General features: G+C 44.3%; 2 protein-coding genes and 1 pseudogene across 5 annotated transcripts in view; all 3 read right to left on the minus strand.

Moving 5' to 3' along the window:
• TTC1 (tetratricopeptide repeat domain 1) overlaps window positions 1–414 on the minus strand; it is a 45,383-nt gene extending 44,969 nt beyond the window's left edge. The window contains exon 1 of one of the 3 annotated variants that reach the window (XM_081284159.1): window positions 312–414. The gene's annotated coding sequence lies outside the window, so the exon portion shown is untranslated. Of the gene's footprint in view, window positions 1–280 lie in introns of all 3 variants that reach the window. The other 2 variants (XM_081284160.1, XM_081284158.1) reach the window with 2 other exon arrangements.
• A 2,694-nt stretch (window positions 415–3,108) lies between these two features.
• Window positions 3,109–4,023, minus strand: LOC308651845 (ornithine decarboxylase antizyme 1-like; annotated as a pseudogene). Its single transcript has one exon. The product of its transcript is annotated as an ornithine decarboxylase antizyme 1-like (transcript).
• Window positions 4,024–29,609: 25,586 nt separating this feature from the next.
• ADRA1B (adrenoceptor alpha 1B) lies at window positions 29,610–80,741 on the minus strand. The gene is made up of 2 exons (XM_081303266.1): window positions 79,245–80,741; window positions 29,610–30,777 (listed from the first exon to the last, which is right to left on the minus strand). Exons 1-2 carry the CDS (start codon window positions 80,191–80,193, stop codon window positions 30,179–30,181), a joined length of 1,548 nt encoding a protein of 515 aa, XP_081159392.1. The 5' UTR covers window positions 80,194–80,741; the 3' UTR covers window positions 29,610–30,178.
• Between the last annotated feature and the right edge of the window lie 63,438 nt (window positions 80,742–144,179).

A 144,179-nucleotide genomic window follows, 5' to 3' on the forward strand; every position in this document is an offset into this window, starting at 1 on the left:
ACTGCTCTAGAAGCTGAGTCAGACCGTCAGGAGTCCCGCCCTCTGGTCGCAGCAAAATCACGCCAATGACCCTTGTGTCGCGACAAAGAGTCCGAATTCACCCCAGCTCGTTCCACGAAAACTTAATTAAAACACCAAGATAAGTAATAGGGAGATTTGCCTCCAGAGCCACGTCCTGTTTCTCCCCGCTCCCAGGTCAAGCAGAAGAACGCAGACTGCAAGGTTATGAAAGTACCACCCTGCCCTGCCCAGCAGATTATCCCCTAGCCCCGTTCCTCACCGTCACGCCGCCAGACCCACCGGCTACTCACAGCCTCACAGATCCTCCGCACTCTACCTAGCCAGTCTCCGAGACCTTCTACTTCCGCTCAGTCAGGTGCACTTCCGTCGGCGCCGACCAATGGCGTCGCCGTTGGCAAAGTATTCTGGGAAATGTAGTGTCAGCTTCTTGGGGGAAAGGTGTTAAGTCACTGCGTGACTTCATTGTACGGACCAAAAGTATGAAAGGCGGCTGCCATCTTGGGTTACGGCAATACTCCAAGTTATTCTTAGCAGGAAAGAGGAAAAAATTAAAAAAAAAAAAAAAATCTGACCAGGCCTGGTGGCTAACGCTTGTACTTACAGCGGCTTGGGAGGCTGAAGCAGTTCAAAGCCAGCCTCAGCAAAAAGCGAGGCGCTAAGCAACTCAGACCCTGTCTCTAAATAAAATACAAAATAAGGCTGGGGGTGTGGCTCAGTGGTACAGCGCTCCTGAGTTCAATCCCCTCTACCTGCCCCACCCAAGAAAAAAAATCTGTCCGCCATTCAAACCAGCTTCAGCAATTTAGAAAGGCCCTATGCAACTTAGGAGACCTTGTCTCAAAACAGATAAAAAAAGGGCTGGGGATTGTATCCCTAGTACCAAAAAAAAAAAAAAAAAAAAAAAAAGTCCTTGTTTATTTTACTCTTTCAATGTTTAGAAGAATCTGGAAACAAACCTTATAGGAAGTTTTCTCTCTGATGCCTTTCAAAGGGTCCATTGAGAGGTAACAGTTTTCATGATGATGCTAGGTTGTAATTTTCGTTTTCACATTAATTTTCTTTTGAATGTACAGTGTAGCTTTCCAGAGGCTGTGTGTCATGTGATAGTATAACAGATCAAATGCAAAGGAGACATGAGATTCTAGTTGTCCTCTATTAGCCAAAGATTTCTCAGAATTTAAAACAATGCCACTCTTCTCACTGGATTTTTTTTAAGGTCATTATTTAAAAATATAAACATTACCTATAAAATATTATTTATGTTAGCATATAATGGGTGTATTCTTACCATAAATGAATAAATAAATAAACATTTAAAAATTTCAAATATAATTTTAATATGGTAAATATTAATAGGTATAACCTGCCTGGCGAGGTGGTGTAATTCTAGGGACTCGGGAGTCTGAGGGCGGAGGATGGCGAGTTTACAGCCAGCCCCAGCAAAAGCCAGGTGCCAAGCAACTCAGTATCTTAAAGAAAACACAAAAAGGGCTGAGGATGTGGTTCAGTGGTCAAGTGCGCCTGGATTTGATCCCCAGTACCACCCACCCGCTCCCCACCCCCCCCCAAAAAAAAAACCTAAACAGAAGAAGATACCCAAGAAAGGTCAAAAAAAGAAAGTCTTTCATGTCCACTATTATGGGTGGACATGTTTTAAGTACTTTTTGTCATCCTGGTATACTTAAAATTTCATCGTATGTAGGTTCCCCCCGCCCCCTGGAATTCATTAATTGTTTGCTTTGGACATTTGGAAAGATCTTTAATAAAATTGATTTTACTTTTGAAAAAAAATACTATTACTTTTAATTTTTCCCAGTTCCGATCTTCGAATTGAGATTTGAGAATAGGAGACACAATCAAGAGTTAACATTCTACAAATTTAAATTTCTAATTTTCTGTTTTCCCTTAGATTAGCATGACCAATAGAAAATAACACGAGCCACATATGTAATTTAAAAACTTCTAGTAGCAGCATTAAAAATAAGTAAAAGAAGTGAAATTAATTTAATAACATTATTAAATAAAATTAGTAACATCTTATTTAAACACGTGTAAATAATATAAAATTATTATTATTATTATTTTTTAGTATTAGGGATTCAACCCAGGGCTACTCTACCGCTGAGCTATAGTCTTTCTTATGTTCTATCTTAAGACAGTGTCTCTCTAAATTGCTGAGGCTGGCCTTGAACTTGCAATCCTCTTGCTTCAGTCACACAAGTAGCTGGGATTACAGGCATATGTCACCATGCCTGGGATTATTACAAAAATTATTAACAAGTTATTTTATGTTTTTTTATTTATACTAAGTCCTTGAGATAATGTATTTTATTGTTATGGTATATCTCAATTTGAACATAAAATTTTCATAAAAATACTTGAGTTTGTATTTGTATTTAATGAAATTTGCAATTTAAAAAGTAGATTCATGGAAACAAAATTTTTTCAACTATACTTCCCAATAACTTAAACTTTAGATTTTAAATTTAATGAATAAAAATTACATAAAATGAGAAACTCAACACCTTGGTTGAATTAAATAAATTTCAAATGTGCAGTTGTCCCAAATGCCTATTGGCTGCTCCTGACTCATTCACGAGAGGTTTAGACTTTCCAGAACAACAAATATTCATAGACAATTTGTGTATGTGTTGGGGGGCAGTACTGGAGACTGGACCCAGGAGTTTTTTTTAACTCTATTTTATTTTGACACAAGTTCTTGATAAATTACCAAGGTTGGCCAAGAATTTATGATCCTCTTTATAATGCCTCCTGGGTGGCTGGAATTATAGGCATGCACCACCATGATTGGCTCATAGAGAACCTACATGTGGCAGGGGCTGTGCTCATTATTTTATTATTATTATTTTTTTAAATATAAATTTTTTGGGCTGGGGATGTGGCTCAAGTGGTAGCGCGCTCGCCTGGCATGCGTGCGGCCCGGGTTCGATCCTCAGCACCACATACCAACAAAGATGTTGTGTCCGCCCAGAACTAAAAAATAAATATTAAAATAAATAAATAAATATAAATTTTTATTTAGAATTAAAGCAAATACTTCAGTATCACAAACACAATATGAAAATATACCACTAATTTGGAGTGAGCGTTTATTTGCACAATTACGACATGCGGACAAACCCAGGAGAGACGGAGGAGGAGCAGGAGGTTCACACCCCAGCACAGCTGCCAGGCCCCCACCCACACACACAACACTGGGGAGCCTGCCTTGCAGGGCCTCCGTCTCCAGCCCGGTGGGCCCTGAGGAGCTGGGTGGCCACTACTCCTCCTCTCCTGAAGACTCTTTCTCGAATGTATAGGCCATGAAGCAAGCGTCGGGTCTCTTGGGGACAAGGGGATGCCCTGGTCTCACAATCTCAAAGCCCAAAAAGCTGAAGGTCCGGAGCAAAGCGGCTCTGTCTTCGCGGTTCTTATGGAAGCAAATAAAGACATGGTCAGCATGAAGTTGCTCTTTAGCAAACTCAAGAAGAACTGCAAAACTGTCTTTGCTCCCCTCAGGCAGAGCGCCAGCTGGGATCTCGATGTAGGGGCTGTTGCTGCTCCACACTGCTCTCCAGTTAATGTGTTTGGCATCTGTGAGCCTGGACTGGACGTTAAGAATTCTCGTCTTGTTATTAGACGTTAGTTCCTCTGTTACATTCAGCCGATTATCAGAGTAAAATAAGTTAGCTGAAAGATTGTGATCCTCTGACTATTCCCTCGCCCACCTGGGATCTTCAGGGGTGGGTGAGGGACATCAGGAGCACCACCGAGGCCCTGGACCCAGGTTACTATAGCAACTGAGGGAGACCCTAGAATTTTCGCTGCTGCGGCAGCCGGGGCTGTGCAGACTAAGTAGTGGCAGGGTGCGGCTGGCGTGGATGGTGGCGCTAGGTTTATCCCCTTCCTTCTCTCTGGCGAAGCAGTGGCTGTTGAGGATACACTGCAGGGAGGATTTCACCATCCGGCCGCTGGGGTCCGAAACCAGGAAAACCTCCACAGCGCCTCTCTGCGCCGCCGCCGCTGCTCCCCGTTCGCCTGTGCTCATTATTTTACATTAATTTTTTTTTCTTTTGGTTGGACAGCATGACTTTATTTTATTTGTTTATTTTTATGTGGTGCTGAGGATCAAACAGGTGCAAGGCAAGTGCTCTGCCACTTAGCTATACCCCCTACCCTATTTTACATTTTTAATTGTAGGTAATCCTTAAAATAACTTTAGTCTCCTTATTTATTTATGAATGTATTTATTTAGTACTGGGGATTGAACCTAGGGGTGCTTTACCACTGAGCTATAGCCATAGTTGTTTTTTTTTTTTTTCTTTTTAAATTTTGAGACAGGGTTTAAGTTGCTGAAGGCCTTGCTAAATAGCTGAGGCTGGCCTTGAACTTGTGAACCTCCTGCCTCAGTGTTGAGGGCTACAGCCGAGTCAGGATGACGCATGGCATTTTTGCCAGAAGTAGTGGTTGAGAGGTGACGCCAGCGAGCCATTAACGGGATGATGACTTTTGAGTTCTTTCGGAGTTCCCCGTTGAGTTCCGGTTGAGCTCTCCAGGGGATTCCTGAAGGGTTCTCATTGGTTGGGGAAGTGCCAGAGGAGGGATTTCGGGTTGGTGGTTCCTGGAGGAGCTGTGTGGCAGTAGGGAGAGTTCCCAGGGAGCATGTGTGGAATGTGCTGGTGGAGTTCAGAAATAAAGTTTGTTCCTGCTTGAGTGGCTCGTGATTTGTGCCCAACCAGACTGCGGCACCTCAGCCTCCTGAGTTGCTGAGATTACAGGGGCACACCACTGCACCTGGCATGATTCATGTTTTTGAAGTTTGGTTATGGTGTGGTGAATGGATTATAAAAAAACAAGGGTGAGGGCTGGGGCTGTAGCTCAGTGGTAGAGCACTTGGCTAGCATGTGTGAGGCACTGGGTTGGATTCTCAGCACCACATAAAAATAAATAAATAAAATAAAGTCATTATGTCCATCTACAACTAAAAATTTTTAAAAAATTAACATTTAAAAAAAAAGAAAAGGGTGAAAGTAAAGAAGCTAAAACTGGGCACGGTGGTTCATGTCTGAGAGCCCAGCTACTCAGGAGGCTTAACAGGAAAAGGCCCAGGTCAAGGCCGGCCTGAGCAATTTATGGAGACTATGTCTCAAATAAAAATAAAAAGGGCTGGGGCTGTAGCTCAGCAGTAAAGTATCTTTGTATCACAATTTCCAGTATGACAAAAAGGAAAATAAATCCTTGAATCATGTATAATTCTTAATCTTTTTTTTTTTTTATTGTGCTGGGGATTGAACCCAGGACCTTGTGCATATGGGGCAAGCACTCTACCAACTGAGATATATCTCCAGCCCAAAATTCTTAATCATTTTTATTGACACCCCGCCCCCATGAAAATGAAACCTGGAATTCCTTACCAGGGCCATAGGGCCCATGTATCTGGTCCCACCTCATTCTCTGACATCAACAGGTACCACTTTCTCATTTTTACACTGTGCTGCTCTCTGATCCTAAAACACAACAATCCTTTTCCCATCTCCAAGCCTTTGTGCTCAATGTTCCCTCTGTGGGATGCCATTAACAACCCTCCACTGCTTGCTCATTCTCATTCTTCAGGCCTTCCCTCAAGGCCACTGCAGGAGCTGACTCTATTATGTTACCTCCTGTATTGCCTTCCTGTCATTCATCAGCATCTGGAATAGTCTTGACTAACTATTTACTTGATTATTATAACTCCCTCTACCAGACTAGCATTTCACAAGGATAGAGAGATCTTGTCTGTCTTATTTGCTGTGAAATCTCTCAATTTCTTTATTTTTACATGCCTGGCATAATCTAGGCACTTACATGTTTGTTTTATAAATGGATGAGACAAATGAGAAGACTGAGGCTCAGGAAGGTTAAAAACTTTCTCCAAGGGTCAAACAGCTAGAACAGAGCAGGGAATGAAGGCCTGATCTACCCACAGAGTGTATATTCTAAAGGATGAAGAGGCTGGTCAGATATATTATTTCAGAGAGAAGTGGCTTTGAAGATGATTTATATCTATAAAATGTAAATATGGATGTGTATCTGGCAGGAAAACCCTTGCAGTTTTTAGCAACAGGAAAATGACTCAGTCTGGTTAATAAGGTCTTTATTGCTCGTGATGGATGGATGAAGGTACCATATGTAATGGAGACTGACAGTCTTGTAGGAAGTCATCCAGAAGGAGGCCAAAACAAGCATCCTGCTCCCATTTGCCCAATTGCCTGATCCCCCTTTGCCCTCAACCTTTTGCATTTGGCCAAGAGAGGATTCAGTGCCTCAGTCACAAATGGGATGCCTTCCCCGGGACACATCCACTGGACCAAACAATTTATTCTAAGTTATATTTCCAACCCTCTCTTCATTATATTAAACACTGATGCTCATTTCAAAGCACAAAGCATTGTGCTCATGATGTACAAACCACTGCAAGTCCAGGCAGGAGGCCAATTTGTGCCTAGTGGGTGACAAGGTCAGGAGTCTGAAGAAGGGGACATTTTCTGAGCACCAACTGGATGCCAAGCACAGCGCTGAATAGTTGCAATTGTCCTTGTCCTTGCTGAATCCTCCCAGCTCCCCTCCAAGGGGGAGGAAACCATTTCAGCCCAGAAAGGAGACTCGTCATCCTCTGTTCAAGTCAGAGGTAGTGGACATCCGGGGAGGTGAGCCATCTACAGATTTCTCAGCAGGAAGCTGAGTCCAGGATTGAGATTTCAGATTGCTTATATACTCAGCCTTATGATTTTTTAAAAAAACTTTTTAAAACTTAGTTTTATTACTTCACTCTTTTTTTTAAATGTGGTCCTGAGGATCAAATCCAGTGCCTCACATGTGCTAGACAAGTGCTCTACCACTGAGTCACAACCCCAGCTCTCAGGCTTACATTTTAAAGAGGATGCCTGTGATTACTCCTGTCCCCAACTCATTATTCTCTTTTATGGAACTTTATAACATGTATCATGGCTTTTTTTTTTTTTTTTTTTAGTTATAGATGGGCACAATACCTTTTTAATTTTATTTATTTATGTAATGCTAAGAATCAAACCCAGTGCCCCACACGTGTGAGACAAGCACTCTATCACTGAGCCACAACCCCAGCCCATAAATCATGGCACTTTTAAGTATTTTCAATTATTTCTCTCCTCCTCCTCCTCCTCCTCCTCCTCCTCCTCCTCCTCCTCCTCCTCTTTTGGTGCTGGAGATGAAACCCAGGGCCTTGAGCATGCTAGGCAAGCGCTCTAACACTAAGCTGCACACCCTGCTCTCTTTTACTAATTTCTTGTATGACTTTTCTGGTACAGAGAAAGTATAACAGAGTTTTAGAGGAAGTGTTGGAAAACTTTTTCTGTGAAGGGTCAGAAACAGACTGTTGTAGGCTTTCTGGGCCCTATGGTTTATGATGTAGCTGTTCATCTGCTGTTGGTTATGAGAAAGTAGCCTAGGTGTCACAATAATAAATGAGAACAACTGTGTGCCAATAAAACTTTATATACAAAACACAGGCACCAGGCTGGACTTGGGCTGCGGGCTATAGTTTGTTGACCCCTGTTTTAGAGCACAATTATGGCATCAGACTGGCCAAGATTGTGTCCCAGATCAACCCTGACTAGTCCTATTACCTTGACAAGTTCTTTAGCTTCAATGTTTTAGATCCCATAGTTATGTACAGAGACTATGACTGTATTTTCCTCCTAGGGCTACACAGAACCTGTCTTAAAAATTGTAATCTTTGCAACCTTATCCTTTACATGTCTTGAGGTAGGGGCCACATCAGCTGTCTACTTGGTGCCTGGCACAGTGCCTCGGAAAAAGCAGGCAGTCAGGGCTGGGTGTGGTGGCACAACTGTAATATTATCTACTAAAGAGGCTGAGGCAGGACAGTGTATTAAACCCAGGAGTTTGAGGCCAGCCTGGGTAACACAGCAAGACCTTGTCTCCAAAAGAAGTAAGTAGTCAAGAAACATTGTCAACAAATCAGTACATAGATGCATCATTTCTTTTTAGCTCCCAAATAAGAAAACCAGGGTTTGTTTTATGTTGATTAAAAATATAAATATATACAGGCTTTTCTTTTTTAGATGAAAAGAAATTTCTCCAAGCCTAACTTTTAGCTGGATTATTTATATGACTCAGAATTCAACTGTATTAGCTAGCTGTCAATTAATGTAACAAAATTTCTTAGATAATCAACTTAAAAAGAAGAAGGGTTTATTTTGGCTTATAGTGAAGGAGGTTTCAGTCCATGGTTGGTTGGTCTATGGCTTTTAGACCTATGGTGAGGCAGCACTTCATGACAGGATTGCATGGTGGAGAAAGCTGCTCACCTTTCGGCATTTGGGAAACAAAGAGACAAGAAGGGCTTGAGATTCAATATCCCCTTCAAGGGCACCCCCCATGACCCAACTTCCTCCCACTAGGCCCAACCTCTTAAAGATTCTGACATCTCCTAATAGCACCACGTACTCTGGACCAAGCCTATAATAGATGAGCCAATTGCATCAACATCAGACTAAAATTTTTTTGAAGCCAGAAAAAAGGGCAGATTTCATTGTGCAAACCAAACATATCATTGGGGAAGCTGATCAAAACACCACCTTCTTTAAGAATCATCTGTTTGACTTCACAGTACCCTGTGTCTTTGAGTATAAGACCATGAAAGCACTCAATAGCACCTCTAAGATGATTTGAGGCCATGCCTTAAATACAATTGAGCATATAAAATATTTATGGAGCTTTCCTTTGTATTTTAAAACATTATTTATGTCCATTTTCGCAGACTTCATGCATGAGTGAATATTTAATAAGTAGTTACAGATATTTTAAAGGCACAGATTAGGAAGGAGACAATCCAACTTTTTCAATTTTACTGTCCTATGTGCAATTATCCCTATGTTTAGAGATTGTAGACAAAACGACTGTGGGAGGCCAACCTTATGGGTGACTGAGTTACACTCCCAGCTGGGTGCTGAGGCGCTCAGTCACAGAAATGGGTGTGTCTTGCTATAGCCCCATGGGTGAAGCTGTGCTCACCTGTTCCTTTGTAATATAACCCCTTGCCCTGTTTAGGATAGAATCTTCCATGGAAGTGCCTTGTGTGTGTCCCCTCCTCTTACTGTGCCCTTGGGTGTGGCTACCCAGGTGTCAGTCAACCTGCTGACAGTGGACATCATGAAGATAGACTCAGCCCCCTGAAACCTGACCCCTTGCCTCATTTGAATAGCTTCTCCTCAATAAAAGGGGCCAGCACGTGTGTGCTCTCTCTCTCTCTTTCTGCGGACCCTTAAGGTCAGAGGAGCTGTCACAGCAACCCCAAAGAAAAAGGTATTTGTGTCTCTTGTGTGGTTATTTTGTGCAGCCCAGTTAGCCCAGTTTAAATAGAGTGACCCCTGAGCCTTTTAGTTGTGAGAACAGAAACCCGGCAAACGACCGTGATTGATCTGTGGTTTCTCTTTTCTTTTTTTTTTTTTTAACCCATGTTATATTGATCAAGTTTTTCAAAGAAGCTAAGATCTTTGAAGCTCTGGGACCCACTGGTGAAATCTCTGTCTATCTCCTCGTGTTCTTAAGTATTTCAATCTAAGTGCTCTGCTATAGTTTGGATGTCAATCATTCCCCAAAGGTCCATGTGGTAGAAGTTTGCTCCCCAGGTAGTGCTATTGGGAGGTGGTGGAGCCTTTAAGAGGTGGAACCTAGTGTACCAGGGTCTCCAGGTTAGGGGGGCCTTCCTTGAAGGGGATAGTGGGACCTCAACCCCTCCCTCTTTGTTTCACTTCCTTTCTACCAGGTGAGTGGTTTATTCCACTGTGCACTCCCCATCTTGTGCTGCCCTGCCACAGGCCCCAAAGAAATGGCTATGTGATCAAAGACTGAGACCCCTAAAGCGATGATCCAAAATAAACCTTTCCTCTTTATAAGTTGATTATCTCAGGTATTCTTTATAGCAATGAGAAACTGACTAACACATGTACTTATGGTACATTTTGCCCTTTATTCATTCTTTCTTTCTTTCTTTCTTTCTCTTTTTGTGGTGCTGGGGATTGAACCCAGGGCCTTGTGCTCGCAAGGCAAACACTCTACCAACTGAGCTATATCCCCAGCCTCCATTTTGCCCTTTACTATTGAATTTTACACTAGTTTGACTCCAATGTGGCACTAGAAAACATATGGTTGGAGCAGGACCACTTATGTGGAAGTGATAGAAAATCCTCAGCATCTCTGGGAAACACATCTAGAGTTGAATCAGTTAATAAGACTCAGTCTTGTCTTAGTGCTGCTGGGGCTGACCCTGTGTAATGAATATGCATCGGCTCTGCACCTGCATGTGTTTACATGTGGATGACTTTGGTTTTCCTTTCAGCCCCGTGCCAGAAAAAGCAAGTATTATTGCCATAGTACCTAGGAAAAGAATGAGGAACTCAAGAGCTGAAGGGACTTGTTCCCGATGATAGCTAGTGGGAGAGTTTCCTTAATATCGAGAGGGAAAAAGAGACATCAATCCAATAATTCTTCCTCTCATTTGCTCCATGCCATGGACTCCTTTGGTGGAATGCTGAAATGTATGGACCCCCCTCTCAGAAAAATGCTTTTAAATGCATTCAACACAATACATAGGGTTATGAAGGAGATAAGTTATATTGAGGTACAATTACTGAAATCTTAACAAAATTTGGAACATACACATTTTTTATTAATACATTAAATATAACCTTGTCCAATGACTGCAATACTTTTGAAGTTGTGATACATGTAAATGATGTCTGATTCAACTGCAATATGCTGTAAAATGCCTATGATTCTTTTGCTGAAGAAGTCACAGGCTCTGCTAAAATTACCGTGGTCTGCTCCCTACAGTCAGAGTACAAAGAAATGCGAAATTTCAATTAGAGGTGATTGAAAATAAGCAAAATGTTTTCCTATCCAAATTCATGACCGTCCTTCCTGAATTTTATCCGAGATCCCTATGGGTCTGGAGAACACAAGTTAAGAACACTTTATGGAGTCCAGTCCCTTGTAAAACACATGGGAAAATGAGGGCTAGAGAGGAATGGGATTGGCTTAGACCCCTCAGCTATGTAATAGTGGGATTGAGCTAGAACCCAGGGGCTGGCAATACCTTCCCTTGGAGGGATAGATGAAGAATGAATATGATCCTACGTGTAGATGCAGTGACACAGTAGCCAGGACAGAAAATAGGACCACGTGACGCGGCGGAAGCAGAGAGATGAGACGTGCTGGAGTCTCCACGGAAGGGGAAGCCCCACCTGAAAGTGCCTTCTGCCCGGACCCTTTCCTCTTCCTTTCTGGAGGAGGGACATCATGGCCACATTCTGAAGAAAGTGCAGGCAAATACTAGAAGGGACATAGGCTCCTCCTGATTAACCATTCCTATGGTTTGAATGTGGTGAAAACTTAGTCCCCAAATTCATATGTTAATAGCATTTGGGGGGATGAGGCCTTGGGGAGATAATTAGGATTAGATGAGGTCATGAAGCTGGGTAGGGGGTGGGGTGGGGACCTATGATGGCATTAATTGAACTAGCACACGGAACTAGCACTCTTGCCCGGTCCTGCCATGTGATGCCCTCTGCCATGTCATATGCAGCATGAAGGCCTCACCAGATGTTGAACAGGTGCTGCTGTCAGTTCTTAGGCTTCTCAGCCTCCAGAGCCATAAGCCAAGTAAACTTCTATTCATAAATTACCCAATCTCAGGTATTTTATTCTAGTAACACAAAACAAACCAACATAGTCTATCCTGGACTGCCCGCCTTTAGAATTCCCATGTGTGAGAGAGAAAAACTCTCCTGACTTGTTCTCTGCACGGTGACTTGTGTTCTGTTCTGTGCAGCCAAACTCACTCCCAGACAGACAGCTCTTCCTAGCTGGGTGACCTCCCCTCTCTGAGCCATGGGTTCCTCATCTGTAAGAGCTCTGTTAAAGATTTTCTTGTGAAGATTAGAGGATACTGAAGACTTTTACTGCTTGGCACAGTAAAAGACAGACGTTATTAATAAATAATATTATTTATTACTATTTTGCTGAATTGTAGTTCAGTGCTTTCCCTACCATATTGACTATAGCTTGAAACGCCATAGACAGACTCACAGTCCCATCAGCACCCGCCCCGACCCCAAGCTCAGCTCCTCTCACTTCAGCTCTGGCTTGCAGTCCTCAAATTCAGCCTTGACAAAGTGCTTGTCATGTCCCACAGAAAGGAACAGTTTATGAAATGCTTACAGAGGCCAAACACCTAATAATTAGTGGCTAGCAACCACAGACATGGAGGCAATTAGGAGGTTTGTAAAAATTCAGGGGACTAATGCAACTCCTCATTTATTCCTCAAATTTCTTGCATGAGCTCCAAAGACATTATTTGTGTCAGGAGTGCAGACTTTACAGGAAGAATGTGGGATAAGAAGTGACAAAGAGGCTGTGGGGGGCTGTGAGGAACCTTTGAACACCAAACCCCTTCCTGTTCCAGTGGCCACTCTGCTGGGCCTTCTACCATCAGAGCAGGATTCATATGGGTCATGTAGGGGCATCCAGAAGGCCATAGGCCTTAGTAGGGGGTCAAAGGACGTGCTGGTCAGCTTTTTTGTTACTTCAACAAAACACTGGATATAATTAACTTAAAAAGAGGAAAGGTGTATTATGGCTCATAGTTTTGGAGTTTCAGTCAGTGGTTTGTTGGCCTCCTTGCTTGGGGCCTGTGGCAAGGCAAGACATCATGGTATCAACTCATAGTGAAGGCAAGTGCTCATTGCATGACATTGGGAAGGAAAGAGAGAGAGAGAGAGAGAGAGAGAGAGAGAGAGAGAGAGAGAAAACCAATATGGGGCAGGGGTCCTAATGTCCCCTTCAAGGGTATGCCCCAATAACCTAACTTCCTTCCACAAGGCCCCACCTACTAAAGGTTCCAGAAGGTGTGAACAATCCTTTAGCATATGGGGGACACTTATCTAAAACAGAGCAAAGAGTGAAGATGGCATGAGTTTTCCAAAGACACACCTGGCCTACAGTCATGTTCAAGGCTGATGCTGTTTCTCTACCTGGTCCTTTTCTTTCCTCGACACCACATCCTTTAGCACTGACGGTTTGGGGACTATGTTAGGATGCTAATGTTGCCAAAGGAGGCTTTCGTGGACAGGGGCCCTAGAAAAGTGGCACACAGCTCTCTATACTCAGGCCTGCTTGGGTCCCTGGTGACAATTTGACATCCCTGTAATTAAAATCCTTTTATCATCCTCCTTTTTTATTAAAATAATACCATTTTTAAAATTCAAGAACAGAATTATCTTGGAGCCCTAGTACCGTATCAACAGGCATGGAACCAGTTAACAGGAACGGACTCGATGGGAATGAGACCAATAGACTTTTCCACTAATTGAGGCCAGCGATGTCTTAGCATCTCTTACAGATCCTCTGTCTACCCGCACCCCAACCCAGGTATCTTAATCCAATTGTTGACACTAAGATTAGGGGGCTCTCAAGGACATCTGGTACATTTGGAAGACACTTGGAACATCCTCAAATTTTTATTTTCTTATCTGAGGCTTTTCTAAGGGCTAAATCACTGAGTATTGCTTTTCTCATTTCAGCCCTTTAGATCTTTAGACCTCAGATTTGGAAGTGGACTTCTCAGTAATCAGGGCTTCTGGAATACGATGAGAAGAAACCTGAGTACTTCAGGTCCTCTCTTTTTGGGAGGATAACTAGGACCAGCAGTGTGAGCAGAACTCATGAAGGCTAATTTCTAGATGTTTCCTTCATCCTGGAAGATGAGGTGAGATTTGGGAGGCTGTGGAATTGACTGGGCATGCTCATTCCTGTCTGTCCCTTCCCCTCTCAGGCCTTCTGTGATGGAGGTACATCTGAGTCCCCAGTTACTCTCAGGGTCAGCACAAAAGGTCTTGGGCCAGAAGCTTCTCCTGTCTCCTCAGTTTTAATACCCAAACCGCAGGCCTCCCTGACTATGCCTGTTGCTCCACTACAGTAACAAAGTGTCAGGGCTGGGGGTGGATGGGGACAGGACAATCTGAGCCTTAGCCAAAACTTTGCCCACAGTCTATAATTTCTAAAGATTTGATGGCTGAATCTCCTTCCAGTTCTCCAAAAGTAACATCATGTACTATTTCCCAAACATAAGTAATTACTGTATCTACATCATGCTGGTTGCCATTTCTGCAGCCTTCTATTATTTCAATTTTAAAATAATCTCATCACTTTTTCACTCAATAAAATTTTAAGAGGGAAATTTTATGTCATCTGCACCATTGAAATACTGGTGCCACTTGCTCTAAAAAACGTTTTTCAGCAAAAGTAAATAAAAAGGAAACAAAACCATTTTTAAATTTGAACTCGGAGACCTTGAACTCTGAGGTCGCCTGTCTAAATTTTTGAGGCTGAGATTTGGTTATCTATTTACTTAAAAGAAAAAGAAAGAAAGCTAGAAGGAGAGAAGAGCAGGAGTTGGAGGGGTGTTTAGGTATCTATGAGCTGCAGGCTGCGGGTCCTTGGGCCCTCCTGGTTCTTCTTCTTTTCTCACTTGTAGTTCTCAAGAACAACTTCAGAGTGTGCTGGTAACACAGCATCCCGAGATAAGGAGGAACTGGCTACAACATCCTGGACTCTGTTCCAGTCCTTCCTAGAAACAGGATGTTCTTCAACACTGTAGCCCAGTTTGTCATGTGACCTGCACCCCCCCCCCCAAGGTATAGCACTCAGGGTGGGCTGCTTTGGAAGGATCTCTCTGCTACGTGCAGGTGGAGCATGCAGTTGGGTCTCCTGCCCTGACAGTTTCCTGAGCCTGAGCTCCTTGTGAATCCTAGACTTTGTTGCCTACCTGTAAGTAGCAAATCCACTTTCTGTAACTCGGGGCATACGTGAGTGTTCTATTGGAGTAAGGAATCAGTACAGGGTGACCCTGCATGAATGTGGGAAGTAGGGTGCTCTTATGGCTTGGATATGAGGTGTCCCCTGAAAGCTCATGTGTGAGACAATGCAAAAATGATCAGAGTTGAAACGATTAGCTTAAGAGACATGTAAACTAATAAGTACTAATCCAGTGATAAGGACTGTGTGGTACTGGAAGCAGGTAGGGTGTGGCTGGAGGAAGTGGGTCACTGGGGGTATGTCTTTGGGGTTTATATTCTGTCTCTCTTTCCCAAGGCCATGTCCTGAACTTCTTTCCTCTGCCATAATGTCCTGCCTCACCTTGGGCCCAGATGGAGCCAGCCATCTATAGCCTGAGACCCCTGAAACCATGAGCCCCAAATAAATTTTTCTTCCTCTACAATTGTTCATGTCAGGCTTTTTGGTCATAGCAATGAAAAAAACTGAGTAAAACGGGTTCTGAGGGGGAAGTGAGGACAGATTAACTTGAAAATTGTGTGTAATAGTAAAATACACGACATCATATTTGCCATTAGTTATATCTAGCACATTTATGATATTGTGCAATCATCACCATTTTCGAATTCCAGAACATTCTATCACCTCCAAAGGAAACCTTGTACTTTTAAACAGTCACTAGTTCTGGCAACCATGAATCTTTCTGTCTCTATCAATTTGCTCTGGACATGTCATATAAATGAGATCTTTCACAGTTTATATTTGCCTTTGTTCAAGATTCAACTATGTTGTGGCATGTATCAGTATTTTATTATGCTTTATGGCTGAACAATATTCCATTTATGGATGTACTGGATTTTGTTTAACTGTTTGTAGACTGACAGTCATTTTGAGTTGTTTCTACCTTTTAGGTCTTGGAAACACTGTGGCTATGAACCTTTGCATGCCAATTATTATTATCCAAGCCATAACAGGCCCCTAGTTTCCACATTCATGCCCCTGTACTGATTCCTAGATTGGACAGAACACTCTCATATACACTGAGTTATAGGAAGTGGGCTTATTACTTACAGATAGGCAATAAAGGGCACAGAAGTCCAGGATTCACACGGAGCTCAGGCTCAGGAAGCTGCCAGGGCAGGAGACCCAATTATTGTTTGAGTACATGTTTTCAGTTCTTTTCAGTATATACCTAGGACTGGGATTGTTGGGTCCAATGGTTATTATGAGTTTATATTATCAAGGAACTGCCAAAATTTTCCACAGTGGCTGCACCATTTTGCATATCCACTAGCAGTGCATAAGGGTTTCAATTTCTTTGTATTATTGCCACACTTGATTTTATTTTTAAAAATTATAACTATCCCCATGAGGAGGAGAAACTAACTTCTAACTCCTCTGATCTGCTCTCCACCTAGAAAACAGATGGATGTTCCTAAATTGTCCATATGTTCACATTTCCCACCTTTGTAACCCCAAGTTTTTAGGATAAAGACAAAAATACATCTATCTGCTTTTGCTGTGTATACAGGGCAGAAAGTGAGTGAGGGCTCAGAAGTTGTTTCCACCTAGAATTGTCATCTCCCTTTTCTGTTGAGTCCTCCCAATGAAAAACCATTACAATTTCTCCCTTCTCTGTTTCTTAGCTCAAAAAATTAGCTCTCTGTGTTTCTTAGCCTCAAATACAGGATTATCTCCTGATGTGTGTGTGTGTGTGTGTGTGTGTGTGTGTGTGTGTGTCTGTCTGCTGGGGATTAAACCCAGGGCCTTATTCATGCTAAGCACACTCTGTACCAATGAGTTACATCTCTAGCCCCTGAGTTTGCATTCTTTTTAAATTAAAAAGTTATTTATAGGGAAATAATAAAGCAGAACCATAAAATAATAATAATTATAATAATGTTATACTTTATCAAAATTAAATATGCCTATATTTCAAAAATACTATTAAAGAAATAAAAAAAACTAGGCAAAACTGGGAGAAAGTATTTTCAGAACACATATGGGTTAAAAGAATTGCACTTAATATAAAAAGCTCTTATAGCTAAATAAGAAAGTAGAAATATCCAATAAAAATGAGCAAAAGACTTGCCAGGTATGGGAGAATGTGACTGTAATCCCAGTAACTCAAAAGAATGGGGGCCAAAATATTCCCAACATGAAAGTAATTGGTTTAAGAGTAAGAAAGGAAGGTATCTCCTGAAAGGATGGTGGAGATTTTCTGATGGCTGCATAGCCATTCCTGAAGGACTAGCCCCTGCTTTTACCAGACAGTTCCATGGGGAACATATATTGGCACTTAGGACTGTTCTGAGTCAGCATTTCTATGTCCCCTAGATCACAAGTATCTCCTGGGTGATCAGTGAACAAAGTGAGGTTTGTGCCTACAACAATTCTTGCCAAGGGAAAAGGTTTCCACCAGGAATCCAAACTATAGGAGAAGCACCCTTTGAGGACTTGGAAGTAGACTTCACTGAACTACCATGCTCACAGGGCTATAAATATCTTTTGGTTTGTATGCTCTTACTCTGGCTGGGTAGAAGGCTTTTCAACCTGCCCTGAAAAGTCTAGGGAGGGAGCCAGGATGCTCCTCTGAGAAATTATTCCCAGATTTGATATCCCAGTAACTATTGACTCAGATAATGAATGGGCCAGCTTTTGTGGCAGAGGTTGTAAGGGTCCAGCGGAGTGTCAGAGAAAGAGACCACACAAGAGACTGGCTCCATGCAATTGGCAAAAGGGGATTTATTGGGGATCCATTCCAGCGCGCTGGGGCTCCGTGCTCACTCAAGAAGGGAGAGCAGCCCAGAGCCCAGAGCAGAGGTCAAGCAGAGCTTAAGTACACTTTTTGGAGAGGGCGGTGGGCTTTGCATACATCAGAACAAATCATCATGAGGCGCGGGAAAATTGAACAACAATTCTGATACATGATTAGTCCATTCATTGGCGGGAACAGTTTGGGCAGGGGTGATTGGTCACTTCTAAACGGGGTACACATTTAAACTGATTGGTTCTGGGGCCTATATGCTTACGTGCCATGCTACCTGGAGCCCTTAGCTATTAAACAACCAGGGAATCAATGGAGATATTTACTGGGCAGTTCCCGCATTGTCCTAACAACTTTACAGAGATTACAGGTTCCGGGGATAGCAGAGGAATTTAACAATAGACTTTTACCTTTTAGCCCAGGCCTTGTAATCTAGAAGCTTTACAATGCCCTAGTCTTTTACACTTTAACTCAGACTTTTGCAGCTTAGAATCAGCTTAGAAATTTTACCTTTACAAGGTGTGCTGACAGCCATTGCCAAGTAGGAATGACGCATCGAAATTTCCTTGCCAGCGTACCCCATGTTGCTTAGAGGAAGGACTTGTGGAAATGGACTTGCCTTGGACATTCGCAGTGACATTGCATGTATGTTTGAGAAAGGTGACCCTGCTCAAGGACCAGGGTGGATCCGGGTTTAGGGAGGATCCTACTGGATTAGGGCAGATCCAGGTTTAGGGAGTATCCCATCCTTGGGTTTAGGGCGGTTCCAGGTTTAAGGTGTACCCTGCCGGAATAGGGCGTATCCTGCTGATTAGAGCCTGGTGGAGTATGTGAATTTTGCAGGCAGAACCTGAATTTCCCCAGAACGTGTTTGTAGAGGGCCGGTGTGAGTTCGGGAATAAAGAATTGCTGTTTGAATCTACAAAGCTGTGAGTGGCTCGTGATCTTGTGCCCAGCCAGACTGCGGCAGAGGTGAAAGAATTATTGGCCAAGAGTTTAAATATCAGATGGAAATTACATACTGCCTATAAGGCCATAGAGTTCTGGTATAGTTGAAAGGATGAACAGGACTTTAAAGGCTCAATGGGGTAAGCTGTGTCAGGAGACTCATTACATTGGGGTGAACTTCTCCCTATTACACTGTTGAGGATTAGATCCACTTCCACTTAGGAGGACTGGATTCTCTCCTTATGAGATAATATATAGAAGGCCTCCCCCACTTATCATGGGAATACAGGGAGACTTAAGAGAAATAGGAGAATTAACCCTGAGATGACAACTTCAGGCCTTAGGGAAGACTTTAGAGGTTTTCAACCAACAGTTAGAGAAAGATTGCCAGTAAGTTTGACCACAGATGCACACTCCTTCAAGCCTGGAGATTCAGTCTGGGTCAAAGAATGGACTATGCAGCCCTGAAACCTGTTTTGAAGGGTCCTCTGTTATTTTTTCCACCCCAACTGCAGCAGCAATTTCAGAGATACGTCCTTGGGTTCATTACATCAGACTCAAGCCTGCAGCTGTGAACTGGGAGTGCTCTCCAGACGCTGCTAAGCCCATGAAGCCGACCATCCAAATAAGGAAGCACTGGAGAAGCTTGAGGATCAGAAGGACAACAGCCCTGCTCTAGTCACTCCCGAACCTTACTAGCCTCTAGCCTGTGCATGTCTGAAGCTTGAGGAAACTACAGCCCTGCTTCAGCCACTCAGGGGCTGGCTGATCAACGCACAGCATGCACAGTGGAAGATAGACTTACCACTAGGATAAATGGACTCTTTCAGCCTCTAAGATAGTTCTTATACTGTAATGCATTGATGCCTCTTACTTCTAGCTGTATATATAGTTCTCTGTTCCTTTTTTGCTATTGTTTTGATAACAGTAATTCCTACTGACTGGGCTCTGGTAACAAAACTTCATTTATACTTTTTTATCTTGCTTGTAGAGGTTTTCTAGGTTCATTTGGTATTATTAATATGGCTTGGTTAACTTACACTGTTTAATCTATGCTAATCAAAATATTGGTCTATCATTTAGTTTGGTTTCCTTTGATAATCTTAGGGGGCTCTGCCCTACTCCTGCCCCAACAGTGGAGATCATGATTATATCTATTATAATCAAGAGGTGGTAGAAAACATACATTTAGGACCTGTCCCACCAGAGAGATGCTCTAGGTGGATGACTGTCTCTGGAAAGGACAAAGAGTCTATATAGCTTGGATTGAATCCCAATATAAGGGGTGATATAACTTGCCAGGGAATTTCACTCTTACCAGTGGAATTTGGTATTGCTGGCCACTGGACTTTCAGCCTCTAAAATGGGAAAATTTTATAAAAAGTGATCCAAAACCAACTGCCCCAAGACCTACTATAAACCCTTGCCCTGATGCTAAAGTTTATGAGGGGATGAGTTCAAATCTCAACCTTCCTTCCTTGGGAAAAAAAAATCTCTTTCTGGACCTAGCAGAGAGAATTGCTAAAAACCTTGGAGTTCAAACTATTGGGTCTGTGGAGGGGCCCTCATGAGCGAAGAATGACCCTGGACTTGAATTTGTCTAGATGCTTATTCCCTACTAATGTGAAATAAGACCCACATGGAACTAAAAATTGAAAGGCCCCCAAGGCTGGGTCCTCACCTAAAAAGTATTTGGTAAAGAAGGTCTTTGCAGATTTGGACCCCACAACATCCAATGGGTAGGTAAAACCCCAAGTAATAGAATATCGTTTGGGAATGCTATCTGGTGACCAGAGAAACCTATGTGGTTTTGGGCAGATAACCCAGGCTGGCTGGGGATTTATGATTTTATATGCAGAGAGCCCTCTAAGAAAAAAAAAATTATTTTTAACCGTACCAGTTACCAAGAGATCTCCTTGTATGAGGATCTAGGGCCAAGGAAAGAGAGGTCCACTGGGAAAGGACTTGATCTAGGAGGTCACCAATTTGGGGGTGAAGGTGACTGGCCACCCCAGAGGATTATTGCCACTTATGGTCCCACTACCTGGGCACGAGATGGCAGTTGGGGATATAGAAGTCCTATTTACATGCCAAACAGAATTACTGACTTACAAGTTGTACTAGAAATTATTATTAATCAGACTACCACAGCCTTTGACCTCCTAGCCACACAGCAGACCCAGATGCAAGCAGCTATATCTATCAAAACCACTTGGCATTAGATTACCTACTGGCTGAGAAGGGAAGAATATGTGGAAAGTTCAATAGCTCAGACTGTTGCGTCCAAATGGATGACTATGGACAAGCATTAAAGACAGCCAAAAACATAAGAAAATCTGCACATGTGCCAGTTCAAAGCTAGCAGGGCATTAAAGCTTGGGATCCAAACTCCCTATTTGGAGGATGGTGTTTAACTCTTGGTGGATTAAAAAGCTTAAGTGGTATAGTGGGTATTCTGCTGTTAACCTGTTGATTGCTCCCATGTTTGGCTCCACTGTGTATTAAAACTCTTAGATCTACTATAGAAGCAGTTGTTGAAAGAAAGACAACAACTAAGCTTTTGGCATTATATAATGCTTTAAGCCAACAAGATGGTTAATGATGCTCTTTGATTTAAAAGATTAAATTTTGGGAAGCATCCTTAAAGGGAAGAATTGCTGTGGCACACCCTCTTCCAAAGAAAATCACAATTAAGCTTCTCCAGAGACTCTCTGCATAATTGTTCTTAGACCCTCAGCAAGGATCTTTGCAAAAGTTTTCAGGCAGGGGGTCTGTTTGCAGAAGCAGAGTACTTCCAGGGAGACTATCTCAAGGTCTTCACAGAGGTGTTTGCATTTCAAAAGACAGTAGTTAGATCCTAGGGAAAGGCTTTACAATCCAATAGATAAGAGTAAAAGGTGAATCAGGTCCTTGGAAATCAGCTGGGGGGTGGGGAGGGGGAGGAGAACTCTCCCTTTCCCAGGCACTGATTTTCACAGAGAGTGTCCTTGGGGTTATTTTTGTAAAACCTGGCCCGAGTTTATTGCCCAGAACAGTAGGGGAAAAAAAAAAGCCCTACTTTTATGTGGACTTCTGCAGATTGTGAGCCTCTGAGCCCCTCCGTCTACACATTGAATATAAAGTTCTAAAACTTTCTGAACTCGCGGTTCAGAGGGATTGATTGTTTGTGGTGAAAGCCCCCTACCCACTGGACTGTTGCAGCTAATAAACCTGCTTCCTGCCAATTCCTGAAGTCCAGCCTGTCTCTCCTACTTCACAGCCTCAAGGGAAACTCTACCACGCGGCCTGCGCAGTGGTTTCATTAATGAGGTTCTAGGCATAAAGTTAGTTAGAAGAGATCGAAATAAAACACACAGACAGTACCTTATTTATATTGCTAGGTCTGAGACGGCTCACCTCTCTGGTTCCCACCTCTAGCCGCCCAGCAGGGCAGCGAGGATTACTCAGGGCTAGCAGGAGAGAGAGAGAGTGAACACGCCGGGGAGTAGCCTTTTATTGGGGAACAAGAGATTCAGGGGAGAATTCCACCCAATGAAAGTTGAGGGGGGGCTGAACTCCAAGGTCAGGGTCAGTGATTGGGTCCCCGAGGTCAGTGGTCAGGCACACCCCCACACGGATGGGCTCTCTCATCAGGAAAGGGTCCGGAAAGCTTCGACACAGCCAAAGCGCCTCAGGCCCTTAACGGGAGTCACCCAATCACGTGTCAGAATGGCTTCCCACAGGAAACTGCTGTGGAGGATCCTCCAAAACTTAAAATAGAATTACCATATGATCCAGCAATTTCATTTCTAGGTGTGTATCAGAAAAAATTGACAGCAGGATCTCAAAGAGAGATTTAAATCCCCATGCTTATAGCAGAATTATTCATAGTAGCCAAAAAGTGGAAGTAACCCAACTGTCTATCAACAGAGGAATGGGGAAATAAAATGTGATATATATACACACAATGGAATATTATTCAGCCTTAAAAAGGAAGAGAAAAGTTTTTTTTTTTTTAAAAACCATCTTCACAGAGGCATTTGCATTTCAAAGGACAGTAGTTAGATCCTTGGGAAAATCCTTTACAATCCAATAGGTAAGAGTCAACATTGAATTAGGTCCTTGGAAACCAGCTGGGGGGGGTGGAGAGGGTAACTCTCCTTTTCCCAGGCACTGGGATGGGTATAAAGGCAAATTTTTATGTTATGAGTATCTTATCACAATTAAAAACATATTTGAGTAACCTGGAAAAAATTATCTGAGGAAAAAAAGCCAAGATTGAGAAAATGTATGGAATCAAAATAGAAAACTTTCTCTGCCCCTCCCTTTCCTGGAGTGTCATTCTTGATTCTGCTGGGAATCATATATATAAATATGCAGCTTTTAGTGTCCGCCACCTTTGGGAGATTTTCCCCATGTCAGTATGTATGGAGTGGCATCATTTTAAAAAACCATTGCGTAGTATTTCAAAACATCCAAGGCATAATTTAAGCATTTTTCTATTTATTGACAGTTTCATCATTTCTGATCTCCCTTGCTACAGACAATACTGCAATAAACATTCTTTCACTTCCTTATGTTCTTTTAGGAGCACTTATTTAAATATTTTAAAAAGATTTCCTCTTGACCTTCCAGGACCCAGGCTACCCTGCCCGTGTTTTTCCTTGCCCTCAGTGGCCGGCCAGCTAGGCTGCGCTCTTACACTCTCTCTTTTCCTTGCCTTCTGCTTTGTCTTTCTAATCCCTTCCACGTGAGGTGGGCTGCCTTTCTTCTACCTCCTCAGCTGACGGCTGCTGTCTCCCCTCTGCCTAGAAGCCCCCAATTAGTCAAGCCTTGTCTCATTCTTACAAAACGTGTCCCATTTCTTAATCTGGAGCTATTTGGATGTTCCCACCAAAATATCCCTAATGGCAATGAGAGTGAATGTATAACCTGGGATATCTGGGAAGCACATTGCAAATGGTTACAGGGAGAGGGAAATTTCTTTGAAGTCCCTTTTTGATCTAGAAATTCTTGTATTAAAAAAAAATGTTTTCAATCCTGTCCTGTTTGGTCAAGCTTGGGTTCCAGGTGATGTTCCAGGTTTGACCTATGGCTTGCAGGGTGTCCAGGTAGACAAATGCAATTTGAGTTTTATGTTCCCAACTGGACCTGAAACTCAGGAAAGGGATTCAGAGGGGAATTTGCCTTTCTGGCTCAGGGGAGTTGGGTAAATGCAGTGCCTTAGTGGTGGCTGCATTTTCTGTTGCTGAGTTGTCCAGCAGAGGGGAAGGGCTATTCTCTCTATGAGAATCAAAGCCTTGTATGGCACTATGTATGTGTGGGGCTCATGCCACGTTGATACCTGCTAAAATGTACATTAGTTTCCTAAAGATGTTCTAACAAATCACTACCAACTTCTTGGCCTAAAGCAACACACATTTGTGTGCCAGAAGCCTGCAATCTGTTTCAATGGGCTAAAGTCAGGATGGCCCCAGCTGTCTTTGGAGCCTTTAGTGGGGCAGTTTCCTTGCCCCTGCTGGGCACCCAAGGCTGCTTTCATCCTTTAGCTCTAGACCTTTCCCCACCTTCAAAATCAGCAGCTTGGCATCTTCAAAAGTTTCTTTTTGTCCTTCTTGATTCAGTTTTCATCCTGCCATTTCACTCCTTTTGTTCCCTTTTTATAAGGACACTTGTGATATCACACCTGCTGGGATAATCCAGGATAATCTCCCCATCTCAAGATGTTGAACTTGATCAAGTCTGCCAAGCCTCTTTTGTCTTACAAGGTAACACCCACAGGTTCTGGGGCATAGAATGTAGGCGGGGGTGTGTGTTTCTTCAGCCCACCACACACTGCAAAGCCCGAGAAGTGACAGCTCGCCTTGGTTGCTACTTACCAGCAATGACTTACACATTGCTGGGCACATGGTTCAGAGTCCCTAACAGTCAGTCATGAAATATGCAACATTTTTTTCTAGAAAAATCCCATATAACATTTTAAAGGAGTCCCTGATTCCTTGAAGTCAACACACAGACCCCTGGTTAAGCATCCTTACTGTAAAATTCCAGAATATTCAGCTGCCGCTGAAATTCCAGCGAGGGACCAGGGAAAACCCGGCTGAGTCGCCCAGGCTGAATTGCAAAGCAACTTCACTTCTTTACATTCACGTCGCTTAGTCGCTTTGGACAGCAGGTGGCGCCCGCGTCCGCCTCAGCGCCAAGCTGGTCGGATTCGCAGCACCTGCATTTGGGAAAGCGGCGTGGAGCGGTCTCGGTCACTGCAGTGTCTACAGAACTGTTTCTCAGTCTCTGCACGTACGGAAAAAGGATGCCCTGTTCAGGGGGCGAGAAGCAGCTCAGGAGGCTTCGCCTTCTTTGCGGTACGCAGCTGGAGACACCGCAGCGCCTGGTGCTGAGCCCGCAGCAGAAACCCGCGCACCTGGGCGCGCCCTGCGGCCTCGCCCGGGGCCTGGGAGCAGGGCTCTGGGCAATAGCAGAAAACTCAAAAACCCGAAGGAAATATTTATGAGTTTCCAAAGAGGGAAGATGAAACCTTTCCGATGACTTCCAAGCTATGAAAGCAATTGCGGTTTGGTTTCTGGAAACAGCTCCCCAGGGCCATCTCTTTATTCCTCAGGCGAGGCTGTGGCTCTTTCCTGGCCTTGGGCACGGGTGTGGATGTCCATCGACTTGGCCAGAGGAGAGGCTGAATTTCTCTGAAGCCGTTTTAGGCTCTCTGAAGCTTTTAAAGCAGAGGTTAGGTAAAAGTTAAAACCTGGAGACAGCATATGGGCTTGGGGAGAGAGGAGCACCCTTCCAATTTAGTGTTTGGCAAAGTCAGTCCCAGAAGACAGTAGGTGTTGTAAGCCACCCAGGGATGGAGGATAGATAGGGGGTCGTGAAAACTAGTCCTTTCCCATTGGCATGTGTGTTGGAGTACAATGCTTCTCAAAGTGTGGTTCATGGACCAATTGCAACATTTCCTAAAAATTCAGATTACTGGGTCTTCTATCTGCTAAAACAGATGGAAGGGGCTGAGGGTGGTGACAACCTCAATATTTTTAATAAGCTCCCTGAATGATCCTCCTATTCTCTGGGTTTGAGAACCACAGCCCCAGCTCTCAGTACCCCAAAGTGGCAGTTCAGATAAAATTCCTTCCACGCAGCTGCTTGGGAGGCTGAGGCAGGAAGATGGCACGGTCAAAGTCAACCTCAGCAACTTAGTGAGGCCCTAAGCAACTTAGACCCTATCTCAAAATAAAAAATAAAAAGTGCTGGGGATGTGGCTCCGTGGTTGACTGCCCCTGAGTTCAATCCCTGACAAAAAGAAAAAAGTTCGTTCCCAATTGACTCTAATCCTAGCAGCCAGGGGTGCAAATTAGGTCACCTAAACTGACTAATCAGTATTTCCTGTCTAGTAGTCCTCATCTGTTAAACCCCAGGTTCTCTTTAAAAGTCTTCCCCAATTGTTCTGTGAGCCCCTGCAGCTTCCTTTTCTCCCACTACCTCCCTAATAACTGCTTCCTGCAAGTTTCATTAGAAGTAACCATAAGAGTGGCTTCTGCCGCTCTTGTTCCTGGTGCATCTGTGAGCTCTCTTCTTCCTTCAAGGTTAGCCCCAGCCCTCCCAAAGCCTCAGAGACTCAAGGGCTAGATGGAATTATCTTCCCTTTGGGTCTCACTGTGTTCAAGTCCTGCTTTGTTCCAAGCAGAATCCTCTTGTTTCCAATGCAGGATTAGACTTTGTCACTAAGACCCAGAAGCAGCACTGTATCTACTTCAGTGATTCAAAGTCCTTTGAGGAGGGAGCCTTTCCCAAGATTGTACCCAGTACTTTCTCTGACCCACCAGTTAGCTGGAAACATCTCTCAAAACCGAAAACCAAAAACAATCACAAAAAGCCCTAGGACTCTTGATATTTCCTGTCTCCTTCAAGTAGATCATGCTGAGCTATTTCCAATACCATTGACCATTGGCCGATCATTTCTTATATTTCCAGTCCTTCTGTGGCCACATTGGATCATATATTCCTCACAGTGATTGTGTGAAGAAGATTCTACTATTGTGCCAGTTTTATCAATGAGGAAACCGAGGCACAGGGAGGCTAGAACTCTTTTCTGGGACCACACAGCTGGTGAGTAGCAGAACAGAAGTTTGGACTGAGCTCTGTCTGACCCCCAAGTCCCACTCCTTAGTGACCAGGCTGTCCTGCTACTTTCCCCTGATATCTTCTGGACATTGGAATCTATCAGTCACATAACAATCTAGTAAGAGGGAAAAAATTCCAGGTTGGGGCCAGGCAGTGTAGAGTCTTATTCAAGCCTTTTACTAGCTTGGTGACCTGGGAAAGAAATTTTCTACAGCCTCAGAGATTCTTGTACCTGCCCAGCCTATCAAAAGAAAATGGTGATAAGGCAGCACTGTGGACATGGAACTGCTTGGTTAAGTCCTCTGGACACCTACGCTGTTACCTCTCACTTTCTCTAGATCCTCCTTGTTCAGATCTTGATTTCTGGCCTGTCATCATGGCCTCGGACAAGCACCCCCCCCCCCCCCCAACTCCAGCCTGGAGTCCCTTCTCCTGTCACTCTCTTCTGCTACCCAGAAATCCCTGTGAAACACAATTTGGTTATCTTCCCTTTTCTATTTGCAGATCTTAGGCAGCTCCATGTACATTGATGTGGCTCCTAGGGAGGCCTTGACCTCCTCTGGCTTCCTTCCCCAGCTCCATTTCCCTCTGTTTCCTCTGCTTCTGTCTTTTGCCCACGTCTGCTCTGCCAAATCCTTCAGACCCTGCTGGGATGCCATCTCCTCCACAAGTCTTTTCTGATTCTGTGCAGATGGATACGAAACCTTGAATTCCCAAAGCCCTACTCCAATGGCACTTAGTGATAGCAATAGCTGTTCACTGACCAATTACCATGTGCCCGGCACTATGCTACGTATGTCACATGCCCTACCATAACTGATCTTCCTAACAACCCTCTAAGACGGGTATAACTACTCCTACTTCAGAGAGCAGGAAACTGACCCTCAGTTAGTCACTTGCCCCAAAAGACACAACTAGTTAATGGAAAAATCATGACTCTCACCCAGTTCTGACTCTGTGGTTCTAACGCTTAACCCGTGTTACATAAACTTTTTTTCTACTTTGTGCACAGTTTTTAAAAAGATGGTTTTTTTTTTGAGTGACAGTCTTATTTCTCCTTTTAGACTGAAACTGTCATGAGAGCAAAAACTAGCTTTTATTCTCCTTTGAAACAGTGGGATCACAAAGGAGATCAAGGTGATTGAAGATAGTTGTTGAATGAATGAAAGAACAAATGAGTGAGTGAGGCACTATACATGTGTCAGTGGCTTCTGGGTTTCAGGCAGCATTTGATGGGGTGACAGCTGCAGGTAACACTATAGGAGAGGACGGTCCCTAGGTTTCAGCACTTTTCTTTGGTTGCTGGCAGATTTGGATGCCTCTCTTGAAGACACAGTCTGAATGAGGCCATCAGCAGGGCCAATGCCGTTTGTCTTTGCTAATCCCAATGAGGTTTTCTTCCTCAAATAGCTTGCCTCTGAGGATTATGCATTGAGGAGAGAATAGGAAGTCAAGACCTGCAGAGTTTCATGGTTGTGTCTGGCCCAGGACAGACAGTAGCCTGGAGAGGGGCAGGGACTTAGAGGCCAAACCAGGACCAGAGGCTTGGCCTCATACTCCTACCTTTGCGGAGGGACGAGGGAGAGAGCACTGATCTGGAAACACCAGTGTGGTTCAGCAGCAAGGGCCCAGATGAAATTCTTCAGATGTCTTTCCTCCTCATCAGAACTGTCCTCCACCTCCACTAAGTTAGAGGGAAGACCCCCTGCATGTGTTCCTATAGCACTCTGTGTAATCACTGTTTCCACACTCATGGCAGGAAACTACACGCGCATTCATTTGAAAATATTTATTGAGTACCTACTATGTGTCAGGGACTGCTTTAAGTGCTGAGAATAAAACTGAGCAGAACGAGCAGAAATCTCTACCCTCAGGGAACGCACATTTCCAGCATGTGTGGGGGGATAGACTACACACGTAAATATCTTCAAGAGGGTATGCTAGGTGGTGATTAGTTCTATGGAGAAAAGGAAAGTGGAGAGGGCGGTAGGGAGTGCTGGGTGGCATGGGGAATGGGGAAGTCAAGCCAGGTGATCTCTGAGACGGTGACACTTGAGGAGAGAGGTGAAAGATGTGAGGGAGAAAGGGGCTCTAGGCAGATGGAACAGCAAGCCCAAAGGCCCCGAGGGGGGAGCCAGACTATCCCCCATTTGAAGAAAAGCAAACAGGCCAGTGTGTCTGGTGAGGTCAGAGAGGGACTGGGAACCAATTACACCTGTGTCCCCTTCCACCCACACTTTAGTGAACTAACTGGTGGTGATGGTGGTGGTGGTGGGCCTCAGACTCCAGCCAAACCAGCTGGAAGTAAGTGCCCACTGGGAAGTCAGACAAAAAGTGTCAAATTCCTGGCTTTTAAATTTCAAAGGATAGGTCCGGGGAAACTGGGAAGATGCAAATTCTTCCAAATCCAAGGGGACTTGGGGCAAGTCCCCTTCCAAGAGCCCAGAGCACTCCACCATCCCCTCCCATCCCCTCCAAAGGGAGGTGGAACTTGATGGTCTGGACAAGGGAAGGGTGGCAGACCACCCTAGTCCTTGTCCCTCTTGAATTGGATAACTCGACCTTCTTACCTCTCTGTGAGAGTGGGTTCCGGGAGGGCTGGGTCTGGTCTCCATTGAAGTTGTATTTGCAGGGCTAACAGGGGTCCAGATTCATGGCCTTTGTGTGTTCTCTCTGGATGGGACTACTATATATTGCCGGAAGGCAGTTGTGGCAAAACAGAAATTGGGACCAAGGGGATCTAGCAAAACTATTGTCCACAGACCCATGAGAGGGCCCGCGTGCAGCTTTACTGTATGATCGTCCAAAACCCAGAATCCATTCTGACCTGAAGGGGAAGGAAGGAAACAGAAACCCCAAAGCCCGGCTTGTCACAAAGTACTCAAAGGCGCACAGGAGAAATGATCTTTAATGTCTGACTTTGTTTCCAACCCCATCAAAGTGCCATCATTCAGTGAAGAACAAGGAGGGGCTTAAGAGGTACGAAGTCACGAGACAAACAGCACCCCGGCTGGCTATCTCCGGGGCGCACACCCGCTCTGCCCGCGAGGGCGGCCCCCAACACACGCACACATGCAGACCACACGTACACCGCACAGACACACGCACGTGTACCCACAGTTAAATACATGAAGAGAGAGACTCGTTTATATATATACAGAGAGAAGAGAGAGAGAGAGAGAGAGAGAGAGAGAGAGAGAGAGAGAGAGAGAGAGAGAGAGAGAGAGAGAGAGGTAAATCCCGGCCGGCGTCGGGTCCCCCAGGCTCTCAGCATGCTCGGCCCAGCTCGTGGCGCTGTACCTGGCACCCATGCCCCTGCCAGAAAAGCAGCTGCCCCTCTCCCGCCCCCCTCCCCCGCTCCCTCGGGCCCTGTCCCCCGGCGCTGACACTCCCCTCCCGCCCTCCGCCCGCCCTCCCCCCACGGTGGCTCCTCCCCGGGAAAGGAAGCTGTGCCGGGGCCTAGAACTGCCCGGGCGCCAGGGGCATGTTGCTTTTGAAGCCCGGCTGCCCGTTGGCCACGTCGGCCTCGGCCTCGCAGCCCCCGATGGCGTCCCCGTCGGTCCCGGGGCTCTCGGGCTCCGCCAGCAGCTTGAAGGTGAAGAGCGGGCCCGAGTCTTGGCGGCCGCGGCGGCCGGGCGGCTCGGGCAGGCTCAGGAGGGCGCCGGGCGCCTTCCACTCGGGGAAGGCGTACAGCTCGACGGCCGGTGGCGCGCCGCGGCCCAGGTAGCCCGGGCTCGGCGACGCCGAGGGTAGGGTCCGCTGGCTGCCGCTCAGGCAGCTGCCGCTGTCGTCCAGCGAGTCCTTGCGCGACTGCGAGCGCTCCAGCGAGCCGCCGCGCGTCCACGGCCGGTAGGTGTAGGCGCAGCCGCCCAGACGGCGACGGCGACGACGGCGGCGGCGGCCGCGGCACTGGCACCCGAGGATGCGCACGAAGGCGCGCTTGAACTCCTTGCTGGAGCACGGGTAGATGATGGGGTTGAGGCAGCTGTTGAAGTAGCCCAGCCAGAACACCACTTTGAACACGGCGTCGGGGGGCTTCAGGGTGGAGAACAGGGAGCCTGCAGCGGGAAGGGGTGGGGAGGGCGCGGGCAGAAACAGACAGCAGCTGGTCAGTATTCAGCTCTCTCCTCCTACCTCCCCCTAAGCAGTGCCAGCCCGCGCCTTTCCTGTTCCCCGCAGTTTCCCCAAGCCACTGACGCCTTTCCTTTCAAAATGAAAGAATCCCATGTTCCTTCATAGGGACAACCTCAAGTCATTTCCCTTCTGTCCTGAAACCTTTCCCGATTGAGTGAAGCAGCTTCTGAGCTCCGTTATATGTAGATTTACACATAGGATGTCTATGTATCCTATATTAACATATAGGATGGCAGTACCCCACTCTACCCACGTGACAACAGTCCCCATCATTGCAAATGTCTTTGGGGGACAGGCTCTGTGGCAGGCACTCTACCTATAAATATATGCTGATTTGTTTCCATGGCAGGTAAGAGATGTGCGGAAAGACCTAAATCCAAAAGGCAGACTTTTAAAGGTAAAAAATAAAGGCAACCTAAAGGACTATCTTTTTGATCTTGGGGGTGAAGAAAAATGACTTAGCACTTCAAAAGGATAAACCACGAGGCAAGAATGGGAAGAAATTATTTACTATATCTCAAAAAGTTAAAGGATTGATATTTAGAAGATAAGGAACTCCTTATATAAACAAGAAAGAGCATTCCCAGGAGAAACATGGGCAAAGAAAATGAACAGGCAATTTATGTAATAGGAAGCCCAAAGGCTAATGAGCATATGACAAGATGCACAAAATATTAGGCAGTCAAATAAATTACAATGAAAACCACAAAGAGATGTAACATATCTGTTAGGCTGGCACACATTAGGAAACTGGTTAGGCAGAGGTGCAGGGACATGGGTAGCTTTCTGCATGGCTGAGGCTCAGATATTTTGGAGAAGACCTTGGCTCCACTTGGTCCAATTAAGTGTACACATTGTGACCCAGCTCTTCTGCTCTAGGCTACAGATCTCAATGTATTTTCACAAAGTCTATAAGGGGACATGTATAAGAATGCTCAAGGTAGTGTAGTTTGTGGTGACAGGGAGTTGGAGAAAACCTGGGTGTCCCTCCATGGGAAAGACAGAATGAGGTAGATGCACTCATGGAGATTATCTAGTACTTAGAGACCCAGGATGACATGTCCACACAGTGATATTGAAGGATCTTAAGTACATCATTCCTTATGAAAAAAAAGGAGAAAATAGAATGAGATTTATGACATAATATCACTTAAGTAATTCACCACACAACCATAAGCATTTTGTAGAAACACTCTCAAATTAAAATGACATGTTAAACACAGAATTTTTTCCCAAGGGTAAAGGCAGATGGACATGGGAATGGAGAATGGGAATAAAAGGAAATAAATCATTAAAATAAGAGAGAGAGTCTGCCATAGACTGATGAGGATGAGATGTTATGAATCCCGAAACATGATTAACTCATTTCTCTGAATTTGAGATCCAAAAACATTCTATGACAATATCAAATTAAAAACCATTTCCATTTTAAGTATAAGGCAAACAAGACTTGGAGAGGGTAAGTGGCTTGCCCCAGGTCACACAGAATGTTTGCAATATAGCTAAAATTTAAACTATTTGAATACAAAATATGTTTTTGAAATAAAAAGATGCTATCAGTAATACCTTTTTTGGAAAAGATGGGAAAATGCAAAAAAAGCCAAAAGGAAGAAAAATATTTTTAAAAAGCAAGCATAACCCTGCAATGCAGAAAAATCACATTTTGGCACATAAACTTTCAGGTTTTTTTTCTGTTGCATATATACATTTGCATATTAAAAATGGGATTGCACTTTGCAGAATATTTTGTATCTTTAAGCCACATCTGAACCCTGTCACCCAGCCTGTGGTGTAAAAACTTTTATTTTCCTCTGTCAGACTGTGAGTTTCCCAAGGACCTGATCTGTGGGATCATCTTTGAGTTTATTTATTGAATGAAGATTGAGCATACCTAGATATCTGAATGGGGGTGGTTAGCACTTGTCAAGACCAACCATTTTGCATATGGAGACAATGAAGATCTGAGAGTAGCTGAAAATTCCACAGGTGATGGCATGAAAGAATTCCTATCTTTGATTTTGGGTTATGCTTGCATTTCCCTCTTGGAGCACTTCACCTTCTTGATTGTATGAGGTTTGGCTATTTTACAGGGAACCCAAGTCTTCTCTGCTTAGCAACCCAGTGGTGGTAGCTGGTGGGAGATGACTGGGCTTCTGGTGCAGGAATGAGGTAGTCAGGGATTTAATCTGGGAACAGGAGTCACCCATACCTGAAGTGTAAATGCTAACTCCAAGTGCTGGCCTCTTTTCTCAATTCAGAGAGGTTTGCTGTGGTGAGGCAGATGGCAATGGTCTGATTTGGTCTGATTTGTGACAAGGGCCAGGTCGTTAGGTTTGTGTCCCACCACTGAAGAGAGTCCTTTGAATTAAGGCACCACACAGAAGGCCCCACCCGAGATGCAGCTATGGCGTGTGAACACCTAGAATCCCACCATGGGAGTGGGTTGTCTTTGTCCATGGTGATGAGCTTGTTTGCATCACTGCATCTGAAGGGCCTAAGAAACTAGACTTGACAAAGTGGGAAACAGGAGAGACCGAGGTAAGGCTAGGGAGCCTTGTGCATTACCCCGGGAGGGTAAATGTTAATGAGCCTGTGTACAGGTGGCACGTCCCCTTGTGTGGGGACATATGGGATGGCAGCTGAGAGTGAAAAGACAGTTGTGGCCAAAGGTGGGGAGGGCCCAGAGCAGGGAAGCCATGTTTACTGAGAGCAATAACTTTCCTTGGTGCCAACCCTGTTGAAGATGGTGGTGAACAGGGAATAAATGAAATAGTGGGGACCCATCCCGAGGGGTCAACTCTTATGAAGAATGTATAAATAGCAGTAATGCTAATAGCCGCCATTCGTGCTGCGTGTGTGCTCCACAGGAAATGTGCTAAACTTTTCACACTGTTAGCCCGTTTAATAATCTTAGGAGTGGGAAGTCAGTCTTGAGGAAGGTGCTATTGGGTCCTATTTTTTTGGCACCAGGACACCAGCATATGATGGTGGTAGCTATTTAAATTTTTATACACTCATCCATTTTTTTTTCATTCATTAATTCTTTCCAGAATCACTGAGCTCCTGGCAAGTGCCAGGCACTGACAAGCTGGGGATATACAGAGCTGAGTTTGGGATGTGGCATCTGCCCTGCGGTAGCTAACGGGCCATTGCAACAGAGTACACGTGGCCTTAGGATATGGGCATAAATGTCATTGTGTCCCCCTGGGCAGCATGGCATATCTTTTCAGATTCTTCTTTACCTTCTTTATTACTGGAGGCACCTTGCCACGAGCAAAGGCAGGTTGGATCTTTGCCTTTATTTCTTATCAAATATCCTTCCAGGACCATAGCCCTGAAAAGTATTGAGCCTAAGTAAGGGAGTGCAGATGACCTTTCTCATGAGCATTTACAGCACATTTCGGGTTTGGACACCTTAAGCTGTTTACCCCTTAGAAGAAGCCGTTTCTTTTGGTCCTCAATTTAGGCAGTGTGGGCAAGTGGTTGGAGCACAGGGTTTTGGTTGACATGAACCTATGTTATTAAATTTTTTTAAATAGAGAGTGAGAGAGGAGAGAGAGAATTTTTTCAGTTCTCGGCGGACACAACATCTTTGTTGGTATGTGGTGCTGAGGATCGAACCCGGGCCGCACGCATGCCAGGCGAGCACGCTACCGCTTGAGCCACATCCCCAGCCCGAACCTATGTTATTAAATGTCCTCTTTAGGAATTTGCTGTTTGCTTTTAGAAATGTTAATTAGTTAATTAGCTTTCTCAACCTCAAGTTTCTTATGTGCAAAATGGGGAACATATCTGTGTTATAAAATGCTTATGAATACATGAAAATATCCATGTAAAATACTTTTTTTGATACCGGGGATTGAACTCAGGGGTACTTAACCATTGAGCCACATTCCCCAGCCCTATTTTGTATTTCATTTAGAGACAGTATCTCACTTAGTTGCTTAGCGCCTCACAGTTGCTGAGGTTGGCTTTGAAGTCATGATTCTCCTGTCTCAGTCTCCCAAGCCACTGGGATTATAGGCATGTGCCACCGCGTCTGGCCATGTAAAATGCTTTGACACGTGGCCTGATAACTTGAAAATAATAATAAATGGTGACCACTTTGAAGTATGTAGTTTTCTGTCTACATGTTCAGGAGATTGGTTCTAAGACCTCCTGTAGATATCAAAATCTGCAAATGCTCAAATTCCTAGTATGAAATGGCATAATATTTGCTTATAAACTATATACATCCTCCTTTATACTTTGAATAATCTCCAGATTATTTATAATACCACAAAGGATGCCAACACTATTTAAATAGCAGTGCACTCTCTTTCTCTCTTTTTCTTTTCTTTCCTCCCTGCCGTCCTTCCTTCCTTCCTTCCTTTCAGTGATTGAACCCAGGGGTTTTTAACAACTGAGCCACATCTCCAAAATCTTTTTATATTTTATTTTGAGACAAGGCCTCGCTTAGTTGCTAAGGCTGGTGTAGAACTTGCCATCCTCCTGCTTCAGTCTCCCGAGTCACTGGGATTACAGGTCTGCCACCATGCCTGCCTATACTGTAGTCTTTAGAGAATAATGATAAGTAAAAAAAAAAAAATCTGGACTTGTGTAATACAGATGCAATTTTCCCCCTGAATATTTTCAATCCAGGGTTAGCTGGCTTGGATTCAGATCCCTCAGATACAGAGGCTGCACTGTGCTTCACAGCTAGCTCAGTCAACTTCCACAGGAACACTGTCCCATCAGCCCCATCCACATCAGATGGAGTTCTTTCTTCTGCACCCCATATAAAATGTACAAGCAGATCACCCTGTTCTCTTGTTTGCTTGTTGCTATGTTAAGCCATTCCTGGGCTGCTGAGTCCTTGTTCACCACCCAGGTTGTAAATTCCTTCTGGTCAGGAGACATATTTTCATTTATTTTCTTTTCCCCTCCAGATCTGTATATTTTTATTACAAAAATGATACATGCTGTGTTAAAAAATTACATGTTACAAAAAAATCTATATTGAGTGAAAATTCTTTCTCCATTCAAGCACCAGGGACCAGAGTTAACAGCTTTGTTTTTATTCTTTCTAGATTAAAAAAAAAAATGGAGTCATATTTGCAATACCTTTCCCTAAATTGCTTTCTTTGCTTAGAGTGTTTGTATTTTCCCAGGTCAGGATATATTATGCTATTTCACCCCCCACCCTTGTCCCTGCAATACTGTGTATTTAGTAGTTTATTTAACACCTTCTCCAATGCTAGTCAAAGAGGTGATTGATTTCCAATTTTTGACTGTTACAAACTGCAGCAATAGAAAGCCTTGAGCAATTCACATTCTGCATGTTTGAACATTTCTGTAGAGTAAATTCCCACATGAGGAATCACTGGGTCAGCCCCCCATTTATACACTGACAGCTAACTAAATTGCCTTCCGAACTGGTAGCACCAATTCACCCTCATGCCGAGCAGCCTGACATTCTCCCTACCTCCCCACCTCCTCAGTTTCCTTTAGCCTTTTTTTCAACCCTGGAATGTAGGTAGGTGAACAAGGGCTTGCCTTCTTGTCTCATTTGCATTCAATTATTTTCTTTTCCTGCAGACCCCCAGCATGGCACCTCCTGACCCCTGAACAAGCCCTCAGTGACTTCTGACAAGGAGTCCCCTTTCTTGTTGGAATGGCACTTTTTGGATAGAATCTTGGCTGTCTCACCATATGACTGGCAATTTTCGTATTGTCCTTGATTCTTGGGTTCTCATCAGAAAAATGGGGCTTATAATGTTAGTGACCTTTTGGAGTTGTTTCCCCCTCCCTCTTTCAAGTTTCGGTTTGCTAAGCACCCATCACTCCACCACCTGGACTAATTATTTTTCTTTCTTTTTTTTAATTTTATTTTTTTATTGGTTGTTCACAACATTACAAAGCTCTTCTAATTATTTTTTTAATTAAAAAAATTTTTTTAGTTGTCAATAGATCTTTATTTTATTTATTTATATGTGGTGCTGAGAATCGAACCCTCCTGAAGTTGTTTCAAAGCATGTCAAGTCCTTTGGGGCACCCTGAACACTACTAGCTGCCTGCCACCCAGTCAACTCCACATCCACAGTAACTCACCACATAATAATGATGAAACCTCTAGATTACTAACTGGGCTAGAAATTTCACTTTAGAAAACCTGTGTTTGGTAACTTGCTTTCCTGTTCTGGACCTCAGATTTCCTCCTTCAGTTTCCTTCTTTAATTTAGTGGTTTGAACGGGGTCCTTTCCAGTCTTGAAATTCAGAGTCTGCATGAACCAGCGGCGCCCAGAGCCCTTCCTATTCCTGCCAGGGTGCTCCTGTTTCCCCAGATCCACCGCAAAGGGGCAGTGTGGGTCAGGGACTGGATGACCAGGCCACCAGCGTTTTCCCCTCCCTCTTCCCTCTCCTCCCAGCAACTCACTAGCTACTAGGATTAGAGGACTTGTTTGCTATGCCAGCCTCTCCTGATGGGAGCCAAGAGCTGAAGTTAATTAGGAAAGGTGCTAAGCCTCTTTGGCATGAAAGAGTGACAGGGATCTCTTTCTCTGGGCGCCCAAACAGACTTTTTACTGGGCATGAAGCTGCCAGGAGAGGGGAGTCAATACAACAGGAAATATAGGTTCCTGGAAGGCTGGCTCTCCGTGCTGGAAGTCAGGCTGTGCTGGGTTCTTTGACAATGTCACCAGCTTGCTTGGCATGTCCCTGAACCTGGCTCTACTTTTCTCGCTCATGACATAATCCTGATGATTACCTGCCAGGCTGGGCGAGCCTTCTTCTTTTACTGGGGCTTGGTGAAGGTGAGTAACTCGCACAGTCACTCCATGGTACATAGCAGAGTCACTAGGACATGTTCAAGTGGCCACTCATCTTATCAACCAATGTTTATGGATCGAGGTAGCGGGTTTAGTGTTCAGATGCCACAGGTCGGTAGATCTGGGTTCAAGTTCTAGCCCTGGCATTTCCTGCAGTGTGACCTTGGAGATGAACCTGGTGATAGCTCTCCTCTGTGTGGATGAGGTGAGCGTAGGCTTGGCAAAGGCCTGGCACACTGAAAACACTCAGTAAATGGATCTGTTAGGACTGCTTCAAATGTGCTGCTTCAGGGCTGCCCACCGGCTGTTGACACCAGAGTGGCTGCCGAAGAGGGGAGGAAGGCAGAGAAGAGGATGATGAGGTTTTCTGTGCTCACCAGGCATTGGGGCTCTCGCCCTAGGGCTCTTTCCCACACAGATCCAGAGCCTGCTAAAATTGAGTGGAAACATTCATGCATTTTTCTAGCAGGAGGGCCCATAGGGTCATTATGGTCTTAAAGGGGTCAGTAACCATTATGGTCTTAAAGTAACTCCCCTGGGAGGGCTATGACTCACCTACCTCAAGTCTAGGTTTGCTAAGTATCTATCACTCTGCCACCTGGACTTCCTTTTTTTTTTTTTTTTTTTTTTTTTTTTTTAGTTGTTGGTGGACTTTTATTTTTCTTATTTATATGTGGTGCTCAGAATCGAACCTAGTGCCTCACCATGCTAGGCAAGTGCTCTGCCACTGAGCCATGACCCCAGCCCTGGACTACCTTTTATTTACGTTTTTCTTTTCTTCTTTCTTTTTAAAAATACTTTTGATTGGTACCTTACAGTTGTGCATAATGGTGGGATTTGTGGTTACGAATTTGTACATGCACACCACATAACAATGTAATTTCCCTGGTGCATTCGAGCTTTTCTCTAAACCAATTCACTTTTGGTATCTACACTAAATTCTTTTGAAGGAGGCTTTCTATCACTGTTTTAAAACCTGCATCGTTTGTCACAAATGAAAAGTCCTGGTAGAGAAAAATAAGATGAAAACAAAATCAATTTCAGTACTTTCTGAATTGCTCCAGGAGGAATTGAGAGGAGTTGAAGACATTTGGGCCCTAGAGCGGGAAGTTTTCCTCTTTGTGGATTCTAAAGGATGGAAACATACGTGAACAGATAATCACTTTCTCACTGGAGAGCCGACAGCACATAGTAGGTGCTAAGTAAATATCTGCTCATGACTGAATGATGGAACATGGGACTCAGAGTTTCTTGTACCATCTCTAGCTGTCATTTCAAGCTATCTTGTACACCATCCAAATCCATCGTGAACTTGACCTGCAGGTGAGGTGCATCCCTGGGTGGTCGTGGTCCCAAGGCCCCACTCTGGCACCCCCTGCCTGGCAACCTCTAACTTAGGATTATTAAGCAGATCTAAAGAGAAGACACTTCTGGAAGGGCTTAGAGAGGGTGAAAGCTCTCTACCTACGTGAGGCATTCGCATTATTTTACCCTATTTATGATGGGTGCAGGGAGCAGGAGATGGAGTTTGTGGAGAAGGGACTTTTGAGTGGCTAAGGGTGATTTAGAGGGATTATGAAGTGTGAGATTCAAAGGCTAACGCTGGGCAGCACCTGCACAGGGAGAAGCAGTTATTGGCAGGACATGGTTCTAGCAGGTCACCTTTAAGGGGCCATCTCACAAATCTGAACAGTAAACAGTGAGCAGTGAAGGTCACAACCCTGTTGAACCTCCGCTCTTTAGAACCACGGGGTCGTGTTTGTAGAATAGTAGATCCCATTTATCAAACGCTTCCTCTGTGCCTGGCCCTGGGCTAAATGCTCAGCCTTTGTTGGCCTTCCTTTGACCTCTTCAGCAGGCCATGATCCTGGGACAGCTCCATGTGACTGTGCCCTGCTCAGCTCTACGGTTGCCATCCACACCAACCTCTCCATGCTCCAACCTCCATGCTTGGGCCTGGACACCATGATTATTATTACACTCAGGAGAACAGAAACTCAGGTTACGGAGTCACAGAGCTAGTGGGTGACACAGAATTAGAATTGGAATCTCAGCAGCATCTAACAAAGGCTTTTAATCACCCTCAGTACAGTTCACAGGCAAACAATGTATATGTTTATGGATAGAAAGGTCTGGAAGGATATATGCTGGAACATCAGCACTGACTATCCTCAAGTGGGAGAATTATGGATGGATTTTCCTTTTCTGTGCTTTTTGGTGTTTTCCAAAATTGTCTCTGTAAACACAAACTACTTCTGTCATTGGGAAAATCCAGTGAATATTATTGAAAAGTTAAAAAAAAAACAAACAACCAACCAAAAGATGCTGTGGTTAACATCTTGTTAGGTGTCAGCCAACTTTCTTTGCCCTATTTCATTTTTTTAAATTAATTTTTAAACTTATATATGACAGTGGAATGCATTACAATTCATTTTACACATACAGAGCACAATTTTTCATATCTCTGGTTGTATACAAAGTATATTCACACCAATTTGTGTCTTCATACATGCATTTTGGATATTAATGTCCATCATATTCCACCATCATTTCTAACCCTATGCCCCCTCCCTTCCCCTCCCACCCTGCCCTTTCATTTAATCCCCACGGCTCTATGAAGAAGAAGGGATTTACCCTACCTTATAAATCAAGAAATGAACTCAGATGGACAACAGCACGTGACCAAGGGCCCCACAGGTAAGAGAAAGAATGCTTGGAAATGAAACTTCTTATTGTTAAGTCCAGCAGACTTCCCTATTGGTTCCCAATGTGTGCCCTCTTCCCCTTTCTGCAGGAAGTAAGTGAGCTGATCTTTCTATTTTTTGCATATTCCGTTATTTACCTATGCATCCATAGGCCTTCACTGAGTATGGGTTGAAGGACTGAGCCAATGAACAGGCGTGGAGACTGCATCGAGGCACCTGGGGACCTGCAGCATCATTTATCTGATCCAAGGAATGTCAATATTGGGCCGAGTGGTTTCTAAGATCCCTCTGGGTGCTGACATTCTGTGAATCCAGGATTATCAATTTTGATTTGACTTATTTCACAAGTTAGTGTCAGACAAGCCCATGCCCTCAGGGGAGCAGTGGGTGGTGAAACCATTCTGATCAACTTGTAAATGGAGTGGAACTTTTTTTTCCAAAGTGGTTCTTACTAGGAGCATTTGGTTACACCTTTGGCCAAGCCATGAATCTTGAGCTGACAGAATTCGGCCCCATAGGCTAAAAGCATGCAATGGAGGAAGGATAGCATCTTCAACAAATGGTGTTGGGAAAACTGGAAATCCATATGCAACAAAATGAAACTGAATCCCTTTCTCTCGCCATGCACAAAAGTTAACTCAAAATGGATCAAGGAGCTTGATACCAAATCAGAGACTCTGCGTCTGATAGAAGAAAAAGTTGGCTCCGATCTACATATTGTGGGGTCGGGCTCCAAATTCCTTAATAGGACACCCATAGCACAAGAGTTAATAACAAGAATCAACAAATGGGACTTCCTTAAACTGAAAAGTTTTTTCTCAGCAAGAGAAACAATAAGAGAGGTAAATAGGGAGCCTACATCCTGGGAACAAATTTTTACTCCTCACACGTCAGATAGAGCCCTAATATCCAGAGTATACAAAGAACTCAAAAAATTAGACAATAAGATAACAAATAACCCAATTAACAAATGGGCCAAGGACCTGAACAGACACTTCTCAGAGGAGGACATACAATCAATCAACAAGTACATGAAAAAATGCTCACCATCTCTAGCAGTCAGAGAAATGCAAATCAAAACCACCCTAAGATACCATCTCACTCCAGTAAGATTGGCAGCCACTATGAAGTCAAACAACAACAAGTGCTGGCGAGGATGTGGAGAAAAGGGTACACTTGTACATTGCTGGTGGGACTGCAAATTGGTGCGGCCAATTTGGAAAGCAGTTTGGAGATTCCTGGGAAAGCTGGCAATGGAACCACCATTTGACCCTGCTATTGCCCTTCTCGTACTATTCCCTGAAGACCTTAAAAGAGCATGCTACAGGGATACTGCCACATCGATGTTCATAGCAGCACAATTCACAATAGCTAGACTGTGGAACCAACCCAGATGCCCTTCAATAGATGAATGGATAAAAAAATGTGGCATCTATACACAATGGAGTACTATGCAGCAATAAAAAATGATGAAATCATAGAATTTGCAGGGAAATGGATGGCACTAGAGCAGATTATGCTTAGTGAAGCTAGCCAATCCCTAAAAAACAAATACCAAATGTCTTCTTTGATATAATGAGAGCAACTATGAACAGAGCAGGGAGGAAGAGCAGGAAGAAAAGATCAACATTAAACAGAGACATGAGATGGGAGGGAAAGGGAGAGAAAAGGGAAATTGCATGGAAATGAAGGGAGACCCTCATTGCTATACAAAATTACATATAAGAGGTTGTGAGGGGAATGGGAAAATAAACAAGGAGAGAAATGAATTACAGTAGATGGGGTAGAGAGAGAAGATGGGAGGGGAGGGGAGGGGGGATAGTAGGGGATAGGAAAGGTAGCAGAATACAACAATTACTAATAGGGCATTATGTAAAATTGTGGATGTGTAACCGACGTGATTCTGCAATCTGCATTTGGGGTAAAATTGGGGGTTCATAACCCACTTCAATCTAATGTATGAAATATGATATGTCAAGAGCTTTGTAATATTGTGAACAACCAATAAAAAAAATAAAATTAATTAAAAAAAAGAAAAAAAAAGAAAGAGAAAGAATTCGGCCCCATAAAAACTAGAAAATTTTTAAAGAGTTTCTGATTCTTTCAGCACTAGCTTTGTGAGAGGAAGTTCCTTTGGATTTGGAAATTCCCTTTGAGGGTTTTCCATTTTCATTTACCATTTAACCCTGGAACATAAACTTGTCCAACAAATATAGAATCTTTGGAGCCAAGAGACCCATGTTGAGTTTTAAAGTAAATGCTGAAAACAATGATAATCACCAAAGGCACCCTTTACAATAACTGGTTCCTAAACCAGTCATTAGGTAGTGTTTGTAAACATTCTCTAAAGCAACCCTTCCAGCAGTCCTGCTATTATGAATTTCATTTTAAGATGAGGAAACTGAGGCTTAAGAGGTCAATGAGATCACGTGCTCAGAAAAGGGTGGGCTGGGATTAAAATCCAACCCTGAAGCCCAGGTTTCCTAATCATAAGAAAAAGAGGCTTCCATTCATTTCAATAAATTCTAGGCAATTTCTCCCTGAACTGGGAACAATTTCTCTCTCTGCTGACTTGTCCAAGTGCTTTTTCTGAACCTAAAATGTGGCATTTACCATTTCCTAGCTTGAATTATAGTTGCTGGGGTTTATGTCTCATCTTCTCTGATTAGACGTTGAACATCGAGGAAAGAGAGGTTTCTTCTCTCTGCTCAGGGCCTAGCACAGTGCCTGACCCAAGACAAGCACTCAGCCAACAGGTGTTGGGTGAATAACAATAGTAATAAAAATAGTAAAATGGATATTAGCCCTGGGCTAATATCCAGGTCGAGGTTCTCAGATAAGCAGTACCTAGATGCTGATGCAGACCCTCTAAGCCAGTGCATCAGAATCTTCTTTTTAAAAAGACCTGGAGGTGAGAAGTATTGCCTTGGCCCACATTGCAACTTTATTTTTAAAAAATTGTTTTCCTGAATATCTTGGGATCCAATGACCAGCAAAGACTGGGCTGAGAGCACCTCCCCATGGGATAGACTCCCTTGCCCCCAGTCCTCTAGCAGCTCTTATAGTTAGTAGGATAAAGTTCAAACTGCTTAGGCTGGAATTTAAGATCCGTTCAACTTGGCTGCAATTAACGGACTCTTGTGACATGTGCTCATTCTTCTGGCCCCTTTCGCTTGATTCATGCAGCCGCTGGTCAGAGCGGATGCCCTTTCCCTGTCCCTTCTCCCGTCCTCCTCTCCCTCCGTTCCGGGCCCTGCTGGAATCCTGCTTCTCATAACCACTTTCCTCTGGAGTGTGACAGCAGAAGGACGGAATGAACGTGCTGAGAAGGCCTGCCACAGCGTGGGTGACACCTGAGCTCCCTGATTTCATCCTCACAGTGGGTAGGAAGGCGGGTGTGGATTCTGTATTTCTCCATTTACAGATGTAGAAGTCGAGGTGCTGCCTGTTGGGCCCTCACTCAACATCACACAGCGACGAAGGGGTCAAATTAGGATTCAAACCTAGATCTGCCTGGCTCCAAGCTGGGCAGCTCCCTTAATATGCAGAACTCTGAGTGCATTTCTGGGGTAGCAGAAGGCTCACTTTGTTTACTTATGTTTTTTGTGGTTGTGTCTTTATGTATATATTTTTTATTTGGCCATCAAACCTTAAATGTGCATCTAGAAGCCGGGAACTCTGTGTCTCTCTGCCCTTCTGGTTCTTTTAAGCTGGCAAAACTGGTCAACCCATTAAGTTCCAAGTTTTCAATTCTGTGACCATAACAACCATCACTTGCAAATTACTGTAAATGATGCCTTTATTGCTCAATTTAAGTTTTGATAGGTGTTCCACATCTGGGATAATGGAACTAAAGGTGCTAGCCAGATAAATTTAGCTCCATACATTTCCAGGGATCCACAGGACCACTTAATGCCAGCCATGTATACCCAAGAAGCACTCATTCCCCTGAGTGAGAACCTCGGCTACTGTCCCCACAGAGTTCTATCGTAATAGCTACCGAACTTTATTTATTTATGGGAGTATCATTTTCCTTGCTTGTACACTCACGGAAGCCAAGTCAGTCTTTCTTATTTTGTTTTTCCTAGCACCCAACACAGAGTCTGATTTTTGCAAATGTGTAAAAATATTTGCTGAGCCTGTCACTCCTCTTCACAGGTGCCTAGCTCAGCAGCAGGTTCATGGAAGGTGCAGACTCAATGGTTGTTGATTGGTTTCCGTGCTTGTATTTTGCTTTCTTTCTTTTCTTTACTTATCCAAATGGTAACCACATGCCACCATCCAGCTCAGTTCTGATCTCTTTGGAAAACTTCCCTGACTGCTCTAAGCCTCTTGTTTTATAATTTACCACCAGCATCCATAGTACATGGGTTAATATAGAACTTCATTGTTAGAGGATGTGCCTCTTTTCTCTTTAGACAGTGTGAATGCTCCTTAAAGACAGATCTGGGTTTTATACTTCCAGCATAGGGCTGGGCATACAGTCAGTGACCATTGATTACCTGCTGATTAATAGATGGGCCCATTCCAACTTCCTGTGGGGGAGCTACCTCCTGGCAAAGGCCCATAGCGAGGAGCAGATGGGATAGAATGGTTTCTGCAGCACCCATGGGGCCATCTTTGGTGCCAAGTGAAGGTTCCATATTTTGATCTCACGGGAAATAGCAATTTCCCCATAAAATGCTTTTAGAAACTGAACATTGGTGAGACTTATGGGAAGGAAGCCATAAAATTTTATAAGGAGCATAAAAAGAAGACATGCATAAATGGAGAGACATAGTTTGCTTCTGAAAAGCAAGTCTGTATCCAAGATAACTTCAGTTCTCTCCTCATTCCACTGGAAGTTCAAAATGATCTCCTTGAAACCCCAACAAGAAGGGAGAGAAGATAAATGATCCAGAATCAAACATATAGAAATATGGAATATAGCAGAATAGACATGAGAAAAATATCCAGGTAAATGGAAATGAAGAGGAATAGTGGATGTGGGGGAAATGGGTAACTTCACCCTTTCCATTAAATCATAGTAATTAAAAATACTAGGGCAGAAAGTGGAGGAAAAGACAGAACTATCAATAAAATTTTATAGTTTTGAAAGAGACTGAAATAACCACAAGAACTTTATATGCCATTTCAATGCTTGTGGGAAAAAAATAGGTTATTCTATAAATGATGTTGAGGCAACAGGATAGCCATTTATAAAGAAATAAGGCTGGATCTTTACTTTATTTCTTACACAAAATAAACTTGGACTGACCCAAGATTTTAAATATAGAAAAACCATTAAACTATCAGAAGAGGGTATAGGAATATATTTTTATAATTTTGAAACAGGAAAGACCTTTTAGGGTATAAATTTGTCTGGGACTTTTTTTTATAAGGCTACAGACTTCAAAAACAATGTTAAAAGAAGAATTGAAAGAAGTATTTGTATCTCAAATAACAAAAAAAATCTCTCTTTGCAATCAGAGGAAAAACAACTCTATAAAACTAAATGAATCACATGGATAAGCAAATAACAAGGTAAGTACAGTGCATAATGAATTAATGCAAAAAATAAAATTCCTTTACAAAGTAAATAATACAAATAAGAAGCAGCTACATATTTTAGATCTATTAGTGTAGAAGATACTTTAAAAAATGCTAGGCTCAATCCCTAAAAAACAAATACCAAATGTCTTCTTTGATATAATGAGAGCAACTATGAACAGAGCAGGGAGGAAGAGCAAGAAGAAAAGATTAACATTAAACGGAGACATGAGATGGGAGGGAAAGGGAGAGAAAAGGGAAATTGCATGGAAATGAAGGGAGAACCTCATTGCTATACAAAATTACATATAAGAGGTTGTGAGGGGAATGGGAAAATAAACAAGGAGAGAAATGAATTACAGTTGATGGGGTAGGGAGAGAAGATGGGAGGGGAGGGGAGGGGGGATAGTAGGGGATAGGAAAGGTAGCAGAATACAACAATTACTATTAGGGCATTATGTAAAATTGTGGATGTGTAACCGACGTGATTCTGCAATCTGCATTTGGGGTAAAATTGGGGGTTCATAACCCACTTCAATCTAATGTATGAAATATGATATGTCAAGAGCTTTGTAATGTTGTGAACAACCAATAAAAAAAAAAGAAAAAAAATAAAATAAAAAATGCTAGGCTCAATTAGGCAAGGGTATGGGAAAAACCAACATTTTCATACATTCTCAGTGGGGGTAAAAATTGGGGATAGGAAATCTGCATTATCTGATAAAATTATCTCTTTTTTTTTCATCATCTGATAAAATTTAACTGAGTATTTTAAAACATTCAGTACTAGGGATCAAACCTAGGGCCTTTCGCATGCTAGGCAAGCATTCTAAAACTGAGCTGCGTCCCCAGCCTTTGATCATGGATTTTGATCTAAGTTCAACATTCAGGAATTTACCCTCCAGAAGTACTTCCCAGAGGGAGCCAAGGTGAAAGTATAAGGAAATGCAGCAGACAGTTCCCCCAAACTGGGAAATAACCTAAATTTCCAACAAAAGGGGATTGTAAAGGAAATCATGTAGCAGTCACATAAAAAACACACATCTACTAAAACAGTAAACTAAGTCTACGATGTAATGCTGTACATAACAGAATTAGAAGGAAAAAAACCCCCAAATTTCAGGGTGTTATATCTAATATAATCTAATTTTTATATTAAAAAACTATGTGTGTATATGCATGTATTCAAAGAAAAAAAGAATTGTGGGTTAATGTGCACTAAATCGTAATTGGGGTCACCTCTAAAAGATGGATTATGTGAAGATTTTCACTTTGTATTTAGAATTTTTTTTTCAATAAACAACAATTGAAAATATAGGAAGAAGAGGAGTCAATGCAGGGCTGGAATCTGGCATTTAGGCCTGGTCTTGGCCTCCCTCTGGGCCCCAGTCTATGTACACAACACGGGGCTTGCATTGCTATCAGGGCCTCCTCCCTCCCGCTCTCACCCTGTGGCGGTGGAATAGAAGTTGGGGGAGAAGGTTCAAGTACACTTCCAGACAGCTCCTTTGAGCCCAGAACACATAGGCCACACTGTGCTGGATCCTTGCTTCCAAAGTGGCAGGTGAACCTGCCAGTGGGCTGAGGGGCCCAGGAGACAGGGATGAAAGGTTCCTTGAGAGAACAGGGACAATGATTGGCCTTGGGGAGCCAGATGGTAAGACGGTGCTCTTGGGCCACTGGGACCATCAGCCTCCACACTTGCCTTTCATCCCTTCTCCCAGCAGCTGCTGGCTGCTTTCATGATGTCCTCTTTCTGACTCATCTCTTTGTTCTGGCCTTGGCTGGTGGAGATCAAAACTTTTCCTGTATCCAAATTGGTCTGCCAAGAGTAGGTTGGCCTGGGACCCCTGTATGGCTCTGCATCTCCTTTCTACCTGCCTGGCCCTCTCTTTCCTGACAGATACCCTTAGGGGACCATGCTGTCCTTCTCATATGCAGCCCTCAGTTCTTCTGAACCACAGTGAGTAAAGCCAGTCCACCATCTCCACGGTGTGGGGCTCGTCTCTAGAGCTTTCTCTTGCCTTGCTCTATCCCAAGAGCCAAGTACGTTGCCTGTCATCATGACTGTCGTCTAATAAGCAGATTAATTTTTGCTGCCGAATGGGTGCTGTGGTACAAATTCTAGCAAAATGGGTTTTGCATCCTGCCCCTCAGTCTAGATCTACAGGCGTGTTATGAAATGACTCTGGGTACCAAGTTACAGTTAAGGAAGCTGTGGGGTGCTATTGCACAGCAGGGTGCCCATAGATAAGGACGATGCACTGTGCATTTCAAAAAACTAGAAGAAAGGATTTTGAAGATTTTCACCATAAAGAAATGATAGATGTGTGAGGAGATAGATGTGTTCACCCTGATTTCAACATTACACAATATATACATGTATTAAAACATCACATGGTATCCTATTAACATGTGCAATTTTTATGCTTTTGTGACTCAGTTAAAAAATAAAGTTGAATTTTAAAAAACAAAATGACCCTGAAATTCTTGCCCTCTCTCAGAGCTTGAAGGCTGTGCACAGCCGGGAAACTTTCCAGATAGAGACACCTGGAAAATATTTCATTGCTCAACTCACAGATGTCCTATAGGACACAGAGCTGAGGTGGGCTTGCTGTGGCCGCAGAATGTTTTTCGAGAATTCCAATGAAAGAAGGTTTGAATACGTTCAATATTATTGCCTGTGCTGTTTACATGTGTCACCCAGATATCAGGCCTTTGCACCCCTTGCAAATTAGGCGATGTGATCTCCTGTGTTCCTTTTCCATAACCTGGAAGTTTGAAGCCCTCTCTGGGAGGGACTAGATTTCTGGAGTGGATGAGGGTGTCCCACTTCAATCAGGCCCCTCCTGCTTCTGGGACTCCATTCCCCTTGATGATTTCTCTGTTCACATCATGGCAAGGTAATGATTCCATAGGAGAAAAAAATCACACACACATGGCAAAGGTGGCGTCCCCCTAAAATCCACACGTTGAGCCCTCAACTCCCAATGCAGTAATATGAAGAGGTGAGGCCTTTGGCGGTATTTGGGTCATGACGGTGGAGCCCTCAAGAATGAGAGAGAGTAGTGGCCTTTTAAAAGGGACCCCAGAGTGATCTCTAAACTCTCTTTCCTCCGTGTGAGTTTGCAACCAGAAGTCAGTATCATGCAGTCAGGAGGAGGCCCTCACCAGAACCCAACCATACTGGCATCCTGACCTTGAACTTCCACCCTCCAGAACTGTGAAGGAAAAGTGTCTGTTGTTCAGAGACATCTGGTCTACAGGGCTTTGCTACAGCAGCCTGAGCCAAGACACCAGACACATGGGAGAAACACTTGATGTTGGGCTTTCTGACCCTGGCCTTGTCTTCATCCACCTCTGCTCCTCTTCACCTTTCTCCCAGATTGCTCCAGGAGACCCAAAGTTTTGTTTCTGTTTTAAATTCTCTTAGATTCCTCTTGTAAGATCATCTCTGCTCTCATTTCTGGTGGCTTGGGCACAGGCCTCGCAGAGGAGGAGGTGATGGTGGGAGGTGGGTTTCTTCTTCTAGCTCTACCTCTAAACAGGACATTTTCCAGAAGTCACTTCCTTTTCTCCAAGAAAATCTAGATTTTTTTTGGAAAATATGATTCTATCTGCCTTCTTTCATGTAAGCAAAGTCTCCATTCTCAATCTGACATAGGCTTTTGGATTGTCACTCTCAGCGGGAAGTCGCCAAGCTTTGCTCTACTTTGTGGTAAGCCTTTATTGAGTGTCTCCTAGATGTCAGCAGCTGGGTTGAGCATCCAGTCACGGAGATTAACATTGATTTGGGGAGCAAGGAGATTTCACTGATTATCTGATTCAGTCCTTTTAAGTTTATGAGGTTGGTACAATTATTATGTCCAGTATATATATGAAAAAAAAAAAAGGTAGCTAAGAGCGATTAAGTAAGCTGCTCAAGATTATACAGTGGCAGAGACGAGATTCAATTCCAGGCCTGATCCAGAGCTGCTCTGGGTCTGCTACCCCAGTCTGACTCCCACAGACTAGAGGCTTGTATGTCTAGAGGAGCAATAAATGTGGAGGTGTCTGGAAGAAAATTGGGAGTGCTGGTGATGTAAAGGGAAGGAGAGATATGTGGGGGACAGTTAGGGAAGGAGGTGCAATTTGACATTTTACTTTCCAAGACTGTTCCTGAAAAAATGTTTCCATCTTCACATACTTTAAGGAGACAGGAGCTGGAAGGGCAGGGAAAAGCACCCCTTCCGTGGGTGGGGGTGTCAAGGCAACAGGGCAAGTGTTTTAAGTGACTGGAGAAGGTCCTTAGCTCTTGAGAGAAGTCTGACTTCCTACACAGTGTCCTGATTCCAGAGAAGGTTGGGAAATGTATGCAGACTCTCACTATAGCTAGAAATGGTCTCAAGCTTTACAATGTTTTCAAAGAAAATATAGAAGATGGTGATCTGAATTTAATAACAATAACGGAAATAATGAAAGAGGTTTAAGAGCATACAGGTAGCAAATGTTATAACTTACCCCTAAAGTTAGTTACCCCACATTTCTATGTGGGAGCTAGCATGAACTGTCCCCATTTTACAGATGTTGAAATTGAGGGTCAGAAGAGAAGTAATTTGTTCAGACTCACAGAATTATTTCAAAACAACCCCTGAGTTCCTCCTCTCCCATCTACTGCCACTCATGAGATAAGGTCGCCAAGGAATCAGGTACCGACAGAAAATTAAAGTAGAGCAGATTCCACAGGGGAGTGGAACTTATAGGAGGCTAAAGAAGAGCCGTGTTTGGGTGTGAATCTACTCGTTTTCAGATGACTCATCTTCTCTGCCAAATTCGGAAGAAACTGTAATTATTTAGAATTAAAAGGTCATCCTCTGCCATGCCCAGTCTTTGTGAATTAAAGTCCCAGACTCCTGGGAAGGTGGGAAGAGGAGGGATAATTAACTCACATATTCTCCCATGATCTGTAGATGGGCAATGCAGAGAATGAAAATGAGAGGACAGGGCGAAGAATAAGTCTTGGCTGGATGGAAAAAATAACAGACGAAGAGGAAGGACTAAGCCAGTCCCTAAAAGAGCAAAATGGCCCTTGCTCCCATTCCTACTCCTTCTTTATTTCTGAGCAGGATGAGATGGTCCTGTGTGCAATGAGACCCCAAACATGGATGTGGCCGGGCAGCCAGGCCAGGGTAGCTCAGATTCCAGTCCCAGCCCGCTGCCTGCATTCTTGATGTGTGTCATGGTGGCCTGGTGTGCCCACTCAGATGGAACTCAGTTCTCCACTGGGTCACCCATAAGAGCAGTTCACTCAAGCTCACCAATTTCTCTGTCTACCTCCTTCCTTACAGGCTGGAAGCAGATGTTCCACCCCTAATTCTGAAAATGTCACTGAGTGTTGATGGATCATTATGAAAAACGGTCCCATTCCTCCCAGAGGCACGTGCTCAGGCCAAGGAGAGAGCACAGGAAAATCTGCCTGGCACAGCAGCATTCAGAGCAGCTGGGTGGACAGGCCCTGGACTTCTGTCTCCCGATCCCTGTGCCCTAATCCACGGCTCATCATGGAAGGAGGTGGGTGGAGTTGCTGGAGGTCTGACTGATCCAAGCCGAGGCTTTGCAAATCGTAAAGGAGCAGGATGCAGGGGAGATAATGAAAATCACTAGTGAGTGAAGAAGTGAATTTGGCAAGAGGTTCACAGGTGTGTTCTGAGGTTGCTCAAGTCCACCATAGGGTCAGGCTAGTGCTGGCTGGTCCAGCTGGTCTGCCATCTTGGTGAATTGGTGGAGGACAACATGACCTCAAGAGACTCTTGATCTGCCTCCCTCCAGTGCCTGCACATTTTATTCCAGTCTCTCCTGATCTGCTTCCTTCCCCTGCAGGATTGTTAAAAGGAATCATGTGGTAAAACCAGCATTTCTTAGTTCTTCTTTAAGTTTGAATTTCAGTGTTACTGAAGCATCTAAGCCTCTCGCCAGCCTAGGAGTTCTCAATGGTGTTTGTCAGCCACTGAAAAATCAGGGGCTATTTGATGTAGTTAGGTACGACTTTTCTGTAGCTGGCTTCTGTAAGATTTTCTAAAGGGCTCATATAACCACAAAGAATAAGAACCATTGATTCAAAGAAAATGACTGTCCCAATCAGTACGGGTTTGCACGTGTGTTCCAAGAGCAGGAAGGAGCTCTCAGAAGATTGGGCTTCATTTCTCTAATGAACAATACAAATTTGATAGCACCCTGTGTTCATGCTGATGCAAATACAGGGACATTCATGCCCTGATAGTAGGAGTATAAACTGGTACAAGCTTTCTGGAGGGCAACTGGGTAATATGACTCAGAGGCCTTAAAGTTTTATGTATTTAGTTTCCATGAAATGAAAATTCTAAGAACTTATCTTAGTGGCTAATAAGTGGCTAGCTTTTAACACTGTCACTTATTATCTATGTCACCATGGGTAAGTTACTTAACCTTTAGGCCTCAGTTTTCTCACCTTTAAAATGGAGATGATATTATGTATTCATAGGATTCTTAGGAGGATTAACTGGAATAGTACATATAAAACACTTGATACAATATTGGAGATGGGGGCTGGGGTTGTGGCTCAGTGATAGAGGGCTTGCCTGGCACATGTGAGGCCCTGGGTTCGAACCTCAGCACCATGTAAAAATAAACAATAAAGGTATTGTGTCCATCTATAACTAAAAAAAAATTAAAAAATTTAAAAAACAATATAGGAGATGTAATTAATGCAAAATAAATGTTAATTATATTTGCATGCAAATATTTCATTGCCATTTTATTTATCATAACTAAAAATTGGAATCAACATGAAATAGCCAACAAAGGTGGTTGGCTTAATGATACATACCACACAACTCAGTATGGAATGAACCAAGGAACTGATTAGAAAGGTGTTCACAGTGATGGCTGAATAAATATGTATCAGTCATTTCAGCAATCATGTTTGAGGGATGGCTTTTTGTTATCTCTTATGTGCATTTTCCTCTAGCATCTAAATTTCCTATAATGAACTTTTTGCAATAAGAAAAAAAATAACCCAATAAAGTTCCTTTTTGGAAGGAAAAAATGATGAGTAGTCTCTGTTGAGAAACACTTTGAGGTTTTGAGGGGCCTTTCTGTGAAGGCTCCTTTCTTCATAATGAGAATGAGAGTGGTCTCTTTTTTCCTTGTTGAGATCCTGGGAAACTGAAGTGGGAGGGTGAGAGCAAAAGTGTTCTGCCACGTTGGGAAAATCAGGGCTTCTTCACTGGAAGGGCTCTCAGGAAATCACCTGCATTGAGGACTCCAGATGCCCAGCTCTCTGGACTTTGAGAATGTGCTCCGGTCCTGGGCTAAAGGCAGCTGGGCTCAACACAGGGGAGCTTGGTATGGATTGAGGATGAAAGGTACCATGACTCTCAGCTACGAAAATTGGTCTGCAGGCAGGATCCCAAGTTTAATCTCTGGGAAACCGATGGCAAAGTGTGGCCATGCTTACTAATTAGGCAGCAGAGATGTAACTGATCAAATCAATTCCCTTCATGACGCAAAGCCAAAGAACCCAGGAACAGCTTAAGCTTGCAGGAGCTTCCAGAAAGCCGCAAAACGTGAACCCCTCTCCTGGAGATGTGAACGTGATTAGTCTAGATTGCTTTGCTAATTGCTGGCTTCTTTCTCTATCACCAATAATACAGGGATGCACCGTAGCTTCCAAGTCCCTCACGTGGCCAGGCCCCGGGTTAGGGGCGATTTAAATTGTGCTCATTCATTTCTTTCCTGGATTTACGGCAAGCATTACTCTTCATCAGGCTTAAAGCGCCTCCGCTTTCTGAAAAGCAGCAGAGTCATGGCCGCCTCTCCCATTGCATTTATGAATAGCTTTGCTGTTAATTTGAAAGCCTGTGGTATTAAAAAAGAGTGAAAAGGGAAATCACTGGAAGAAACAGCTTAATGCAGCCACCAAGTGTTGAGACCAACGTTTTCAATCTATTTAGTGCAGATCAAAGGAAGAAAAGCACAAGAGAAGCTGTTTGGGTAGAGTGAAATGGGATTTGGCAGGGCCGACAGAGCTGGTCGTAAGCCACTTGTGAGCCTTGAGATCTCGGGCCAATTATTTTACCTTTCTTAGCCTTGGTTTTCTTATTTGTACAATGGAGAGAATTACTCCATCCTCGAAGGTTTGTGAAGGTTAAATAAGTTAACACACTGAAACACCTAATTCAGGGCTGGGGACATAATAAGTGCTCAGTAAATATTAGTTTTCTACCAGTGTCCTGTCCCCTGAAGACAGCCCTGAAATTGCATCTTCAGTCTCTATTACAGACCCACGGATCTCAGTCCTACTGTCCATGCCATTGGATTTCCAGCCTGTTCTTTTGAACAATGCAACCTGCAGGCTCTCCAGAATTTGTGTCACATTTATTTGTGTGAGCTCTGATTCTTAAGAAGATTCAGAATCGAGGAGTAGGAAGTTACACCAAGTTTTAAAAAAAGCATACTCAATATTACAGCTAATTTTAAATGTGAAAACCCTGTTTTCATGATACATACCATGGAATGTAAACTTCAAGTATTTTTGTCTGATGGTATAAGAAAAATCCCTGGTAGAAGGGGAAGCCGCTTTCATTTTGGAAAAGGGGGTGTGGGCTAAGCAAGACTGAGAAAATGAGCATTTATTTACATAATGTCATTCTGGCAAAACATGTCACATACATTTGGAATGCTAGAGATCGACGGGAAAAAGGCAGGAGGGGCTGCAGGAATACTGATTATTTTTTCTTTCTTATTTTGAGTGCAGCTAACAGGAATGTATTTACTTTGTGAAAACTGATAGGACCATGCCCTATGATCGGTGCATTTTTCTGCAGGTAGGCCCCCCTTCAATCAAGTGTTTATTTAAAGAAAAACAGTGGCACACACTTTGCACACATTTATTCTGAGGTGGAATGTCAAAGAAGGTGGAGGCATCCTGTGTAAATCTGGATCCTGCTATTTCCTGGGTAGTCTCTGTTTTTATATACAGGAAGAGAGGGCATCCCAGCCTGCCATTACCTCCCTTCTGGACCATGGCTACAACCTCACAATTGGCCTCTTTGCCTCCACCGGTGAGTCTGTATAATTTATTCTTCTATCTAATGAGGTCTTTAAAAATGGAGATCAGATTATGTTAAAAGCCTCCGGTTTCCAAAACCCTCCAGTGATTTTCTATTGCACTTAGAGAAAACTCAGACCTCTTTGCCACGACCTACTAGGCCTTACAAGATGTCCATGATACCTTCCTGTCTGACCTCATCTGTCACCTCCCTCCTTCCTCTCTCCAGGGCAGTGCCCTGGCCGCCATTTTCCATGTCAGCCGAGTCCAACACAAATCCTACCTTCAGGCTTTTGCATTCGCAGCCCCTGATGCCTGGAGTGCTTTCCCCCAGCCTGCAGGACTGGCTCCTTCTAGTCTTCAGTTCATGCCACAAAGCATCCTTCTCTCCTGCTTCTCTTTATTCTGACTACCTTGCCTCTCTCTAGCATCCCAACCCACTTAATTTCTTCTCTAATATTTACAATTACTTAATATCTATTTGTCCAAGACTTAAACTTCATTAAGGTGGAGGCTTGGCTAATCTCCTTTCCTTTGTAACTACTGTGCCTAGAAGAGTGTCGGGTACATAGAAGGTGCCTGCGATACCTTTATAAACCTCTCACTTCTGAACTGCAACTTTCACATCTGTAAAATTAGGCTAATAACAACACTTTCCTGCAGGGTTGTGGTAAAGATGGAGGGAGGTGATATAGGTGAGGAAATTAGCACAGTCCTGGCACATGGTACAAATGGTGGCTGTGTTCCCTGGGTGCCAACTATAAGACTCAGTTCAACCCACCAGAGACCTCTTTGATTCATTTATCATAAACAAACTATCATCTTCTATTAAGGGCACTTTGACAAAATGGTCTAACGCTGCCTGCCCCGAGACCAGGTTTCTCTCAGCACAATTCTGATGTTTCCTTGGCTAAGTGCTAACCACTCTCTGTGTGATGTACAATAATTAATTAACAAAGACCTTGTGCTACTTTAGATCATTCTTCAAAGACAGGGTGGATGGAATTTGTATCTAGAAGGATGAGCAGCTTGCAGGACACTGCACCTTGGGCATGCACCCAATAAATGCAGAGTAGGAGGCAGCAGCCGGCAGGAACAGTGGAGATCGTCAAAGCTTTCCACAGTAATAAATGGGGCCAGTTGTTCCTGGGGCAGCCTGAGTAAATGGGTATCTGTAAAAGTATTCTGTTGAAAAAAAAATTGTTCCAAAATTCAGAAGAGAACAGGGCTGGTTGGCTTCAATAGTCCAAGTTTGGCAAGGCGGAAGTGCACATTGTGAGGTGGTGGGGCAGATAAATGGAGAATTCTTGGGTAAAGAGCATTGAAAGGGAGAGAGAAGCTAGAAGAATAAAATTGTGGGGGTGGGTGAGGGGAGAGGAAGAGAAAAGGCAGAGGGTAGGGACTGGGGCTGGGGGAGGAATGATTTTCAATTGTGATCGTTAATCACCCAGGTAACAATATACTGATTGGAAGAAAATCATCACAGAATTGTAACTACCAGGTGAGAAAGTGTTCTTTTGTATTCTCTTAAAATTTTATCCTTTTCCCCCCTTTGTGATCTGAAAAAGGAAAAGATTGGGAAAAATTGGTGAAAAATCAAATGAAAAGCAAATCTCTTTCATTCCTCAACTCCTAAAAAAAAAAAAAAAAAATCTCCTAAGTAGGACACAGGCCACATCCTTGATTGTGTCAGCAGAAGCTCAGGCTATCTGAAGCAGAAAAGAATTTCCAGGTGATTTCTAGGTAGATCTGGTTAGGGGGAGGTGATGTCACCCAACTGATGAAAGCTGTCCAACTAACTACCTCTAATCAGATTGGAGATGGGAATTAGGAACATGGGGCTAAAACCAGAGGATTAGCCTCTAGGTGTATTTTCAGCCCTAGAGAGCTCGGGGCTAAGCAAAGTTAAGTTTGTTTCTCTGGGAGAATGAGAGAACTTGATTAACAAACATAAGAACAAAGAGATGGGGGCTGGGGATGTGGCTCAAGCGGTAGCGCGCTGGCCTGGCATGTGTGCAGCCCAGGTTTGATCCTCAGCACCGCATACAAACAAGGATGTTATGTCTGCCAAATAATAAAAAATAAATATTGAAAATTCTCTCTCTCTCTCTCACTCTCTCTTAAAAAAAAAAAAAAGAACCACGAGATGATACTTCGGTGGTTTATTTCTTTGAAATTTGTTCTTTATTCTATTTCTCTTTATTCCCCCAAAGAGATAGTTCCATTTATGTTTTCATTTTAATAAAGAGTGAATTTAGAATGATTAATTACAGCCAGGTGCGGTGGCGCCTGCCTGTAATCCCAGGGGCTCTGGAGGTTGAGGCAGGAGGATCACAAGTTCAAAGCCAGCCTCAGGAAATCAGTGAGGCCCTGAGCAACTTAGTGACACCCTGTCTCAAAATAAATAATAAAATAAAACAGGCTGGGGATGTGGCTCAGTAGTTAACCCCTCTGGGCTCAATCCCTGGTACTCCCCCCCCCCCAAAAAAAAAAAAGTTAATGCATACATAATAAATGAATATTTTTTGTTTTAAGAATTAAGAACATACTCATTGACCCTTACCAACCTAATCCCAGCACCTTCCTTCAGTGTTAACTCTTATGATCTTTTTGGTGCACAATCTTCTAGTTTTGGGTTTTGATGTATTTCCATATGTATACTTATAAAAATTAAATTATTTCTGGGTTTTGGTTTTTAACATAACATTTCATACTATATTCTGTAAATTGCTTTCTTACCTTTAAAGTTCTGTCTTAAATATATAAATATATTTTTTTTTGAGAGAGAGAGAGAGAGAGAGAGAGAGAGAGAGAGAGAGAGAGAGAGAATTTTTTAATATTTATTTTTGTTTTCGGCGGACACAATGTCTTTGTTTGTATGTGGTGCTGAGGATTGAACCCAGACCGCACACATGCCAGGCGAGCACGATACTGCTTGAGCCACATCCTCAGCCCCTTAAATATTTTTCTTAATAAGTACATACCTAATTCATTGTCTCCCCTGCATCACGGTTCAAGGCATGGATGGATTAGAATCTATTTTTTCACTTGCCTATGGATGGATATTTAGTTTTTTTTTCCCCTCCCAATTTGAATAGTATTTTTTAAATAAACAAAACAGCTTCATTGAACTATAAAATGCACATGGCATAAAATCCACCCTTTAAAAGTCTACAACTCGGTGGATTTGAGTATATTTGTGGAGTTGTGCATCAGCATGGCTATCTAATTCTGGAACACAGTTATCATCCCAGGCTAGCAGCCGCGCGCTCACTTCCCCTCCCCAGTCTCAGTAAACACCCTTCTCCTTTCTCTTCCATGGTTTGCCTGTTCTGGACATTTCATGTTAGTGGAATTATATACCAGGTGACCTTGGGGTTTGGCTTCTTTCCCTGAGCATGCTGTTTTCAAGGTTTATCTGTGTTGTAGCATACATCCGTACAGGCCACCCTCTGTCCTGCAGGGTCAACTGCATCCTCAACCCACATCAAAAGAATTTGAAAGAAATATTGTTTCTGTCTTGAACATACATGGGCATTTTTCTTGTTATTATTCCCTAAACAGTACAGTAGAGTGACTACTATATAGCATTTACATGGTAATCTAGAGATGACTTAAAGTATGCAAGAAGATGGCACAGGTTATATGCAAATACTATGCTGTTTTCTATAAGAGACTTGTGCTTCTGTAGATGTGGCACCTCAGTTAGCAGTGGTGGTGGTGGGCTTGAACCAATCTCCTGCAGATACCATGGGACAACTGAACTTCATTTTTGGGGGGCCCAAATAATATTCCTCTGTGTAGATATGCCATGTTTTGTTTATCCTTTATTTAGCTGATGGGTGTTTGGGTTATTCCATGTTTGGGCCCTTTTATGCTGCTATGAACATTTGTGTACAAGTTTTTGTGTGAACATATGCTTTTAATTTTCCTGCATGCATTTTTTTCCCTAAAAGTGGGAATGCTGGGTCATAAGGCAACACTATGCTTGACTTTTTTAAAAATATTTTTTTAGTTGACGATGGACCTTTATTTATTTATTTATTTATTTATTTATTTATTTATTTATATGTCGTGCTGAGAATCAAACCCAATGCCTCACACATGCTAGGCAGGCGCTCTACCACTGAGCTACAACCCCAGCTCTATGCTTGACTTTTTAAGGAACTTCCAAACTATTTTCCAAAGTGGCTGTACCATTTTACATTGCCATGGCTATATTTTTGTATTTTTTCCCCCATGGTACTGGTTATTAAACCCAGGGTCTCTCACAAGCTTAGGCAAGCACTGAGCTACATCCCTTTTTTAAAAATTTTACTTTGAGACTTGAACTTGGTATACTCCTTCCTCAGCCTCCAGAATAGGTGGGTTTATAGGTGTACATCACTGCACCCAGAACAAATATATATTTTTAAACAAGAAACAATATTCCATGGAGAAATGGATGTGATTATTGCTCCTCAGACATCATCAACACGTTTGGAGCGAGCTGCCTCCACGCCGTCCTGTGGAACTCTTTGTGATGATGAAAATGTTTGAAGTCGTGCTGTCCAGTTTGGAAGCCACTAACTGTGCATGGCTATCAAACACTTAAAATGTGATCACTCTGACCAAGGGACTGAATTAAAAAAAAATTTTTTTTGTAGTTGTAAATGGACAGAATGTCTTTATTTTATTTGTTTATTTTTATGTGCTGAGGATCGAACCCACGGCCATTAGGCAAGCGCTCTGCCACTGAGCTACAGCCCCAGCCCAAGGGACTGAATTTTTAATTTCAGTTAATTTAGATTTGATTGGCCTCATGTTGCCAGTAGCTACTGTCATAGATGGTACACATCCTCCCCTATCTGCAAAAACTCATAGCACCCAAAAAGGCCACCATAAAAATACGGGGGGAAGTATCCACCTTCCCATGTGCCTTTTGCTTTTGTCATAGGTGTCACACAGAAGAAATTCAGAGATAACCAGACCCTTAAATGCACTGAATTGAGATACAGGTAACTCCTGAATTTGCAGGAATGTGTTTGGAAAATTGGCATCTCACATATCTCCTTTCAGTTCATGAGCTTAAAGAACTGTCTTTATTGTTTTGCTTTTTACTAGGAGAGCAACACACATTCACCACAGAGAAACATGAGAGAGAGAAAAAAAATTATCATAGATGGTTACTGCTAATATCTTGTGTGTGTGTGTGTGTGTGTGTGTGTGTGTATGTGTGTATACCATTAAAGAAAAAAATTCAATAGTATTTGTTAAAGCATGTTAGGAAGAGTGTATTCACTCTAGGAAGCCTGTTGAGCTTTTCAACTCTGTGTTCTAGGAAGGTCATTGTAGAAGCAATGCCAAGGTACTTTTTCTTTTCCTTTTCTGTTTTTTTCCCTCCCTTTCCTTTGGCAGTAATGAGGGTTGAACCCAGGGCCTCACACATGCTAGGCAAACACAGAGGTACATCCCCAAACCCTTTATAAATTTTTTATTTTAAGACAGGATCTTGTTAAATTGCTCAGGCTGACCTTAAACTTGCAATCCTCCCTCCTCAGCCTCCCGAGTGGCTGGGATTACAGGCATGAACCACTGTGCTTAGCTACTAAGGTTTTTTTTTGGAGCAGTTCAGCAATTCACTTTGGGCTGAACTGCCTTTGATTCATGACACACACACACACACACACACACACCCTGTTTTAAAAAAACAGCCTCTGAGAATCCATTTCTTTTCATTTCCCTCTTCTTTCCCAAATGAAAATCTATACCAGCAGCCCCAAAGTTCTATGTTGATTCCAGATTGTGGTGGAAAAGACTGGGGAAAGTGGAGAGTCCTTCCTCTTGCTAAGAGACTTGGGTTAATCTTGTCACACATGACCTCAGTTTCCTCATATGTAAAATGAAACTCTTGGTATTTCCATTTTTTAAATGCCCTTTCCTTCTTTGAAGTTGTCTGGCTCCTAAGAGCAGTGAGACATAGTAATGAATTTCCTTGTGGCTGCACACCATGATTTTGGGACAGCCAGGACAGATGTGGATGGCTGGCCCCCAGAGCAGAGCCTTTGAGTGTTTCCTGCTCAAGGCCAGAGACCCAGCTTTCCAGGCACCACCAAGATGTACAGTGTCTTCTATGGTTTTCCAGCTAGGCCAATGGCAGCAAATAACCCAATTAGGACCTCACAAGCAGCTTGCCCAGTGAAAGCTAATTTAATTAGGGTCTTATTAGTTGTTATAACTACTTTTTAATGAAGCCTTATTACATTCATCTGTGCAGATCCCAAGCAATTGTATTAAATGTTGGCAAACGACTCATTAGTCTTTGATTCCACTTCTCTTTTGCATCCTTTGCACCTATTCTGAGCTTCAGATGCCTTTAGTTCATTCCTTTCTCTACAAAGTCAGTTGCAGCCTTAAAGCCCTATTTATCCTTCCTTATCTTATTACCCATTCTCGAAGAATCCCTGGACACGGGCTCCAGTGACATGATATTGGACTGATATGAGGGGTGGGAAAGGCCTGCCACATCCCCTAACATTTCCATCATTAATGACAAGATGGCTGCAAAATTTCGAAGACTAAAGTCTCCAGGTTAAAAGGCAAATGCTATTTTGGAGGCAAACGCAGAAACCATTATTATGAATTAACACCTCCATGAGGATTAGCTCATCATATTAGCTAATTGGTCAATAAATGAGACTTCCAGAGCATCACTCCTGGATAGAGGAGTTTTGGTAGCTGTTGATTTGCAGAGGACAATGCAAGAAAACCAGGAGTTAATTAGTCTGTATTGTGCACTGGGGACTGGGCTAGAGACGTTCACATTCGTCATCTCATTTAATTCTCATAACAATTTTGATATGGAAGTCATATTAAAATTGATTTATAGATGAGACCTGGGAGCTCAGAGAAGTTATGTCAGCTTCCCAGTCACACAGCTAGTAGGAATGGAAGATTGTGGTGTAGGCAGCCTTGGCCACTAGAGGGCAGTATCAGGCCCTGGGGGTTAATAACCAGATGAACCTCAAGGACACTTGACTTCCAGAGCACTGAATCTTGACAGGGCTCATAGTTTGGCCCAGGTTGATCTGTTTGTGTTTTGTCTTTTTATTTTTTATCATTAAAGGTCAACGTGATGTTACTGTGTGATGTCATTGTTAAGAGGGTAGGATTTAGCATTAGGCTGTGACCTGGATCCAGCCCTGGTGACAGCCCTTTGCTGTAGGTATGACCCAGGGCACATTGCTTAAGTTCTGTAAGCTGTGTTTTTCTCATCTGGAAAAGGACATAAGAGTAATTTTCTTTTATTCTTGTTGTGAAAGTTAAAAGAATATGTGTCAAGCATTCTGACACCAGGAACGTGCCCGTCAGCAGTGGCTGCTCCACTTCTGAACTGTCTTGGGGAGCTGCGTGCCTGCAGTAGGGAGGCTGCAGGCACTCGGGGAAAGTAGGGCCTGGCCTTGAACCTGAATGTGCATCAGTGTTACCCGGAGGGCTTGCGAAAACCCAGATAGCTTGGGCTGCACCCCCAGTTGCTTTTAAAATATTTTTTTCTCTCTTTTTTTTTCTTCCCTTCCTCCCTCCCTCTTTTCCTTCTTTCTTCCAGTCATTCATTCATTCATTTTTTTTTTTGGTCCTGGAGATTGGACCCCGTAGGTGCTCAACCACTGAGCTATATCTCCAGTCCTTTATTTATTTACTTTTATTTTGAGACAGATTCTTGCAAAATTGCTGAGGCTGTCCTTGAACTTGGATCATCCTGTGCCAGTCTCCCAAGCCTCTGGGATTACAAGTGTGTGCCACTGCACCTGGCACTGTACCCCCAGTTTCTGATGCAGGTGTTCTGGAATAGAGCCCAAGAAATTGTCAGTGTTGAAGCTACTGGACTGGAAGGAAATTCACAGAGGAGACCACCCACAATGGCTGCTCTCTGCCCTGCATGCACAGTAGCTCTGATTCCTGGGACAGCTACCGGCAGAGTATTCGCAGTCCCCCTCAGCCTGGGGCGAATCAGAAGCACAGCGCTGGCTTCTCCCCTCTTGTCCATCTTCTGTGCTGCCTCTGTGGTTTCTTGAGCCCTGGAGAGCCAGTCCTCATGAACAGGGGCCAAAAAGCGTTCTTTTAATTAAAATGCCTTATTTATTTACTTATTTCCATGCCAGTCTCTGGGCTTACTTAAGTTGAAGAAATATTTGTGGTTTAAATGAACCAATTTTGTGGCTGAAAGTGCTGATCCGATTCATTTTGCCGGACAGTAAGGAGGAGTCAGGCTCCAAGGAAAACCGTGCAATGAATGGATTCTCCTAAAATCTTACCTTTTCAGTATGTTTACCAATTTGATTTAGCAAATGGGATAGACTTTTGTAGAAGCAGCAATGTTTGCCTCCTACCATTCTTTTTATCCAAGAAGGGACAACCTCACTAGATACCAGTGAGATATGCAAGTCAAAGTGTCTAACACTGTCTTCCTAGTGACAATCGTAATAATTTACGCTTTGTGTTTGTCGAGCAAAGGTTTATCAAGCTCTTGTGAAGTGACGGCACGTTTCGTTGCAGGGTTTTCCCCACTTGAACAATATTGAGTGGGGTAATTCTTCACTGGGGGGACTGTCCTGTGTGCTATAAGAAGTTCAGCAGCACCCCCTCACCCACCGGGCCTCTCCCACTATATGCCAGTTGCCCCCCTCAATGTGACAATAGAAAAGTCTTTTGCTATGACCAAATGTCTCCTGCGGAGCAAAATCACCCTAGACAGATAACAACTGCTCTGCCCAAATAATCCTATCTCATCCCTAGCACAGCAGTTGATGTTATTTGTCCAATTTTAGAGAGTTTTAAAGAAGGAAAGGCAAAGCAGAGACCAGACACTTCCACAAGCCACACAGCTAGCGAGGGAGTGTTAGCGGAATCGGACGGAGGACTAGCAATCCAGACCCTCACTCTTGATCACCATCTTTGCTTATTTATTTATTTATGGTATTGGGGATTGAACCCGGGATTTTGCCACTAAGCTACATCCCCAATTCTTTTAATTAATTAATTAATTATTTATTTTCATTTTGAGACAGGGTCTTGCTAAATGGCCGGGCTGAGTCCTTTCCACTCATTTCTCATTCATTCCTTGCCCCAGTTCCACAAGGTTGATGCTTTTAGTTGCATTTTGCAGATGAGTTAACTGAGGCTTAGCCAGATAAGTGGCAGAGCCAGGACCTCAGACCTGGCTTGTCTGATTTCAATTTCCCCGTGCTTTCTAGTGCTCAAAGCTGCTACTCCAATAGCAGTCATGAAGGGCTGACAGGGACGTTCCAGAGGAGGGAGGCGCCAGCCCCCTTGGTCAACATGTCAGTTTCAGAGACTGGTGGCAGGAAGGGCTTTCCCTGTCAGATTCTGAGAATCACTGGCTGAGACCAGGCCCCTGGCTTAAGAGCATCTCTCTGGATCCTCCGATCCTTGACAGTGGGTCCAAGTTCACCTTCTCCCTCATTGTCCTAGCCGCTGGTTCTAACACCTCTAGATTTAGTCCAGTCTGAAAATAACCCGGCCTCTCCTTCCAGATTAGCAGTTCAAGGTCAGGATTAAATGACGTCCTTGACGGAGCAGGGCCCATTGAGTTCCTGTCCCAAAGCCTCTTTCCCTGGCAGAATATGCTCAGCGGGCCAATCCCTTGCTTTCTGAGAGGTGCTCAAATGGATTTGCACTTGGTGAGGCTGGCATTTTCCAGGGCCACTTGGAATCTTACAACTAAAATGTGGTGCACGTGTCTTGTCCCTGTCTAAATATAGGCTGCCACTGCCTTCCCTGGATCCACACAGGCCCCCCAAGTGGGGTGGGGCCAGTTCACAGGCCCAGAGGAATCCTGACTTAGGAACTCACCCTCAGGGTGCTGCAAACATGGTTGTTTTCCTGGAGGGTGGTAACATTAGTTTTGGAGCCTGGAACCACTGTTGTGGGACGCGTGGGCCTGGCTGCTTGGAGAAAGATCAGATCCGTTTACACACTGTGGGTGACTGCTTTTTGTTCTCCCATCCTGGGGAAAATAAGACAGAATCTGAGGCGGCTGCGTCCTCTGGTTCCCTGGTGGATCGGGTGCTGCAGGCCAAGAGGACAGCCAGCCAGGCCTGAGCTCTGGAAGCTGACAGCGAATGAACTGGAAGGATTTGAAGATTTTCAGCTGTCTTATCACCTCAGAGGGGCAGCTGACTGCTGGCGTAGACACCTGAAGCTCGAGTCCCAGGCAGAGAGGAACTAGCAGTGTGAAAAAGCAGCTTCTCCACATGCTTATGGAAGTACAAATGCCAACCCCTTCCTGAGGGTGATGTGACAATATATGCTAGAGGACCCCCCCACCCCCACCCCCAGGTTACCTTTTGATCTTAAAATTTTTTTCTAGGTGAACTTTATCCTAAGGAAATTCTGAAGCACAGACAGGTTTACAAGCTATTAAGGAAAAATATCTCTACCCAAATATTCATCACATAAATGGCAAACAAATGTATATCAGGAGGGGAGGGATTATAGTAACACTTAACCTCATTCACAAAATTTCCACCTATGAGAATAACAAAGATGGATAAGTTTGATAACGCTTTTGGGTGAATATGTGGGTACCCTCAAATGTCAGTTATGGAAACACACATTGGTCTAATCTCTACGGAGGAAAATTTGGCAATATTTATAAAAATCAAGACATTTACTTAAAATAGTCCACCTCCAGGATTTTATCTGACAGATACATTTACTCATGTGAAGAATGGTGAAATATATATTAAAATATTATTTTGTAGTCACAAAAATTTAAAACAACACAAAGATGCTTCCATTTCAAAAAAAGAAATACCTGGCAGCTATTAAAAATAAGACTGCCCTATTTGTACTGAAATGGAAAGATCTTCCAACACCTGTACAGTGAAAAAAGCTAGTGCAAAATAATGTTTAGAGCATGTTATTTTCATTGAGAAGAAATACAAACACATTTACATATGCATTCAGTAAGTCTGAAAGGATATAGTAGCAACTTGTAACAGTAGTTGCCTTCAGGAAGGGGAAATTAAATAGCTAGGTCAGGGACATGAGAGGGACTACTTGTTAGGATGTACTTTCTTTCACCTTGTGAATTGAACACCTTGAGTGTGCCTCACCTGCTTTTTTTTGATTGTTGTTGTTTAAAATTTATTTATTTATTCTAATTTATTATCTCATTTGCTTTTGTAAGTGAGTTGCTTACACACCTGACGTGGGTGTATACTTTATGGTGACATCTATTATGGAATTCCACGCAGCATTGAACAGATGAGAAAAACAATGATGGAAAAGACTCTAGTTTATTGATAGGGCAAGAAGTCCATGATTGATGACTAGCCAAAAAAGCAATAGGGGATCCAAGTTGTGCGCGTGCACACACACACACACACACACGCACACGCACACACACATACCACCTACACACACACACACACACACACACACTTTTGGAAAGTTCCACAGGGAAACATCAAACATGGCAATGAGGTGGTGCTGTGCTAAGAATGTTTGAGCCTCCTACGCCCTTAAATTCACATTTTGAACCTAATCCCTAGTGCAGTGGTGTTGGAAGATGGGTCATCTGGACCGTGAGCAGGTCATAGGGTGGAGCCACTATGAGAGGAATTAGCGCCCTTAGAGAAGAGGCCTGAGCAGCCTATTTTCCCTTTATACAGCAGGAGGACACCCGGAAGGAGCCATCCTTGAGCAATGGGTCCTTAACACATGCCGAATTGTGAACTCTCCAGCTTACAGACTTGTGAGCAATAAATTCCTGCTGTTTCTAAATTACCTGGTTTGAGGCATTTTTTGATAGCAGCCCAATGGGACTGAGGCAGGTGATACCATTGTGCACGACTTTTCTTTTTTATACCCTACAGTCATGTAGGAAATATTTTTTTATTACTGAAAGAAAAATTCTTTGTTTGAAAAGAATATTTTAAAAATCCACAAATAATCTGACAACATGTTTTTGATCTGGGGGAGTGAGCAGGGTTATAAACCACCAAAAGAAGAGGGCAAAGGAATTTCTAAGTGTCAGGGCCAGTAATTAGAACACTGTAAAATTAGATAAAAAAATAAAACACCTAAATACAACCATCTTTTCTTCTTTTGGCCAATGATAGTTTTTCTTCTAAAATCATAAAATGGTGTAATAGTCCCCACTCTATTGAAACCCATTTTGCCTTCTATTAAATTTTCTTAATTCAATGTTCTTAATCACAAATAGAGTGAAATAAGAGAGGATATAAAAAAGTTAATAGTCAACTCCTACTCCTCAAAGTGGCTAAGCTAATAGCTTTTGAAAATGGGATTGCACATTATTTGATGACTTCTCTTTTCTTTTGTTTATATCATGACCATTCTTCCTCAGTGATTGATTAGTAGGAATAGGGGTAACCTATTGGTTTTAAATATCACTTTGTGCTTTATTTAATAAAACTAAACCTAATGAGGCTAAAAACTAAAATACCAAATATTCTTTGCCCCAACTATTCCATTTCTAGGAATTTTTATCTTGACCATGTGGGCATAGGCATAGCATTAATTGCAACATTTTTTGTAGTATCAAAAGATAAAAAATAACTTAAATATCAATCAATTTGGAAATTGGTAAGTCAAATATGACAGTATATAAAATGGATTACTATGCAGCCATAAAAAGACAGCAGAAACCATACATTCTAAGTTAGATCTATGTCCAATAGGCTGTTGGGTGAAAAATGTAACCTTCACTGAAGTGCTTATGAAGTGACACCATCAGTAAAAATAAAGAGTATAAATATACATACATTCCACAGGCATACACACTCCAATACATTCACATTCACACATATGTATATGTATGCTTATAAATAAATAGAATATTTCTGGAAGCATGCACAAATAATGTGGTAATGGCTTAAACTGCTATATAAGGAGTATCAAATGCAAACCTGGGGTCTGGAGAGCAATCTTTTTCATTGTTCTCTTTTTCTTCTTTCTAATTTAATAAAATCTAGGCATAATTTTTAAATAAAGAAACTAGTTGATTAAAACAGTCAATATAAGAAATGAAGCAAAATATTTCCTTATGTTCCTAAGACAGTATATATATATACAGTATATATATATATATATATATATATATATATATATATATATATATATATTTTTTTTTTTTTTTTGGTAAAGAAGAGTACCTCACATCCTAAAGTATACCCTTGCAGGGGTCCTAAGGCTAGGTTCTTGTTTTGGAGCTGGGGTTCCATGAACTTGGATGGGAAAAATACTTTGTAAAACAAAACAAAATAAGCCTTTGGCTCCAAGTTTACATTTCGTTCCATAGGAATGTAGGCAACTAGCCACAGTAGAACGGCAGGGTTTGTCACCAAAGAAATCAGATTTATAATATCTCATTACATTCGTTGCAGATATCTTGAAATATCTCCACTTGTCACTACTTCAAAATTATAGTAGTTATTTATTTGACTTGTGCTAGATCTTGTTTATTTAATATGCTAAGAAGGACTTTTTTTTACTCTACAATAAATTCGCTTTTCAACGTAATAACAACAACTGTATTTCAAAATAATTGAATTGCTTTGAAATCCTATGTCTTTTCTCTCACGTGTCAACTCTGAGAAGGGGCTTTATCAGATTGCTGAGGTGATCAGAGGAACAAAGAAATCCAAGAACTCTCGTGGAAGTCCTGAGGGCTGAGGGCAAGGAGCCACAAGTGGATGCTGGGTAGGGGGGGACGTCCATGGAGGTGAGGAAGGGACCCTATCACAGTCTCTGGATGCCAGGGGGGCAGTGAATGGCCTGAATAGAGGAACTGAAGATGTAAATTTTTGTTGTTGTTCCTGTTGGTGGATTCTCCTCTTCCCTGACCAGCTGCCTTCCTGGATCTCTGCCCAGCCTTGAGCTGGTGGTGTGAGCCCCGGGGCCAGGGCCTGTGAATGACAGTGAGCCCTGCTTGTCCTTGGTCCCATTTTAACCTCCTTCTGAGGCCCAGCCAGGGCACTGAGATCAGCCTGTAAGCTGCCTATTAGCCCGGCAGCGAACACTATCTTAAAGAAGAATTTCAAAAAGTGTGCAAAGCCAAGCCCCAAATTCATCCCAGCAGGCGAGAGAGAAAGCACAGAGGGAACAAAACTCCATGGGCAGACACCCCAGAAAAAAGTTAAAGGGCTCTGTGCGGAATGGTGGGCTTGCATGTGCTAGGACATTCTGTTTCTGAACATTTCAGCCTGAACTGCTCGTTGGTGGAACTTCTATAGCACAGTGTGCAACGTGTCTGCACCAGAGGGGGCTGAGATGTGCCACCAGTGGGTGTGGCCAAGAGTGTGGGCAGAGTACAAAGGACACAGGCTGCTGGGATGGATTCCACCACATGGTGGGCTGACTCATGCTGTCATGCAGGAGGGGACGATGGATGGGACAAAACTCACAGCTCACCTTCCTTCTCCTCTGCCCAGTCTTACAGCTGCCAACCCTTCTTTCTCTCTCATCTACATTTTGTGGACACCTGTCGTTCAGTGACACCATTCATCTTGTGCCCAAATTGACTATTCCATCCATCCATCCATCCATCCATCCAGTATTTAGGGTCAGCCAGATGTAGATTCCAATCCTGGCTGGATCACTTGTTTGTGTCACCAGGGCAACAGGGCTAAATGAAGAATACTTTATTTAAAAATTTCAGACCAACATTTACAACAACCCTCGCTTCTCATTAAGGGCACCGTGCTGAGTTGTACCCTTCTCACTCTGGCCTCTCCCGAGGGACCTCCCACTGGCCTGCTGAGCCTGTGGCTGCTGGCTCCTGTCTCCTCCCTACCATAGGGTCTGACACGAAATTGGGGTACTACTGGATGTCCCCAAGGTAAAGACACTTACTCAGCTTAAAAATAAGGAGACACTCCTCTTGTTCCAACTGTGATTTTTTGGAGAATAGACAGAGATTATATATGTTACATGATAATAACCATGCTTTTATACCAGACATGAAGAGGACTGGCTGGGGCAAACTGGGGCATGTGGTCATTGCATTAGCCGGCAGAGCTTCGCCAACCAGCACACGGACCCAGAGTGTCTTTGGAGTGTTAGCAGAGCTGGGGCACCTCCATTTTTTCTGGGAGATAATTTGATAGAAAAGAAATCGGAGGCTGGCGTGTGGCTCACATACAGCATATGCATAACATAAGTGAGGCCCTGGGTTCAACCCCCAGCATCAAAATAAATAAAGAAAGAAATAGAATAAAATTTGCCTTTGATTTTAGTTTTTTTTTTTTTTCCTTCTGGGTACTAGGGATTGAACCCAGGAGTGTTTAACCACTGAGCCGCGTCCCCAGCCCCTTTTTGTATTTTATTTAGAGACAGGTCTCACTGAGTTGATTGAGGCCTTGCTAAGATGCTGAGGCTGACTTTGAACTTGTAATCTTCTTGCCTCACTGTCACTGGGATCACAGGCTTTTGCTCCCACATCTAGCTGACTTCAGAATGTCATTGGCCTGGTTTACATCTATTTCAAGGCTCCATGTGTGTGCGCGTGCGCGTTTCCATTTAGAATGACATTCTTGTCTCTATAACTTGAGTCTCTAAAGGTCTTAATCTGGCCCAACTACAAAATCACTGGGATGCTTTCTTCCTTTCCTCCTTCTGTGGGGATCAACTCTGATTATACTCGTGGCAGAGGTGAGAGGGAGGTGACGGGGGTACTTAGAATGAGTGGAAATGGGGGCCAACTGGCAACAGGGGGATCTTCCCCAGAGGAGGATGGAGTGAGAGTCCTAAAAGAGTGAAGGCACTGCCCTGTTTTCAAGCTCATTCTCGGAGTCCAAGATCTTTAACCATCCAATCTTTCTTACTGCTCCCTGATCATACTGATTGGCATTTTGTGTTTTTTAAGAAGATAGCCCTTGGCAGACTTCTTTTAATGTGTTTGGAGGTTCAAGGAGCATGACAAGGCATCGAACCCCTCTAAGCCCATCTCTTTGTTTATAAAATGGGCAAAACAACACTAATACCTGTCTGATGAGTTATGGGAGGTTCGGGTGTAGGGGACGTCTGGAACACGTTGCACCAGTCACAGCGTCTACTGTGTGCATTTCTCTGGGCACAGAGGACGAGAGGAGAACACACACCTGGGCCTGTCCTCTTCCAGGGGTTTGAAGTCTGGTAGCACTGCTACCTATGTGCACATCAGCCCTTGTCCCCAGGGACAAATGTGACAAGCACTGTAAACCAGGTATAAATGGAGGGATTGCTGCCAGGAGAAGGGGTAAGAACCAGGGATCCATCATGGGAAAGATGTCATCAGAACTGGGTGCTTACAGGAGGGGCGGGATCTGGATATTCTGAGGGTGTGGGAGGAGCACAGTGGTGGTGATAGGGAAGGAACGATATGAACAAAGGCACAGGGGAAGGAAAAGGTAAAAAGGGTATTTGGAAAATGGCAAATAATTCTACTAGACCCCATCCTAATTCTTCTGCTGAACTAGCCATGCTGCTCATTCATTCATCTATCCATTCAGCTGTGTGAGTACCCGGGTCAGGCAGAGATGAAAGATTGATCATTGCTTTCAAGACGTTTGCAGCTTGCAGAGGAGAAAGGTAAGTAGGTCTTGAGGTCGCTAGAGCGAGCACCCTGCAGTGTTTGGGTGCAGATGAAGGATGTCCACTCAGCCTCCCTCTTCATGGGCCCTCCAAGGCTCGGGAGGCCCAAGGACATTATAGAAGTTTCAAAGTAAGGTCAATGAATGATAATCAGTGAAGACTGCAGGCTGCTCACATGAGCTTCCCTCTGCTGCTGCCATCACCATTGCTAACTTCATTGGGTGGTGGCAAACCTCAAAGGGCTGTGAGCATTTAGGGGAAATAGCTAGGAGTTAAGGTACACTTCATCTGGGCTCTGTTGGATTTTTGCATGTGGTTTGCCGTCACGTGTAGCTAGGTCATCATCAGCCTCGGTTACTGCAAAGTGGAAGAATGGTGTCCAGAAATACTCTGGTCCATGGTGCCCTCTTTCCTGGCCTCATGACATCCAGCAGAAGGACCAGAGGCTTATCTGTGATAGGAGACTGTCTTGGGGTTCTGGTACCAAAGATAGGTGGGTGGAGGTGGAGATGAATGCAGTCTGAAATGTATGTGGCTGGAAACCATGAAAAAGTCTTCTAAAGTTTATGTGGTTTCCCAAATTTGATAAAAATCTTTAAAAAAAAAACACGTGTGACTTTACCAATAAGTTATGAAGCTGAAAAAAACTCTTCTATAGTAATCAGCAATAAGAGCAATTTTGACGTCTCTTACTTCTTTTTCTACTCTGTGTTCTCCAGGATCCGCTGCCCCTTGGTTGCTGAATGATTGGCAGCTGTCTGCCTTTTCCTTTTGCCTTCTTAGAACAGACTCTGATTTCCCCAGTTCCTTCTTGCACCTCCTCAAACTGGGGCTCAGAGCCCCACCCCTAGGCATCCTCCAGTGACAAGCCCATCGGGCTGTCTGAATTTGAACCCAGGTCTTGCCATTGATCAGCGGGGGGCCTGAGGCCAATTACTCAATCTCCCTGAGCTTCCATTTCCCCACCTGTAAAATGGGGACAATAACAGCACCCACTGACAAGCCTGTGGAGAGGAGTAAGGGACAGGCCGCCTAGGCAACACCCCAGCAGGGAGCAGCACTGGTCGGCTGGCCCCTGGCGAGACCTAATAAATGGTAGCTCTCAGTATTATTATGATCAGACGTGGTCAGAGAGCAGGAGGACTGCAGAAGTGTCCTCCAGGTATGGGAGAAAGCAATTTCCCAGTGCAGGCCGGCGGCCATCAGTTATTTTTATGAGTCACACATGTATTCAGGTAAAGCCGTGCCCTGCATTACAGATCTTAATAGGCCCATCTGTGACGCAGGGCAGCTACACATGTATCTGCGGGCACCTCTGTGGCCAGTTTGCCCCCGCAGGCCTGGGTGCCTCCACAACTGGCCCCCATCCTGTGGAACCAGATAGGCATAATTGTCACATGTCACCTTTCCACTCCTGCCCCCTCTGTCCCAGCCCATTGATTCTCATGGCTGGGAGGAGGATGACTCCTTTGTCCCTCCCTTCTTTTCCTCACAGATATTTATTATCTAGTCACCGTGGTGTCTCCTGTGATTCTAAGACTTAGGAAATTTGCAGGAAAATTAAAAAAAAAAAGGGCGGGGGATGGGTAGAGAAGGGGAAGATTCTTAGTTACAGGGAGGTCTGTCATGCTGGCTACATAAGAATTCACTGAGGAAACGTGTTAAAAACTGAGATTCTTGCTTGTCCCAGCTACTCAGGAGGCTGAGGAGGGAGGATCAAAAGGCCAATTTGGAGTTCAAGGCCAGTCTGGGCAACTTTGTGAGACTGTCTCAAAATGAGTTCAAAAGTGCTGGGGGTGTAGCTCAGTGGTAGAGCACTCCTGGGCTCAATCCTCAGTATTGCCATCAATCAATCAATAAAACAAACTCCTAAAAACCTGAGATTCTTGACCCTACAACAAGAGAATGTGGAACAGTAGGTTTATGTTGGGGTCCAAGAAGCTATGTTTTAAAAATCAATCCCCCTGCCAGATGTCTCTTAGGAATAGTGAGGGTTGCGGTTGCTCCTGGCTCCTGACTTTTGGGTTTGACATTCCGTTGGTTCAACTCATGGGTATCTGGTAGGTTAATCCCAGCATGGCATCTTCTGAGCCCTGAAGAATGGTCTGAGGAAGAGCCTGTGAGGAATCCTCTGGCTTTACTTGCTCACCCTCTGCCCTGTATCCCCCATCTCAACACATCATACCTAGGCAGCTCCATCCCCAACCTCAGAGTGATTCTGGACACATTTCTTTCACTCACTAGCCTTCCTAGGCCGTCCCCAATCCACCCCCAAATACTTGAATCCATCTGCTTCTTACCACCTCCACCGTCACCAGCCTGGTCTAAGTCACCATCCCCTCTCCCTGGACTTGCTGGGCCTCCGCGTGTCTAGTCTGTCGCTGCTCTCCACATGGTTGCCTGAGTCATCTTTCAAAGACACTATTCAGAGAGGATCTTTTGTCTGCTTCAGATCACCCCATAGTGGCCAATGCACTTAAGATAAAAATCTCAAATCGTTAATGTGGCTTGAAAGTCCCTGCATGGGCTGGCCTCTACCCGTGCCTACAGCCTTGATTTGTACCCACCTCCCTTTTATCCTCCAGACCCTGTTACCCCACCATCTCCTACCTCTAGTCTTTTAGGTGTGATCTTCCTTTTGCATGGATTTGCATGGATTTCCTACCTGCCCCCTTCGCTGAATTAGCTCCTCCAAACTATTTGGGGTTCCTTCTGCCTAACTCTCAATCCCCCAAGAACCCCGTGTTAGACAGATCCCCGTTATGTCTTTCCAATAGCATCTCTTCCCTTCAAGTCACTTATCACAATTTGCATTCATGTTCATTTGTGGGTTGTTCCTGGTTCCCTACTAGAACTACATTCTATGGAACAGAACTAATATGTTACCAAGATTTCTCCAGTAAAATGCCTGGACACAGTAGACACTCAATAAATCCATATATATTCAGCAACTGAATGAACACATGATTTAAGATGTGGACCCACATCCCTAGATGGGTAAGGTCCCTCCAGATTTTCCCCTTTTGTTGGGTGACTGACCAAGTGCCCAGTCCTAAGAGACCCTTAGCAAGAAACAATGCAGGAAGTATGGAGAAAATCTAGCTCTGAACTTGAACATGGATGGACTGCCATGACACTTCATGGGTTGGTGTCTTCTCAGGAGTGGGCAGGGTTTTTGCAACAGAAGCATCATAACCCCGCTCTTGACAGGGTGGCTCTGGGCTTCCTGGAGAACATGTGATGTGACAGCAGGTTGCTACCAGAAAGCAGAAAAGGCCAGACATCTCCTCGGTGCAGAGAAACAGGTACGGCCTGTTCTGACAGACCAGGACTCAACTCTTGGCCTTATCGCTTACTTGTCTGGTGACCTTGGGCAAGGATCTAACCTCATGGAGCTTCAGTGTGTCCATCTGTACAGGGGGAGCAGTTACTCTCTCCGGTCAGGTAGCTCTGGGAAGATTAATAGGGCAAAGTCTCTGGGAGGCCTAGCAGGATGTCTGTCATGAAGTAAGTGCTCAATAATCACAGATTGAGCACAACCTGCACACGGGCCCAGGTTGGCCTTTGGTTTTATGACCCAGTGCCTAGTACAGAGTGTAGCATACAGTAGATCTTTAGGAAATCTTTCCTTAGGAATAAATAAATAATCAAATGTATTTGACCTTAGTAAGATTGCCCTCCTCCAGGAAGGATTTCTGTGTGTAAAAACTCCTCTATTACCACACACTCCAACCAAATGCTTTCCTTTGAGCAACTCGAACCCCTGTGCTTGGGAATCTCAGGGATGAGGAATAATGTATTTGTGGGGGGTGCATCTGTCCCAAGTCATGAATCATCTCGGAGACCCTCCTTCTGCCTTGCGCTTGTGGGGGCTGGACATCCTTCAGCCCCCATTTGAATGAGAGGGCCAGAGAGTCAAATCCATGGAGAGAAGGGATCCTCTTTGGTTCCAGTACGGTAGCGAGCACAACTGTTTCTTTGAAATTGACCTTCATTTATTTGGAGGGGAAAGCAGTTAGTTCAAGAATGGTTTCCTGATGCCTTTCATTCAGCATTTTAAAAGGCGGAAGAAAGATCTGGAGCGAGGCAAGGCTCCAGTGTTTTCTAAACAACTCACTAAGCCTGGCCACTAGTTGGCTGCCCAGCACTTCCTGCTCCCCCCCCCCTTCCTGCACCCCCCACACTGCAAAGCGTATCCCTCAATAGCCTGGCCACTTCTGGGGACCCTGAGCAGGCCTGCCCCAGGCGGGGAAGTTGGTCTGCACTGCAGTGCCACCGGATGTCTTCCGCGTGGTGGATGGAGTAGAAATACTGCTATATTCTATTGCAATTATTTCCTGCCCCTCCCTGGCTTGATTCCAGGGGCGATATAAAGAGGCCTTGTTTGGTGAAGTCCATCCCTGATCCTGAGTGAGTGAGCACTGGTCCCTGGTCCAACTGGTCTGAGGCCACAGGGAAAGGGTGGGGAGGAGGTGAGGAGAGTGTCATAGATGGGAAGGGCACAGACAGAGACAAGACCCCCTGCTCTGTGGGCAGCCCAACCCTGCTCCCCAAAATAAAAAGAAGGGAAGAAGGAAAACAAATGGGGCACCCTGAGTAGAATCCTGGAAGGGGCCTGGTTATTTTCCCTCCTTCCCAGAAGGAATCCCAACCCTTCTCTCCCATGGAGAAGACAAACACAACTATGGAAATCTCATGCCAACCAGGCACCTGAAAGTCTAGCACCAACAGGAGGTCACTCCTACCTGCACTGCTCTGTTTGCCCAGCACGGTCACCCCCGGATCTGCTTTCACCCCTGTGAGTGAAAAGTCCTTCATGGGAAATTTAGCATTTGGAACTTTCTTCAGATTCCAAAGGACCTATCTGTTCTACCTCATGTTACTTTTATTTGGGCGTTGTTTTAACTGACAGGAAGTAGGAAAACTACCTCTCCATTTTTTAGGGGGGATGTTCATTAATTATGCCTCTTCCTTGTTGGAGATGTCGAGACCCTTTTGGAGTCCATCCCAAACCCAAGGCCAGGTGACCATGTTCCTCACCTCACCTGTCTGATTTCCAAAGAAGAAGGATGGAGATGGGGTCAGCTCAAGTACCATGTCTCAGAAGGTCCCAAGGAGATCATGGCATGAATGATCAGAAAGTTTTCCTTTCTAGGAGAGGAGAAGCAAGCTCAGAGAGCGTCAAGGAAGGCAAGAAGCCCTCACTTCTTATGCATGGAAACCAAGAACCTGAGATGAAAGGCAGGGACAGAAAGGATGGCAGGATAATGGGAATGAGAACAGTGGACTTGCTTAAGCACAGGACCCAGAGAGGAGCCACATCTTCCCACACCACTGTTTTGCTGGGGAAGATCTAATCTTGGCATCTAAGATGTTGATTCTGAAGGAAGGTGACAGATCCTCTGATCAGTAATTCTCAAAGCCTGTTCTATGGAGCACCTCTCCAGAATCCCCTGGGTACTGATGAGACATGCAGATTCCAGGGATCCATCTGCTTTACTGAATTAGATTCTCTGTGACTTAGGCACAGGTGGCCACATGAAAATCAAGTTTCACAGGTGATTCTGATATTTATTATAATTTAAGTTCCCTTGATCTCCATAGGATCTGGAGCCCAGAGAGGTAGAGCAACAAGTCTAGGGCCACAGAGCTAATGGATGGCAAAGTTTAAATGAGAACTCTGCTGCTATTGATCACCAGAGCAGAGCAGGGTTCTTTCCATTTCAACGTGCTGTAAGCCTCTTGTCTGCTTGTAGCCATTTTCTCTGCCAAAGCCTGCAACTCTGATCATCTCTGCAACCCATGAAAGCCTTCTCCTTCTTGAGTATCACAGAGGTCACAGCCTCTGTAGTCTGGTAGGCAAGGACAGAAGGAAGGAAAGAGAAAGACCCAGTTCTCTTCTGAGCCATTAGTAACACTTGTGAGTTAGTAACACAAGTGAGTAAAGGAGGAGATACATTATTATACCCGAGGGAACGATTGGGTTTGGTTTGTAGTACCAATAGCTAACTTTCACTGAGTGTCTGTGATGTGCTAGATTTTGGACTGTCTTTTCCATGCATTAGTGCAAACTCCATGGAGTAAATACTAAGTAGCCCCATTTCATAGATGAAGAAGCTGAGGCTCATACAGGAGTGATCCTTTGCCTGAGGTCATGTGACTAATAAAAGACCAAATAAACTCTATACAACCATGATCTTTGCCATGGCCCCAGGCAGTGTGAACTGTCATCCACCTGCAAAAGGACCCTGAGACTGTGGGAAAGAGAAGCAAGCTTGCTTGCAGTGGGATGTGACTATTCCTGGCATAGAACTTCAAGCCCTTTCCACTTAACCCTAGTCATTGAAAATATTTCTCAAAGGCATTAGCCTGCAAGCCTGCCTTAGGAAAGATAATATGGAGAGTAGCTTAAATGGCTTTTTTCTTTTTAACAATGAAAACTCTTTTTTTTTTCTTGTTCTTTTTTTTTTTTTTTATTGATATCAGTGTGCTTTCTTTCCATTCACCTTTTTCTCTAAAGGAGCGTGACTTCACAATTTTGGTTGTTTGAGGGGTTTGGTTATATTCATTTCTGAGACTGGGTGGGATTGTAGGTGTACTGGTCAATGGCATGTGGCACTGACACCTCTCCCAATATCATGGCAAGTCATGTGCCATGATCATCTCCTTTCATTTAGTTGCTGCTCCCAAGGGATAGAAGAAATCAAAGCAGATCAGTGCCCCAGAAAAGGGACAAGGTTTTCCCAAGCCATGGGAACTGCAGGTCATAATATCCTCCTCTAGGTTTACCCCCAGCCAGACCTTAGAAGAAATCAGGTAGCCTTTTGAACAATTCAGTTAGTAGGACCACAAGATGAAATAAGATGGACACATTGTTGTCAAAGGGGAAGGACACACTGCATTCTATCTTTCCAGGACCTGGGATCTTGCAGTTGAAGGGGAGGGTCTACTATAATTTAATTCTGGGCATTCCGTAAATCACCAGAGTTGGGAACATTTTGGGGTAAAATGAAAACCGAGAACATGTGACCCTCTAGTCATTTTCTCTTTTAAATCTCAAGTTTCAGATAACTTAAAGGCCCTCGGGGGCTGTGTGGCTGTAAAATGTTCCTACTAACTGATAACGAAGGCAGCGCATTGAGATGAAAGGCAGCGGTGAGGGAGGAGGGGGAGACTGCAGCCTCTGCAACGCTCTGGAGAAACGTGGTCTCTGCAAGAGCCCTGGAAATGCTGAATGAACACTGCCTTTCTGTGTGTGAGCTGCCTCCCTGCTTCCCAAACGCCGCGTCTGCAGTAACTACAAACTATTTGGTATGCTGCATTAGTGACGCCGCCTAAGCCAGCACATCATTACTACCGAAATAACGCTGGTGTGATGCTCAAGCCAATGTCCTTTTTAATTATTAAACCGAGGCTGTCGAGTGAGTCATTCCTTATCCCAGATTTTCCTCCTGAGGTTCTATTTCAAGTGCCTAGTACCTTAGCGTGTGCCACTGACACCTGAGTTGGTTCGTAGCCAGCTCCCCAATCTGCAAAGCCTTTGCAGAACAAACAACATTATCCAATCTCCAAACACACAGAGACTGCATAAAAAACAAAAGCCACATAAAAACTTTAGAGTAAGCTTCTCAGGAAACCCTCGAGCTCAAAATGTTCAGTTCCCCTTTGCCAGTCCCCAACTTACCAAGAGGGAGAGCGATGAAGAAGGGAAGCCAACACAAGATGAACATGCCGACCACAATGCCCAAGGTCTTGGCTGCTTTCTTTTCCCTGGAGAACTTAAAAAGTTTGACAGCTATGGAACTCCTGGGGTTGTGGCCCTTGGCCTTGGTACTGCTGAGGGTATCCTCGTGAAAGTTCTTGGAGTGGATCCTCAGGGTCAGCTCCTTGGAGTTGGACATCTCCTTCATGACTCCCGCCTCCAGGTTCTTGGTGGTCCTTTTGGCCACGATGTAGACACGGCAGTACATGACCAGGATGACCGCCAGAGGGATGTAGAAGGAGCCCAGGGAGGAGAAGAGGGCATAGAAGGGTTCTTCGGTGACCCCGCATTCCTTGTCGTCGTTGGGCGCCGGCTCCTTCCAGCCAAGAAGAGGCCCAATGGAGATGACCGTGGACAACACCCAGACACTGAGGAGCGCCAAGATGGCCTTCCTCCGGGTGACCAGAGTGGGGTACTGTAGAGAGTAGCGTACCCCAATGTAGCGATCGATGGAGATGGCGCACAGACTGAGAATGGAGGCCGTGCAGCACAGGACGTCCACGGCCGCCCAGATGTCACAGAAGATGCGCCCCAGCACCCAGTAGCCGAGCACCTCCAGGGTAGCCGAGAAGGGCAGGACAGTGAAGCTCAACAGCAGGTCGGCAATGGCCAGGTTGACGATGAAGTAGTTGGTGGGCGTCCGCAGGTGCCGGTTGCAGGCCACAGACAAGATGACTAGGATGTTGCCCACGATGGCAAAGAGGATGAAGGCGCCCAGCACCAGGCCCACAGAGATGGCCCTGGTGATGTCCAGCTGGGGCAGTGTGGAGTTGCTCGAGGTCTGGTTGGGGCCACTGAAGTTGGCATTTTTCAACTCTCCCCAGCGGGCAGGTGCTGATGTGTTGTGGCCGGTGTCCAGATCGGGATTCATTTTAGAGTCCGCCCTCCATAGCCAGGGAGGTGATTGGGCTCGGAAGGGCTGCGGCGAAGGCTCCTCAGCTGCCCTGAAACTTTGCTTCCCCGGCAGTGGTCTTCCCAGAGGCGTCCTCCTGGCGAGAAGGCATGTCCCCCGGGCAGTCCAGCCCGGCAGCGCGTCTCCTGCCTGCACCGAGCTGCTCGCTAGCCTGTCAGAAGGAGGAGGAGAAGAGAGGGGACGAGGCGGCAGCTCCAAGTTTAATGGTCCACGTCAGGCGCGCCGGGCCGGGTTGGCGGGGAGCAGCGGCGGAGGGGGCGGCAGGCTCGGCGCCCGGCTGTGCCCGGCCCGCGGCGGGTCTGCGGTGCACGGCGCCTCCTCCGCCCAGCGAGAGCCGAGGAGGGTCTGCTTTCAATGAGCCGCCTCTGGGCTGACTGCACGGCGGTGACATCAGGCGGGGGAGCCCGGCGTCCTGACTCCGCGCGGCACTAGGGGGCAATGCGGGTCCAGCCAAGGCGCCCGCAGCCCCGACGCCGCCACCCGGGTCAGCCTGGCGGCCTGCCGCGCCCTCGCCGCTCCCGGCCCGGCCAGCCCTGGCAGGGGCGGGGGCGGAGAGCAGGGACCTGGGCGTGGGATTCCCCACCCCGCCATCCCCAGGGGGCCCGCAGGGTTTATTTTCTCTTCTATTCACTCTTGGGTTCCCAAAGTGGGGTGGGGTGGCTAACTGGGGGCTCCTGGAGTCAGACCCTGATTTAACAGGAGGTGCCACCGGTCGGGTCCCTAAAGGAGGAAGAATCCAGGGTGAGGCAGGCAGTGGGGTCTTGAATCAGATCTGAGACCAGACCCCACCCTTGATCTCCCCGTGGCAACCTCTTTGGTGTCAATAAAGCCTGGAGGCTTCTCTTCATTCACTCCTTCATTGGCTCCCGCACTTACTCACCCAGGGAACTTTACCAAGCACCCACTGCCGCCCGCTCAGTTCTAGGCTCCGAGGGTGTGGCAACTGAACAGGCACACACAGACTCCTGCCCTCCAGGAGCTTCCATGCCAGTGATATATCACTTGATGACGTGTTAGGGATAATAAATAAGCAAATTATGTGGTTTATCATCTAATGACATGTTAGGGAGATAATAGAGCAAGGAGAGGGAAATTCAATGTGTGTGTGTGTGTGTGTGTGTGTGTGTGTGTGTATGAGAAGGGGCACAGATTTTAAATTTTTAAATGGGTGCTGGGGATGCCACCCAAGTGATTCTTGAGGCAGGAAGGAGGAAGGGAGCTAGTTGTTTATCTAGCAGGTGAAGGGGGAAGAGACAGCCCAACATCTGGGGACAGGTTTTCTTTCCTTTCTGCCTTATATCTATGTTGGACCTGCAGCTGCAGGGACATATTTCCAGAGGTGGGTGAATGGTACTTAGGAGAGAAAGTGCAAGCTGAGAAAAGCCCAGAAAGGGTTCTGTGCTATTTAACAGTTAACCAACACTTATGTCCTGGACAGCATGTTAAATTCTCTTTACATTTTTTTTTCCACAGCCCTATGAGGGAAGAACTATTCGCCTCCTTATTTATATCTTGAGAATGGGATACCAAGTTATGGAGAAGCTGAATTCTTTGTCCATCCAGCCATCAAGGAGAGGAGCCAGGAATGAAACCCAATTGTGGATCTGCTCCAAAGTTGAGTGCTTAGCCACCTTGCCCCTTAGAGGAAATGTAGGGGATAGAGGGATTATGGTAGATGGAGCCATCTTGTAAGTGTACATTTTGGGGTCTGAGCTACTGTATTGCATGGAGTTGCATTTGTTGAACTCTTATTGATAGCCAATATTCAATTTTTTTCTCTTCACAACAATTCTTTGAGAGGGGCACACTGTTCTCCATGGACAGATGAGAAAATGGCGATTTATAGAGAGTTAGCAAATTCCTGAGTTCACATGGCTAGAGACATGTAGCAGAGCAATGGGCAGTGGCAGCTAGAGATTGAAAAGTCAAGCCCAACATCTCCTTTTACTTCAGTCCACAGTCAACTTCTCCCGCCCTTGAGAAGCCCTGTAGCTTGATATTAAGGGGAAAGCAGTAGTCTCTCGGTGTAATTTACATCTAAGCTCTTCAATTTAAAGGTGGGTTCTTAATCTCTTTTTGTTTTTATTTTCCAGAGAGGAGTGCAGGTGGTCATTATGCATCTATCTAAGGATTTATCCTCTACTAAAATACAGCTTCCATAAATGCACAAAATACCCAATTTCAAAGATTTTCCCTGAGGTTAAAAAAAAAAAAAACCTGTGCTAGAGATAGCTTTAAAAACAGATTTTTTCCCCATTTCAATTAAATTGGCCTAAATTGTACCTGAAGATTTTACAATGAGAGATTCACACGTGTAATAGTAATGGAAACCTGTAGGAATTCTCAGAGCCTTTGTCCATCTTCCCATTGTGGAAGTGGTACAGGGGGCAGAGGAAACTGACCAGCTTTGGGGGCTGGTCGGGGCAGAGCTGATTATGAAATTATGTTTCCCCAGTTCCTTTCCCTGCTGCAGAAACAAGCCACCCAGGACAGCCTCTTGTAACTCACACAGTGGGGTGTGAGACTGGTACAGCTCGGGCATGTCTCTGCCAAGGATCTTAATGGGAAGGTGAGGTGGTCCTTGGTCTTGAGGCACATGTGCTAATTTGTCTGGAGAGAGGGTATGGTGCAGGTGATCTTTTGAAATGCCCTAGCTCCAAGTTGTTAGCTTTCCATGCTGGATAAAACGGACCGGAAGACATCCCTGCTGTCCTTTCTCCCATGCATCTTCCACAGTGGGGTGGGGGTGTGTGCCAGCCACTCACTCCCACCATCCCCATGGATTTTCAAGTCTGGGATGATGGAGCTTCTCTTGAACTGCTTTACTCCCAAGAGAAAGTCGGGGGAGGGAGAGAATGCCAGTGAGCTGGCACAAAGCTGGTGATTAGCACAGAGGCAGAGGGATGCAGGGTGGGGAAGGGTGGGACAGAAAGAAGGGCAAGTTCCAAGTCCACATTTTGATTGTGGTGGCCCATTTCCCACTTCCCTGGGCATTAATTTCACCAGCTATTGAGCAGCCAGCAACACACCATTGAATTTACAGAGGCCGTGTCTACATAATCACAGTTACCAGCTGCAATGTGAGAACTCAGCCTAGCAGACATTTTTTTTTTTATGGTGGCAAAAGGCCAGGAGAACAAAAAAGAAAAGGGCAAATCTGAGATTCAGACTTGGTTTATCTTTATTATGAAAGAGGATAATTTGTTGCTTGGTGAGAACTTGTGTCCTGCTTCAGGTGTCAGGATGTGGAAGAGACTATTGAGGCAGCTACAGAAATGCAGGATCCTTGCGGGTTTCAGATATGTTGTCATTGACCAGCATCTTTTTGCAAAGGCAAAACAAACATCCCGCCAGAAAGCAAACAGGTATTAGCTTTAATAGTGGCCACTAGCGGGACCCCACCAAGCAACCTTTTCGGATGGTCATTTTCTTGCTTTCTTCCCTTCCCCTCACTTAACCCTTCTGGCTGATTTTTTGACCCATGCAACTGACCGTTTGTTTAGGTGTCATGAGGATACAGACGATATTTCATTTTCTCGGTACTCCCTGGGGCAAAGCCAAGCACAGAGCTCTGACTCACTCGAGGCTTGGGAAAGAAGAATCTTTTCATTATCCATCTTATTACATTAGAAACCTCTGAAGTTGCAAACTTCCATTTCTGTGAGCCCTCTGGGAGAAGCTGTCACTGAACTTGACTGGTGGGGAAACTGAGGCTGGCAGATTCAGGGATCTGTTTAGGGCCTCTAGGAGAGGAGATCTCTCACCTGTGATCATGCAGTTTTGTACGATCCTCTCCCTAGTTTTCAATTCCACTAGAGATTTATAGGAGCATCTCTTCTGCAAGTTAACCACGCTGGGTGTCATGGCTCCAACAGAGGTAAATTGACTAAGTGAATGAAAACCTAGCCTGGGGCAAGGTGAGGAATGATACTAACAGTACTTCATCTTTCAGAGAGTACCTACTATGTGCCAAGTGCTGTGCTAGAACTCTGGGCAAGGAATTATCCTCATTTTACAAATGAGGAAACTGAGGTTCAGGGAGGTTCTGTGACATGGCCAAGGCCATTCAGTGAGTAAGCAACATTGGTATGCAAAGCATCATTGTCTGGCTCCAAAGCCTGTATCCTTCTCTCTGCACCAGACTGAGATTAAAAAAAAAAAAATGCAGCAGAAGGCTTCATGTTAGCCTGAAGGAAATTACAGCAGGAAACAGAATGTGATCGGGGTCATGAGTGAGGCAGAGGTCAGGGAGGAGAGGCAGAGCCATCCCAGAGAGAAGGTTCTGCAGAGGTGCTCCTTGGGCCAGCCTTCCCGCCTCCCACGCAGGATTTGGTCTGCCAAGGAGTTGAGAACTGACTTGGATTCTAATCTTACTTCCATCCTTAATAGTTGCTAATGTGACCTTGGGTAGAAGAGTAAAGTGAAGAGCCAAAACTCTGGCATCCCACAGACCTGGGTTTATGTCCCAGTTCCACTAATTCATTATCTGTGTGCCCTTAGGCAAGTCATGTAACTATTTTGGGCACCCAGTTTCTTTACATAGGAGATAAAGATCATCATAGTCCCTACCTGTGTATAAACTACCTAGTGCAGAGCAACAGTCATTCTTTAAGTCAGGAGTTACTGGACACACAGTAGGTGCTAGGCATTGGTCCAAAGTGTCTTGTGCCTATTAGCTCATTTAATCCTAATAATATTTCCAGGAGGATGCTGTTATTATGGACATTTTACAGATGAGGAAACTGAGGTTCAGAGTGGTTAAACGACTTGCGTGAAGTCCCAGGGCTAATAGTACAGTTAATATGCAAAGAACTTAGTAAATGAGACTGAAAAAGCAAAAGGAATTAGAGGTATGAGGCATTGGCCCATGAAGCATACTGGGCTCTGTGGGGACTCAAAGCATAATTTTTGTTCCCCTGTGCTCCCAGATAAGACAGATGAGAAGTGTCCTTTCTTCTGGTCAGGGGACACTGACTGCAGCAGAAGCATTTCTACTACCTCCAAGGGTGGCCAGTCAGAGGCTCCCAAGAGTGAGGAATTTCATCTCCCTCTGGGCAGAACTGCTTTTGTCTGTGGTAATTACAACTTGTCACTCTTTGGTGAGCGTGGATTCCCCTAACCCAGCACTTCCGGCCACACAGCTTTCCCTATAAAGTAGAGAGAGCTCAGTAGCAGCTATTTGTAGCAGACTGGTGAAGATTAATTGCCAAGTCATGCAGGGACTTAACGTACATCCCATAGTCAGGGAGAGCCCAGGAGCCTTGCACTGGAGGCTGGGGTGTGAGCCCATAGGGTGCTGAGCATGGACTCTGAAAGGCCTGTCTCTGGAACTGGAGAACAAGTCCACTCTCTCCTGCTCCTCTGCCAAGGAGCACTGCCAGGATTGACTCTCTAGCCACATGTGCTGAAATCACCAAAGGTTATAACAACAGGCTCCCTACAGCTGGCTTTTCAATGCCCTGCCCCGCTGGTCTCCAGTGCCACCAGTCAGGATCATGAACTTCTGAAAGGTCAGGACCAAAAAGCTTTAGATGCCATCTAGTCCAGGGTCTGCAAACTACAGGCTGGATCTAACCCAGCCTTGCATGTGTTTTTGTAAATAAAGTTTTATTGGCACACAGCCAGGTCATTTATTCGCATATTGTCTGTGACTGCTTTCATGCAGTAATGGCAGGGTTGAGTAGTCGTTAACGGACATCCCTCTAGCAGAATCAGTGGTTCTTAGACGTTTTGGGTCCTAGAGCTTTCTGACAATCTGTTGAAGGCTATGTATTTTTGTGGCTTTATCTGACACTTTTTTTCTGAATTGCTTATCAGGGCGACCTCAGTGCAAGTTGTTGGCAGGGCCCCTTGATCAATTGATCTCTAGCCTGTTACTTCTTATTTTTCTCTCTCCTGCTAACTCTATCTCGGTGTAACCTCTTTCACTTTGGGGCAACAGAACTAATCCAGTGTTTTACCATTTATCATGGAGCAGGACTTGAACTGAATAAACTGAATGGATGCTGGCCTCCCTTGTCCTCCGGGAGTTTGCAGTTTAAGATGAATAATGGAAAATTGCAACCAAGGATGCACAGAGAATCGAGTCTGACATTGAACAGGGATGTGGGTTAAAGAAGGAAAGAAATAACTACATGACACTGGTCTCAAATGTCTCCATCCTTCCTCTTCTTCCTCTTTGTGTGCTCTCGGAACCACACCATGCCTCCCCTTTGGGAAATTTTCACTTGCGGTGGCCACCAAGTTTAAAAAGGTCTGAAGGAAGCGGTGGGAATCTTTTCCTTGGGGGCATCTGAAAACTGTATTTGGACAAAGTGTTAGAGCCTAGCTTGGGAGGGAACAGACCAGGCCCCAGGGGAGCAAGGCAGGGGAGTGATGTCATGGGGTGTTTTCTGCCTTCTCATCTCTTTTCTCTGGCAGAGGGGCCAGTGTGGGAGCCTGGGAAGAGCATGGGCATGTTTGGGGAGTGCTGGGCGGCACCACTTTGGGCATCAGGGGATGGCCAGGAGAGAAGGGTGAGAAAGAGGCAGTTCCTTTTGCCCGTCTCAATGGTGTACTGAGGAATGCTGGACAGGAAATGCCAGCAATTATCAGCTGTTTACTGGACACCAAATCAAAAGATTTGGAAGGTTGCCTTGGGAGTCCTGAGAAGATGAGGGGAGAAAGAGGGAGAAAGAGGAGGTATCTTGATTTTTTTCTGCTCTAGGGAAGATTTTGTGGAAACTTCTAGACAGGAGCAATCTGGTATAACAGCAGTTAGCTACTTGATGTGAAATGCAAGTTCCTGAGAGGGCCCCCAGATATCTCCCCTGCCCCTTAGGTGCTATGCCCTTAGATAGAACTGTTGCCTGTCTCCCTGGACCATGTTTGAATTAACCATGGCTTTCTGAGTGCACTTATGCACCAGGCATTGTGTCAAAATGAGCCACATGTATCCTCTCAGTTAATCCTCCACCACCCTCGTGGTAGACACCCTTGCCTCCTCTTTATAGATGAGGAAACTGAGAATAGGAGAGTCAATCACTTGCTCAAGGTTATGCAGACATGGGGCAAGAGCAGAGGTGGTGTGACTAGAAAGCTGATTCTTTTCACCTTTGTGATACCTTAAATTTTGCTGCAGGCTGACTTTTCTGTTAAACAAAAGTCAAGCAAACAAAAATCTACAGAAACTTCTGGGCAAGCCTCAGCAGAAGGGGACATAGATTTGGAGAGGCAGAAATGTTTGGGGCTGTGCTAGTGCACAATGAAAATACGGGACCTTCTCTGAGATCAGATCTGAGGATTAAGTCTCTCATCCTATAAAGAAATGTGTCATATGCACACGATAGAATATTTTCAGCCATTAAAAAAATGAAATCCTATCATTTGGATGGAACTGGAGGAAAGTGAAAGGATCCAGGTGCAGAATGGTGAATACCACAAGATTCCATCGATTTTCAGAGGCTAAAAAAGTAGGTCTCAAGGAATAAGAGAGTCAGCATAGTGGTCACTAGGGACTAGGAAGGATAGCCGGGAGGGAAGATCAGGGCTGTTCAGTAACAGGTGCCAAAATAGTTAGGAAGAATTGGAAGAATCGCTGTACAACAGCACAGCAGGGTAAATAGCGTCTATGATAATTTATGAAAAGTTTCAAAATGACTAGATGACTGAAGCTTTTCAACACATAGAAATGATAAATGTTTTAGGAAATGGAAATACTAATTACCCTGATTTGATCATTATGCATTTTATATATGCATTAAATTATCACACTTACTCCATAAATATATATATACAAATACTATGTGTCAAAAAAAAATCTCTCTTCTTAATCCCTCCTTGGGAACCTCAACTGAGTTTATATCAGGCTCCTGACACACTTATTTCAAGAAAAGGGTGGGAGGCTTGACCAGAGTCTTGTCTTTAAGGATTACAAAGGTTACTGGTCCCATGATGGTAACCAGCTGTCATCTACCTCAGAGAGAGTCAGCAAATATAGACTCTGACGACAGCATGTGAGATGCCAGTTAGCTCTACTGAAGTAGCTCGTTAAACACCAGACTGGTTTCATCTGAATGGATCAAATTTTAGCTCCTGCCACTTCCTGACTTTGACCTTGAGCAAGGTACTTATTTATTTAAGCTTCCGTCTGTTTATCTGTAAAATGGGGATTTTAATAGCAATACCGCATCAAGTTGTTGAGAGGATTAAATGGAACTGTGCCTGGAAAGTAGAGCGCTCAACAAATGTTAGTTATTGTTGATATTTTTGTATAATCTAAAAGATACACAACAGATTTCCCAGGATCTGGAATATGTAGGAACAGATTTTCCTAATTGATCTCTCAACTATCCTTCCAACCTTGGACTTGCCAAGAGATGTAACTGATACATTCCTTTTCCTGACACAAATTGCCCTGAACAATTGTGGCTGGAAAAACGATGATAAAATAACAGCCACTATTTACTGAGCACTTACTGTGACTTAGGCACATGTCATGTGCTTTACATGCACTATCTCATTTTAACGCAAGAGTCCTATCAGGCAGGAAGAAATTATATGTCTGGCCTTTGAGATGCAACTTAGGAAATTGCCATATTCGGAGAGCCCAGCGTTTTCTGGAAATATTTATACACAGAGAGGACTCCTAGGTTGGAGGCGAAGTCAGTGTGTGTGTGTTGGTGATCTTGGGCAGTTGGCCCAGTGTCCTTGCTATGCAGAAGGAAAGAGAAGCACAGTTCCGGTCTGTGAGCAGGATCGCAGGCCCTTGGACTAAAATTCCTGATCACTGGTACAATTTGGGTCCATGGAAATTTTCCCTGGGCACCAGACCAAAGAGGCCCACACGCCATAGACTTCCCATCAGAAGCAGACCACTCATATCCTAGAAGGGCAGGGGACGAAAGGGAGGCTTGTGTGAACCTCCATCTGCTGTTCCCAGATATAGCAGAGAGGCCCAGGTCCCTGAGAAAGGGACAAAGAGGAGGGAACAAAAAAGCAGGAAACCAGTGCCAGTCCCTATGTATTTAAAATTAAATTCCAGTGGTTGAGTGGAAAAGAAAACATGAAACAAAACAAATCCAGAATTCAGTCTGGGGGGCTTACGTGAAGCGGGGGAACTTACCCTAAAACAGCGGGATGATCTCTAGCTCTGAAAGCTTGGTTCTCTGATGTCACCTGAAAACTCGAGACTGTTCCTTTGTTCAATCTGGGGGCTGATCACTTCTCTTCCTGATGCTGCTCCATCCAGACAGAGCCTAGGGATTTAGAAAGGGAGAAACATACAGCCTGTGAGCAGGCCAAGGCTTTCCTGTGTAGCCTGTGGTGCTCAAACTTCCCCCAGTATAAAGGCCACCTAGAGTGGGCCTGAAAATGCAGATCCCTGGACCCGGATATCCTCATTCTGCAATTCTGATGTGGGGTCCAAGAATTTACATTTTGTACAAGAGAATTCTACTGCAGAATAGCAACAGGGATACGTTCTGAGGAACATCATTTTGGTCCAACATCTCCATCTTATTGATGTTCGAATGGAGGCCCAGAAAGCACAAATGACTTGACCGAACGTCTCCCTAGGAGGATTCCTGCAGGATCTGGGTCTTGAAGCCAGGTTTCTGATTGCCCGTGCTACCAGTGTTGCCTCCACTGAGCCCATGAAAGATGACTTTGGCCTCCGCTTTCTGCAGCTTACCTCTGGCCCGGGGCCTGCCCATTCATCACACTTCCTCAGGTGAGCCGAGGCTCCTTTGTTCTCTGCTCTCACATGACCACATCCCTCTCCATCATAGTGGTATGTGCCTTGGTTTGTGGCTACACGCCCCTCCCGTGATGCTGTGATTACAATCTTTCTCTCTCCCTAGACTCCAGGTGTCATGGGAGGAGGGGTGGCTTTTTTTTTTTTTTTTTTTATGCTTGTCCAAGGGCCTAGTGACAGTGTCAGACGGGCAGTCAGGGCTGAACAAATATTGACTACGTGAGTGAGTGAGTGAACGAATGAATTAAAGAGTAAGTTGATCTCAGCCTTCCCTGAAACTCAAAATAAAGCAAAATGTGTGAAACTTTTGTTTTTCTATGGCTCTCTCTTTGTAGATTTTTTTTTTTTTTTTTTTAGTTATTGTTCTTGTTTCTGGCTCAGCCTTTGCCATTCCGGCTGTCCATCCCATCCCTGAAACCAGGGCCTCCTGAGTTTGAACTGTGTAGGAGGAGGTTGGCTGTGAGTGGGTGTGTGTGTGTGTGTGTGTGTGTGTGTGTGTCTGTTCACCTCTATTCTCTTTCTATTTGTGTAGTGGAATTTGACGTTGCAAATCCATTCTCCTCTCTGCAACTTTCCTTTCTTTTCAACCCTAACCCCCTTTCCAAGATTCCAACACTTTCATGTTGCCTCCAGCAACTCCTAAAAATTGTGACCTTTCCAACCTTCTGTTCCCTGTCAAAGTCTACCAATCCAACATGCCATTTCCCAAAAGCTCCGTGAGTGGTAGGAATCCCTTGTAGGGCTGGATTCTTGCCAATGATGGAGAACAACCTCATCAGTTGGCTCTTCTTCTTCCCCTTTTAATAGGACCCAGATCATTTTTTCTTAATTAAAGATGTGTGATCCAATGAGCTGATCACACGCAGATTCTATGGAACCCAAACCGAACTGATGGTAGGAGAAGGGTCCCAAGGAGCGGCAGATATTTATTGAGACCATGTTATGGTTTGAGGGGCATATGAGAATGAATAGGATCATTTCTCCCCCTTGAGGGTTTTATGGAGAGGTGGGTCACAGATTCATATTCATTAATGGAGTGCCAGTTAAATAGCACTTTTGGAGATTTAGTATTTTGTTACTGGACAAACAATGATGGTGGCAGTGCTATGAATTTAGATGAGACTGGTGTTTAACGCTTCCGGTATTGGGCCTGAACATAAGTCCAATAATGCTAATTCTTCTCCCACTGAGAAAGAGATAGATGTTTTTCTGGGCTGGAGTGGGTTAGTTGTTCTCCACTGAGGAGAAATCTCTCTTTGAGGTTCTGGGAAGCACATTTGACTTGCAATGAAACTTTTTCGACTTGGCAAAGGTACCCATTTACGTTTGGGATTGATTTCTACTTAGAAACAATTATTTTCTTTGAGTTCAAGCAGTTCTCCTAGGATCCCGTGCACGCACACATTTTTACTCGCTCCGTGTAGATGGGGAAGAGTCGTTCAGAATCACGGCTGGAAGGGACTGAAGAAATCACGTGGCCCTTCCTTTGTTTCACAGGCAGGGAAACTGAGGCCAGAAGAGGAACTTGGCCACTCAGAGCCAGATGGATGCCCAGCCTGATAGTCCTGAAACTAAATGGACGTAAAATAACTATATATTATTTTTATTATTTAAGAACAAATGAAAGTAGCTTTAAGAAGATTATTAAGGTGAATTACGCACCTAGCAAAACTATGGAAACAAAAGAGAAATCATTCTTCATTCCTCTACCCAGAGAGACCAATGCTGTTAACATTTTGGCCAATATTTCTTAGATTTTACACACACACACACACACACACACACGCATGCACACATGCATCAGTATATTTTGTTTGTGCCTCTGTTTAGATTCTTTGTAAGTGCTGCTGTCCCCAGAGTCCCCTGCCTCTGAGGCCCAGGTTGATCCTCCCCTCCAGCTCCAGGGTTGGGCATGACCCAATCAGAGCCAATGAGTGCCCAGGGACCCCTCTGATGTAGGATTTGAGGATGAGGGCATGTAAAGTGGGAAGCGAGGTCTGGGAGCGGTCCACAGGTCATGTGACCATAGTGGGGGAGCCTGTTTGGGCATAGGGGGCTGAACGGAGCCTGGAGATATGGGTTATTTTTCCCACACACTCCCCTGGGGGTTACCAGAATAATCTTCCTTTAAAGTAGCTAGATGAACACTACAGAGGACCCAATTCTTAGTTGAAGGACTTTGAGCAAGTCAGTTACTTCTCTGAGTCCAGTTTCCTCACCTATAATATGGGATGCCCTTTGGGGCATTACGGTGAGGGTGATACATGTCTACTACTATCACTGCTACTAATAACAAAAATAAGAATCGAACCTACAGCTATATCTATTAGCCACTTGTTGTCTGTCAGGACTCATGCCAAGCAGTTTAATGTACGTTTCATTTTATCTTCACACCCACGGAGAGTGGAAGGAAGGGGAATCTGCTCACGATTGCCTGTGTAATGATTAAATTCTGAAACGCAGAACCAGACCCTGAGTCCTGGTGCCATGCTTTGCCTCTTTGAACGTTTGGTCTGGGGACCTTGGAGCTTTTCAGATCCTCTTGGCTGGGGGCCTCCTTTGCCCCTTGCAGGAGACAGGACACTGGCTCCATACTAGAGAGGGGGACCCTCCTGCCAGGCTGTCATGGGAGAGGGCTGGGACACTGGCCAGAGCCCTCTCTGTCTGCAGATCCCTCCTTCCTCGCTGTGCCCCAGTGTTCCCTAGGTAACCGTGGGGGACGTGGCACAGATTTATAGGCCCGCTGCTCCCAGCAGCTACCTGACATGTTGTGTCCGAGAGCGATGGTGTCTGGCTCCTGGATGACTCAGGCTGGCAGCATGGGAGGAAGGAAATCCCCCACATTCTCACCTCCCACCAGCAAAGGGACCAGGAGACGCTGCTCCAAAACACAGGCTGTTAAAACAGCAGGTGCTCACGACTCCTCTTTTGCAAATGGGGAAACTGAGGTTCTTTTCCATCAGCTCTGTTATTTATTTCAGAAACACTGACTGAGAAATGGCTTTGTTAACAGGCACCGTGTTAGATTGTGTGGGGGACACAAACCCAAGAGAAACATCTACGGTGCTGTTGACCAAGTGAGGAGGTGTATAGGATATGGCAACTGGGAAATGTCACCCAAGGGGACTTTGGAGTTTGGGAGGCCTCAGGATTTAACCTGTCTTGTTTGCTTGAATGGATTCAATTTGAACTCACTTCAAGCATTCCTTTATTTAAAAAAAATAAGTTGTGTTAAAAAACACATAAATTTACCCCTTTAACTCTTTTTAGGGTGCATGTTAAAATATTGTTAACTATATCCACATTGCCGTGTGACGGTTCTCTAGAACTCTTCAGTTTACATGATAAACTATGCTCATTAATAACTGCCCACTTGTACCCCCCAACCCAGGCCCTGGGAACCACCATTGCACTTTCTGGTTCTGTGAGTGTGACTACTCTGGGTACCTAATAGAAGTGAAATAGTGCAGTGTTAGGGTTTGGATACGAGGTGCCCCCAAAGCTCCTGTTAATGCAGGAATGTTCAGAGGTGGGATGATTGGATTGCGAGGGCTTAATTTAATCAGCCCATCCTGGTTTGAACAGACTGATTGGGTGGTGACTGTGGGCAGGTGGGGCATGTCTAGAGGAGGTGGGTCACTGGGGATGTGCCCTGGGAGGGTGCATCTTCTCTGCACCCCTCCCCCTTCCCCTCTCTGCTTCCTAACTCCACCATGGGCTGAGCAGCTGTCTTCCACTGGGCCCTTCCCCCATGACGTGCTGCCTCACCTTGGGTCCAGAGCAGTGGAGTCGGCCATCTATGGACTGAGCACTTTGAAACTGTGAACCCCAAATAAACTTTCCCTCCTCTAAGTTGTTCTTGTCAGGTGTTAGGGTCACAGTGATGCAAAGCTGACACGGGCGGTGTTGGTCTTTTCTTGTGATTGACTTCTTTTATTTATCATAATGTCCTCAGGGTTCATCCATGTTGTATCATGTGACAGGATTCCCTTATTTTTAAAAGATGAATAATACGCTATCAAATGTACCTGTGGAGTTTTCTTTATTCATTCATCCATCAATAGACAGTCAGGTTGCTTCTACAGCTTGGCTGCTGTGAGCAGTGCTGCAACGAATGTCTTTGAGATCCTGTTTTGAATTCTTCTGGACCTGTACCCAGAGGGGGATTGCTAGATCATATAGTAGCTCATTAAAAAAAAATTTTTTTTTGAAGAAGCCACACAGTGTTTTTCATAATAGCAGTACCACTTGCCCATCCTACCAACAGTCCACAGGTGCCCCAGATTCTCCACATTCTCACCAACATTTGCTATTTTCTGCTTTTTTTTTAAAATAGTGACCACCCTAACAGGTATGAGGTGCTATCTTCTGGTTTTTGATTTGCATTTCTCTGATGATTGGTGATATCCAGCATCTTTGATATGCTTGTTGGCTAACTGTGTATCTTCTCTGGAGCTAGGTTTACTATTTAGCCCATTTTAAAGTTGAGTCATTTGTCACCACAAATATTCTTTTAGCATCTACTTCAAGGGCTGAGAAAAAAATCAGATGAACAAGAAATCCTCAAGACGATTGTAGGAAGGCATTTGGAATTTTTCTCAAGGTGATGTGTCTGGTTGAAATCTTACAAAAGGTGCCATCAGTTTGTACTGATATTCAGGAAGAGTTTTTTTTTTTTAAAGTTTTGATCCTACTGAGATTCTATTTGGCTTATGTGGCCAGTGTTGGATAAATCAGTGGGGGACACATCTTCTGAGAAGATCTTCCACTTGCCACTCCCACTTTGTCCTTTGAGGAAGGTGACCAGTTGCTCTAAAGCAGAAAGAAGGGAAATAGGTTTTGCTGGACTGTTCCAGAGACTGAACTCTCTTTGGTTTCCATTTCTCGGGAGTTTGTTGGAGTAACACACATTGTACCTAGTGAATAATTCTATGTTAATGTGCATACTGAAAAATAGTACCAATTCACCCGTAGGCAGGATTCCTTCTTCCATTTGCCCGTTATAGGAGTTGTTGAGTTTATTTCAATTTACTTAAAAAGTAATTGAATCAAAATTACTTTTTCCTCCTCTTTTTGATATTGTTCTCAAACCAGGGCACATTCTGTGACTATCATGTGACTATCATACACATTCTGTGACACTCATTCTTTGAGAGCAGATGTAATTTTAGAGGCAATTTTTAGTTCTAATGAAGAGATCATGAGTTGTTCTATGGAGTCCCTGTGCTGCTCTGTATGCCTGGGGGTCACCTCCAATCTTCCAGTGTCTCCTGTCATCAGCTTCTAGGTGGGTTTGGTCATTGAGGGTGTGACAGGAGGAAAAGGTGGGAGAATAGACCTCTCTCTCTGGTTTGGGAACTATTATGGTCTGGGCTCATCAGTTCCCTGGCTCCTGTTCCAACAGAATGGTTCAGTTGTGCGTGTGTGCGTGCGTGCATGTGTGTGTGTGTGTGTGTGTGTGTGTGTGTGTGTATGTGTGTATCAGTGGCTTGATATTTACCAGTGTTAACTTGCTAGAAAATATGATAGCAACCAAATGTGTAGCACCCAGAAATCATTTTAACCAGAAACATATAGGACCTATATGAAAAAATGATAAAACCTTACTGAGATACATAAAAGAGAACTTGAATAAACGAAAAGACATATGGTCCTAGAAATAGTGTACCAATGTCAGTGCCCTACAATTCAATTTATTAGTTTAATGCAATTCCATAGGAAATACCAGTAGGATTTGGAAGGAACTTAACACAATTACTCTAAAGCACTTCTGGAAGAATAAATACTAAAACTGGTCATAAAATTTAGAAAAGAGAAGGTTAGGTAGAGGGAATTGCCCTGCTGGATTAAAATGCTTAATTTACTGGAGGTAAAACAGAGTTTTTGGCAGAGGGTCAGGTTGGCAAACTGTTGGAACAGAAAAGACCATCTAAATAGGACCTGCTGTGCATGATAATTAATATATTGATAAAGCAGATATATTCATTCTTCACAAATGGCACCGATTTTGAATATTTGTAAAAGATGAAGTTAGAGCTTGACTTTCAACCTTACACAAAATAAGAATTCCAGATTAACTGAAAATTTAAATTAAAATCATTCAAGTAGGAATTTATAGGAAGATAATTTTAGGTTTTTAGGCTTGGAGAAATTCTTTTTAACTATGGCACTAACCACAAGAAATCATTTAAAAAGAGTATGAATATAAATAAAAATGTAAAACTTATGTTGCAAACCCCCCACATTACCAAGTTGAAACACAAAGGCTGGGGCTGCAATTGTAGCTCAATGGTAGAGTGCTTGCCTAGCCTAGCGTGTATGAGCCACTAGGTTCGATCCTCAGCACCACATAAAAATAAATAAAATAAAGGCATTGTGTTCATCTACAACTGAACCAATTTTTAAAAATTAAAAAAATAAAGAAAAAAACAACACACAAAGGCCATACTAAAAATATATTTTCAACATAAACAATGAATAGAAAATCAATATTATAGGTATTGAGAATTTAAATACATATCACATATGAAAGATGAGTAACATTCAAATAAAATGTGAAAAATAACTAATAATTCTTAAAGTATACAGATGATCCATTATCACATAAAATAGGATAGTAATAAAATAAATGCAAATTACTCAACAAAGCTATCTGGTTTTTAACCTGTTATACAGAGAAAGTAATAAAACTAAGACTGAAAAGAGGGGAAATTGTTTGTCTCATGTTGTATTGTTAGGAGGTAAATAAGCCAATTTTAATGAGTTTTTCAGAAAATGCATCAAAAGACTTGAAAATATGCATCCCTTTTACATAGCAATCCCCCTTCTTGGAATTTATCGTAAAATCCTGTGAGTCTGAAGTGTTCAATTCTGTGAATATTTTAATGACACAGGTGCACTGAAACAGGTTAATATTTGTAGCTTAACTGAAATTTTTATAGGGACCATGGAACCTAAATTGCTAAGAAAACATGTAAACAAATGTACAAGATTTGTTTTTTACAGTTTTAATACAAAAGTCAATGTGCAACCCCTCCCCATCCCACTACCCCCCCCCCCACACACACATAAATTGGTAGCAGCCTGAGTGTCCACCAATGAGGAATTGGCTAAAACATCCAGTCTAGTCCATCCATTCAGAGAATGCTATGCAGCCGTTTAAATGCCAAAGACGTAAAATCATACTGTTAACACATATTTAATGACATTCTGTCCATAACATATTGTAAATCGAAAAAGAAGTCAGAATGCCAAAACATACAAATAATTAAGTACACTTTTATAATATGTAAATATTTAAAAACTTAAATAGAGGTAGCAAGAATATATACATAAATACTGTCGTGTGCCTCATAATGCTGTCTAAGTCGATGATGGACTGAAGATTAGATGGTAGTCTCAAAGATTATGATGGAGCTGAAACACTGCCTAGTACTTTTGCTCTATCTTTTGTATGTTTAGAAATGTTTGGATCACAAATGCTTACCATTTTTTTAACAACTGCCCATAGAATTCAGTACATAAAAATGCTGCACAGGTTTGTAGCTTGGGAGAAATAGGCAAAACCACATAGACCAGATATGTAGTAGGCTTTACCATCCAGAGTAGGCTTTATAAACACACTCTATGATGTTCACACAATAACCCAGTTGTCTACCACTGCATTTCTCACAATGTATCCCTATTGTTAAGTGATGCGTGACTATTAGCTGAGACCATGTCTGAGCAGGTGGAAGGGTGATAGGCAATTTATACTTTCTCATATTTTCTAGGTATGTGATCTTTTGAAAACACTAGGTAGGTAATTAACTATCCCTCACTCCCCAAAATATTTGTTTTGAAAGGGCAAATCAACAAGGATGGCTCACATACATTCCTGGGGGAACTGAAAATTGGTGCAACCAATCTGGAAAGCAGTACGGAGATTCCTTAGAAAACTTGGAATGGAACCACCATTTCACCCAGCTATCCCACACCTCAGTCTATACCCAAAGGACTTAAAATTAGCATACTATAGTAACACAGCCACATCAATGTTTATAACAGCTCAATTCACAATAGCTAAACTGTGGAAGCAACCTAGATGCCCCTTAATAGACGAATGGGTAAATAAACTGTGGTATATATATTACTCAGCATTAAAAGAGAATAAAATCATGGCACTTGCAGGTAAATGGATGGAGCTGGAGAATATCATGTTAAGCAAAGTAAGCCAGTCCCAAAAATCCAAAGGCCAAATGTTCTCTCTTTTAAGTGGATGCTGATTCATATGGGGGGGCATGGGTAAAAATAGAGGAGCTTTAATGGAGCAAAGGAGAGAGAGAAGTGGGGAGGGGTCTGGGGGCAGGAAAGATGGTGGAATGACATGGACATCATTACCCTAGATACACAGATGACTGCAAATGTGGTGTGATGCTACATCGTGTACAACCAGAGAAATAAAAAGTTGTGCTGCAATTGTGTACAATGAATCAAAATGCATTCTACTGTCATACCTAATTAAAATAAATAAATTTTAAAAAGTTTAAAAAAAAAGAAAGGGCAAATCAATGGATCCAAGTCTATTAAACAATATAGGAACAAGATGGAAGCCATTTTAAATTTTGTAGAGGTCCACTCAAGTGTGCTTACCCATTTTTCCAAAATCTTTTTGCCCTTTTTTGTTCCTTCTGCTAGAGGTGCTCCTTCCAATTTACTTTCCTAATAATCCCAGTCCTCTCTATCCATTAAAATCCTACCCAGCTCTCAATGTTTTGTCAAGTCCCTATGGACCACTTCCTGTTCTTTATGGACCACTTCCTGTTCTTGTGGCATGATTTGGTTGCTCCTTCCTCAACACTCCCATGCACTGTGGACACAGTTCTACCACAGCTCCATGTCTGCAGCAGAGTGTCATGGTTTCTTATCTGATTCTATTCACTTCACAGGAATACGAAGGTGGAGTTTTCCAGGCTAGTATGAGGATGGGGAAGGCTGATCTGAGAAAATGGAAGGCATCAAGTTGCAGACAGCTCAAGGCTAACAACCAACAATGAATTCCTGACTGCAGGAATTAGGGAGAGAGTTAAATCTGGATGGGTAGATTTAAACTGGAACCAGAGGTGAAAGAACGAACAAGGCTAGTCCTCAGAGAAATCGGAGAAAATGCCCGTTTATTGAGGAACAGCTCTGCCTATTTATAGAGCGGGGATGGTTTGACAGTTACGAAAGTTTAATGATTGAACGGTTGGATAGTTGGCATGGGGTGCTTTCTGATTGGTAGGTAAGGATCATGTGAGCCAGCAGGGCTAGTCTGATTGGTGGGTAAGGATCATGTGAGTCAGCAGGGCTAGTCTGATTGGTGGGTGAGGATCATGTGAGCCAGCAGGGCTAGTCTGATTGGTGGGTAAGGATCATGTGAGTCAGCAGGGCTAGTCTGATTGGTGGGTGAGGATCATGTGAGTCAGCAGGGCTAGTCTGATTGGTGGGTAAGGATCATGTGAGCCAGCAGGGCTCACCATTGGACGGCTCTTCTCGGGGGATGGGGAAGTTAGTCTTTGGAGCCTGGGCGACTCCCAACAAGAGGCACAAGACCTCTCAGGATCATATGTTTGTGTAAGAATTCTCGATTCTACATGATAGAACACAGCTTCAGTGGGCTTAAGCTAAAATAAGAATTTATTGTAAGCTGAGTATAGCAGACAGTTCAAAACCCGTTAAGTATCTGGGCTTCAGTAGCAACTGGAACCAGGGGCTCCAGGCTCTCTGGAAAACTCCTCACATACCACGTCTGTGTCTGTCGTCTTTTCATTCTACAGGATGAAACCCTCTCTTACTCTGGTTTATATGTTGAAAAACAAGAGCAGAGAAAATTGCAGTGTTTGCGACTTAGAACGCAAGGAGTCATAGAAGCCCGGCTTCCTTTCACCAGCCCTCTCCTCAAACTCCCATGGAAGTTTGTGTGAATTCAAACCTGGAAGGGCTCACACGCACACTGATCAACTGTGTCTGGGCAATGGGTTCTATGATTGGTTTGTCTTGGGTAGGCGACTATCCCTGGACAAGCACCCTTGCCAAGGTGAGGTGGTCACATCCCTCTGGGATGGCTTCCATGGTGACTATAGATGATGGGAGGGCCAGTCCTTATGAAGACGGGCCTCATAGGTATTTACTTGAGGGCCCATGAGGATCCAAAGTGGGTTAAAGGAGTAATAAGCCTGAAAGTTCGTCTAGAAAACCACTTAGCATTTGAAGATTATCTTTATAACCCAGCAGGAGTGGAATGAGGGATTGATTGGACACCTGTCTTATTTTTTTTTCCTTCTAAATTATACATGTTTTGAGGTCCTGAACTTTCTTTGATCTGGCTCATTCCCCAGCATTTGTAGTAATGCCTTACACCTAATAAGTTTTGTTGTAATTCTGACTTAGAATGTGCTCATGAGGTGGGGGTGGGGGTTTGCAAACTGGATCTGAAGGTCTTCAAAAACAGAGTACCAGAAACCATTCTGATGGAAAGAAATAAATTCACAGCCTACCTCCCTGGGTGACGACCATGCTGACATTTGGAAGGGAAATTCTGGTGGCATGTCAACACCAGCCACATTGTGTGTAGTTACACGTGCAGGAGAAGCAGGTGGAATCTGGGGTCTTGCATATTTAGCATCTTACAGACCTGCTATTTCGGTTGGGCTCTTTTCAGTGATACCAAGAACAGTTTTGGTCATAGGTAGAAATTCACTCTTTGGACTCAGGAATTCATAAATTTTCAGTTAGGATTATTTGAGCAGAAACCATGTCCCAAACTGCTTAAGTCAAAGGAATGCATTGGCCCTTGGCTGGAGCATGTCTGGCTTCAGGTGAAGCCTAATGCAGAGTTCAAGTAGTGGTCCAGAAAATAGCGGTCTTATTGTGGATTGTGTTCTTTGGGAAGAACACAATTTTCAAATAGGAGTTCCCTTCATAGTCCCCCAAATTACTGCCAAAACTTCTTGAGGCTCCATTCTTCTATACACATATCTAATGGGAAAAGTGAAACCCACTTCTAGACTTTAAAAGAAATCCTAGACTCAAGTCTCCTTGGGCCTGGTTGGGTTTCAGGTCCAGCTCTGACTGAGGCCCTGTGGCCAGGGACAGAGTGTGGGTGAGATGCACTGCTTGGCTTAACTCAGACATGCATTTCCACGGCAGCAAACCTTCAAGACCAAGGGCGGGAGGGCATCTCCTCAGAACTACTCTGAATATCATGCCACACAAGGGGAGGACAAGTTGGGTGGCAAAATAAGGAACAAAGCACACCACATACATTTTTGGCAGAAACTTCAAATACACTATGGTCTAAACAGCTCATGCAGGAGAAGCAGGTGTAATCAAGAGCAAGAGCTCTTCAGTTTCCATTTGAAGCTCTTTGTATGAATGCATCTACCCTTTAAGGACTCATTACTCTTGTTCAGTTCATCATCTCCTGCCTCAGTTTTCATTTCCATGTGGGATCCCAGGAGCAGGGTGGCCAGGTATGGTTGTGCAAGTTAGGACTGCATAATTTCAGGAAGTTCTATTTGCATCAAAAAATACATATAAATGGTTCCATTTGAAGTCTATATGGATAGATCAAAGGGTCCCCCTCAGAAAAATGGATTTGGATGGATCCAGAAGATTGATCTTGTTCTTCAGCAAGAATGGTAAATACTTGTTACGTATAGTGGCTTTTCCTTGATTGACACCCGTGACTGGCATTGCCTGTCAATCATATCACTTCTTCCCACTGAGCCAGACATAATCTCAGAAACTTTCTCATTCAGGTTTCTAGTTTCCCACTGATTTTTAATTGTAGCTGGCACTTGAGCTAAAATCTATTTGCTTTACTGCTATAAGTGAGTAGCTCCAATCTGTCCTCAGAATTGTCCTTTCCAGGTCTACACCCTAGTTTCTATCCATTTTATCACCTATAAAACCCCCAAACAAGACATTGTCATTACTGCCAAGGTAACTTCATAGGGTGTTTTAAGGATTGAATGAGATAATCCAAGTAAAGACCTTGGATAGCAACCAGTGTCTGGTCAATAGACAATAATTTGTATTTTAAAATAGAAGTAAACTATTTATAAATCCCCTAGTTAGAATCCATAAACATGTATTTGATGCATTCACAACCCCTAATCTCTGTATCCTCAATCCAATCTCCAGGTTACACACATATATCAGAGGTATACATTACTGTTGTTGAAAATCACATTTATCAGAGTTCACACACACACACACTCACACACACACTCTCTCACACACACACACACACACACACACACACACACACCCCTCCTGGGAATCAGTCTCCGTGATCCAGTAGTTTTTAAAATCCAGGAGGAAGAGTTGTCTCTGCTCATATGTTGATGGCTATCTTGTGAGTCTCTGTCTCTCTCTTTTCCTGCCTTCTGTGTTCATAGGAAACCAGGGGACAGTAGGCTGGCAGCACTGGCCGGCATCAGGAGGAGCCATCCGTCCTCCAGTGGTTCCTGAGCAGCTAAACACATCTGGAAGAATAGCCACCTGCACTACCCTTTTCTCTAAGTGGAACCATCCGTGGAGCCAGGGAGAACCCACAGACTAGCCTGGCGTGGGCTTCTCTCCCTGTGGTCAGTCTCCCTGGTCAGGCAGGCAGGAGGGAAGGAGCCAGCGTATGGTGGGGACACTATTAGCTTGTGTCCGTAGCCTGAGAGTTGTGTCGGCCCCCGAGCTCTCTGGCATAATGGCCTCTGGCAGGAACATTTCTGTTCAGGTGCGGCTACCCCTCCTCCTTGCTCTGCCATTGGTCTTTTCTAAGTGGACAAGGAAGACCCAGCCAGACTTCTTAGATCAGGACAGTGAATGTCCCAGCGGGAGGGACTTTCAGGATCACAGTGACTCAGACTCTTTGTTGTATAGATGAAAGTGCTGGGAGTCTGGAAGCAAAATTTTGACTCAAATGTTTACCAACAAGGACAAGCTTAGGCTCTTTAGACGTCTCATACTGGACAGTTCTGTGTGTGTGTGTGTGTGTGTGTGTGTTTGTGTGTGTGCGTGTGTGAGTGTGTGTGTGTGTTGGGGGCGGGGGGAGTAGTTGACTCTTGGCCTTGCAGAGGGGCAGGCAAAGATTTCAGGAACTTTGGAAGGACATTGAAAGAGGGAAGAAAATAAAAAAAAAATCATTTCACTTCAATAGCCACCTGTTTAATGCCCATGGGAAGGGTTGGTTCTCAAAATGGAGGCATGGGCTAGTGGGACAGGAGGAACCAGGAAGATGAATCTCGGAGTCCAGAAGGCTGCAGGTAAAGTACCTCCAAATTTTCCCTCCTGGCTTGGTCACTTCCTTGTGTGATTTTGGGACAATTACTTGGTTGTCTGAGCCTTGATGTCCTCCTCTGTAGCATAGAGACAATAAAGCCACTGCCAACTGTTTTCAGAGTTACTGGAGAGAAAATATTTGCAGGTACTTTACCAATTGCCCCATATTACATGCATAATTATTTGGGACCTGGGGAGAGCTTGGTTATATGAAGTTATGTTATGTACTCTAACATGCAGGGTTAGGTACTTTCCCACCTGAACTCATGAGACACGCACACTGACCCCACATCTTCTCCTCCTGGTGACATAGGGAGATGTGTTTCTTCCCCTTGGTGGGCAGTACTCTCTGTCCTTGAGAATTTTGTCAATGGGGTTTTTATATTTGAGAGTCCAGGGGAGGGTTCTGATGAGTATGCGACCCTGATATGATCACACCATAAAACAAGACTGAATTCACCAGGTAACTTGATGTGCTTTTCAACATGCTATTGGCTCCACATCTTATTTGGTCTCCAGATCTGAGAAATGAGAGACCCCTGAATCTTACCCCCCTCCAAACTCACATTCTCCAAACACTAGAAATTCAAATGTGTCCTCTCTTGCCTGAGGTGTGCACCTTCTGTCTGAATCAGGGGGAAAAATTGCAAGTTCCAGGAACACATTTAATGACTTAAAATTATTGGACATCATCAATCTCTGGGGAATTGATAAAAAAAGAAGTTGCTAAAAATGTAATTTCTTTTGGGCTCAGATTGGGTTTGAAATCCAAGGTTTGGAAAATTTTACATCTGTCCACATGATCTTGTACCTGAGTTGGAAAGTGTTCTGTCTTTTCTCCTTGCCTACTAATAGCTTGTTTGCTGTTTTACACAGAAGAATGTTCCACTTAAAATCCACACTCTTTAGGATTCTACAAAACAGAATGACAAAATCTTAGTGTTACTTAATTTTCAAGTAACAGGAGTATTATTTATTGATTCAACAGATATTCAACGAGATCCTTCTATGTGGCAAGCACCAAGCTATGTATTGGGAATACCATATTCATGGATGGATACCCATCCAGCCTTCATCCATCTGTTCACTTAATAATTATCTATGCGGTCAGGAACCGTACCCTGTGAAAAGGACACAGAATTGAACAAGATAGAAACAATTTCTGCTTCTATAGCCCTTAGAGTCTGCAGGGAGCATTAAAACATGGGTTGAGTCTTCCAAGTCCAGTGGGTGGGTGAAACAGATCGTCACAATTGTAGATTAGTGTGTAGCACTAATATAGTTGTGTATAGAATGCCTAAGGCAGAAAAGGATCATAAAGATTCTAAGATTGAGCACTAGTTTGAAGACCTGGTTTGGATTCTAGGTCTGTCTCTTGTAGCTATGTGACCTTTGCCTTCCTTGTTTTTGTAAATTGAGGGTGGCAGTGGCTTCTGGTGTCTGGGTTGTGAAGTTTCAGCAAGGCACTGTTTGTCAGGTACTCAGCATGTTGCCTGAGGTTGCTCTTCTGTCCTCAGATTTAATTCTGATGACAAGTACCTTGAAAGGTAGAGATTCCACTGGACCTGAGATAGGATCTGAGATAGGGTGAGCTGATGTCATGGGTGCAGTGGGTCTTGCTGTCATCTTGGTGCTCCAGCCTGCTTCAGCTGTTGGCTTAGCCCAGCAGTTCTTAAAGTGTGGTTGCATAGATGACATTACGGTGGTGCATAGACAAGTGACGAACAATTTTAAGACCTGGGTATTTTAGTGTGTATTGCAGATGCCATCTTTTCACTTATGCTTTCCTTAAAAATAGACATAGGTAAGTTTAAAAAAAGATTTGATTTAAAGGAGAATCTTAAAGACTAGTAGGATTCATTCCTGGGATGCAAGGATGGTTCAATATATGGAAATCAATAAATGTTATTCACCACATCAATAGACTTAAAGATAAGAACCATATGATCATCTCGATAGATGCAGAGAAAGCATTCGACAAAGTACAGCATCCCTTTATGTTCAAAACATTAGAAAAACTAGGGATAACAGGAACTTACCTTGACATTGTAAAAGCTATCTATGCTAAGCCTCAGGCTAGCATCATTCTGAATGGACAAAAGTTAAAGGCATTCCCTCTAAAATCCGGAACAAGACAGGGATGCCCTCTATCACCACTTCTATTCAATATAGTTCTCGAAACACTGGCCAGAGCAATTAGACAGACAAAAGAAATTAAAGGCATAAAAATTGGGAAAGAAGAACTTAAATTATCACTATTTGCAGATGACATGATTCTATACCTAGAAGACCCAAAAGGGTCTACAAAGAAACTACTAGAACTAATAAATGAATTCAGCAAAGTGGCAGGATATAAAATCAACACGCATAAATCAAAGGCATTTCTGTATATCAGCGACAAAACTTCTGAAACGGAAATGAGGAAAAACACTCCATTCACAATATCCTCAAAAAAAAAATACTTGGGAATCAACCTAACAAAAGAGGTAAAAGATTTATACAATGAAAACTACAGAACCCTAAAGAGAGAAGTAGAAGAAGATCTTAGAAGATGGAAAAATATACCCTGTTCATGGATAGGCAGAACTAACATTATCAAAATGACGATATTACCAAAAGTTCTCTATAGGTTTAATGCAATGCCAATTAAAATCCCAATGGCATTTCTTGTAGAAATAGATAAAGCAATCATGAAATTCATATGGAAAAATAAAAGACCCAGAATAGCAAAAGGAATTCTAAGCAGGAAGTGTGAATCAGGCGGTATAGCGATACCAGATTTCAAACTATATTACAGAGCAATAGTGACAAAAACAGCATGGTACTGGTACCAAAACAGGCGGGTGGACCAATGGTATAGAATAGAGGACACAGAGACTAATCCACAAAGTTACAACTATCTTATATTTGATAAAGGGGCTAAAAGCATGCAATGGAGGAAGGATAGCATCTTCAACAAATGGTGTTGGGAAAACTAGAAATCCATATGCAACAAAATGAAACTGAATCCCTTTCTCTCGCCATGCACAAAAGTTAACTCAAAATGGATCAAGGAGCTTGATATCAAATCAGAGACTCTGCGTCTGATAGAAGAAAAAGTTGGCTCCGATCTACATATTGTGGGGTCGGGCTCCAAATTCCTTAATAGGACACCCATAGCACAAGAGTTAATAACAAGAATCAACAAATGGGACTTCCTTAAACTGAAAAGTTTTTTCTCAGCAAGAGAAACAATAAGAGAGGTAAATAGGGAGCCTACATCCTGGGAACAAATTTTTACTCCTCACACTTCAGATAGAGCCCTAATATCCAGAGTATACAAAGAACTCAAAAAATTAGACAATAAGATAACAAATAACCCAATCAACAAATGGGCAAGGACCTGAACAGACACTTCTCAGAGGAGGACATACAATCAATCAACAAGTACATGAAAAAATGCTCACCATCTCTAGCAGTCAGAGAAATGCAAATCAAAACCACCCTAAGATACCATCTCACTCCAGTAAGATTGGCAGCCACTATGAAGTCAAACAACAACAAGTGCTGGCGAGGATGTGGGGAAAAGGGTACACTTGTACACTGCTGGTGGGACTGCAAATTGGTGAGGCCAATTTGGAAAGCAGTTTGGAGATTCCGGGGAAAGCTGGCAATGGAACCACCATTTGACCCTGCTATTGCCCTTCTTGGACTATTCCCTGAAGACCTTAAAAGAGCATGCTACAGGGATACTGCCACATCGATGTTCATAGCAGCACAATTCACAATAGCTAGACTGTGGAACCAACCCAGATGCCCTTCAATAGATGAATGGATAAAAAAAATGTGGCATCTATACACAATGGAGTACTATGCAGCAATAAAAAATGACAAAATCATAGAATTTGCAGGGAAATGGATGGCACTAGAGCAGATTATGCTTAGTGAAGCTAGCCAATCCCTAAAAAACAAATACCAAATGTCTTCTTTGATATAATGAGAGCAACTATGAACAGAGCAGGGAGGAAGAGAAGGAAGAAAAGATTAACACTAAACAGAGACATGAGATGGGAGGGAAAGGGAGAGAAAAGGGAAATTGCATGGAAATGAAGGGAGACCCTCATTGCTATACAAAATTACATATAAGAGGTTGTGAGGGGAATGGGAAAATAAACAAGAAGAGAAATGAATTACAGTAGATGGGGTAGAGAGAGAAGATGGGAGGGGAGGGGAGGGGGGATAGTAGGGGATAGGAAAGGTAGCAGAATACAACAATTACTAATAGGGCATTATGTAAAATTGTGGATGTGTAACCGACGTGATTCTGCAATCTGCATTTGGGGTAAAATTGGAGGTTCATAACCCACTTCAATATAATGTATGAAATATGATATGTCAAGAGCTTTGTAATGTTGTGAACAACCAATAAAAAAAAGAAAAAAAAATAAAGTAAACCCTGGACCAAAAAAAAAAAAAAAAAGACTAGCAGAGACTAACATGGTAAAATCATGAACGATACTTGTTTGATGGGCGTTTGGGAATGCTGGCCTAGAAGGGGGCTCACAATGGTATCAGTTCAACATTTCTTTCTGAAACGACAGTAACAATATTGCCTCCTGGAGAGTTGGAGGGAAGGCATGAGGGGATGGGTGAGAAGGGCCCTGAGCATGGCTTTGGATGAATGGTCTCATTCCTACCTCGTGAGTGGTGATATCACCCTGTTTTATTGTCTTTATTTCTTAGGTCGTTAGCTAAAATTATCTTGTGTACAATTTGTCTCCATAATTTTGAAATTCCAAATACCTTGAAAACTAAATGCTAAAAAAAAAGTTAGGCACCCATCAGTTTATTTTTGATATACATTTGCAGTTTTTGTAGCCAAGTCTGACCTGAATCATTGTGAGACCATTTGCCTTCTTAATTTATCCCTCTTGGTGTAAATATTTACATGTGCAGCTACAGAATTGCTGTGTCTGACTACGCAGAGCTGGCCCAGATGCTGTGTACTAGAGGTGTATATTCAGCATATTGGATAGTACCTCTCTGAAATGTGAAAAGTTCTCAATCCCCCAAACATCTGGCGACAAGTGCTTCAGATAAGGGATTGCTGACTCTTAGTTGCTGTTTCCCCAGCCAGCACATAAATCCCCAGGGATTTCATTGGTTTTCTTATTTACTGCTGGGACCCCAGGCCTGCACCAGAGCTGGCAGGTGGTAGACACTTGGTACCGATGAGTGCAGCTGCTGGACAGATGTTTCTCTGTGGACCATGATGGTCTGACTGTGTGTGGTTAGGGGCTTGCTAACAGCTCAGCACAGTGTGACTTTTGGCAAGCTGGCCCCTTTTGGTGGCAGGTGGCCGTCTACTTTGGCCATGAGAGGAGCTAGCCTGTGTCCCCTGAAATCAGATTTACTTGGAATGGTTCAGACTAGAAATGGTCATCCAGAGAGGCCTTTCCAACGAAGTACATTATGGCCTCTTAAAATTCCAGAAGTTTTGCAGCTTCCGTGTCTGAGGCTGTTTGTGTTGAGGGGGAAAACTGCAAGCCCCCACTCTGCTTCCCAACGCGTAGCGCTGTCCCCAAATCTCTGTACAGGAACTTTGAAAGCTTTTGGATGACAGCTCTGTGTCTGACTGCTACCCTTCCTACCTTCCTCACACAGCACCAGCCCCTACTCCTTTCAGTATAACAGGGCACATTGAATGTAGCAGGGACTTGGGAAATATTCATTGAATGAGTGGATGAATGAGTGAAGAATGAATTGCAAAAAAAAAAAAAAAAAAGAATCAATTGCATCCTTCTTGACATTTGACCTCCCTTCTTCCTGGTCTAGTGCAACCCTTTAACTCTGAGGTGCTGGCTTGTGTTCCCCACTTAGTTTTGCAATATGCAGACACCCCTCTACTTAATGGGGTCCTGTCTTGATAAACCCATTGTAAGCTGAAAACATCCTAAGTTGAAAATGCATTTAATTCACCCACTGATCATCCATACCTAGCCACATGACCCTCTGTTGAGGACTCTGTATTTGTCCTGGTGATTGTGTGGCTGACGGAGTACTAGTTCACTGCCATTGCCCAGCTTAGAGAGTATCGGACCACTTACTGCTAGCCCAGACAATGACAAGAATTCAACACTCGAAGCATGATTTCTACTGAATTCATTCTGCATTACCATCATAAAGTTGAAAGCTCACAAGTCAGACCCTTGGAAGCCAGGGACTCAACTGTCCTTGGCTCCCCTGGCTCTGGTTGCCACCGAGTCCCTCTTTCCAAGCTGCATCCTCATCCTCACCTTTGTCCCCTCTAGGCATTGCATGATCACTTCCTAGAGTCCCGACACTGTGCATAAACTCTATCTCATAATTATTTTATTCTGTCTTTACTGAGAGGTGAAGTAACTCCCCTAAGGCTACACAGTAGTAAGTGGCAGAGCTGGGAGGCAAACCCAGGCCTGATACCCCTCTGCATAGCCTGGGTCCACTTGAGCCTCTGCATTTTCCTCCTTAGACTTGTCTCCACAGGTAAACAAGTTAGACCACATCCTCAACTTGGTCTAATGAGCCCTGCATCTCAATGTGCAACCTTGGACCATAGGCACCAACTCTTCAGGTCACCGAAGACACCCGCGTTACTAGTACGGGGCTCTCCAGCTTGTGGTTAATGTGTTCGGCTCCAGAATTCCATGGAGCTATAACAGCATCTATTTGAAAAACTATGAACTCCAAGAGACTATGGTAGGTACTCAGCAACATGTGTTTAATTAATTAATTCTATCCAAATAATCCATTCCAGCAAAGCCCTTAGCTAAGTGACTGGCACAAACCAAGCTTCTTTAAGGGGTAGCTGACATTTTCATTTGCCACAAGGGACCCCTTTCACATTTCGGCATCAATAAGTCAAGCTTTTTGACAAGTGAAAATTATGGCTGTTCTCTAATCATGGTTGAAACCTAAAGTGATTTTTTTTCCCCTCACAATGATGGGGTCCTAGATTCTCTATATTGGCTGAGTAGTCTAGAGCTTGGACCCCATTCTGGCTGCCCTGAGCACACTGGTCTCCTCTTGTCTCACATAGAGTTCTATAACCAGAGAACGGAGGGTGCAAGGCTGCAAGAAGGTGTTATGAAAATTCTTAGCAATGAATCACTGATGCTTTGCCTGAGGGTTAAAAGCACAGTCAATTTATTTGGTGTTTTTCCGCCTTCAAATTATCCAGCTCCTGTAGGAGCTTTAGCTTGGGAACATTAACTCAAGTTTGCCGGAACCTCCCCTTTCTGATTGTGTAAGCCACCTTCTTACCTGGCTTCCTCTCCCACCTCAGCAAAATTGTTGATGTGGAACTGAATTCTTATGCGGAGGTGCCAGCCCCTGAGGGGATGGGTCTTAATGAACATAATTCAAGGAGGCAGAAGCCGAGCGGAGGATGTAGAGTGTGAGGGTTTATTGAACCAGGTTTGTACTTGACTCTGTGTGCTTTTATATTTATTTACTTTTTTCATCAGAAAAGTCATCTTGGAATCTATTGATTGGAGGGGCTTATGCAAGCAAAAGTGCGGTATGAACTATAAACCAGTGTATAGCTCTAAGGAGTTATTGAAATTAGTATTGTTGAGTTAATGTTTGTAGCAGGGAGCCCTTTTGTGATGACATTTGCTTTATGACATTTCTTTGTTTTTCTTTGGAAGGAGCCAGAAGACCATCTGGAACTCACTCAGTATAGCTCCCCGCCCCCCTTAGAAGGTGGGTAGGTGTAAGGTGTTCAGGACTCAGAAACAGGGTGCATTTACAAGGACAGGTGCAGAGTGAGTGTCCACATGTCCACTGAGTCCAAAGAGGTTTCTTTTAACCTGGGAATTATTGGAGTTTACTATGTCAGAGAGTGTTTCCCAAGATAACTGCTTCCAGGTATCTGCTATCTTACAATGAGGCATTGCCACTCCTTGTTTGAGAAGTAGGGGTCTGTCTCTCTTCCCTTCCCTTGAATTGGGGCAGATCTTTGTAACTGTGTTGACTAATGGAATGTGGTCAAAGGGGTGCCACATGGGTTCTGAGGTTAGACTGCAAAAGACAATTTGGCTTCTGTCAGGTCTTGGAACCCAGCTGTCATATTGCAAGAAAGCCTGGGCACACGTGTGCATGTTTCAGAGGATGGCTCAGCTAGGCCCGGTCCACCAGCCAGCATCACCTGCCAGGCATATGAATGTATGAATCTGTAGATGAGTGCAGCTTCCAGGCATTGAGTTTTCTACTTGATGCTTCCAAATATTATAGAGTAGAGACAAGCCATCCCTACTGTGTCCTGGCTGATTACCTGGTCCCCAGAAACCACGACAGGCAATGAACTATTGTAACAGACTACTGTTGTTTTAAGTCAGTAAGTTTTTGGGTGATTTGTTGTGTAGTAATAGATGACTAATTTAACAGATGATGATTTAGAATAGGAGCAGGGCGAGTATCTTACTCTTTGGAGGATCCTTGGCTGATACTGGAAGAAGGTTAGGGTTCTGAATTTGCAAGGGAGTAGAAGCCAATCATTTCTTCCTGGATGGAACTCACTCAGTATAGCTATTCCAGGTGTCTGCTATCTTACAATGAGGCATTAGCACTCATTCTGTAAGGGGTCAGTCCTTACAGAAGAGACAGGAAGACGACTCTATCTGCCATTGGGTTTTTTTTTTTAAAAGAGAGAGAGAGAGAGAGAGAGAGAGAGAGAGAGAGAGAGAGAGAGAGAGAGAGAAGAGAATTTTATTTTTAATATTTATTTTTTAGTTCTCGGCGGACACAACATCTTTGTTGGTATGTGGTGCTGAGGATCGAACCCAGGCCGCACGCACTCCAGGCGAGCGCGCTACCAGTTGAGCCACATCCCCAGCCCTGCCATTGGGTTTTGAGATGATCCTTGAGACAATCACCCCTTTCCCACAGTCGTGGCTAGAGATAGCATGCTGTAACCCCCCTGGATGCTTGAGGCTAGCTGCCTATCCTTGCACCTCAGGAGTTCTGGAAGCATCTATGCCAGTGCCTGTATATCTTCAGTTGTTGATTGATTGAATATTGTAGGATATGAAGCTCTCTAAGACCCTTAGACGATCATCAGTGCTAGGTTCAAGATGTAAGATCTCTGGTAACAAACAAGGAGAGGTTTATGGTAGTGGCGATTCTTGGTTGTAACAATTATCCTTTATGATTTAAGTGGAAAATGAAGTCATTGAAAAGATTTGAGTAGCCCACAAAATCACTGGGAAATCTAGAGAACAAGAGCAAAATCACATTATACAGCCGCTTAGAAAAGGCACGGTTGTCACAGCCATTGGAACTTGGATGTCATTGAATCTCAAAGAGAGCCTCTGGCATGGCTACCATTTTGGTTCTGGGAACCTGGGTATGGCTACTTCTCCATCAGGATGGAACCTCCCTACTTCTACTTCTTCTGGTCTCTAGATCGTGGTTCCGAGTTCCGGAACAGATGTATCCGATTGGTGGATCCTAGTGTGCCACCTCCTAGCTTCATGGAGACCTGAGAAATGAAGGGTCTAGAGTTTCATTTTTGTACAATGGGGGATTCTCCAGATAGGAAGAGGATTCAGGCACTGGACAGACAAAAATTACAAATGCTCACTACTATAATTGGGGCCACATCAGGATGGTAATACATATTTATGGGGGAGAGGGACAGCAGAATTTGAGAACTGTGGGGAAATTGCCAGGAGGAGCATTTCATTAAGAAAACACGGGCATGTTGGTCACCTGCCTGTTTATTCTCAGCACCATTCTTGCCCTCCCAGGCTCTGCTCTGCTCTGCAGCACAGGTTATGGAGATCCAGGCCCCTTGGTAGGTTCAGGAAGCAGGAAGTCATGGTATATGGCTGGGAGATGCAAGAAGGTGGAGAATATTCTCTCTCTTCTGTTGTGCATGTGGTCTCTGGGAGAATCTCTGAAAACTTCTCCTTTAGCCACAGTATCTCAGTACCTCCTGTGTAAGCCCTCCTTGTTGGTCTTGCCACTGCTCTGATGGCCTCTCCTTAGTGGTCCTGTCACCTTCCTGACACCCCAGGTACAGTGGTGAATCCCTGGGCTCAGATAATGACATGTTTTCATCTTTGTTTCCTGCCCTAGGAGGAGTAACTTCTCCCTACTATTTCTGGACTCTGGGTTTTCTCACTCACCCCTCTCTACCATTTCCTACTCTTTGTAACTAGTTACCTGGGGGGAAAATTCCCTTTATTTGAAAGACCTAATACGCTTCCCATTTCCTGACTGAACTCTGACTCATATGCATAGTAACTCAGCAAAAGTGGCACACTTTCCATCTGCAACATAACTCTCAATTTCAGAGCTTTAAAGTCTAGAAGGCTCTATTTCTTCCCCTTTCTGTCTGGTGAATCCACTGCCCTATTCAAACCGTGTTCAGGCATTAGTTCTTCCCTGAAGTCTTCCCTTCCCCCACTCTGTGCCCCTAAGCTACAAAGTGCCAAATACAGTTCCACACACCCATAGTAAATGGGTAACAGAAGTGTTTGTTGATGTTTATGGTGACAATATTAAGATTAAAAAGTGTCTGTTCACAAGAAAATGTTTCCAATAGCTTTCCTTAGGTAAGTGTGTTGATCTCCAAGTCTGAAAATTTAGCCCAGATTCCATTTGTATCTAGTTGTGCAACCTTGGACAAGTGAGTTGACTTCCTTGGGCTGCAGTTTCCTCTCCTGAGAAATGAGTGAGGGGTGGGGATTTCAGTTGGGGGGGATTTCCAAGCTGTGAGTGGTATTGTATGAATACCACTATGGTATGTGGAAAGAGAAATAGATATATAGGTTGACATAAGAAGAGGGCAACCCAGAATTCTGTGCTTCCAATGTTACCTTGTCCCCAAATCCTTGTTGGTAGCTCCATCAAAACTCTAGGGGCCTGTGGAGCATGGTCAAAACTTCACTAGATGATTTCTTTTATATGTTCCAATGCTACATGGAGAATCATTATTAGGTGACCCAAAGCCAATTCAGTATGATGCTCATGCATTATTCAAATCAGTCTGCACATGACCTTATTCCTACCACTAGATTTGGAAATATGGGTACAAATTTTCCTCAAAATCATGTTAAGACATGCATATTTTGGTCAACTAGATAAGCACATCACACTCAAGTATGTGTAAATGGAATCATGGGGGATTTTTTTTTTGTGTGTGTGTGTGATAGTGTAATTTTTTTCTTTCCATATCTTTTATTGGTACATTATAGTTGTACATAATGATGGAATTTGTTATTACATAACAAATTCCATGTTATATTGTATAGACACAAAATATAACAATACAATTTTGCTAATATCACTCCCCAGAACTGGGGGAATATTTAAATAAGGACAGTCCAAGTCTTTTTACCATGAACTTGTTAAGATCATCATAAAAGCTTTGAATGCTGAGGATTAGTTTTTCTGTACCCAACATTGTCTCTTGAGATGAACCATATTTGTGTTGGTTCACCTTCTCCAACTTGATTTGTAGCCTGAGTAATTGGCTCTACTGATCTGAGGTAGGTGTTCACCATTAACACAGCTTGATAAATTGGGAAATCATCTTCGTGGCTAGCCACAGAAGTCACTTGATTCTTTGGGTGAAGTTCAAGTGTACTGAATTGTGTTTTTATTAAGAAGGAAAGAAGTATAGTGCAGGTGGGAAATTAGAGGCAGAGAGTCTCTTCTAATGAGGCTTGGACTTGTCCTGAGTTGTTATTTAACAGGAGAAACTTTGACCATGAGAATTATCATATGTTCTCTATCCACTTATTTTTTGTCATCATCATCATTATAATCATCGTCATCATAATCATCATCATAATCTTTGCAGCCAATATAATTGTATTTGAAGGTGTTGAGCTTTACTAATGTGCCAGGAATTATGCTTATCATATCCAAAATTCATGACCACCCTACTCTTATTTTTTTTACACAGGAAGAAACTAGGTTCAAGGAAGTTCCATTGCTACTATTTCTGTATTTAACATCTAGAAAGTATCCTAATTGGGAGTTAAAACCATATTTGCTTAGGTATAAAACCACGCCCTTCACCATGAGACCCTACTGCTGTCCCATGCTGACAACTTTACAATGCAAAGGTGGGTTCCCCATTCCTGCTTATCATATTAGCATGATGATGTTGCCATCCCCAGTCTCTCCTCTCTCTCATGGACGATGCAAGGCCTATGAGGTTCCCGTGGTGAAGCTCACTGTGACTCATCCTCAGATTGAGGCAGCTTCAAGTGTTTGCCTACTTTCCGTGTCTGAGACTGCTGGCCACTGTTGAGCTGTCAGCTGGCTTGGGAGACCACTGAATCAAGACGGAAACCAATTAGCATGGGAAGCCTGCCAACTCATCCTCCACAGCCCCAGCAGACAGCCTAATTTCCTTGTTGGTGAGAACTCCTAACTGGCAATGATCTTGCCCCTGCCATGGGGGTTTTTCCAGGAGAGTCACATGACTCTCTTCAGTGGCTGCAAAGAGTCAATTAATGAGCTAAAGAGTCAGAAATGAAGGAGGTGGAAGATGAGCATAGAGAGTCTAAGAGTGTAGTTAATGTTTGCAGAGAAAGACCATGCATTTTAAGCAGACTATGGGTTTCATGAAAAGGGATGCCTTGGTTAAGGGAGTAGTGGGCTGAATTCACTGAAATCATCACCATCAGATGAGCATTGAAGAACCGGAGTTTTAATCCCTGGATGACACTGACTTATGGTGCTTTTTGAAGCAAGTCTTTCCCTTTTCTGGGTTGCATAGCATGGAGGATAAAAGAGACCCTGGTGTTAGACTGCTAATATTTTGAATCTGGTCTCTACCGCTTACCAATGGATTCTGGGAAAATTAATACATCTCTCCAAGACTTAGCTGTTTTTTCAAATGTAGAATGGGGATAATAATGGTAGTCATCTTACAGAGATACCCTATAATGCATGTAGGGTACCAAGCACAGTGACAGGCACATGGTAAGCACTGTCAGCCTTGGGCTGTTTTTGATTACAACTAATTGAATCTTCAACTCAAAGTGGCTTTAAAGTGGATTACAAAAACTTCATATAAGCAATTCAGGAAGAGGCCATCTTCTGGGCTGGTTGAATTAGTGGCTCAGTAATATCATCAAGAACTTGGGTCTTTTCATATTTCTATTTTGTGATCCTGAGTGTTGGTTCCAATATTAGGTTAATAGCAGGATATGTCTACATCACTCTTGAACATCACTTCTAGATATGACCACGTCCACAGGATGTCTCCTCTGGGACTTTCTATTGGAGGCAAAGGAACTTTTTTTTTTTAAATAGAATTGTATCCACAAAGGTCTTCTTCTTATGTCTCATTGCCCAGAATTGGGTCACATACCTATTCCAACAGATCATAGGTACTAATGGCACTCACCCTGGAGCTGGGGGATGCAGTAGGCTTCCTGTGAGGCTACATGGAATATGTGTGTGGGGTGTCTAAACCAAACTGAGGTTTTATTAGGCAAGAAAGCAAATGTGAGTGCTGGCTAGGCATTTGACTATGATCTCTACAGTCAGTACATTTTGTTATTATTATTTATATTATTACTGCTATTAGCATCCATTTCTCCCTTAGACTGCTTGCTCTCCCAGTCTCCTTCCTGTTCTGAGAGTCTGTGGCTCAGATTTTACTCAGCCTCTCAGTGTGGCGTGGGCTAAGTTTGGTTTCTGCCTCATCTGATGAGAGGATAACTGAAATTTGTACCATTTCAACTTCCAAGTTTCTTTTCCCTCTTAAAAACACAGCAAGTGTAATAGTCAAATACTCCAGAACCAGCCAAAGGAAATTAATTTAAGATTGCAGCATCTGTCACTCACAGCACTGAGTTGTGTAACTGAGCTGATGACACAGCTGGTTATGTGCCAAAGTAACTGCCCTTTTCTACTTCAGTCCTATACCTGGAAATCCTTGCTCTATCCAAGATGGCAAGCCCACCTCAAATCGTTTGCAACGAAGGATGGTAGATTTGAACATTTGAAGTTCATTGAGCTAGCTGCTCTATCCAAGATGGCAAGCCCACCTCAAATCGTTTGCAACGAAGGATGGTAGATTTGAACATTTGAAGTTCATTGAGCTAGCTCCTCCAGTTTAATGGTTACAGATTGGGTGGTTAACACACTTTTCTTCTTCTTCTTTTTATTTGGAAGAGAGATCAATGTGAATGACCTGATGAAAAACAATTCCCATTTTTGGAGAAAAATCTTCAGAACATAATAGCAAGTCATTTGGAGGTTGGGTCAGTATTTCCCAGTTACATGGTACTACAGATTTATTTTTGCTATCATACCCTAAAACAGCTTAGTTCCACATCCATAATTGAATTGATTTTTTTTTCTTTTTAATTTCTTTTTGGCTTTTGGCCACAATGAAGCTGTGTGTTGAGCAGATGGCATAGGGCCACTCTCTTTGGTGCAGGCAGCCAGTTCAGTCAACCACCAGTAGTAACCCCTTGTCCTCTGGTCAGTTAGCTCAAGGCAACCAGAAAGTGATGTTTGGTTTTGGGGATAGATATGAGGTATTGACTCATGGTTTAGAAAACATTTTTTTCCTCCAAGGGTCAGGTCAGATCCTGCTCTCTGATGTCATTACTCCTAGGCAAGTGGCAGAAATTCAGCACCCTGGGGTACGTTTAAGAATCAGCCAGAAAGTCTCCGGAATCCGGTGAAGTGAATTCCAGTTCATTGAGTAAGACGTCCATCACCCAGGTTTTAGAAATAGATTTCTTTTGCTTAATCAGAGAATCATGGACTTTTAGAACTACAAGTGACTTTGGAAGTTATGTGTTTCGATGTTTTTGTAGCCAAGTCCTGGAGTGGGCCTAATTTGTGTTCCACTGCAGGGTCTCTGACACAAAGGTTCTGTTTGTATGAAGTCCCCAAAGGCCTTCTAGGAGAACTGGTGAGGAAGTATTTGGAACTGACTGCCTGCTTTAGGCTAAAATTTTTGAACCAAGATGAGGGGTCTGGGTTGCCTCGTACTCTTGCTGTGAATTGACTCTGAAGTTTGGGTCCAGCTCTGGGAAGGCCTATCAGAGAAGGGATAATTTTGTATGCAACACTTTTTGCTCTCTTTTTTTTTTCATTCTAATCACAAAGGCTCCCCTCCCCAATCCCGGTTCTCAGAAAAGAAGACGTGGTAAGAAATTGCATGTGCAAATCAAATAGAATATTTACAACACCAGGCTATGAGTCGGCGTGAGCGTGAAGATACTTTGCTTAGGAATTGGTAAGTGTTGGGTCTTATGATTCTAGGAGTGGAGTCATGCATGGCCCAGGTTGGACTGGGATTGGACAGAAGAGCAAGTGCCACTCTTGAGCTAGAAAGGCTGTGACTGAGTCATACCACCCAAGACTTGGTGGAGGGTAAACAGGGTGGCCTGAAAAACCTAAACTCAGCATTGGTTCCAGGGGTGGTGGCTGTGGTTGCCAAGTGTGTGATCAAGGGAACTGAGCTTGTCCAATCTGTTTCTCTCTCTCAGGACCTTGAATCTTGGGAGGGTAGATGGGATTTTATTTATTCCAGCCATAGCGCCTTGACATTGTCAGGTTGGAGAGCTCCTTAACATTCTGTCACAGTGTCTCTCTCTCTCTCTCTCTCTCAAGTTAGAATTGAGGTCTGCTGGTTGTGATTTAAATACCCTGGTATAGGGTCCCTTTAAAAATTAGCTGGTAATTGCAAGATAAACAGATAACCAAGGAGCAAGTTTGACAGTTTAGGGATTTGAGCCCCGAAGCCACAAGTTTATCACTGTTCTGCAGCTTGGTCACTGCCAGACACAGCTGTGTGCTCGGGCTATTGGGAGGTAGAAGCACGTCAGCAGCAAATGCCTGATGGTTCCTGCAGGTGGAAGCCACAGATGGTTAGCTGTCACGACACTTATCCTTGTCAAAAATCACTGTTCCCTTTCTTGTATCAATATGACCTGTGGCAGCAGAAGGAGGGTTTGGGGAGTCAGCACAGCTGGGAACCAGTGCAGCTTAGGCCCTCGCTGTGTGACTGTGAGCAAATCACTGCTCTCTGCAGTTTCCTTGCCCAGAAAAGAGCAAAACAACACATAGCAACCAAATAAAACCAAGAACGGTAGAACTGCACTGTTGCTGGGAGGGTGCTGGTGGTGAGGGATGCCTACGCAGCCCTTCCTCTTACCTGCTCTCTGGTGCTAGAGGGACTTCTGGGAAACCCTTCAATCTGGGTTGGATGGCTAAGTGGTAGCAATTTTTAAGAAATCTTCCAGCTTACAATTCAATGAACATCCTCTTACAAAACAGTCATATTCCCACATTGTCCTTCTCTGTCTCCTCTTTCTACCCACAGCCCTTACCATGGCATGTACACACACACACACACACACACACACACACACACACACACACACCACACTTCCTTTATGTATCTAAGAACATGTGGGCTGTTTCTGGGTTCAGCACTTGTTGATGGCATCTTCTGTCTTTCTGAAGATTTCCAGAGTCATCAACAAGATGCTCAAGAGCCACAAATAAGTCCTGTAAAGTATCATCTTGCAAAAGGAAAGCTGGGGCCTGGCTAGGATTTCTAGGGTTTATGGCCCTGAATATGAATTTCAGAAGAACAAGAAGTTCTGAAAGTCCCTAGTCCCCACAGCCTGTGTCTGTACATCCTGAGGATAAAAGTCTTCTCTGGGCTCATCCTGAGTATCTGGTATTTAAAAGTGTACCAGACATGCCACCATTTCTATTCACCACACTCTTTCCAAAGAATCTTCCCTCCCCTCTAATATAACCTTAGAATCCTTGATGAAGAACTACCTAATGCAGCCCTGTTTGTGCCAGGAGAGCCCCTCCCTGCCTGCTGGCCATCACTCATTGGTCTAGGAGTGATCACCTGACCCTACTCTGACCAATCAATTATCATCTATATACTGATGAACCTGGAGCTGTATGTGGGTATGGCTTTTGGACAGCTGCCATTTTGAGCAATGAGCTGCAGAGAAAACCTGCATGTCGAGGGACAGACACACTAAGGGAAGGCAGAGAGCAAACACAAGGGTTGGAAAGAGAGGGGGAGAGAGAGAGAGAGAGAGAGAGAGAGAGAGAGAGAGAGAGAGAGAGAGAGAGAGACACTAGCTTTCTGATATCAATTCATTCCATGAGGTCCTATAACATTTTCACATCTGGCTGTCTCTAGAGTTCCTTACATCCTTCTATCAAACCTGAATTTTACTTGAACTAGCCAGAATGGGCTCTGTGTCTGGCAACCATCCAATCCCTAATTAAGACAAAGGCTTAATGAGATATGTCCTGACACCATCCACCCTGAAAGGGCTCACACATGACTTCATTCACACAGCTGGTACATACCTAACCTACATGTGGCAGCAATGTGGGTACTAGCAGGAAGGATTTTGTGATGAACAAATATCTCAGGATTTGAAATTATTTCCAGTATGGAATGGTTGAAGGGTGAGTCTGGCTTAGGGAGGAAATAGCACATTTTTGTCATTGGTTATTTCAAAGGCCGACACTTGCTCTCTGTCTTCCCAGAGGGCGTATGAGAGTTTATGGATAGAAATGGAAAGGAGACAGATTGAGCCTCAACACTGGGGAGAACTTTCTAGCAGTTTGGCACTGTCTAAAGATGGCACAGGGCTGTATGTTGATATCGTTTGGGTGTCCCCCACAGTCTCTGTGTTGAAATCTGAGTTGCCCACGTAGCAGGCCCTTGAAGAGTTGGGCCATCTAGGACAGCCTTGGCCAAAGGGGTGCTTTCTCGGAAAGGAATACAAATCACATGGAGTGAGATCTTACAGGAGCCAGTTATTATAAAAGCCTGGGCCTGGTCCCACTCAGCTCCTTTCCTATTTGGGCAGCTATGTGACTTCTTGCTCCTACCCATGCTCTATCCATTGCCATCTGACATGATGTGGTGCTGCTGAGAGTGTCCTCACCAGAACAAAGCCAGCACAGATACCATGCCCTTGAACCTCCAAAACTGTGAAGTTAAATAACCTTCTGCTTTTCCTAAGCAGCCTACCTCAGGTATTTTATCACAGCAACAAGAAGCTGGCGAATACAAACAGCTTCTTTTGAGAGCTGAATTTTGTCTACCCAGAGTTTGAATGACGGGCTTTCAGGGATTTTTGGGAGTAGATGCAAGCACTAGATGAAGGTTTAGATGAGATAATCTCTAAGATTCTGCCCCAATTCTTCAACTCAAATCTCAAATTAGACCTTCATGGTCTGTGTGATTTTCTTAGGCAAGTTATCTATCTTCCTTGGGGATGTTTTCTCATGAGTGAAAAACTTGGATAAGAGACAGTCTTGCTGTGCTGTTGTGAGGAATAAATTACGCAGCACTTAGTAAGTGCCTAGCACAAAGAAGAAGGGATTCAATAAATGAATGTCTTTCTCTTCTCTGTTTCAGGTGAGGCTCTTTCTTGCAAGAAATGCTGCTTTCTCAACTCCTGCTGGGACTCAGGGATTTTATTTGCTTTAAGCAACTGCAGGCCATGAAGATGGTAGAACTCGTATCTTATCCCCTTTGCTTACCATAGAACAGTGCATGGGGAAGGGTCTGAATTAGCGTGACTTAAGGTGGATTCATGGCCAACAGCTGCCCTGCTGGAACCTGAGTGACAGATGCAGTTCCGATCTACCCTTTAAGACGGAGCAGCGAGTCACCAGCTGACACGTGCTCACGCAGACATGCACGCATGCGGACTGCACCTTAGTAAATGTCCACAGTGTGCCACAAGAACGGCCACACACAAGTAGGACTTGCACTCTCCCCTTCCTGTAATCAAGAAGATGGATAAAGAATCAGCTTGTGGAATGAGTCACAGAGGCGACCGGGATGAAGGGCAGCATTCAGCATCCCGGGGGATCTTTATTTATAGCTCTGGCTGCTGCAGAGGGGGGCTGAAATCATTCCTAAGAAGTTTCGGTGACGGAGAGTGATCAGATAACCAAAAGATGTCATTCCCACCATAGTGCTCTTTTAGAGGTGAAACCCAGGCGCCTGTTGCTGCCCGAGTTGGAGCCGGGAGAAGCGCTGTGTCACTCTAGGGCTGCAGTCCACAGGGAGGAGTTGTGCTGACTGCCTTCCAGCTGGTCTTTCAACAGCTGCTGGGCCCCTTTCCCCAGTGTGCAGGCGATCTCGAGACTAACCCCAGCAAATCCACCCAGCCACAAACAAACAGAAGCCTCCCGGGGCCGACAGAGGCTACTGATCACAGAGGATGTCGTTTAGATTCAGAGTGACACAGTCGAATCTACTGGCCCAGGGACCCTGCCTCTGACATGGTTTCTGGAATGACCAGAAAAAGTGGCATGGGGACATGCAACAGTGGACCCAACCAGCTTACCCAGGGCCAGAAGTGGGATTGGAGGAGGCAGGGGTCTCCTTCCTGGTTTTCTAAGGTGACCTGAAAAAATTAGGTCAGTTGTGGTTTGGATATAAGATGTCCCCCAGCGGCTCCTGCGTTAATGTAGGAATGTTCCAAGGTGAAATGATTGGATTGTGAGATCTGTAACCTAATCAGTCCATCTGAGTTTGAATGGTCCGATGGGCATATCTGGGGGAGGTGAGGTGTGTGTGTGTGTGTGTGTGTGTGTGTGTGTGTGAGAGAGAGAGAGAGAGAGAGAGAGAGAGAGAGAGAGAGAGAGAGAGCGCCCTGGAAGGGGCCTCTTTCCTGAGGCCTTTCCTTTTCCCCTCTTCTTTCCAGCCACCATGAGTGGAACAGCTCTCCTCTGCCATTCCCTTCCACCATGACGGTCTGTTTCCACCTTGGGCAATGGAGTTGACCAACCATGGACAGAACCTCTGAACCACAGGCCAAAATAAACTTGTCCTCCTCTAAGTGGTTCTTGTCAGGTATTTTGGTCACAGTGATGAAACACTGACTAACACAGCCGGGCAGTGAGTTCCTTGGGTATGGGCTGTGAGTGCCATTTGCTGTGGCCTCCTCGCCCAGCAGTCTGCTTGACACGGAGGCCATACCCAGAAGATGTTAGTAGCTGGGTTGACACATGTGTGATCTTTGCAATTTTTCAGCTCTGTGGTCTCCACAATTCTAGTTCTGAGGTAAGATATACGCTAGAGAGGAAAGGAGTCAGGCTCTAATCCTACCTGATCCTCTAGGGGACTTTGGCAGGTCACCTCATCTCTCCAAGTCCTAGTTTGCTCATTTGTTTAATGGAGACTCTCTGACACCTACTATTCTTTGAGGGTAATGGTGAGGATTAGAGATGGGGAGAGTATGGAAGCTCACTAGGACATGTGCTCGCTGGAAGGAAGGGGTATTATTACTATGAGCCGATGACATTTTAGTTGAATTAATTGGCCAGATTGCACCTGGTAGGAACCAGGGCACCCAAGACTGCCTGGGACTATTTGTTCTGCTGTTCTCTAATTTACCAGCTTCTCTCTTGGCCTGGAGTCCTGTTCTGAATGTGAGTTCTCCTCCGGGATCTCATTGCTTTCAGTTGGCTCATGAGTGTGTGCCAGAAACTGTTCCCAGCAGAGGTGGGAGACCCTTGGACTGGACACCAGTCGCCTAGTACAGACCCTGTGTCCTGCCTCTTGCATGTCTTTCCTTTTGGTCCTTGACCATGACCTTGGCTCCTGGCCAGGGACATGGCTTAGGCAATTCCTGCCACTCATTTTTGGACTCTGCTGTTTCGAGGGGATCTCTCTGGCCTTGCTGATTCCAACTCCCCAAACTGTGAGTGTTGCCTGGGAGCACCCTGGCACTGGGAATTCCCTGTCAATATCCTCTTCTGATTCTTGGGCCTAACTGAGCTCTGGCATCCTGATGATCTTTTGGGATGAAGCTAAAAAGACCTAAAGCTGCTCTTCTATGTAATAGAGCAGTAATCTAGCTCTTGAGCTTTAAAATGTTCTCATGGAGGTGAGAGGGCAAGAGAGAACAGGAAGTGGAGGCCAGTTACCTTAATATCTAATGCTCATCCTTTATTCTCAGGATCTTAACAGCACCCTGGTCACCATGATTTCCCAGACTGTGCTAAGGTGGCAATGGTCAGTACAAGTCCTGTTTTTGTACTGGACAGATCTGAGTTTAAAAACCTGGCTCTGTCACTTGTTACCTGGGCAGTCGCACCATTTTCTAATGCTTTGGGTTCTTTGCTGATAAAATAGGATTCATAACAGGACCTACCTTATGGTGCTGTTGAGAGCATTAAATGAGATGATGGATAGAAAGTGCTTATCACAGTGCCTGGCACACAGTAGGGAGTAAATAAAATAGCGGTTATAATGGTGGTGATTGATGGAGTCTGCTCAGAGTTGTCACAAGGAGCTGCTGAGACAAGAGATCTGAATGTGTTAAAAGCTGGTGAGCGTGATGTTGTCACAGAGTAGTCAAACAATTATTTTCTCAGTTTTTGAAAATTTGTCAGTGGATGTGCTGTGGGACATGTCTTGGATGCATGATAGTCAGAGAGCTAGAGGGCTCCCCAGACCTGCTCCAGAAATGACAGTTCAGTCTGGTGCAGTGGGAGGGACAGTCCTCTGATGGTCCCAGAGCTCTCTGAAGCCATCAGCTTTGCACATGCCTGCCAGCTGATCAGAGAGGTTTAATAAGGGGGGTGTGGCTCGTAGGACCAGGAGCTGAACATTTATTTGATAACTGTTTCCCAGGGTTGGTGTCTCTGAGGGTGCCCGGGGTGCAGTGAACAGAAGTGGAGACAGGGGGCCAAGCAACAAACCCAAATTTATGATTTGAGGCATCCGTTCCAGAAACTTCATCATCAGCTCCTTAGGAAAGAGAGATGAGTTGCTCTTCTGACTGCAGGACCGAGGCCCAGGCCTGCTCCCTAGGGCAATGTCTTTTTATATTCCCCCAAGGGGAAGAGAGTCTGGTGAGAAAATTCAGAGCTGGGGTCAGGAGGGAAACCTGCTCTCTGCTGGCCAGGAAAATGCCTGAAGCAAAATGCCGGTCCCCAAGGTTGAACCGGAGAGGTGGCCGAGTTCACAGCCAAATGCTCTCACTGTGAGTCTGTCACACACAGAGTGCAGTAGAAGGGACAAGCAGTCCTCTGCTTTGTATTCACACCATATCTTACAGTCCCTGCAGACGCCAGAAGAGCAAATTCCTTAGCACAAACTCCTTCCCCAGCAGGAGCTCCTTCCCAGCATCCTAGGTGATGCGTAGCCGTGATAGAAGCAGAGTAGAGAGGCCCTGCCTTCCATAAGTGGTATGTGTTGTGGTCACCTACCGTCCTTCCCATTTTCCTTTTTATTAGAATCATGATGTGCTAAGGAGGACCCAGGAGATGAACCACGTTGGGTCTCACTCCAACACGACAATTTCATTCTCGTCTGCCAGTGTCTTAGGGGATGGTCATGGGATCCAAAATTCTGGCCAATAGGACCTGGGTCAAAGTCTTCTGGAAACTTCTGGAAAGATTTTGCTCCCTGATAAGAGAGATATAAGAGACATTCTGGACTCTCTCTTTTGTATGTCATTGTATGAGCATGTAGGGCTTCGAGCTGTGGCAGCTTTAGTGCCACCGTGAGAAGAAAGTCAGAAACATCGCAGAGAAGATGATTCAGAACATTCAGATTTGACATTGTTAAGCCACGTTCCAACATGGGAACTGCCAATTTGTAGACTTTTGTTGAATAAAGTAACAAAATTTCTTTTTCTTTAACTTTTAGTCAGGTATTCAGTCAGACACCTCCATCCCAAATTGTCTGAACTAATGTCCCCAGGGATACTTTCTCTCATTGACCCTCTTTCTTTCCTCTCCCTTCCCAGACTTAACCCAAAGGACTCAAGACTGTATGCCTCCAAAGGTCTGGAAAATAACATGGAAACGTGCATCTAGTGTAAGAAGTGAATTCTGTTTTCTCTGTAAAGGGGCTGGGCCGGGCCACTCATCTCCAGCTGCTGGGGGTGCAGAATACTAGCAAAATGTGGCCAGACGTTATTATTTTTTTTGAAAGAAACTGGAAAACTGGATTGTTGTGTTGCGTCTCTCCATTGAAGATGCTCACTTAAATGTCAAAGAAAGATATCGTATGTGTGTGCTGTGTTAGTCTGAGGGTTCCACATTTGTACTGTGTCTTCTTGGATTTGATTCTCAAGGGTGAATAGTCAGAGACAGTTTAGATTCTGCTCTTGGCTAAGACTGTAGGTATAGGCTTAGGTAATTTTGGGGTTGGGGAGAGAGGATGGGAGAAAGGAGAAAAGAAGGCCATGATTAGGGACTTCCTTTAAAGTGCCTCTGCAAGACAACCGGCCTTTGACCTGTAAGACAAACCTCTTAGCATAGGTCCTGTGTGTGACTTTACTGAAGAGGTCACTGCTGCTTTCTCCACCATGAGCCATGTTACCAGAGCCCCCTCCTCTGATCCAACCATTAGGGGACTTCAGAAATGGTGCTAAAGTTTAGATCTCGAATGCACCCCAAAGGTACCTGTTTAAAAGCTTGGTCACCAGCCGGTGGTGGTATTGGGATGTGATGGAAGTTTAGGAGGTAGGACCTAGCAGAAGGAAGTTAGGCCACTGGGAACATGACCTTGAAGGGGATATTGGACTCTGATCCTTTCTTCTCTCTGTGCTTCCTAGCCACCATGAGATGTACAGGCCTCCACTGCCACATGCTCCCTCCATGATGTATGGTGCCACCGCAGGCTCAAAGCAACAAGACCAAGCAACCTCTGAAACCATGAAACAAAATTAACCTTCCCTCATTTAGAGTTGATTATCTCAGGTATTTTGTTACAGCAATGGAAAGCTGGTTAACATAAAAGGGTTGGAAGAGGGCCTATCCCATCAAACAGCTATGAAGCCAGTAAGTTGGATGCAAATTCCTAGGAAATTGCCATCCTACATGATATAATCAGTGCAATAGAGACACATTTTTTGTTTGTTTGTTTTTTTCTTAGAACTGTACTCTCAGTTCCCATTCAACCCAGTAAGAAATTTTTTTTTTTAAACAGAATAAAAATATCCCATGGAAAATCCAAGGACACTGTCTACTAAAAGAGGCTGGTGTTGGAGTATCATTCTCCTTCCATGTTAGTAGCACTTTGGCAGATGGTAAGTTCAAACAGGCCCCTCTGTGGGCACCCAGACCTTTGCTAAATTAACTTTCCATGACCTAGGATCCTATCTCCCTGGGGGCAAGATCAGAGTTCCCATCCCTGCGTGACCCAGGCTTAATTTCCTTCTGCAAGCTGCAAAACTGGAAATCTTCATGTTTGGCCCTAGGTCATCAAATTAAAAGTTTTCAGAGTGCTTTTGATGAAAGGCCTCAGAGAACTTCATGCAGTGCACTGGGTACAGATCAGCGATGCCCCTCGATGACAAGAGAGGATGAGTCACCACCAGCTTCAGGGATTTGGAAGAAATGTCAATGAAGCCATGAATAATAGGTGCTGTACTGACATCTAAGAAGGTTAAGGGCAGGGATTAGTTGGCAGGAAAGAAAATCGTGTGTGGGGGAGGCCAGCCACAGCTCCAGAGAGAACAGATGCCAAGAGTGAAGAATCTCTTTCATTCTAAAGGAAGAAGACACGTGGGAGATGGTCATGGTGGTGGACCCTTCCTGAGCACAGAGAGGGGATGTGAGGCTTCTGGAAGCTCTGCCAAGCTCTGGGTCTTATTATGGGTGTGGGGGCCAGCAATTAGAGATCAGTGAATCTGAGCACTTGGGCAAGCATCCTGGTATCTTTGTATGAAACATTACACAGAAAGACAGGGGCCAACCTTTGCCTACGTCTAGAGGGAAGGCTCCAATGTCCCTGAAGCACTAAAGAATGGAAGGACATGTTTCAATCCCAATGGGGAAATGCCCTCAGAGCAGTTGTGGTCCTGAGCCATGTCTTACCCTCCACATAATGGACCAGAGGTGAGGCTGAACACCGAGGAGTGTGCCTCCACACACCTTCCAATCAACACCTTCCTGGTGGTTCGTGGGTGGACAAACAAAGCATGTTCCTCAAAAAAACAGCAAGTGTCTCACCATCTGATAGTGTCCCCACTTGCTTGCCAGTCTAAATTAACCAGAAAATCTCCGTGCGAGCAGGCCTGCAATCTATCTAGAGAGGACAGGAGGTGATACCACCTCTGTGATGGTCAGCGCCATTTTCAACTATGTAGAATGAGCGGTTGTGTGTAAAAGAGCAAGAACAGCATAAAAGCCCACCATGAACAGGGGTTGGCATTAGGATTGACACCCGGGGAAGGAAGAGGAAGCAGGATTGGCCAGATGAAATTGAAGTGCAGTGTTCAATGGGGTTGTCCCTCAGTGGACCCCAAAGGCTGAGCCGTTATCAGTTACTGGATATGGGCTGCTGGGGAAGGGTACCATCCCGGGCAAGGAAGCTCTCCATATCTGTGAAGGCCATGCTCAAGATGACAGCTGGAATATGCTCTCAGAGCATTTCAGCTACAGGGTCAGAGCTTCTTCCTGAAAGGGGTTTTGTGTGGAGCATATTCACGCTATTCACAAAAATCCACAGAAATTCCTCCTGATAACATGATAAGCCACAAAACAGCCTCTCAGGACCCCAAGTTATATCTCCTGACCTCAGCAGTTGGACCAAGCAATTGCTATTTTCTATGACAGTAGTGAGAGCAAGGTGCAGCAAGACCTCCAACATCAGATTCAGAGAGACCTGGTTGCAAAATCCACACTTATTCTGTCTATGTGCAATTATGTCATCTCCTCTGGGCTCCGTATCTCATCAATGATAGCATGCTGGTCCTGGCCCCACTTGTCCTTAGATCCACGCCTTTCCCTTCCCTCCTTTGGTTTGTATCAGAGGGGGCTGAGTTCTGCAAGTGGTAGCTCCCTGGGTCAGCTGGCTTCTAGCTGGGTTTGACCAGTGATCTTCCAAGGACAAGAAGAAGGGCAGTTCTTCCCTCCCCATCTGCCTTAGGTAGTGTCCCCAACTGTTTCATTAACAGTTGAGGTTTGGGGTACTTTGTTATGGCCGCCCTAAGGAACTAAGATTATGACTTCCAGCTAGACTATCTCCAGCTGTAGCTGCATCTCCACAAATGAGCTTGTACAAACATGATCACCCTGAAAGGATCACATGTACAGATTTTACTAATATTGACAAGCTAGTGGCTTGGTAAAGGTGATTATAGTTGATTAACCATCTTTCACATGGAGCATGAGCTATGGGAAGGGAATATTGATTAGGACACGCCAAAGCAGTGAAGTGTGTCAGGGCTCGTTAGGTACCAGAAGGGTACGTGAAGTAGAGAGGAGAGTTTTGGAGTGTCAGATGGGGGTAGTAAGGCAGAAGAAGAGATTCTACAGAGAGGTGTTTAAACAGCTGTGGAGATAAAAAATAAGAGTTGCCATTATCACAACTCTGCAGAGAAGTAGACCCTCTAAGTCATGTGATGCTGGTACTTGAAATCTGTCAAAATAGGGTTTCAATACACCTCTCTTTCTTAGACCTTGTAGTGGGTTAAATAGTGTCCCCCCCACAAAAGATATATCCAAGTCCTAATCCCAGGTATTTATGAACGTGACCTTATTGGAAATCTTCGAAGATGTTAATTAAGTTAAAGATCTTGAGATGAAAGCCGGCTTGATTTAGCGTGGGTCCTAAATTCAATTAAGACTGTTGTCCCTGTAAGAAAATGAGGGGGGATTTGAGAGACAGAGACACAGAGAAGGAGTCAGATGAAGATGGAGGCAGAGATTAGAGCTACGTGCCCCCAACAAAGGAGCCCTGGAGTCATCAGAAACTTGAAGAGGTAAAGAATGGAATTTCTCTAAAGATTCCAGAAACTGTGGCCATGTTGACCTTCATTTTAGGCTTCTGCTCTCCAGAAATGTTAGGGAATAAATTTCTGCTGCATCACCATCACATTTGGGGTATTTTGTTACGGCAGCCCCAGGGAACTAATATAGACCCCAATTTCCAGGTAGACCGTGTCAGTAAGCTGTTTCCTGAATTGCCCAGCTCTTTGCTGACCTCAGGCCTTTGGCTGTGCTGTTTGGATTCATATCATATTTATATTTAATGCATGAAAATTTAGATATTTAGTTGGCAAAAATTTTTAAAAAGGGGATAGATCGATGGATAGAAGCAGAGAGCCAGAGAAAGCTGAAAGCTGAGGAGCAGAGAGATCTGGCCACATTTGCACACCAAATAGAGTACTGCCCATCAGGAGGCAGGAGGCAGGAGTGGCCACAATTGTCCCTCCTGCCACTCCCATGAATTTTCTTTGCTTAGAATTTCCTGGCGAGGCCCAGCATGCCACCTCTTCCTTAAAGTTCTCCCTGAATGCCCACATTTGTGTTAATTTCTAACTTCTTCATCCTTCCATACCATTCCCTTCCATCTCCCGCATGTATCTTGGCTTATAGGAACTTTCCCCCAGATCAGCCTCCCTTGAAGGATTCCTGGAGAGGTTGACAGGCTGGCTGGGTGGATGAACGGAGAGATGAATGGGGCGATGGGTGGGTGGACTGATGAGTTTCTAGATTTCAGAGATAAATCAAATGGGATCTAACAGCCAAGTCCAAGAGAGCCTGTCTACCCTTATAGTGCCCAATGTAGAGCCTTGATGCGTAAATGGGGAAACAGATTGTCATGGAATTCAATGCCTTTGTCGAGGGCTGGATTCTTTCTTTGTGGATTTAAAGTAAAGCCTGATATGGATATATCCCTTTAAGCCACTGGTGACGGGATATGTCTGTATTGCAAGTCTTGCCTAAATGTCACTCTACCTAGCATCTCCCAGTCTACATGTTATATGCTATCATAGTGTCCTCTGCTTTTCCTCATAGCAATTGTCAGCTTGAAACTACATTCTTATTTTTGTGACTTTTTGTCCAATATCTTTTATGTCATCTCACCTCCTGACCGAGCATGTCTGTGTTCTCAGTTCTGCTAATCCAATGTCTAGCCCACGGCCTGACACATTGCTGTCGTCTATTGCAGCAATAACATATTAGTACTGCTATTAGTATTTCGTGCTACTCTTTTTTTTTATATATATTTTTTTTGTTGGTCGTTCAAAACATTACATAGTTCTTGACATATCATATTTCACAGTTTGATTCAAGTGGGTTATGAACTCCCATTTTTACCCCGTATACAGATTGCTGAATCACATCATTTACACTTCCATTGATTTACACATTGCCATTCTAGTCGTGCTACTCTTCAAAAGTGCTTTTTCATAAATCATCTCCTTTCAACTTCAAGAAAACTCTGAAGTAGAAACTATTATTACTCCCATTGTATAGATAAGGAAACTGAGATACAGAGCAGCTAACTTATCCAGTAAATCTTACAGTTAGGAAGTAGATGAGTTGAGATTTAAACCCAAGCATGCTGGTTCCAATGTTGGGATGCATGCACTAAATATGTGCTCTGTAAATGAGGGGTGTGATTAAATATTACTGTGCACTGATTGACTTAAGTAAGTTAGAAGTGCGGACCCTGACATGCATCTGAGCTAACTTCCTGGTCAGTGCAGAAGGGTCGTCTAGAGCCCTTCTGAGAGTTTCTGAAGTCTTTCTGGCTTTGGAGATTCTCCAGATTTTCCAACTGGGGTGCTCTTCATTATATGAAGTTCAAGTCCACTTTCATGGTGTTCCCTGCCGTGGACACTTGTTCTCACCTCAGAAGTTTAAAAGAATTGTCCTCCCTTTCCAATCAGTTGCCAGTCTCTGTCCCATCAGTATCTCTGGCTTCTGGCCAAGCCAGAGTGTATTGGTCTCTCTGTTGAACCATGGCGTTCACACCTGGATATGTGGCTTTTCAGGCACGATTGTCCCAGGCAGAGAACAGTGAGATTATTCCTCTCTGTATACCTGGGGACCAAGGTGTTTCCTGCTTGTTGAATTGAAATGGAGTGATTTCATGGTGGTGACAATCTCTTTCTTCCCTAGTTGAAAAGTCATGATACTTTTGCATGCTCAATTTTTGGTTGAATTTCTTCACAGCGTCATTTAATCTGTGCTACTCTTCTGACCTGAGGCTTTGGGACATCAGGGCTGCAAGCACAAAAGATGCTTTGAACACCAGAGAGGCTAAGTGGCTTGCTTAGGGTCTAGCTAGGTTTCTTTCTAAAACTGATATTTTCTGGAAACTTTGTCCTTATCATGATTTCCCATAAACTTAGTGGTTTTGCAACTCCTGGTTCTTTTTAATGTATCAATTGTGGTCAAAATTGTATTGGCAATGAACATCTGATAATTGGATGACTTTTGGACTAGGATGTTGAAACTACAATAACAATTGGGACATCTAGTGACTGATGGTCTAAATGATCTTTCGGGTAATAAAACATCCAGTCTTATTATTCTATGTCATCTGTGGACTGCATAGGGTCAGGGAGAGTTCTAGCCATAAGGTACTGAAGACTCCTTTCCTGTGCTTTTTAATGGTGCATTATAATTGTAGGTAATGCTGGGATTTGTTGTTACATTTTTGTACATGCAGCATTGAAGTCTTCTATCAACCCAGTTATTTCTGAATGTAGCAACATTGCTCCTTACATTACCTGGTAGGAGTTAATATCATCCTTCAAGACTTAACCACAACCAGCAGTGCACAGCTTTTCAACACTAACAATAAACCATTTGGAAGTTCCCAAGACCCTTTTTCCAATGCTACCTATTTTCCACAGCCAGCTCAACTTCTGTCTACTCTGGGAAGCCTTTTTTAATCTTCTCAATCAAAATGAATCTCTTGGGGATGGGGCTGGGGCTCAGTGGTAGCGCACTTGCCTGTCATGGGTGAGGCACTGGGTTCAATTCTCAGCACTGCATATAAATAAATAAAAGGTCTATCAACAACTAAAAAAAAAACCTAAAAAAAGCAAATGAATCTCTTCCTCCTACACTCTACCATGGTACTCTGCCTCTCCCATAAAACGCACCAAAGTTAGCCTCATACACTGTTTATTTATTTATTTGCATACCATTTATTATTGTTAGTCATGTGCCAGCCAAGCACTTTACATGCTTACCCTTTGTATTTTGGTTTTGTTTTACCTTATTTATTTTTTGCAATGACCCCATCAGCTAAGAGTTTACAACATCATCATTTTATAGAATGAGGTTGTCATTTTCCCAGGATGATGCCGTAAATTGGTGCTCAGAGCTGGTTCTTGAACAGAGGCCATGCTTATTTCATTTCTAATTTTTCTTTTAAAAAAATCTGCATCTATATGTATATTTTTCCTAAGATATAATGTGACATTTTTAATTCATGGATACACTGGGTAGTGATCAAGTCAAGGTAGCTATCATTCATAACTCCTGAAATTTTATCATTTCCTTATGGTGAGTGCATTTAAGTTCCTCTCTTCTATCTATTTAGTGGTCTACAATAAATTATTATTGAGTATATTCACCAAAAGGTGCCACCCAACTTCTTATTTCTATCTAACTGTAATTCAGTGCCCACTGATCAGCTTCTCTACTCCCTTCCCCTGCCACTCTCCTGTCCCTGACAACCTGGTAACTCTCCGGTGGTCTCTCTTTTCTACTCTCAATGTCTCTGAGATGAAAGTTTCAGATTTCATGTGTGAGGGAGGTCATTTAATGTTTGTCTTTCTGTGCCTGACTTATTCCAATTAACATGATGTCTTCTAGGTCTTTCCGTATTGTCACGAGTGACAGGATTTTATGTGCTTTTCAAAGCCACGATGACTCTCTTTTCTCCCCAGTCCTAGCCTAGCACTTTGTACCCAGCAGGTATCTAATAATTTTCTTTTCTGTGTCTGATAGCCACAGATTCAGAGCACATGAGACCCCATTCAGCACACAGAGGGCCTGTGGTGCTTGAGAATCAAAGCTGGGTGGCTGCGCTGGGCACCGGATGGAGGTGACAGCAACCCGAAGGGCTGCAAAAGAGAACAAATGAGCAAAGAGAACCCCGAGGAGCTCCGCGATGACAGGGACCGTCTGTCATCTCTCACTGTGTGGCCAAAGGAAGTACCAGAAATGATAAGTGATGGTCTGCATCTTTGATCTCAGTCTTGGGTAGAAAATTTCTTTTGTCTTAACAGCTGGTCTGAGAGTGCCATCCGAGGAGAGACCTACTGCGGTGGGAAGGGACACTTTGACAAGCGCACTTACAATACACATTGAAGCTGGGGGCAAGTCTAGAATTAAAAAGCACTGTGACTTGGGACTCGGTGGTGGAACGGGATTAGTGAATGAAAGAGGTTACCAGGGAAAAGCAAAGATCTTGAGGACAATTTAAGTCTTTCTCACACTGTGGAGCCAGGGATCAAGGCAATGTGGTTGAGATGTCAAGGCTTCTTTTGGGATTGACCATCTGCCAGTTGGTAACATACCGACAAGAGGTCAAATGACTGAGTCCCCCTGAACAAAGAGGTTGTAGGTGTTTCTTGAGCACCAAATCCGTGCCAGATGCTGTGCCGAGTTGGACATCATCTCAGGACCACTGGAAAAATCATGCAGCTGAGCTATGGGATTGCTATTCCCATTTGTTCTGCGGGGAGATCTCTTGATGCTGCTGGTGATCACTAGTTTCTGCAGTAATTAGCAGATCATCCTTCCAACAACAGAACCTCCGTGTGGGAGCTTTCTTTCCTTACTTTCCCCCATCAAAACTGGTCCATGTGCAGGAAGCTCTAGGAGGTCTTGAAGAGCGTTCTGAAGTTAATCACGAAACACCTGGCAGGAAATCCTGCTCTAGAATCTTCAACCTGTTTGACTTAGGGCAAAACACTTAACATTTCGGAGCTGTTCTCCTTTAGGTCTGTGTGTCTGTGATGGTTTTTACGTGTCTGTTGCCCCGTATGCTGGGAGTGGCACACGTAAGAAGCATCCTTATCTTGTCTTTATCTTTATCGCCCTGCTGTGCTTTTGCCAGTCCATAACATTTGGTGTAGGAATGATTGAACGAACAAACACAAACCAGTCTGCTATTTCCGTGAAGCTCAGATGAGTCAATGAATACTAAAGTCGTTTTAGAAAACACAATTTGCCTTTTGTTGGAAACTCCATCACCACAGCTAGCTGTCACATTAGAAGTAATTTAGATAGACCAAATTTATTAAGGAGTTAATGTTTGACAGTTAGCTTTATGGATCACCTCTGCTAGAGGCTGCTTGTGTTTTCGTGTGTGGATTTTGGGGAAAGTATTTGTATTTTATAAAGGAGTTAATTAACCCATAGGAATCATAGGCAGCAGAGAAAAGCACATCAAAAAAGGAGTTTGGGGACACAATGGAGGGATTTTGGGGTTTCTTTAAGGAAGAAATAAAAACCTGCCAGCTTCAGTTCTTCCTTGAAGATGCCAGGCCCACACCATCTTTTCTAAGAGTCCTAGGGACATGTTGGGCCCACACCATCTTTTCTGAGTCCTGGGGAAATGCTGGGCAGTAGTGACAGGCTGTATCTTATTTTTTGTTGGGGGGAGGTACTGGGGATTGAACTCAGGGGCACTCGGCCACTGAGCCACATCCCCAGCCCTATTTTATATTTTATGTAGAGACAGGGTCTCACTGAGTCGCTTAGCACCTCGCTTTTGCTGAGGCTGGCTTTGAACTCACCATCCTCCTGCCTCAGCCTCCGGAGCTGCTGGGATTACAGGCCTGCGCCACCCACCTCAGCTGACAGGCTGTATCTTTAACCCAGTCTCCAGTCAAAACCAAGCACAAGAAACCAGAAGCAAATGACCAGCTCACAGCCACTGTGGGACGAGCCACCCACGTGGGCCATGAACCACGTGAATTGCGGTTTTCTTTTGGCCTTCATGCAGAAACTGCATCTGCTTTGCACAGTGACTTTTTTCCAGAGCACCGCGAATGAGTTATGATGCTCGGATGCCGCATCCCACCAGATGACACAAGGAACAGAGGAAAAACAAGCCATGGAGCCAAACTTAGAAACAAAACAACAAGAGTAAGCATTGGCCAAAAGTGGATTTCAACATGGCCTCTGCGATCTTAACGGTTTTCTACTCACCAAAAGTACCCCTTCTTCCAAAGGACACCCCGTCCCTGTGAAGATCCTCAGACCTCCTTCCGCTGTTGCCAGCAAACTAAGTCCAGGTTAGCGTTAGGTCCCCAGAGATGTCCAGGAGCGTCCAGCTGCCCGGAACCCTCCCCTTCTCCCTAAAAGTGAACTTTGCAGTCAGATTGCAGAAAGTTTCATGAGTCTGGTTAATGATTAGCATGGATGGGAGTAATATCTATGCGGCTTGTCATTTCACAATCACAGAGCAATAGAATTTTAGGGTTTGTGGGGGCCTGGGATCACCTAGTGCTATACATTATTTGATAGATAAAGAAGATGGTGATCAGAGAGGTGGAATGACTCACCCAAAGCCACACAGCTAGATGGCCTCTAGTAGAGTGCAGCTTCAGAACAGTGTTACTCATGTGTATTTATCAATGAGCTCCCGTCTCCTTACTTAAGTGACAACACTGAATAGTATCTGTCACCTCCAGGATTTTGGAGCTGACTGCTGACTTTTTTATTAAACCTGAATCAGTCTAGGGAGGTCAGGGAGGCAGGTAATGACTTGCAAGGTCAGGGCTGTGTTGAAGGTTAAGTCTTGGGTAGCAGGCTGGGCAGGCTGAGATGCTTCCCCAAGGTCTTGGTCACAAGTGGCCAATCATGGGATGTGGGTGTCTTTGAAACCTGAGGTCTGGCTCAATGGCTATGTAAGCGCCAGGTTTGAGGGGGTAGGGGTGCGTTGACGAACTGAGGGTGAGGCCAAGCTGAGGTTGAGGATTCGCAGAGGGCAGGTGGCAGAGGCCCATGGCAGGGTGTGGGCTGTGAGCAGAATAAAGGTCTGAGAGAGACGCAGGTCCCTGAGCCCAGCACCTGCTACGTCGTGAAGGTAGCTTTTGTTCTTGTCAAGTCTTCATCTGTGGAAATAAAATAAATCTGGCTTCGAAACCCAGGTCTGTCATATGTTTGCTGAGTGCCCTTATACAGGTCACAACCTCTCTGAGCCTCAGTTTCCAATCTGTGAATTGGGGATGATAATCACCACATTGTGGGATGTAGTGAGGATTTGATGAACTGACATCAAAGACTCAGACCGATGTACTCCAGGAAAGGTAGGTAGTTCTAGGGGCTGGGGGTGCCATGGTGAGGCTGAAATTTTGGACAAGAAAGTCATAAAAGAGAAAGAAGTGATGCTCATAAAAATACTGATGGCAACTCCTATTTCCTTCATCGTTAGTTGTCTGTGTTGTTTGAAAAAAAGTGTTAGTAAGGGGGCTGTTCTATTGAAAAGGAAAAGAATGGTTAATCTCAATAAACAAAGATAACACCTTCTGCTTGTTTCATAATCCTCGAGTGATAAGAATCAGTAGGCAAAGCCCCAGGATGACAAGCTCCGACTGTGATCAGGACATTCTGATGTCTGGAGACTTCTCTCTTAGCCAGAAATCCCCATGGCTGTTTTGGACCAGGGTAACCAGTGTTTACAAATCACTTTATCCGGCCAAGTGTTTGGAGGGTACGGATGCCATGGTAGTGAGCACAGGGATGTCCTGGTGGACCGTGCTGAATCACAGAGTTTCAGATCTGGGTATTATTCCAGCCAGGCAAGCTTGAGGGACTCTCCTGGCGCTGGCTCTGGGGAGGGATCTAGGAACTCTGCCGCACCATGTCACACCTGTTCTCAGATGCGGCTCCCGCTACATCACCCTCTTATTCTGATCTGGAGCTCCATCCCCGTCTCTGTGGTGGCCTGAAAACTTTCCCTCAGGGGTGCAGCTTGTCCAACATGATGATGTGGGGGCCCTTTGGAAGATCTCTGAACAATGGGCTTCCCCAGAAAAGCCCCAAACTTCCCATCACAAGAAGGATCAGCCATATATCCATACAGTCCTCCACTCAGCAAAAATTTAAAGCAAGTCTGAGAGCTAGGCTTGGAGCTAAAACAAAATGGCAAAGAAAGAAAGAGAGTGTGGGGATGTAGAGCTAAAACAAAACACAGGGGGAAAAAGTAGATTTTATTTAAAATTAGTGTAGAAGAAAGGTACTATAGGTCAGGAGTGGGGAAAACTGGCACTTTGGCCCCAGATCTTCTACAATAACTGAGCAGCTGTATGTAGGTAGCTCTCTTTCCCCTTCTTTGGACCTCAAGTTTGCATTTGTAAAGTGAGGAGGCTGGGCAGCTGAGATGTTTGGAAAAGAGCCGTCCGTTTTCTGTTTTGGAGATTTGACAGAGACAGAGTGCTCATTTCCACGGGGGTTCACACCAAATCATTCTGGGTATTTATTTTTTCTTTAAAAAATTCATAACTGAGACCTAATGTGTGTACATGTTCTGGGGGATTCATTATGGTCACTTGGTGCATCCTTCTTGTGGGAGGAGGAAATTCCCTGCTGTTCCAGAGAGACCACGGAGGACGGATCTCTCCCACCCCTGGTGTCCGTGAAACCAGTCGGTGGACTTGGCTGCCTCACCTGATGTCCACACTGATGTCCAGGTTGGCCGGGAGGCAGCTGGCCTGGGAGTTCTCAGTGTTGGCAGCAGGAGATCTGGACTCAGAGGGGTGGACGGCGTGCACGTGGTCCAGGCAGCGCCACAGCTCATCTGAAAGCTCTGGGAAGTCATCACTGAAATGCTTCCTTCTGCATCACCCCCCACCCTCCTCTCCATCCAGATGAATTAGGAGTTCATTCCAAGCTTAGTGAGCCCATGCTCGGCTTTCTAGCACAAGCTTATATTTTGGAGATCTTCAGGGGTTTTGCTTCTGGCCACCCCTTAGGATGTACTGCTCAGCTCACCTTCCCGGGGACGAGAGGACCCAGGTGAACATGGATGTGCTGAACCTGTCCCAGACGGCAGCCCTCTGGCAGCCAGGGAAAGAAGACTCTGCAGTTGCGACATCTCCCTTGGTGGCCAGCTTGGGTCTGGAGCCATGGGACAGGAGTGGAGGTGGACTTGATCCCTCGTGCTCTTAGAGACATGGAGGGGTCAGGACTTCGAAATCATGTTCTGCTCTTCCTGTCACCATGGAGGGGAAGATCCCACTCCTCAGCTAGGACTCCCCGGTGCTTCCAGCACTAACTCATGGAGTCACCAGATATGGCACTCAGTTGTCCTGTTGGTAAAATGAGCAGGATGATAGGTGCCCTTTAATGGATAAATGGATAAATAAAATGTGGAACATATACATACAATGGAATATTTGCCACAAAGAAGAATTAAATTATGGTATTTGGTGGTAAATAGATGGAACTGGAGAAATCATGCTAAGTGAAATAAGCCAATCCCCCCAAATCCAAAGGCCGAGTGTTCTCTCTGCTATGTGGATGCTAACACACAATAAGGGGGTGGGGAGGGAAGAATAGAAGTTCATTGGATTAGACAAAGGGGAATGAAGGGAAAGGAGGTGGGGAGGAACAGGAAAGACAGTAGAATGAACTGGACATCCTTTCCTTGTTCATTTGTGAATACACGACCAATGAAACTCCACATCTTGTACAACCACAAGAATGGGATTCTAATTAGATAAGTTATACTTCATGTACTTGTAATATGTCACAGCACACTCTGCTGTCCTGTATATCTAAAAATAAATCCAAAAAAATGAGGAGGATAAATGAGACCAGGGCTTGGGCCCTGCACTCTGAGGCTCTGAGTGGTCCTCCCAGGTGTCTGTGGGCCCCGAGGGCAGGTGAGGGGCTTTGGTGTGTAGATCAGAATGGATAAATGAGGGAGAGATCCTCCCTAATCTCTGTTACTTGTGAACTTTATAAGATTTCCTTTGAAGAAAGTTACCTTTTACAAAATGAAGACATTACAGGAAACCAACAGAGTAAATGCCGTCATTTATGCACCGATGTGTCTGGTGCCAGCTGTGGGCCAGACCCTGCTCCAGGCTCAGGGGATTCCAAACGCCCCGGCTGCCATTGCTGCCTTGCTCTGTCCCCCTGGACTCTCGGTTCCTTTGCTCACCTGCCTCTTTCTGCAGCAGGGACTCTGCTCAGGGTGTCCTTGGGCCGCAGCAGCATGCTTGGCTAATGTGCAGGCTGGCCTGGAAGCGCTGGGGACTGGCAGCTCCAGGAGTAGCCTTCAGCTACTAGTAGGTGGCAGTTGGTAGAAACCCCCCCTTGGTGGGGCAGCCCCAAGGCACGAGCTCTAGGGCCTCCCAGGAGTCCCGCAGGGAACACGACTCTGTTGCATATTTACCCATCATATTTGGGCTGCCTTTCCTCCTCCTCCTCCTCCTCCTCCTCCTCCTCCTTTTTCCCCCCATCTTCCTTTCCAAATCTCCCACTGGTGCTTTCTGGGATCACCTCCCAAATGAACCGCTTGCACGTGAATCCTTGGCTCAGGGGCTACCCTGGGAAGGGACTGGGGAGGGGGCATCTTATTCTGTCCAGTGGAGTTTTAGTTTTATTTGTGTGTGTGGTTGTTAGATGGTGGCTGAGGTCCCCTCTAGCTCCAGCTTCACCGAGGAAGCCCAGCTAGGGGCTTGAAGCTGCCTCTGACGGTGGCAAGCTCCAGGCGGCCTGTTAAGCCACCTCCTCCCCAGTTGCCAAATGTTTACCGAGTGCCCGCAGCGAGCCGTCCTGACCTGAACCAGGGAGCCAAGCTTTGGAATAGAAAATGGACCTTTCTGTCGTCCCTTTAAGGTCCACTGGTGTTTGCTCCACTCGGGGATAGAGCACAGCCCCCGCCCAGGGAGGCAGAACCTGGCAAGAGCAGGAAAGAGCGACCCACCAAGCAATTTGAGAATGAAGGCAACAGGAGGTGGAAATTCTTGTTTTGTATTACAACTTACAGGTGCCATGTATACAGATAGAGATTAACTGTTAATTCCGTATGTATGTGAGCGCGCGCGCACACACACACACACACACACACACTCTGCTTACTTTCTAAAACTGGAGAATCAGTGTATCCGTAGGAAATGGGCACTTGCCTGAGCCTTCAGAGGTGGGGCCAGACTTGGTTCTGAGCCCTAGCTGAGCAGGCTGGTCTGTAGAGGACCCCCTGCCAAAGGCAGAGGGACCCTCTCCAAGGCACAGACCACAGTCACAGGATATCCCACCGAAGAGTGCCGTGTCAACATCAGAATGAGTTCCAGAACAGTCTGATGCGAGGTCCTTCCAGTCTTTACAATGGATGATGGCCCTGGGGGGATCTAACCGCTGTCATGGAGGACTGTTCTCCTCCACAGACCTGGGACCTTCATTACACGTGGTATTTTGACCTCCTCCTCCTGAGGGCACCTTGGCTCACGGCCCTAGATGGTGAATTTGCACGTTTTGTGCGTGCGCCTGGGCAGGCGTGCTAAGCCATTAGGTGAGCAACTTTGCTAAGTTGCAGCCGAATTCGGAGGTTGATGTTGCCTGGCATTGGAACAATGGTCTATGTGTTCTAATAAAACAGGTCAATTCATTTAAAGGAAGCAAAGGCTGTGTGGACGGCTGTTCAGCATGATGAAGACAGAGATGACCGGCTGCGGCAGGAAGTCCCCCTGCGTCCCTAGGCCGCCTCATGCTGTGCAGATTGAGCGCCTTTAGAGATACCCTTTGTCGACCTTTTCCCTTTCCTTTTTTATTTTTAACAAAATAAACTTCTGGATTCCGCAGCCCAGACTGCAGTTGGCCAGAAGGGATGGCTCTCCTCTTCCTGGCTCTCGTCACGGGTCTTCTGTCATTGAGATATGAATTATCAAGGGGCTGGTCTCTGAGACTGGGGCTGGTGATTCAGATGGACAGGGGCTGCAGCCTGTCTGTGTTTCCTGAAGTCTGTGTCCGAGCCCAGCCCAGCTGTGCATGTGCCTTCAGGCCAAGAAGCCATCCCTTTTTACTCCCCCATAGGACCAGGAAGAGGCTTCATTGTGGCACTAAATAACATGGGGTTCCTGGGAAGGGGGGCTGGAGGGTGTGCCCCGTGTGACTGGAGTCTCCTGGGGGTCTGGACAGTCCCCTGGTAGAGTTTGACTTGGTTTAACCCAATTCCTGCAGTCCTCAGGGACTAGACCAAAACACCAAGCAAGGGCTTAAACATCCGGCTCCTTATGATCAACTTTCTCTCAGCGGACAGCAAGGAGGCGTCTCCCTTGAGGCTGGTGCAGAGTAAGGGCCAGGGGCTGGCTCTCCTGGCTCCCCTTTGGTCTGCAGACAGAAGGCACTGCTTTGGGGGGAGCTGGGTTCTAGAATGAACAGAAAAGGAGAAAAATCAGCTGGGGTCCAAGTTTCCCCTGCACTCCCCGGGGAAGGGCTTGGTGCCCTTGCTGGACCTGACAGAGCTCACACACAGCCATTTTTCCTCCCAGTGTGGGACTAGACTGCTGTGGCTTCTTGGAGCCTCCGAAGACAAAGGCTAGTTCACATTTAGGTGCAATAAAAATGTGCATCTTCAAAGTCTGGAGTCACCGTCCTCATGCAGTGGAGACAATGCTACATAAGGAGCATGACCAGGGATAGACCCTGTGGGCACACCTTACCTCTGACACATCTCAGGTGAAAGGAAGGTGGGATGCACACTCCCAGCCGGTTTCCCTCTCTCTCTGCTTTGTTTGCATATCTAACTGAATCTGTGCAAGTTGCATGTGGCTGTTGGGTGAGTCCACTGTATACTGTACACTACAGTTTGGACCTTAAATGTCCCCCAAAGGCACATGTGTTAAAGGCTTGGTCCCCAACATGGCTCTTTTGGGAGGTGGTGGGACTCTTAAGAGGTAGGGCCTAGTAAGAGGTCTTAGGTCATTGGGTGTGCCCTCAAAGGGGATTGTGAGACCCTGGTCTTTTCCTTTTTCTCATATGCACCCTATCATAAAAGGAATGGCTCACCTCTGCTTCATGTTCCCACCATGATGTGCTTCTCTGTTACTATAGACCAACGCTATGGGGACAATTAGTCATGAACTGAAACCTTCAAAACTGTAAGCCCCAATGAACCTTTTCTCTTTTTTTTTTTTAGAGAGAGAGAATTTTTAAATATTTATTTATTTATTTTTTAGTTTTCGGCAGACACAACATCTTTGTTTGTATGTGGTGCTGAGAATCGAACCTGGGCCGCACACATGCCAGGCGAGCGCGCTACCGCTTGAGCCACATCCCCAGCCCCAATTTCCTCTTTTTAAGTTGATGAATCTCAGGTATTTGTTATAATACTGGGAAATGGACTAACACACTATGGTGAAGAGCAAGAGGTCTGGAGTCACCCTGGTGCAATTTCAAATTTTGGCTCTGCCCTGTCTTGTAATTTTGTGCTACTTATTTCTCTCTGAATTCTTCCTGTATTTGTAAAATGGGAAGTACAATACTTGCCTGGTAGGGTTCTTGAGAGATGTGAGAAAACATGTGCTAAGTACTAGGCATGGGGCCTGGCTCAGATGAACGCTTGCTAGTTGCCAGCTCTGGGGATGCATATGAGGATGTGATGAGGAGATTTAATGGCTTTCCTGGGAGCAGAGAGTGTACAAATATAGAACCCTTCTCACCTGGAATATCATGGATTTTTCTGCTCCTAATCTCCTCCCTATCTCTTTTTTAAATTTTATTTGTTCTAATTAGTTCTACATGACACTAGAATGCATTTTGACCAATCATACATAAATGGAGTATAACTTCTTATTCTTCTGGTTGTACTTGATGTAGAATTATACAGGTCGTATAATCATATATACACATAGGGTAATAATGTCCGATTATTTCTGCTATCCTTCCTACCCCCATACCCTCTCCCCTTCCTTCACTCTACTCTATCTAATCCAAAGTACCTCTATTCTTCCCTAGCTTCCCTCCCTTATTGTGAATTAGCATCCACGTGTCAGAGAAAACATTTGGCCTTTAGTTCTTTGGGATTGGCTTGTTTTGCTTAGCATGATATTCTCCAGTTCCATCCATTTACTGACAGATGCCACAATTCCTTTTTCTTTAAGGTTGAATAATATTCTTTTTTTTAGTTGTATGTAACACAACACTTTTATCTATCTATCTATCTATCTATCTA

Source organism: Spermophilus citellus (genome assembly GCF_964194105.1).
Source record: "Spermophilus citellus genome assembly, chromosome: 1".
NCBI lineage: Eukaryota > Metazoa > Chordata > Mammalia > Rodentia > Sciuridae > Spermophilus > Spermophilus citellus.

What these genes read in the sequence shown, in the direction of transcription:
- ADRA1B (XM_081303266.1), bottom strand. Translation starts at nt 80,193, where the DNA reads ATGAATCCCGATCTGGACACCGGCCACAACACATCAGCACCTGCCCGC. An exon ending in CTTCATCGCTCTCCCTCTTG is followed by an intron (nt 30,778 to 79,244) that starts GTAAGTTGGGGA and finishes TTCCCGCTGCAG; the next exon opens with GCTCCCTGTTCTCCACCCTG.